At 43.5% G+C, this 134638-nt stretch overlaps 4 protein-coding genes across 6 annotated transcripts; 3 read left to right on the top strand and 1 right to left on the bottom strand.

Moving 5' to 3' along the window:
- The first annotated feature begins 4280 nt into the window (after nt 1-4280).
- On the top strand, nt 4281-15127 carry LOC129813514 (MAM and LDL-receptor class A domain-containing protein 1-like). The gene is made up of 16 exons (XM_055865807.1): nt 4281-4404; nt 4643-4767; nt 6001-6241; nt 6338-6606; nt 10089-10179; nt 10363-10503; nt 10712-10846; nt 11180-11307; nt 11399-11567; nt 11838-11957; nt 12503-12657; nt 13147-13242; nt 13973-14063; nt 14344-14466; nt 14685-14787; nt 14959-15127. The coding sequence occupies exons 1-16, from the start codon at nt 4281-4283 to the stop codon at nt 15125-15127; spliced, it is 2280 nt and encodes a 759-aa protein (XP_055721782.1).
- A 182-nt stretch (nt 15128-15309) lies between these two features.
- On the top strand, nt 15310-47011 carry si:ch211-106h4.4 (MAM and LDL-receptor class A domain-containing protein 1). The gene is made up of 27 exons (XM_055867298.1): nt 15310-15523; nt 15852-15975; nt 16428-16557; nt 16652-16730; nt 19095-19256; nt 19339-19464; nt 20263-20478; nt 20741-20860; nt 21021-21182; nt 21408-21499; nt 21773-21940; nt 23963-24299; nt 24580-24673; nt 24866-25025; nt 25303-25408; nt 25584-25727; nt 26155-26342; nt 26482-26647; nt 29820-30038; nt 30376-30554; nt 40456-40693; nt 42488-42647; nt 42790-42901; nt 45050-45173; nt 45453-45543; nt 45750-45795; nt 45969-47011. Exons 1-27 carry the CDS (start codon nt 15367-15369, stop codon nt 46068-46070), a joined length of 4002 nt encoding a protein of 1333 aa, XP_055723273.1. The 5' UTR covers nt 15310-15366; the 3' UTR covers nt 46071-47011.
- Nucleotides 47012-55531: 8520 nt separating this feature from the next.
- On the bottom strand, nt 55532-105677 carry LOC129814276 (rab effector MyRIP-like). 3 transcript variants are annotated; one of them, XM_055867299.1, is made up of 16 exons: nt 105335-105677; nt 101017-101197; nt 89255-89476; nt 82553-82689; nt 74321-74398; nt 69158-69255; nt 68992-69072; nt 68765-68920; nt 68378-68525; nt 65720-66321; nt 63396-65600; nt 62720-62905; nt 61056-61217; nt 60876-60938; nt 60546-60641; nt 55532-56685 (listed from the first exon to the last, which is right to left on the bottom strand). In XM_055867299.1, the coding sequence occupies exons 1-16, from the start codon at nt 105435-105437 to the stop codon at nt 56662-56664; spliced, it is 4542 nt and encodes a 1513-aa protein (XP_055723274.1). In that variant the 5' UTR covers nt 105438-105677; the 3' UTR covers nt 55532-56661. The 3 variants fall into 3 exon arrangements, with proteins under 3 accessions (XP_055723274.1, XP_055723276.1, XP_055723275.1); XM_055867301.1 differs by lacking the exon at nt 60876-60938 and having other exon boundaries at nt 105335-105676; XM_055867300.1 differs by lacking the exon at nt 60876-60938 and having other exon boundaries at nt 65720-66333; nt 105335-105676.
- Nucleotides 105678-106895: 1218 nt separating this feature from the next.
- Nucleotides 106896-114585, top strand: LOC129814277 (uncharacterized). Its single transcript, XM_055867302.1, has 6 exons — nt 106896-107005; nt 107302-107494; nt 109686-109799; nt 110314-110460; nt 111115-111229; nt 111362-114585. Exons 1-6 carry the CDS (start codon nt 106899-106901, stop codon nt 111418-111420), a joined length of 735 nt encoding a protein of 244 aa, XP_055723277.1. The 5' UTR covers nt 106896-106898; the 3' UTR covers nt 111421-114585.
- The last annotated feature ends 20053 nt before the right edge of the window (nt 114586-134638 follow it).

Consider the following 134638-nt stretch of genomic DNA (forward strand, 5'->3'; position numbering starts at 1 on the left):
TCTTGAATGGCGAATTCGCTTCGTGAATATGTGTCCAGCACGGCAGCAGCAGTGCTATTCAGAATGAAAATACTTTACATATTTCTTCATTTGTTTCTCCCTTTCTCATTTTAGTAGACACACCCCCTGAATTCTATTAATTGCAGTTTGCCAATGTAATGTTGTCATTAAAATATAGAATGATCAGATCCAGGAAGTCCAGGAACTCCTCTAATGGGAATTTTTATTGTTCAGTCTTTTTGGTCCTAGTTTCCTGTTGTCCTGAGAGAGAATTCCTGTGTGCGACAGGCAAATGTGTCCCCGTTGATGATGTCTGTGATTTCAAGGACGACTGTGACGATGGTTCCGATGAGGAGTTCTGTGGTACGTCAATCTGAAATCTTCCTCCGGCTTCTCTGCGTACTCTTCAGCTCCAGAGAGCTGTTATTCTCTTCTCTCTGTTCATGTCAAATGCCCGACAGAGGCTGTGGAAACCAGTTGTTTCTTCCTTTGATAAAAAAAACACCATTCTGTATAACAATCAAACACTTTCTATCCCTTTAGTTTTAGTCTTAGTGTTTCTCTAGCGCATCTCAGACCGTTTGCTGCGTCATATTCATTAGGGCACACCGTAGCAAAGCGTTTTTCAATAAAAAAAACAAAAAAACAAGCGTTTCTATTGGACAAGTTCAGGTAGTCCATCCCTGTGTCTGCCTGTTATCTTCTGTTCTGTGCCCAATGAATATGACCCTGGTCTCCCCTCTCAGGGTCGTGTGATTTTGAGCGCCACTCCTGTGGATGGAACGACAGCAGTGTGGGAGTGTACCGCTGGAGTCTGGAGATGGCTAACATCAGCCTGATACCTGGACAGGACCACACCACGGGATCACCCTGGGGTACATGTCTCAATACACACACTAAGTTCATCTTCCTTCCATTGAAACTAAATGGACGAAAGAGGATCTCAGTGCTACGATGCTTTTGGGAAACACAGCCCTAGTTGAATAGAATGGTCACATAGCTCCATTGTTATGACTGCTGTGTTGTCCATGTGCATCTTTGTACAGTATCTGTGCTGCCTGCTTGATGTGTGTGTTTATATGTCCCAGGTCATGTTATGCATGTGGAAGGAGACTCAGCAACATACTTTGTCAGAGCTGTGTTGTGGCATACCATTGACAAACCAATGGCTTTGGGATGCCATATAAGGTAAGGAGAAATTCTGTACTAGTCAGCGTTACCCTTTGATTTATGGCACAGATGTTTTAATCATTGCGTAACAAAAAAGAGGAGGGAGAGTTCGTGAGGTATAAAGTCCTAGTTTTTATCTGGGAATAAGTTTGTTTGGTGTCTTCTTAAAAGTATTTAACAACCTGATGGTGTATTGAAACAGCTATTGACTAAAATACAAACAAATGCGTTTCTGTGGCAGCTAGAGCTCATTTACTATGATATCAAGAAAGAGATTAAAATGTTGTTTGTGGGTTCTTAGCCAGACATGATCAGAGGTAATTGGCCTTAGTCATTAGGTCCAAGCCTCTTTTTGAGGTCGCTACAGTAGCTGTTGTACTAAGGATGCTCTGATATTTTTAGCTTCTGGTACCACATCCATGGGGACTTTAGTGCGTCCTCTCGGATGTATCTGAAGATGATCCGAAACACTGGGAGCACAGAATTACTGAAGATCTACAAGCCACAGCAGACTAGAGGATGGGAGAATGCTACGGCCTTCATCGGTAATCAACCAGGAGGTTTCAAGGTTGGCATTGGAAAACACACACACACTCACACTCGTACACGCACACTCTTTTTCTCTCTTGCTCCCGCTCTCTTTTTCTCACCCCTTAGTTGGAGTTTTCTGTGGAACCCTCATCCCCTGGAGCTCAGGACATCATGCTGGATGATATCAGCTTTGAGAGCTGTGGGGAAGGGGACATACCTGCAGGCTCCCAACTCCTCACCTGTGACTTTGAGAAGGACACCTGTGCCTGGTAATGGCAATAACAATAACAATAACAACCATAATAAGAATCCATTTAATCTCCAATCCTCGTAATCATACTCATCATCCTTAAGATAACAATATTCCTGGTTATGTTTAAAGGTACCCAGACCACACTGTTTCCCTTCTGTGGAAGAGAGCAAGAGGAATAGACCACACTACTGGCAGTGGTAGGTCAAGTGTTTGCCAAACCACAGACTAAATCATATCCTAGATTGAGAGATGGAAGGAGAGGTGTTTTAGTCAGGAAATGTAAACGGGATTATTCTCTTGGTGTGTGTTTTGTTTATTTGATGTATATTTTGGATGTTGACTACACTACATATGCAACAGTATGTGGACACCCCTTCGAATTAGTGGATTTGGCTGCTTCAGCCACAACCGTTGCTGACATGTGTATAAAATCAAGCGCACAGCCATGCAATCTCCATAGACAAATATTGGCAGTAGAATGGCCTTACTGAAGAGCTCAGTGACTTTCAACATGGACCGTCTTAGGATGCCACCTTTCCAACAAGTCAGTTCGTCAAATTTCTGCTCTGCTAGAGCTTCCTGGTCAACTGTAAGTGCTGTTATTGTGAAGTGGAAACGTCTAGGAGCAACAACTGCTCAGCCGCAAAGTGGGAGGCCACACAAGCTCACAGAACGGGACCGCTGAGTGCTGAAGCGGGTAGGGCGTTAAAATCGTCTGTCCTCGGTTGCAACACTCACTACCAAGTTCCAAACTGCCTCTGGAAGCAAGATCAGCACAGTAACTGTTAGTTGGGAGCTTAGTGAAATGGCTTTCCATGGCCAAGTAGCCACACACAGGTCTAAGATCACCATGCACAATGCCAAGTGTCAGCTGGAGTGGTGTAAAGTTCACCGCCATTGGCCTCTGGAGCAGTGGAAATGCATTCTCTGGAGTGATTAATCACACTTCACCATCTGGCAATCCGACAGATGCTACAGCATACAATGACATTCAAGACAATTCTGTGCTTCCAAGTTTGTGGCAACAGTTTGGGGAAGGCTCTTTCCTGTTTCAGCATGACAATGCCACCATGCACAAAGCAAAGTCCATACAGAAATTATTTGTTGAGATCGGTGTGGAAAAACTTGACTGGCCTGCACAGAGCCCTGACCTCAACGCCATCGAACACCTTCAGGATGAATTGGAATGCCGACTGCGAGCCTGGCCTAATCACCCAACATCAGTGCCTGACCTCACTAATACTCTTGTGGCTGAATGGAAGCAAGTCTCTGCAGCAATGTTCCAACATCTAGTGGAAAGTCTTTCCAGAATAGTGGAGGCTGTTGTAGCAGCAAAGGGGGGACCAACTCCATATTAATGCCCATGATTTTGGAATGAGATGTTCGACCGAGCAGGTGTCCACATACTTTTGTTCATGAAGTATATGTTTCTGTAGATTACATTTCACATGGTAATCAGAAACTAGGTTTCCATCCAATTTGAGAGATTTTCATGCAAATTTGCTAAAACCTGCATAAAAATAATATGTGCATTTCCCATCAGAGATGTATTTCCATCAAATTGATTTATTGCGGATTAAATGCTGTGCGTGATGACGTTGTGCACATAAAAATAACTTTAGCGATTTAGTTTTGTCACATAAATTGTTGCGTTATAGCGGATGTACCCACTCTGGTCTTGGCACATGCCAACAACTCGGATACAGTGCTGGTAGGCTAGCCTGTTATTATGGACTAGAGCGAGATTATTTTTATTTGTCAAATGACAGCCAAGCCTGGATCATCATGTCACCAGAATAAGACCATCGATATTTATTGGAAAGGAGCATCAAACTCATCACCGTGCACTTTCAGAACCCTGTGAAGTTCATCATCATGTATTTAATCTGTAGTCAAATAAACTGCATGCTTTCCTGAGTCGTAGTAGGAGGCCCATACAGCATCATAGCGTGACTCCAAGTTCACTTCGATATGATGGTTACTATATCAATATGTGTTCATGAATGCGTTTCCACCGCCATTTCTCGCATAATTCATTTTACTGAAACAAAAAGATCCCACCTAGCAATTGTTAATTTTTTTACCAAAGAATTAGCTGTTTCTATCAGGACTGTTGTTCCATTTTTTTAAATCCATTCTTTACTTGCATAAAAAAGTTGGATGGAAACCTGGTTAGAGTACAAGATCGTTCTCAAGTGTGTGTGTGTGTGTGTGTGTGTGCGTGTGCGTGTGCGTGTGCGTGTGCGTGTGCGTGTGCGTGTGTGTGTGTGTGTGTGTGTGTGTGTGTGTGTGTGTGTGTGTGTGTGTGTTTTTAACAGGTTATTTCATGTCCATTAACGCCAGCAGCGGGCTGGACCCCTCATCAACAGCCAGACTCATCAGCTACCCTCAGCCAGCAGGCACAGTCATCTGTGTTAGTTTCTGGTATCGCATGTACGGTAGTGATATTGGTAAGGTCTTTTTTTTAGGTGCCACTGATGGCCAAATTCAATATCTTTGAATTCATTATTTGCAAAAGGCAATTAGTATTTTCCCAATAAAGATACAATTGAGTGGGGAGTTTTAATAGGCATGATAACTCTGACATCAGACTCCGAGGAGGCCAAGGGGGATCAAAATAGACCAAATGGTGCCTTCTGCCTATTGTCACAGTTCAACAGACATGACCCCTATCTGCTTCATCTCCAGGCTCCGTGAGGTTCCTCACCAAGTCAACCGGAGAGCCAGAGACTGTTGTGTGGATGAGACATGGGACTCAGGGGAACAAGTGGCGCTTTACAGACCTTACCTTCACCACTGACACCCCACTACAGGTAATTTGACCCCTTTCGTCGCAGGAGCAAAATAATCCTGCAGCAGAAGGATTTGAATGGATATTTAATATTTAGATTAAATTGACATATTTGTAGGGGTAGATGTATTTTTTGTTATAATAAATTGTTCAAGGCAAACAATAGGCCTAATAAATAATTGGTTGCTTCAGTGCCTGTGTGATCCAGTGGTTACAGCCGCTGACCCGGCTCACGTATGCCGGAGTCGGCATGGGTTTGAATCAATAATATATATAAACCCTGGATTGCTGAGGCATTCCCCAGTAGGAGCAGTCCTCCATGGGAATGAATAGTATTTCACTAAACATTTTCAAGGAAAAAATTACATGTCTTAAAGTATTTTTGTTGTAGTCGGGACAGTATCATTAGTAATCTCAAAAAAATTATACTTTAAGGACAATGTTTCACATATTTTTTCATTTTAATGTTTAGTTCACATAGTATAATTTTAAAGTATGCATTAAGGTGTCTGTAATAGAATAAATGTGGCAAAAATGAATGTAGACCGGTGGCAGCGCCAATTGGCCCAGTGTCGTCCGGGTTCGGGGAGGGTTTGGCCGGCCGGGTTGTACGGTGTTTCCTCTGACACATTGGGGCGGCTGGCTTCCAGGTTAAGCGAGCAGTGTGCCAAGAAACAGTGCAGCTTGGCACGGTCGTTTTTCGGGGGACGTGTGGTTCTCGACTTTCGCGTCTCCCAAGTCCGTACAGGAGTTATAGCGATGAGACATGACTGTAATTACCAATTGGGGAGAAAAAAATCTACAGGCTACCTTAGTCAGAGATCTGTATATAATGATGAGATGCTCATGTCTCCACCCTAACAATGGGAGTCATTGTCCCAAAAGCAGGAATCGCAGGCATCAAGTTGAGGCCTGCATATTATTAAGCCCACAGAAACACATTGGTCTTATTCTGGACAGATTTTGGTGAGAGTGAGCCCTCTCGCTTTGCCTCTTCCTCTTTGTCTTAGTCCTGCTTGCAACCAGTCCTTCATGATACGCTTGCCCTCTGGTTGGTATTTTCATCAGAACAACTTAGTCCTTTTTTAAGGCGTCTTACAGTATCTATTTGACAAGCGTTCCGTAAAATGCAATATTGAAAGCATCCTGTCGGGCTGTATCACCGCCTGGTACGGCAAATGCACCGTCTATACACTTTGACCATATACCTTCTGTATTTGTCATGTATTTTGACCACATAACGTGTGTTTTTCAGTTCATATTGGAGGCTGTGGTGGGTGGTAAGAAAGGTAGCATTGTCATAGATGACGTGGTAGTGAGCAGCAGCAGCAATGGGAATGGCTCCTGTCCGGCGGAGAGAGAGTGCACCTTCCAGGGGTCCCTGTGTGGCCTGCAGGTCGAGATGTCTGGAGACTTCACCTGGAACAGAACCACCGGGGCCCTGGGGGCCAACACCTCCAGCCCAGCGCTGGATCACACTCTGGGTACTGAACTGGGTGAGAGAGACATACACACACACACGCACTCACACAAGCAGGCACTCGTACACACACACACACTCATCCTGTATATGATGGTATGTTTTTGCTCAGGATACTACCTGAGTGCCCAGCTGTGGAACCACCACGTGGGTAGCAGGGGGCGTATTATAACGGGGGTGAACGATGCCACCCCTCGCAGTGGAGAGTGCTGGATGTTTTGGTACCACATGGAGGGCAGGGCCTCAGGGGAGCTCAACATCTACCTGCAGCCTTTCCCAGGCTCCAGGACCCAGACCCTACTGTGGAGCAGGACTGGAGACCAGGGAGATCGCTGGAGACACGGCCGAACTACGGTCCTCAGCCCTGATATACCTTACCAGGTACATGCAGACACTACTGGTACTGCTTTTGCTACTACTGCTGCTGCTACTACTACTCCTACTACTACTACTACTGATGCTACTACTACTACTGGTGCTGCTGCTGCTACTACTACTGCTACTACTACTACTACTACTGGTGCTGGCTGCTACTACTGGTGCTACTACTACTAGTGCTGCTGCTACTACTACTACTGGTGCTGCTACTACTGGTGCTATTACTAGTGCTGCTACTACTACTGGTGCTGCTACTACTACTGGTGCTACTACTACTGGTGCTGCTACTACTACTACTGGTGCTGCTACTACTAGTGCTGCTACTACTGGTGCTGCTACTACTGGTGGTGCTGCTACTACTGGTGGTGCTGCTACTACTGGTGCTGCTACTACTGGTGCTACTACTACTGGTGCTACTACTACTGGTGCTACTACTACTGCTACTACTACTACTGGTGCTGCTACTACTGGTGCTGCTACTACTGGTGCTGCTACTACTGGTGCTGCTACTACTGGTGCTGCTACTACTGGTGCTACTACTACTGGTGCTACTACTACTGGTGCTGCTACTACTGGTGCTACTACTACTGGTGCTGCTACTACTACTGGTGCTACTACCACTGCTGCTACTACTACTACTGATGTTGCTACTGCTACTACCAGTGCTGCTGCTACTACTACTACTGGTGCTGCTACTACTACTGATGTTGCTACTGCTACTACCAGTGCTGCTGCTACTACTACTACTGCTGCTACTACTACTACTGATGTTGCTACTGCTACTACCACTGCTGATGCTACTACTACTACTACTGATGTTGCTACTGCTACTACCACTGCTGCTGCTACTACTACCACTACTGATGTTGCTACTACTACTACTACTACTACTGATGTTGCTACTACTACTACTACTACTACTACTGATGTTGCTACTGCCACTGCTGCTGCTACTACTACTGCTGCTACTGATATTGCTACTGCCACTGCTGCTGCTACTACTACTACTACTGATGTTGCTACTGCTACTACCAGTCCTGCTGCTACTACTACTACTACTGGTGCTACTACTACTACTGGTGCTGCTACTACTACTACTACTGGTGCTACTACTACTACTACTACTGGTGCTACTACTACTACTGATGTTGCTACTGCTACTACTACTGATGTTGCTACTACCACTGCTGCTGCTGCTACTACTACTACTGGTGCTGCTACTACTACTACTACTGGTGCTACTACTACTACTGGTGCTGCTACTACTACTACTGGTGCTACTACTACTGCTGCTGCTGCTACTACTACTACTACTACTGATGTTGCTACTACCACTGCTGCTGCTGCTACTACTACTACTGATGTTGCTACTGCTACTACCACTGCTGCTGCTACTACTACTACTACTGATGTTGCTACTGCTACTACCACTGCTACTACTACTACTACTGGTGCTGCTACTAATACTACTGCTGCTACTACCACTGGTGCTACTACTACTACTACTGATGTTGCTACTGCTACTACCACTGCTGCTGCTACTACTATTGGTGCTACTACTACTATTTCTACTTCTATTACTATTTCTACTACTGATGCTGCTACCACTACTATTATTATTACTACTGCTACGACTGCTGCTACTGCTACCACTATTACCACTGCTACAATTACTACTGCTACTACTACTACTGCTACTACTGCTGCTGCTGCTGCTGCTACTACTACTATGGATTATTTGTAATGGAGATTAAGTAATCAAATTACAAAAATGAAGTAACTGTAATCAGCCCGGATGATTTAAAAACATTTTTCATCAAGATTACATTTACTTTCTTAAACAGCTAATGACATTTAGGATTTCTTCATCTAATATGAGTAGGGACATTTGATAACACTTCGTCAGCACTGCTGTCATTTTGTGCACCCTCAAGACTTTTCACATGCTCTTAACTCGGCAAGATTCTATTGTCCTGCTGAGCGCCCATCAAGGGTCCATGGCTTCTTTTTTATTCCAATTGATTGAATCAATAGGTAAGGCTACCAAACCATTTACCACAGGCCTGGTCAATCAGAAAGTTGTCTGGACTCCATAGAGTTGCTGCTTTGTGGTGTATTTACAGTTCACTTTCACTCTGTCTCTGAGTAGCGGGAAAGAAAATGTTTTCTAATTGAGCAACATTTCAAACCGCGAATTATAGAACCTATTGTCCAACCCAAATGTTGTGATAATCCGTGGTTAAGGTTATACATCACAGTATCTTGAATCATGCATTCCTGCTCGGACGTGCTAATTAATTTAAACAATTGATTTATTGAATCATACCATTTTAGTAGTCTATTAGACTTAGGTCATTTGAGTGGGTTTAAGATAAGATCATTAGACTACTCGTGTGTTCTATTGCCTGACCCCGCATGACCAAATTTGTTGGCTCGTGCCGCCAATTGAAAACGTTAGGAAAAAGTTTCTATTGAGCCCTATGTATGGTCTCACAATATCAAATATAATGTGAATTATAGCATCTGTGTGCTTTCACACCAGTCGCCAAATTAGAAATAGTCATATTACTATATTTTAGTTGCAGTTAAAATATGCCGGGGGGGGTGTTAGAATTGAAAGTAATCGGTTACGTTACTGATTACTTTACTTTTCATGTTAAAAGTAATCTGCCCAACACTGACTATTACTACACAACTGAATTGAAAGTAATCGGTTACGTTACTGATTACTTTACTTTTCATGTTAAAAGTAATCTGCCCAACACTGACTATTACTACACAACTGAATTGAAATCACATTGACCCCACCTGTGGTGTTTGAATGTGAAAGCCAAACACACATTTTGGTCCTACATTAATTAACACTAGAAGTAGATCCACACTGATAAAGTGTTTTATCACATGTAAACCGCTAAACGTCTGATTGGGCATCATAAATCATCATCCAGTGAAAAGATAAGGAAAAGAGGCATCTTGCTTTTCTGTGTTGGAGATAAAACACCTGGCACGTACATGGTTGAGTTTGTCACAAAGTCCGCCATGGTCTGCGATATAATCTTTGCATAATCTGAAAAGCGGAAATATACCCTCAACATAATCAGATACGTTTTGTGAAAACAGTCTGGTGAGTGCTGACGTGCAATCTGCAGTCAGGTTGTGCACTTCAACCCTTCAGTAGACTACTAAAGGTGTACTAGCACCCTATTCCCTAAATAGTGCACTACTTTTGACCAGAGCCCTACAGTGGTGCACTATATAGAGAATAGAGTGCCATTTCAGACAAACCCTAGATATAGTATGACTTCTACTCTGGGATTCAGCTAAGGACACGTTCAGCTGAGGACCACTGTTTACTGTACCCTGTAATCTACTTTCCCACTAATTTACACTTATGAAGCATGGACCCTGTACGTATTGTAGTACAATCAAACACAGACAGTTCATAGATAGACTAAGATTACAGCAATGTGTTTCCTGATTGACAGGTCATCTTTGAGGCTGTGGCCGGGGATGACCGGGAGGGGGACATTGCCATTGATGACCTCACACTTGTTAATGGGCCGTGTCCACCACAAGGTGAGTGTGTCAATGGATCGATGACCAGTGGGATGTTCATGTAAAAACAGAAATACACACAGAAACCAGAAAGGCTCTGAAAGCTGTTCTTACTATGTGTGTGTTCTTGAGTTCGTGCATGCGTCCATCCATGTGTGTGCGCACGTAAGTCCATGCGTCCATCAGTGTGTGTGTGTTCTGCAGGGTTCTGTGACTTTGAGATGGACTACTGTGGCTGGCTGAACAGTCCCCCAGCTGCGTCAGGAGTGGACTGGGAATGGTTGTCCGGGTCCAGTGGAGGACGCTTCTCTCCAACAGTGGACCACACCACCAACTCTGGCCAGGGTAGGCTGACGGTGTGACTGAAGGGGTTTGATCCTAGGTCAACTCTGTCTGTGCCACGGAGTTGTGTGACCAATTGGGTTTGAGCCCTGGTCGGCCCTGTGCCACAAGACAGTGTTAGCCTGCTGAAGTTTATACCCAGGGCAAAGCGTGGTTTTCATTGTCTAAAGAAAATGGCTTTACTTGTGTTTGTTGTGGCTCTCCTCTCCAGGACACTACATCCTCTTCTCGACACATGTATTTTCCTCTGGACTGGAGATTACCCAGCTGCAGAGTGAACCTATGGACGCGGTAGAGAATGCATGTATAGAGTTCTGGTACTTCATGGACATGTGGGGACCCATGGGTAAGTAGCCTGAACTGGCTCTGATATGGCTGTCAATGGTGAAGGATATAATGCTAAACAATTAAACGATCTTGCATGCACAGGAGGTTGGTGGTGCCTTAATTGGGCTCGTGGTAATGGCTGGAGTGGAGTCAGTGGAATGGTACATAATACATCCAACACATGGTTTCCAGGTGTTTGATGGCATTCCATTTGCTCCGTTCCGGCCATTATTCTGAGCCGTCCTCTCCTCAGCAGCCTCCTGTGCATGTAATACCATGCCACTATAGGGCCTACTGGTGTCATACATACCAAAAAAAAGTGTGCATTTAGTGTTTGCCCCCCCCCCCCCAGATCAGATGGAGCTGACAGTGTATGTGAACGAGACAGGTGTTCTACGTACGATATGGAGCAGATTTGGTAAACTCGACCCAATCTGGCATCAGGCCATGGTGGACTACAACACTACAGGACCACACCAGGTCAGACAACGGTCAACCAATAAGACAGCGGTCAACCAATGTACTAGTGAGCATTCAAGTAGACATTGTTGGACCATGTGTTTTGTTGCAGATCATATTTTCTACCAAGCGCCCTGGCAGCGTAGACGGAGGCATAGCCCTGGATGACATCCACGTTAGGATGAACCTGACCTGTGCAGAGCTGATCCCAACCACTTCAGCCCCCACCACAGTACCCACCACCCCTCCAGCCACCCCTATGGACTGCACCTTTGAACATGGTGAGGCATAGAGAAGAGGCTTACCAGGAAATACATTAACCTGGTCCCAGATCTGTTCGCCATAGGTTTGCCAACCCCTCCTAGTTTAGCCTGAAGTCTCCTGGAATTGCGGAAGAATTCCAAGAAGATTTACTTAGGTCTGATTGGCATTAAGAATGAGTTGCAGGGAGGGTTCAGCTTCATAAAGGAGCACTGTGAAGGAAGCATTAACATAAGGCTGTAACAGAAAAAACTACATGAGATGAAAATGTTCCTGTCTTTCCCCATCAGGCCTGTGTAACTGTGTCCAGGAGACCGACGATGCCTTCGACTGGGTCCACTCCCAAGGCCTGCAGGTGGACCAGCCATGGAATGGACCGCTGTACGACCACACGGTCGGAAATGACAAAGGTACTGTTCTGGACCTGAAGAGCTAGCTACTGTCATGGAAATTCTACACAGGGACATTCCAAGTCAGTTTTAAATGAATCATTGTTTATTATCAGCATGCTGGAGAGGTCACAGTCAAACTTAGATGCATAAAGTACCGGTCTGAAGTGAGCTTCTCCCACGAGGCAGTCCCGTTAGATCCCTTTATATACCGGTTACATGTTACATAGGCATAGTTCATAGGGTTGGTTCCGTCATGCGTCTGGCACCGTCTCCTACATATTCTGTCCGTTCTGCCAGATGCTCCAAAGGAGGGGGTCATGTCGCCCCCCCCCCCCCCCCCCCCCCCCCCTATATATTTACCAAGCACAGGCAGGAACCAAGGATTTTTTATGACACTAAGACAAGATGAAATTTAGAAGGCAGTCTCTTCACATGCTAAAATGTTACATCACATTACTCATAGGGAGGCAAATTAAACATCCCTGCATCTGCCACAAGTGTCACTCAAAGTGGCGAAGACTGTCATTTAAAAATGGCTGCTTTGTGTCCTGTGTGTGTGACAGGGTTTTACCTGATGGTGAATATGTCTGGTAGCGTGGACGGTGAGACCGCGGTCGTCTCTGTTCCTCTTACGTTCCAAACCACGGACCTCTGCGTTGGCTTCTGGTATTACATGTTGGGACCATCTGTGTCCAACCTGGACCTCTTAGTACAGACGGTATGTACAGTAGACAGCTACTACAGTATGGGCTGCTTTTCCAGACACAGACTCAACCGGGTCTTGGACTGAGAAGTACTTTCAATTCAGAATCCAAATTAAGCTTGTTTTTTAGTCCGGGACTAGGCTTAATCTCTGTCCTGGCCGTATATGTTTTACACGGATGTTTTATAAGGAGTTTTACAACTCTGGGCTTTAGTTACATTATAATAAACATACAGAATTCCCTGATGACTGCTATTGCCCAAATCATTGTCAATATATGTATTAGTGGCGAGGGGGTTTAGAGTAACAGATAGTAGCCTTCTACAGTTGGTTGAAATGACGGTTGATCAAGTGCCTTTCATCACCAAGCTTTTATGCTATTGTCCTCTAACTTGCACATAAATACCTTCTCAACTAATAGTTCTGTTTTTTCCACTCCGCCACATATAAGAGTACTGTAACATTTAGTAGTACATGGAACTATAATCATTCTCTTCATGGTAGAAAACATCAAGAACTGTGGTGTGGACTCGCCAAGGCAGCCAGGATTCAGAGTGGATGAATGCACAGGTTCAACTCGACATAGTAGACACACAGGAGGTATGGATACACGCACACACGCACAGTGGTAATGAGGGCTCAGAACAGGGCAGCACGGCTGGCCCTTGGATGTACACGGAGAGCTAATATTAATAATATGCATGTCATTCTCTCCTGGTTCAAAGTGGAGGAAGAGATTGACTTCATCACTACTTGTATATGTGAGAGGTTTACCTGATGGTACACACACGTGCGCATTCACGTGCGCATTGACATGTTGAGTGCACCGAGATGTCTGTTTGAACTATTGGCGCGCAGCTCGGACACCCGTGCATACCCCACAAGACATGCCACATGAGGTCTCTTCACAGTCCCCAAGTCCAGAATAGACTATGGGAGGCACACAGTACTACATAGAGCCATGACTACATGGAACTCTATTCCACATCAAGTATCTGATATAAGCAGTGAATTAGATTTAAAAAAACAGATAGAAATACACCTTATTGAACAGCGGGGACTGTGAAGTAACACAAACATAGGCACAGACACATGCATACACACACACGATAACATACACACACGTGCACATGGATTTTGTACTGTAGATATGTGGTAGTGGTGGAGTAGGGGCCTGAGGGCACACAATGTGTTGTGAAATCTGTGAATGTATTGTAATGTTTTGAAAATGGTATAAACTGCCTTCATTTTGCTGCACCCCAGGAAGAGTAGCTGCTGCCTTGGCTAATGGGGATCTATAATACATGCACATGTATCATCTGTGGTCTAGGTTCAGTTCTCTGGAAGCAGGAATACCTCTGGCAGTGGGTTTATAGCCATCGATGATGTCACAGTCAAGGAAGGAGCCTGCAAAGATCAACGTAAGAGATGCGTTCATAATGGCTCTATAAACACACTGCCCTGTGAAGCATTTTTTAACACTGAAAGTGTGATTGTTGTTATTACATTGCCACTAATGCACATAGATTATACTACGTCAATCATATCACTTACTAGAGTTCCATTTCATTCTGTGGGGTTATACCATATCAAACACATCATGTAGGCAATATATTTCCTCACTGATTTGAGACTATGAAGATATTCTAAATCGGGAGAGTATGGGGAAGCAGCAGGGTAATAAGTGTTTGCTTCATACAGATCCGTGTGGATTTGAGGTAGACTCCTGGTGTGACTTTGAGGTAGACATGAGTCACAGGGGGCGCTGGGACCGTTTGAGAGGCAGGAAGGACCGACTGGACCACACCTACAGAACTGAGAACGGTGAGGGTTATTATGGCCCAGTATCATTGTGTTTGGGAAGGGTGGTAACCAGGATGTCCCATCTGGCCGTCTTCAGGAAGCAGGTCAAACAGTAGTCATTCATGGCATTGTTTGGCTGCGAATTTAGCTGGTGCAAAAGCGGGATTTGAGCACCCGTTAAAGCGCTGCGTAAATCCAATCTTTTATAATGACAATTATTGATTGTCTGTGTCCTGTAGGTTTCTATCTGACTGTGTTGAAACGGAACTCCGAGGAGATGGAGGTGGCCCAGCTGCTTTCTTCAGAGCTAAGCTCTACCACAGGGATGTGTGTTCGTTTTTGGTGAGCTCAGTCCCTCGCTGTTACCTCACTCTCCTCCCGACTCACCTCTCCTCACCTTTATTTGCCCCTCTCACCCCTAGCCTCGTTTCTCACCTCACTCTCCTACTAAAACCCTCACCCCATAATCTCCTCATTTTACCTCTGCCCTGATCTCTCACTCCTCGCCTCTAGGTACTGGCTGCCTGCTGGCTCCACTGACCTTCTGTCAGTGCATGTCCTGAGGAGCGGGGATCAGGGCCTGGCTCTGTGGCAGCGTTCTGGAGCTTCCTCTAAAGGCTGGGAGGTGGCAGAACTCACTGTGTCCGCCCCTAACACCTTTAAGGTTAGCTCAGCTAGCTAGCTACCACAATACTGTACACATTCTAATTGGCTGTGGTACCAGCCATTCCTATGACCAGGTATCCTCATTGGAAAGTGGAATGGCGAGTGACTGATGGATATCTTTCCGCTTTCTTCTGACTTCACACGCCCACAAAACTCCCATCCCCTCACCCCACACACCACACACACTCCCAGGTGGTTTTCAGAGCAGAGCACGCGCCGGGCTCTGATTCGACGGTGCAGATTGATGACGTGTCTATGAGGGAAGGAGCCTGTACTCCCACGGGCAGCTGTGACTTTGAGTCTGGCCAGTGTACCTGGGTCAACGAGGCCCGGAGAGACGGACACGACTGGGTACAGGCAGACGGACGCTTCCATGGCCCAGACACTGACCACACCAGTCAGACACCAGAGGGTGAGGACTTGGACCACAGGCACCGCAGGCAGTTACAAAGAGAAACACGTCGATCGATCCAGGTCAACTAGTTGAAAATCATGCTAGAATAGGATTCCCTTCCAATTAAATCTGTGAAAGAGAAGAAGCTCTCAGTCAACTTACCTAGTAAAATAACGGTAAATAAACACAGATTATACACACATCGTTTTGCTAGCTTAATGTGGTGCAGCCAGACATCAAAGCCCATTTTCCTGTGCATCAGATACTCAAGCTGAAATGATAGTTGCTGCCTTATGATGATGACTGATGTATACGTGACCTATATTGTGATCTGTTCTCCTATCAGGGAGGTTTTTGCTGAGCCCGGCCCTGCCCCAGAACCAGAGCAGTCGGGCCGTGGTGGTCTCCGAGTGGATCCAGTCTCAGACTGAAGCCACCTGCCTTACCATCTGGTACCACATGAATGGCAGGTCAGAGCCTAGACTTACAGGGACTTGGCTTTTCTTAGAGGGGAAGTTTGTGTGGTGTCTGGTACATTAAAACCACATATGACAAGTTACATACATTCAAAAATAAGACATACACACCCCACCCTCTGGTTGGAGTAATTTACGTTAGTAATTTAGCAAGACACTTATCCAGAAGCAGTTTAGGTTAAGTGCCTTGCTCGAGGGCACATCAACAGATTTTTTTTTAAATCTAGTCGGCTCGGGGATTCGAACCAGCGACTTTTTGGTTACTGGCCCAACGCTCTTAACCACTAGGCTACCTGCCACCGTATGGAACGGTACTATTGTAATGAACTGTATATGAACTACTACTATTGGGATAGCAGGCTCTATATTGGTAAAGTGTGGTAGGAGTCAACATTTCTCTAATAGAATAATTATCGCTCCCCCTTTATGTGTTCCTTATTGTGCAGTGAGTCTGGGGCCCTGCGTGTGTTTGAGCGCTCTGGGCCAACAAAACAAAAGTTACTGTTTGAGACCCAGTCTGGGGGATCCAACTGGACCCGTTTTTCTGGCTCTGTGGAGAAGTCCGGCCCATTCCAGGTACAGTGACTGAGTGACTGGTTTAACGCTTTGTAAGCCGCTCACACACTGGTCCTGCTCAGCTGACTGTACTTTCTAACCCCTGTCTGTCTAGGTGCTGATAGACGCAGAATCTGGAGACCGTGGATTTATTGCTGTTGATGACATCATTGTAACGCCAGGGCTTTGTCCAGGTACAGTACAAACAACGTGGAAGGCTTTATAGCTACAGTTGTAGACTGGTTATGGGAAAATCAAAACAGCAAAGCTAACTGTCCCTGTCCTCTGTCGGCCCTTGTCCCCTACACCTGTTTTGGTCCGCCCATACCCTATTCTGTGTCCTTCCATCCCATGTTTGAGGACGTCGTCCCCACAGTGACTGTACGTACAGTACACACCCCAACCAGAAGCCATGGATTACAGGCAACATTCGCACTGAGCTAAAGGGTAGAGCTGCCGCTTTCAAGGTGCGGGACTCTAACCTGGAAGCTTACAAGAAATCCCACTGTGCCCTGCAACGAACCATCAAACAGGCAAAGCGTCAATACAGCGATAAGATTGAATCATATTACACCGGCTCCGACGCTCGTCGGATGTGGCAGGGCTTGCAAACTATTACAGACTACAAAGGGAAGCACAGCCGCGAGCTGCCAAGTGACACGAGCCTACCAGACGAGCTAAATCACTTCAATGCTCGCTTCGAGGCAAGCAACACTGAGGCATGCATGAGAGCATCAGCTGTTCCGGACGACTGTGTGATCACACTCTCCGTAGCCGACGTGACTAAGACCTTTAAACAGGTCAACATACACAAGGCTGCGGGGCCAGACGGATTACCAGGAAGTGTGCTCCGGGCATGTGCTGACCAACTGGCTGGTGTCTTCACTGACATTTTCAACATGTCCCTGATTGAGTCTGTAATACCAACATGCTTCAAGCAGACCACCATAGTCCCTGTGCCCAAGAACACAAAGGCAACCTGCCTAAATGACTACAGACCCGTAGCACTCACGTCCGTAGCCATGAAGTGCTTTGAAAGGCTGGTAATGGCTCACATCAACACCATTATCCCAGAAACCCTAGACCCACTCCAATTTGCATACCGCCCAAACAGATCCACCGATGATGCAATCTCTATTGCACTCCACACTGCCCTTTCCCACCTGGACAAAAGGAACACCTATGTGAGAATGCTGTTCATTGACTACAGCTCAGCGTTCAACACCATAGTACCCTCAAAGCTCATCACCAAGCTAACACCTCCCTCTGCAAATGGATCCTGGACTTCCTGACAGGCCGCCCCCAGGTGGTGAGGGTAGGTAGCAACACATCTGCCACGCTGATCCTCAACACTGGAGCTCCCCAGGGGTGCGTGCTCAGTCCCCTCCTGTACTCCCTGTTCACCCACGACTGCATGGCCAGGCATGACTCCAACACCATCATTAAGTTTGCTGACGACACAACAGTGGTAGGCCTGATCACCGACAACGACGAGACAGCCTATAGGGAGGAGGTCAGAGACCTGGCCGGGTGGTGCCAGAATAACAACCTATCCCTCAACATAACCAAGACTAAGGAGATGATTGTGGACTACAGGAAAAGGAGCACCGAGCACGTCCCCATTCTCATTGAAGGGGCTGTAGTGGAGCAGGTTGAGAGCTTCAAATTCCTTGGTGTCCACATCACCAACAAACTAGAATGGTCCAAACACACCAAGACAGTCGTGAAGAGGGCACGACAAAGCCTATTCCCTCTCAGGAAACTAAAAAGATTTGGCATGGGTCCTCAGATCCTCAAAAGTTTCTACAGCTGCAACATCGAGAGCATCCTGACGGGTTGCATCACTGCCTGGTACAGCAATTGCTCAGCCTCCGACCGCAAGGCACTTCAGAGGGTAGTGCGTACGGCCCAGTACATCACTGGGGCAAAGGTGCCTGCCATCCAGGACCTTTACACCAGGCGGTGTCAGAGGAAGGCCCTAAAAATTGTCAAAGACGCCAGCCACCCCAGTCATAGACTGTTCTCTCTACTACCGCATGGCAAGCGGTACCGGAGTGCCAAGTCTAGGACAAAAAGGCTTCTCAACCGTTTTTACCCCCAAGCCATAAGACTCCTGAACAGGTAACCAAATGGTTACCCGGACTATTTGCGTTGTGTGCCCCCAACCCCTCTTTTACACTGCTGCTACTCTCTGTTCATCATATATGCATAGTCACTTTAACCATACCTACATGTACATACTACCTCAATAAGCCTGACTAACAGGTGTCTGTATATAGCTTGCTACTCTTTTTTTCAAATGTCTTTTTACTGTTGTTTTATTTCTTTACTTACCTACACACACACACACACACACACACACACACACACACACACACACACACACACACACACACACACACACACACACACACACACACACACACACACACACACCTTTTTTTCTCCGCACCATTGGTTAGAGCCTGTAAGTAAGCATTTCACTGTAAGGTCTACACCTGTTGTATTCGGCGCACGTGACAAATAAACTTTGATTTGATGTTCACCTGTCCTGACAGACAATGGGACTAGCAGCGACTTTGTGGGGTGCTCCTTCGAGAACGATACCTGTGATTGGGCGGATGTCAGTGTGGGCCAGTTTACATGGCAGCGGGGCAGGAATGGCACTACCACGGAAAACACTGGCCCGTCACTCGACCACACCCTGGGCACTGAGCTGGGTAAGACACACACACATTTAAGACACACACCACCCTTGTAGTTCTACTTGAACTCCACTCTGTTTGTCCTGTATTCCTCCAGGCTGGTACATGGCGGTGGAGTCTAGCCGTGGGGATGTGAACAGCTTTGCAGCGCTGCAGAGTCCCACCATGAAGCAGGCCAGTGCTGTGTGCTTGCTAGAGTTCTACTACCATATGTATGGAACAGGTAAGATGCTCCAGCACATCTGCATGCATACGTAATAAGTGCTGTATGTTTGTGCGTGCTTGCATGTACGGGTAACTGCCACCACGAGCCACCAGAACAGCTTCCATACATTGGTATAGATTCTACAAGTGTCTGGAACTCTATATACATTTAATCATTTGGTGTTTTGTTGTTGGTGGTGGGAAACGGTGTCTCAGGCGACGCTCCAGAATCTCCCTTAAGGGTTCAACTGGGTTGAGATCTGGTGACTGAGACGGCCATGGCGTATGATTGACATCGTTTTCATGCTCATCAAACCATTCAGTGACCACTCGTGCCCCGTGGATTGGGGCATTGTCGTCCTATAGGAACATAGCCACGGTAGCCAAAATAATGGCCTGCCCAGCATGATGGGCCGTTAATTGCTTAATTAACTCAGGAGCTACACCTGTGTGGAAGCACCTTCTTTCAATATACTCTTTACCTGTATGTGCACGTTTTACGTTTCTGCGTGTTTATTAGGGCCGGGATGATACCAGTATCGTGATACTTGTTAGCATCGTGCAAGGAAACAAAACGCAAAGCGTATTTAACTTCTTTAGGAAAACAGACCTAATGTTGGAAACAAACAGCATTATGTTGTCACCCAGAGACACATTAATTTATTTTCCAAGCTATAGCACACAATATTTTACATACAGCAGGTTTTAAAATGAACCAAACAGTTTGGCCTGCTTATGTTTCAATTTTTGGTATGGACCGTCGTAGTGTTTATGGGTGTGTGTATTGTGTATTGTGTGTGTGCTTGCGTTGATGTAGGTGTAGGGGAACTCAGTGTGCTTCTTCAGGAGGGTTCCAGGACCACTCCTCTGTGGTGGCGGTCGGAGGACCAGGGGAACGCGTGGCGTCGGGGGGAGGTGATGGTGGGTCGTACCTCCCATGTGTTCACCCTGTTCTTCCAGGCGACCAGGACCTTCAGTCAGCTAGGGGACATCGCCATCGACGACATCCTCTTCCTCAACTGTAGTCTGCCTGGTGAGCAGCAAACACGCAAAGTGACTGTAGACATGGGTTGTGGTACTTGTGTTGTAGCGGAAGGGAAGCAATTACGGTATAAAATACAATGGCAATATCCAAAGTGGTCAATTGTATTTAGGGGAATATAGCATAGCATAGCGTAGTACTGCCTGTCTATTACAGGAGCTACAGTATATAGATTGAATCTCACTTTGCTCCAGTGCTGATTTAAAGCAGGTTGAGTGAGTCTTTGCTCTACTCTGTTTTCTCTCCCCCTCAGAGCCCCAGGACTCATGTCCAGCTGGAGTGTTCACCTGCTCTAACCGTGTGTGTGTGGAGCAGAGCCGAGTGTGTGACTACACCGACGACTGTGGGGATGGGACTGACGAGGCCGACTGTGGTGAGTGAGAAGGACAGTTTTGTACACAGGAAAACCTTGGTTCATACTTTTAACAAGGACCTGGAGTTTTTCCTGGCCAGGTCACATAATAATAACAAAGAGCTCTAATCGGGTTGGTTGTATCCTGAGTGTTCCCTTTCCTCTGCCCGTGTGTATCCAGAGAAGCAGGGTTACGCAGGGCACTGCAGCTTTGAGAAGGGCCTGTGCTCCTGGGAGGAGAGTGAGGTGGACACCCCCGGGGCTGACTGGACCTTCCAGAAGGGAGAGAGCGCCTGGCCTCAACACGGGCCGCCGAGGGACCACACCAAAAACAATGGAGCAGGTAGGTCCGCTCTGTGCACTTCGAGACCGATTATAGTGTGTGGATCAGGGGGTTCAAGAATTGCCCTATGGCCATCCCCATGGTCTTTCATCACAGACTTATAGAGTAGCAACGCTCCTGAGAGATTTACTTCAGGGTGCTGAGATTACCGTCCCCCCACTACTCTCGGTGGTGTAGATACAGGCCGGTTCTTTGTGATAGAACGAGGTTGTCTTTATGTTTCAGGGCACTATGTGATTCCTGGGAGCCACCTGACTGAGAAGGGCCAGATATCAGAGCTGCTTTCCAGCACGCTGCTACCCAGCTCCAACTGCACCGTGAGTCTTTCTACATTCACAACCACTCTGTCAATCGCTATCTATATGGTTCACAATGAACATGAATGTTACACTAACACATAGAGGTGGCTAGAGGGCGCACTTGCCACAAAAGCCTGTTTTAGCCCTGCCTGTGCTGTCACAGAAGCGATCAGGGCAAAGATAGGAAGTGTGCCCTCTCTCCATCTCTATGCACCAACAGCAGTGCCGTAGCCTCCTCAAGCTAGTCTGTAGTTCTCTCAGTGAGACGCTGCTCTCTGTCTCTCCCTACAGGTGAGGTTCTACTACTACAGTCAGGATGAGGAGACGGCCAGTCTGACTATGAGGCTGAGGACAGACCAGGGTGGGGCTGATGACACTGTGCTATGGACCAGAGACTCATCACAGGACTACAGCTGGCACAGGGCAGAGGTCATACTGTTCGTACCGGTCAACAGCAAGGTCAGAGAGGACAATACACACACAGACATTTGTGACATGGAGATTATTTAGTGTGTATTGCATAACAGATTGCATGGCTCATTGGTGTCAAATTAAAATATAATTGTATTTGTCACATGCGCTGAATACAACAGGTGTAGAACTTACCGTGAAATGCTTACTTACAAGCCCTTAACCAACAATGCAGTTAAGAAAATATAATTATGGAAATATTTACTAAATAAACTAAAGGAAAAAAACAACAGTAATGAGGCTATATACCTGTACTGGGTCAATGTGCGGGAGAACAGGTTCGAGGTCATTTGTGCATGTAGGTAGGGGTAAAGTGACTATGCATAGATAACAAACAGCGAGTAGCAGCAGTGTAAAAACAAAGGTAGGAAGGGTGTCAATGTAAATGTAAATAGTCAGGGTGGCCATATGATTAATTTCTCAGCAGTTGTATGGCTTGGGGGTAGAAGCTGTTAAGGAGCCTTTTGGACCAAGACTTGGCACTCCGGTACCGCTTGCCGCGTGGTAGCAGAGAGAACATGGGTGACTGTAGTCTATGACAATTCTTTGGGCCTTCCTCTGAAACTGCCTATTATATAGGTCCTGGATGGCAGGAAGCTTGGACCAGTGATGCACTGAGCTGTACGCACTACCTTCTGTAGTGCCTTATGTCTGCTAAATTGTAATTACTCGATTTATTGCCTACCTCATGCCTTTTGCACACATTGTATATAGATTCTCTTTTTTTTTCTACCATGTTATTGACTTGTTTATTGTTTACTCCATGTGTAACTCTGTGTTGTTGTCTGTTCACACTGCTATGCTTTATCTTGGCCAGGTCGCAGTTGCAAATGAGAACTTGTTCTCAACTAGCCTACCTGGTTAAATAAAGGTGAAATAAAAAAATAAATAAAAAATGTTCGGATGCCGAGCAGTTGCCATAACAAGCGGTGATGCAACCGTACAGGATGCTCTTAATGGTGCAGCTGTAGAACTGTTGAGGATCTGGGGACCCATGCCAAATCTTTTCAGTCTCCTGAGGGGAAAAGGTGTGGTTGAGCCCTCTTCACGAATTTCTTGGTGTGTTTGGACCATGATAGTTTGTTGGTGATGTGGACACCAAGGAACTTGAAGTTCTCAACCTGCTCCACTACAGCCCCATCAATGTTAATGGGGGCCTGTTCAGCCCTCCTTTTCCTGTAGTTCACGATAATCTCCTTTGTCTTGCTCACGTTGAGGGAGAGGTTGTTGTCCTGGCACCACACGGCCAGGTCTCTGACCTCCTCCCTATAGGCTGTCTCATTGTTGTCGGTGATCAGGCCTACCACCGTTGTATCGTCGGCAAACTTAATGATGGTGTTGGAGTCATGCTTGGCCACGCAGTCGTGGGTGAACAGGAAGAACAGGAGAGGACAAAGCACGCACCCCTGAGGGGCCCACGTGTTGAGGACCAGCGTGGAAAATGTGTTGTTGCCTACCCTTACCACCTAGGGTTGGCCCATCAGGAAGTCCAGGGTCCTTAGCTTAGTGATGAGTTTGTGGGTACTATGGCGTTAAACACTGAGCTGTAGTCAATGAACAACATTCTCACATAGGTGTTCCTTTTGTCCAGGTTGGAAAGGACAGTGTGGAGTGCGATTGAGATTGTGTGATCTGTTGGGCGGTATGTGAATTGGAGTGGGTCTAGGGTTTCAGGAATAACGGTGTTGATGTGAGCCATGACCAGCCTTTCAAACAACTTCATGGCTACCGACGTGAGTGCTACGGTTGATAGTCATTTAGACCGGTTACCTTAGTGTTTTTGGGCACAGGGTCTATGGTGGTCTGCTTGAAACATGTAGGTATTACAGACTGGGTCAGGGAGAGGTTGAAAATGTCAGTGAAGACACTTGCCAGTTGGTCCGCGCAGGCTCTGAGTACACATCCTGGTAATCTGTCTGGCCCCGTGGCCTTGTGAATGTTGACCTGTTAAAAGGTCTTGCTCACATCCGCTCACTTGGTGTGTGTGTTCGTATGCTTGTGTGTCCGCAGATTGTATTCCAGTATAAGAGAGGAGATAACCATATTGGTCTGGTTGCAGTTGACGACATTTCCTTCTTCAAGGAGTGTGTCCACGACCCTAACAACAGCCAGCTGCCAGTCAACCCACCTTCCTCTGTCCCTCCAACTAATCCAGCCACACCCACTCCCTCAGACCCTCCCACAACTGAAACCACACCCACGTCCTCAGTCCCTCCCACCACCAGTCCCTGTACGTTTGAAAGTGACCAGTGTCTGTGGAGTGACACCAGCGAGGGCGTCAACAGATGGCAGAGACAGGAAGCCGGAAACCACACAGTACCAGAGACGGACCACACGACTGGCACAGGTAACTACAATGGACCAAACACATGACCACAACCACCTACCAATGACAACGCAACAGCACATGTAAAACCATCTAGCATAAAGGTGTGTTCTGTTATTTTCATTTCACCAGTGACAACTTGATCGGTACTATTAACACAATCAGCCAAGAAAATAACAGATGGTTATGTTCCTCAACACAGTTTAAAAAGCAAGTGCAGCAGCAGCACTTTTGACAGGAAATTAAAGTTCCAGTTTGCATGTTTAAGCCCTTTTCCTTCTCGCTCCTACTTCGTGTATAGGCTACTACATGGCAGTCAATTTCAGCCAGTCCCAAATTGAGGCTCGTCTCCAGAGTCCCGCCCTCCCATCCTTGTCCCCCTACTGCCAGATACTGTGAGTGACAGACAGGACAGCCAGTAGGCTGATGCCACGAGCCCGCCTTCGATGTCTACCTGTGGATTTTGACCTCAGTTTTATTCAACAATATTTTATATTATAGCCTCACGGACCATGTATTAGCATCTCTCTCTGCCCCCCCCCCCCTCTTTCTCTCTATCCACCCTTCTCTCTCTCTCTCACACTCAGGTTTCACTTCCAGATGCGTGGTAAAAGTGTAGGGTCTCTGAGTGTTCTTCTGCAGGAGGCTGAGGGCAAAGAGGTAGCACTATGGTCACGCACACTCACCACCGCCCCCCAGTGGAGACCAGAACACCTGCCCCTAGGTCAACACCTGCAGCCCTACAAGGTGTGTGTTCCCATATACCCTTTACAAGCTTTGTTTATATGACTCCAGTTGGCCGTACATTGAACTGGCATGGTACTTCAGTGGAGTCATAAAACCACATGTTTAGGTCCAGGAGTCATTTTTAACTGACCATGTTACTAGACCAGGAAAAACTCTGGCCACTACTAGACTCAACTAGGGCTGAGAATATTCTGTTCTCAGGTCAGGCGATCAGGAGAAACCTCTGGACCCACAGCGTGCTAGTTGACTGTACTGATGTAATTGTCTGTCCTCTCAGGTAGTGTTCAGAAGCTTGGCCGGGGAGAGCCTCTCAGATGTCTCCCGTGCTGTTGCCCTGGACGATATCTCCTTCCTCAACTGTGACACATCCTACCAGCCACCAGGTAGGCCAGGACTAGATCAGTTTAGCCTTTTAGATCATAAGGAATAAGACTAGGTAGACAGGGGGGGGGGGCTGATCCTAGACCTGATCCTTGATCAGCGCTCTGAGAAGCTTTATGAATACGGAACGAGGCCACATCATGTCACTGGGTAACTATTTTACTTTTCTCTCCCCAGCCCTGTCTGCCTATGACTGTTCCTTTGAGAGGGACCTGTGTGGCTGGATGCGAGGGGCAGAGGAGGACCAGGACTGGCAGGTGAAGTCTGGTCCTACAGACACCCCAAACACTGGGCCTGCTGGAGACCACACCACCACCACTGGTCAGTCGGTTGCATCACATCACCACTCAATGTACTCATTTCATGATGATGTACATTAAAACACACCCTGTTTTTATTTGTTATTTCATTGCAACAAAAAAAAGGGTTAGTGTAGTGACCCATTTTCAAAGTACCAGCAACTGGGCGTTACATGGAAGACATGTTCAGCATCAGTGTTTGATGCTAGCGATATAGTAGGCTATGGTTCTTCCCTCACTGTTTCTGGTACTTTAAAGGGGTCGTGTAACCAATGTAAATGATCATGATTACATCAAATCTGGACAATATAATGGAACAGGATGGAACTGTTGCCGTATTTTAATGCTGGCGTAGTCAGCAGGGTGTGTTCAATTGCTTCAACGGTTCCAACCTGTTGCATAATTCAATGGTTTCCTCAGTGTTAATCAGTGTGTTGTTTAATTCCTAGGGTATTACCTGTACATCGAGAGCTCTGCTCCCAGCACCGTTGGTAGTGTTGCTCAGCTGAAGTCCCAGTTGCTGCCCCCTGCAGGGCCCCAGGGGTACTGCCTCTCATTCTGGTACCACATGTTTGGGCCCACAGTAGGATCACTCAGAATGGTGCTACACACCACACAGTCCCGGCTAGGAACACTGGTAAGAACAGACCCTGGATCAGAGATTAGGAGTAACATCTAAGTCTCCCCCTGTCTTTAGCTATGACCTGTAGGTAACATCTGACCCTAGATCAGTGATTAGAGCCATCATCTACCTACTCTCCTGTCTTTATCTATAGGTGTGGTACAGGGGTCGCACTCAGGGGGATGAGTGGCAGCTGGCCCAGAGTCATGTGACCTTACACGAAGTCCACTTGGTGGTATTGGAGGCCTCGGTGGGCGGGGAGGCGGGGGACATTGCCATCGATGACATCACCTTCACAGCGGGACCCTGCGCCCCATCAGGTACCCTTCATCATAACTTCATTCTGTACACTTAGTATAACTCTTCTTAATGGTGTACTCTGATACAAGTCCTAGCATGCATTTGTTAGTTTTTATGTATGTCTGTATATGTTAATATACCTGTATATTTCCGTATATCATTAAGTATATGTTGATATACCTTATGTTTATACACTACATGACCAAAAGTATGTGGACACCTGCTCGTCTAACATCTCATTCCAAAATCATGGGCGTTAATATGGAGTTGGTCCCCCCTTTGCTGATATAACAGCCTCCACTCTTCTGGGAAGGCTTTCCACTAGATGTTAGAACATTGCTGCAGGGACTTGCTTCCATTTAGCCACAAGAGCATCAGTGAGGTCGGGCACTGATGTTGGGAGATTAGGCCTGGCTCGCAGTCGGCATTCCAATTCATCCCAAAGGTGTTCAATGGGGTTAAGGTCAGGGCTCTGTGCAGGCCAGTCAAGTTCTTCCACACCGATCTCAACAAACCATTTCTGTATGAACCTCGCTTTGTGCACAAGGGCATTGTCATGCTTAACCTGTCTAGACCCGGGGTTCCGCTAGCGGAACTCCTCCCACATTCCACTGAAAAGGCAGAGCGCGAAATTCAAAAAATATTTTTGAGAAATATTTAACTTTCACACATTAACAAGTCCAATACAGCAAATGAAAGATAAACATCTTGTGAATCCAGTCAACATGTCCGATTTTTAAAATGTTTTACAGCAAAACACCACGTATATTTATGTTAGCTCACCACCAAATACAAAAAAGCACAGACATTTCTTTCACAGCACAGGTAGCTTGCACAAAACCAACCAAACTAACCAAGAAACAACTTAATCAGATGACAGTCTTATAACATGTTATACAATAAATCTGTTTTGTTCGAAAAATGTGCATATTTGAGGTATAAATCAGTTTTACATTGCAACTATCATCACAGCTACCGTCACAAATAGCACCGAAGCAGCCAGAGTAATTAGAGATCAACGTGAAATACCTAAATACTCATCATAAAACATTTATGAAAAATACATGGTGTACAGCAAATGAAAGACAAACATCTTGTGAATCCAGCCAATATTTCAGATTTTTTAAGTGTTTTACAGCAAAAACACAATATAGCATTATATTAGCTTACTACAATAGCCTACCACACAACAGCATTGATTCAAGGCAACAGTAGCGATAGCGACAAAACCAGCAAAATATATTAATTATTTCACTAACCTTCATAAACTTCATCAGATGACAGTCCTATAACATCATATTACACAATACATATATGGTTTGTTCGAAAATGTGCATATTTAGAGCTGAAATCCGTGGTTATACATTGTGAAAACGTAGCAACTATTTTCCAGAATCTCCGGATATATTTCTGACACTCACCTATTCTGACCAAATAACTAATCATAAACGTTACTAAAAAATACTTGTTGTACAGCAAATGATAGATACACTAGTTCTTAATGCAATCGGCGTGTTAGAATTCTAAAAATAACTTTAGTACGACACGCAGCTTACGTTATAGCGAGAGAGCGCCCAAAATCTGGGCGGAAACTAATAGTAAACATTTTCGACAGAAATATGAAATAACGTCATAAATGGGTCCTACTTTTGTTGAGCTTCCATCAGAATCTTGCACAAGGGGTCCTTTGTCCAGAACAATTGTTGTTTGGTTTTAGAATGTCCTTTTTCCCTCTCGAATTAGCAAGCAAAACTTGCCAAGTGGCGCGAAGCTGTCCATCGTGAACAAACGTAGAGAACGGAACACGCCAAAACTCCCGAAAAAATGTCAATAATCTGATAAAACTATGTTGAAAACACATACTTTACGATGATATTGTCACATTTATCAAATAAAATCAAAGCCGGAGATATTAGCCGTCTATAAGGAAAGCTTTTCTGAAGCCAAAGCTGATGTCCATCACGCGTCTTCCTGAACAAAGGAAATTGGGGTCCTGTCATTCCAAGACCTCTCTTTTGACCATAGATATAGCTTTACACTCCATTTCACCTCTCACAGCCTATTGACATCTAGTGGAAGGCGTATGAAGTGCATGTATAGTCATAAATTTCAAGCAAATTGATAGGGAGGCCCTGGAACAGAGCCTCGATTTCAGATTTTTCACTTTCTGACAGGAAGTTTGCTGCAAAATGAGTTCTGTTTTACTCACAGATATAATTCAAACGGTTTTAGAAACTTGAGAGTGTTTTCTATCCAATAGTAATAATAATATGCATATTGTACGAGCAAGAATTGAGTACGAGGCAGTTTAATTTGGGCACGATTTTTTACAAAGTGACAACAGCGCCCCCATATCCCTAAAAGGTTAAACAGGAATGGGCCTTCCCTAAACTGTTGCCACAAACTTGAAAGCACAGAATCTAGAGTGTCATGGTATTCTGCAGTGTTAAGATTTCCCTTCACTGATACTAAGGGGCCAAGCCCGAACTATGAAAAACATCCCCAGACCATTATTCCTCTGCCGCCAAACTTTACAGTTGGCACTATGCATTTGAGCATGTAGCATTCTCCTGGCATCCCAAACCCAGATTCATCCGTCGGACTGCCAGATGGTGAAGCGTGATTCATCACTCCAGAGAACGCATTTCTCCAGAGTCCAATGGCGGTGAGCTTTATACCACTAGCTGATGCTTGGCATTGGCATGGTGATCTTAGGCTTGTGTGCCGCTGCTCGTCCATGGAAACACATTTCATGAAGCGCCCAACGAACAGTGCTGACGTTGCTTCCAGAGGCAGTTTGGAATTCAGTATTGAGTGTTGCAACCGAGGACAGAAGATAGTTACGCACTTCAGCACTCGCCGGTCCCGTTCTGTGACCTTGTGTGGCCTATCACTTTGCGTCTGAGCCGTTGTTGCTCCTAGACGTTTCCACTTCACAATAACAGCACTTACAGTTGACCGGGGCAGCTCTAGCAGGACAGCAATTTGACCTACTGACTTGTTGGAAAGGTGGCATCAATGACGCTGCCATATTGAAAGTCATTGAGCTCTTCAGTAACACCATTCTACTGAAAATGTTTGTCTATGGAGACTGCATGGCTGTGTGTGGCTGAAATAGCTAAATCCACTAATTTGACGTCCACATATCTTTGTATATTTTTTCTATATTTTAAAGTATTTTTTACTTTCCAGACCTGTGTGACTTTGAGGAGAGCAGTTGTAACTGGCTTCAGCAGGCTGATGATGACGGTGACTGGGTTAGGGGGTCCGGGTCCACCCCTAACCCTAACACCGGTCCTGACTACGACCACACCACCAACACCGCCACTGGACACTACTTCTACCTGCCCTCATCGGGGGTTGACCAGCCTGGACAGACAGCCAGGATGGCCTCCCCACTGTTCCCTGCAGGTGAAAGGGATATTCTGCGTCCTGTTTCTCTACCCTTCTGCTCTATGTGCACTTGTTCACTTCCCTTCATGGAATTAAAAGGAAAGGACTGGTGGAAGATTGGTATGAACCCATGCCAACCCCAATGCTATTCATTGCGTGGGGAAGAGTGGACAAGTGCACACTTTGAGAGAATCGGAAGGCAATCATAGACTAGCAACCATCTCCTAGAGATGACAGAGGTTCGGTCTTAAATGATAGCCTATTATTTCACTTGCATATCGTGTACTACTTTTGAGAAGATCCTAAAAAAACTGAATAAGAATGTTTGTTACATGTCTGTCTGTTTGTGGCGCAGGTAAAGGGGTGTGTCTTCAGCTGTGGTACCACATGTCCGGGAGGGGCATGGGGACGCTGAATGTGTACCAGTGGAGTGAACAAGGGGGCCAAGTAATGCTGCTGTCCCACTCAGGGGACCAGGGGGCTCTGTGGAGGTTTGCCCAGGCAACGCTGCAGCTGGACAGGGACGATTACAGGGTGAGCCCCTGTCTTGACGCTGTGGGATGCCGTCCTAGACCAAACACACTGATGATTGCAATGTGTCGAAACACAATGGTTTCAGTTTCTATTCCCATCCTTTTCCAGCCTAACACTTACTGTAAATAATCCTGTTTACGGTGGAATCCTTCTACTTGTTCTACACTTGTCTTATGTGGCAGGGCTTGCAGACCATAACGGATTACGAAGGTAAACCCAGCCATGAGCTGCCCAGCAACGCAGAACTCTAAAACGAGCTGAATGTCTTTTATGCTCACTTCGAGGAATATAACACTGTGCCTCGCGCGAAAGCCCATGCTTTTCCGGATGACTATATGATACCGCTCTCCGTGGCCAATGTGAGCAAAATGTTTAAACAGGTTAACAATCAAGGCTGCCGGGCCAGATGGAATAACAGGGCGCGTTCTCAAAGCATGTGCAGGTATCTTCACAGACATTTTCAATCTCTCCTTGTCCCAGTCTGTAATCCCAACATGTTTCAAAGTGACCACCATTGTCCCTGTTCCCAAGAGCTCCAAGGTAATCAGCCTAAATGTAATTATGAAGTACTCTGAAAGGCTGGTCATGACACACATCAACACCATCATCCCAGACACCCTGTACCCACTCCAATTCACATACCTCCCCAACAGATCCGCAGATGACGCAATCTAAATTGCACTTCACACTGCCCTCTCCCACTTGTACAAAAGTGGAAATAACTATGTGAGAATGCTGTTCATAGACTACAGCTCAGCATTCAACACAATAGTCCCCTCCAAGTTTATCACCAAGTTGGGGACCCTGGGACTCAACCCCTCAACCTGCAACTGAATCCTGGACTTCCTGACGGGTCAGCCCCAGGTGGTGAGGGTAGGCAACAACACCTCCGCCATGCTGACCCTCAACACGGGGGCCTTCAGGGGTGTGCTTAGTCCTCTCCTGTATTCCCTGTTCACCCATGACTGCGTGGCTGCGCAGAATCAAGTTTTCTGATGACACGATGGTGGTAGGTCTGATCACCAACGGGGATGAGTCAGCCTACAGGGAGGAGGTCAGAGACTTAGCAGTGTGGTGCCAGGACAACAACCTCTCCCACAACGTAATCGTGGACTAAATGAGATAGAGGGGAGAGCAGGCCCCCATCCACATCGACAGGACTATTGTGGAACGGTTCGAGAGCTTTAAGTTCCTTGGTGTCCACATCACTAAGGACTTGATCCGCACACACCCACACAGTTGGGAAGAGGGCACGGCAGTGCATCTTCTCCCTCAGGAGTCTGAAAAGATTTGGCATGGGCCCTCAGATCCTCAAAGTTCTACAGCTACACCATCGAGAGCATCTTGACTGGCTGCATCAGCGCTTGGTATGGTAATTTCGCCACCCTTGACCGCAAAGTGCTACAAAGGGTGGTGTGGACAGCCCAGTACATTACTGGGGCTGAGCTCCCTGCCATCCAGGACCTCTATATCAGGTGGTGTCAGAGGAAGGCCCATCCGGCAAACAGTACCAGAGCATCGGCTCTCAGACCAACAGTCTCCGAGACAACTTCTACCCCCAAGCCATAAGACTGCTAAATAGTCAATAGCCAATTAATGGTACCTGAACTATCTGCACTGACTCTATCTTGCACTGACCCTACACACACTCACTAGACTTTATATATATATGTGACCGACCGCCTCGGTTCAGTCTTATGTAGTAAAATTTGAAATTGTGTTTTTTACATTGCACTAAAGTAGAGAATCAGCGCTACAAAATGGTATATCATACATTGCAGTTGAGGAACAATGGGAAAGTAATTATGCTTTGACAGTTGATAAACTTGTAACCCCACTTTTGAGCAAATGCCCTTGAATGTTTTGGTACACCTACTGGAGAGCTCTTCTTTGTCTACACCTATTCAGCATCTTAAGCTTTAGTCCCACCCACCTCTAAAAATTCACATGTGAGGCCATGTGCTAAACAGAGTGAGTAAGGTAGTGTAGTAAACAACCAAAGATTTCAAAACTAAAAGTGGTGAAAGTAGTAGCCTACAATAAGGAAAAACTTCAGGTGAAAAATAAACCTCATCTAGTCCTTGTCCTATATCCTAATCTGACTTTGTAAGTGTCCAGATAAAAATATTGTATAAATATTTTATAATAATTAGGTGATGCTTACCCAGACACATGTGTTAAATTGATAGGTCATGTGAAAGAAATGCTTTAACCACCCACCAGCCACATCTAGGTAATTGGATGGATCACTATTGTCTAGACATGTTCATGAACTAAAATAGATCGCCATAATGACCTCTAGACACACCTGGCTAACTTGATGGGTCATCTAACCATCTGGCGATGTGGAGTCTTTTGTTTAGACTTGTAGCTAGCTAGCGAAACAATGAACCATAATCCCAACCCAGTATTTAGGAGTATGGCTAGACAGTACAATGTCCTTCTCTCAGCACATACCAAAGCTGCAGGCTAAAGTTAAATCTAGACTTTGTTTCCTCTATCGTAATCGCTCCTCTTTCACCCCAGCTGCCAAACTAACCCTGATTCAGATGACCATCCGACCCATGCTAGATTACGGCGACATAATTTATAGATCAGCAGGTAAGGGTGCTCTCGAGCGGCTTGATGTTCTTTACCATTCGGCCATCAGATTTGCCACCAATTCTCCTTGTAGGACACATCACTGCCCTCTATACTCCTCTGTAAACTGGTCATCTCTGTATACCTGTCGTAAGACTCACTGGCTGATGCTTATTTATAAAGCCCTCTTAGGCCTCACTTCCACTATCTGAGATATCTACTGCAGCCCCTCATCCTCCACATACAACACCCGTTCTGCCAGTCACATTCTGTTAAAGGCCCCCAAAGCACACACATCCCTGGGTCACTCGTCTTTTCAGTTCGTTGCAGCTAGTGACTGGAGCGAGCTTCAACAAACACTCAAACTGAACAGTTTTATCTCTTCATTCAAAGACTCAATCATGGACACTCTTACTGACAGTTGTGGCTGCTTTGCGTGATGTATTGTTGTCGCTACCTTCTTGCCCTTTGTGCTGTTGTCTGTGCCCAATAATGTTTGTACCATGTTGTGTTGCTACCATGCTGTGTTGTTTTAGGTCTCTCTTTATGTCGTGATGTGTGTTTTGTCCTATATTTATATGTTTTATTTTTAATCCTAGCCCCCATCCCCGCAGGAGGTCTTTGCCTTTTGGTAGGCCGTCATTGTAAATAAGAATGTGTTCTTAACTGACTTGCCTAGTTAAATAAAGGTTAAATAAATACAAAATAAAAAAAGCCCATAGCTACAGTACAAACGGATTGTCATAGCTAGCCACCAGGAGTGAAATGCTGCACTTTGAATCTGCAGGTAGCTAAAGCTAGTTATAGCTATTAGGCTATAACTAGCAATTAGGCTATAACTAGCAATGCAAATGGTTTCTGAGATACAAATAATATTACTACACAGTTCGTACACGTAACGTTCGCAAGTGAGCCAGCAAGCTAACTTGCAATGAAAACGACTTTCTGACAAAATTTGAAACGTATAATATCTGAAAATGTAGCTAGACTCTCTAGGCCGTATACAGAACATGGATGAACGCTTCACGGCAGTGTGTCTTTTCCATTTGGCTTTTAGCTAGCTACAGCTTGTTTGGCCTATTGTGTCAAATCCCTTCTGTTCACACTCTTCTGTGTGCAGAAAGTAGCAACACTTTTGCAGTTCTGCATTGCTAACATTAAATCTTTCAAAAGGGCAGTGGTAGCAAGGATTATCTACACTTACTGAGCATCCCATGTTACAGACAGAGGTGTGCTACAGGGCAGACCAATCCGAACTCGCCTCTTGGCATGTCCAGCCCATCCATTATCTCAGCCAATCATGGCTAGTGGGAAGGTTCCTGACTTTTTCTGTGGCTAAACCAACTAGGCTCCTAATTTTACAAAATTATTTGTATTTACGGATGGCATACAAGCTTGTTATTAAGACAAATCAAAGTTCACATGTTCCAGAAGGCATTTTTGCCCCCCAAAAATGTATTTAAAAAAAATATATGTAAAATAACTTTTACACTAATCGTTTGCTGCTGCTACTCTGTTCTTTATTTAACTTTTATTATTGTCTATCCGGATGTCTAGTCACTTTACTCTGCCTTCATGTACATATCTACCTAAAGTATGCCGTACCTCTGCACATTGACCTGGTGCTGGTACTCCCTCTATATAGCTCCACATTGATCTGGTACTGGTACTCCCTGTATATAGCTCCACATTGACCTGGTACTGGTACTCCCTGTATATAGCTCCACATTGATCTGGTACTGGTACTCCCTGTATATAGCTCCACATTGATCTGGTACTGGTACTCCCTGTATATAGCTCCACATTGATCTGGTACTGGTACTCCCTGTATATAGCTCCACATTGACCTGGTACTGGTACTCCCTGTATATAGCTCCACATTGATCTGGTACTGGTACTCCCTGTATATAGCTCCACATTGATCTGGTACTGGTACTCCCTGTATATAGCTCCACATTGACCTGGTACTGGTACTCCCTGTATATTTGCTCCAAGATGGCGTAGCAGTCGGACGTGTGTTTGTCCGGTCTTGTCCCGCGTAAATAGTCCTCGTATTTTTTGTATACATTTCGTATATATTTTAATTTCACTTTCCATCTTGGAACTGAATATACATTCCCGCAACCCGCCTCACCCAATGTGGTACGGATCTGCTATTTTTTTATACTTTAGAACCGTAACCCCAATCAGAAGCTAGCCAGATAACTAGCTACTAGCTAGTAGTCAGTTAGCCACTGCTGCGGTCTTCACCCTTAACTCGGACACCAGCCAGCTTCAGCTCGGGCCAATACCTGCCAGTCTGCAGGCGCGATATCAACCCAGAGAATATAGGACTGCTTTTTCTCTACCACATCACCGGATTCCTGACGCAAGCTCTGGACAATTACACCGGATCATCGTCGCTAGCTAGCTGCAACCAAGTGGCTACTACTGGCTAATATCTCTGTCCCGAAACAAGCACCAGTTAGCCTTGAGCTAGCCTCGAGCTAGGCCCATCTGCCGGCTAGCCGAAGAGGCCTACCAGCGAATTCTTGGGCTACAATACCTCTTTTGCCAATTGGACTGGACCCTTTATTGCCGACACGGAGCCCCGCCGATCCATCACGACTGGTCTGCCGACGTAATTGTCCGAGGTGGTTTCAACAGGCTTTTCCATTGCGACGTTTCTGAATACCCATCTGCTAATTATTAGCTGTCTTATCGGCTGCTATCTAAATAAATATACCGGACAATTTTTTTTTTTTTTTTTTTTTTTTCCTGGGTCACTATATCTATTTTGCCAATTGGATCGATCCCCTCTACCACACGGAACCCCACTAATCTACCGACGGAAACGAACGAGGTAACAAAAAAACAAAACAACAAAAAAAACAGACCTCCATCCTATGTTATCTTGCTACCGATAGCCAGCTACCCGGCCAGCTGTCTGGATCGCCGTGACCCCAACCAACCTCTACTCACTGGACCCTTATGATCACTCGATTAAGCATGCCTCTCCTTAATGTAAATATGCCTTGTCCATTGCTGTTCTGGTTAGTGTTTATTGGCTTATTTCACTGTAGAGCCTCTAGCCCTGCTCACTATATATCCAACCTCTCAGTTCCACCACCCACATATGCGATGACATCACCTGGTTTCAATGATGTTTCTAGAGACTATATCTCTCTCATCATCACCCATTACCTAGGTTTACCTCCACTGTATTCACATCCTACCATACCTTTGTCTGTACATTATTCCTTGAAGCTATTTTATTGCCCCCAGAAACTTCCTTTTACTCTCTGTTCTAGACGTTCTAAACGACCAATTCTCATAGCTTTTAGCCGTACCCTTATCCTACTCCTCTGTTCCTCTGGTGATGTAGAGGTGAATCCAGGCCCTGCAGTACCTAGCTCCACTCCTATTCCCCAGGCGCTCTCTTTTGATGACTTCTGTAACCGTAATAGCCTTGGTTTCATGCATGTTAACATTAGAAGCCTCCTCCCTAAGTTTGTTTTGTTCACTGCTTTAGCACACTCTGCCAACCCAGATGTTTTAGCCGTGTCTGAATCCTGGCTTAGGAAGACCACCAAAAATTCTGACATTTTCATCCCTAACTACAAGATTTTCAGACAAGATAGAACGGCCAAAGGGGGCGGTGTTGCAATCTACTGCAAGGATTGCCTGCAGAGTTCTGTTTTACTATCCAGGTCTGTTCCAAAACAATTTGAACTCCTACTTTTAAAAATCCACCTCTCTAAAAACAAGTCTCTCACTGTTGCCGCCTGCTATAGACCACCCTCTGCCCCCAGCTGTGCTCTGGACACCATATGTGAACTGATTGCCCCCCATCTATCTTCAGAGCTTGTGCTGCTAGGCGACCTAAATTGGAACATGCTTAACACCCCAGCCATCCTACAATCTAAGCTTGATGCCCTCAATCTCACACAAATTATCAATGAACCTACCAGGTATCACCCCAATTCCGTAAACACGGGTACCCTCATAGACATCATCCTAACCAACTTGCCCTCCAAATACACCTCTGCTGTTTTCAACCAAGATCTCAGCGATCACTGCCTCATTGCCTGTATCCGTAATGGGTCAGCGATCAAACGACCTCCACTCATCACTGTCAAACGCTCCCTGAAACACTTCAGCGAGCAGGCCTTTCTAATCGACCTGGCCGAGGTATCCTGGAAGGATATTGATCTCATCCCGTCAGTAGAGGATGCCTGGATATTTTTTTTAAATGCCTTCCTCACCATCTTGAATAAGCATGCCCCATTCAAGAAATTTAGAACCAGGAACAGATATAGCCCTTGGTTCTCTCCTGACCTGACTGCCCTTAACCAACAGAAAAACATCCTATGGCGTTCTGCATTAGCATCGAACAGCCCCCGTGATATGCAACTTTTCAGGGAAGCTAGAAACCAGTATACACAGGCAGTTAGAAAAGCCAAGGCTAGCTTTTTCAAGCAGAAATTTGCTTCCTGCAACACAAACTCAAAAAAGTTCTGGGACACTGTAAAGTCCATGGAGAATAAGAACACCTCCTCCCAGCTTCCAACCGCTCTGAAGATAGGAAATACTGTCACCACCGACAAATCCATTATAATTGAGAATTTCAATAAGCATTTTTCTACGGCTGGCCATGCTTTCCACCTGGCTACCCCTACCCCGGTCAACAGCACTGCCCTCCCCTCTGCTACTCGCCCAAGCCTTCCCCATTTCTCTTTCTCCCAAATACAGTCAGCTGATGTTCTGAAAGAGCTGCAAAATCTGGACCCTTACAAATCAGCCGGGCTAGATAATCTGGACCCTTTCTTTCTAAAACTATCTGCTGAAATTGTTGCCACCCCTATTACCAGCCTTTTCAACCTCTCTTTCGTGTCGTCTGAGATTCCCAAAGATTGGAAAGCAGCTGCGGTTATCCCCCTCTTCAAAGGGGGAGACACTCTAGACCCAAACTGCTACAGACCTATATCTATCCTACCCTGCCTTTCTAACGTCTTCGAAAGCCAAGTCAACAAACAGATTACCGACCATCTCGAATCCCACCATACCTTCTCCGCTATGCAATCTGGTTTCAGAGCTGGTCATGGGTGCACCTCAGCCACGCTCAAGGACATAAACGATATCTTAACCGCTATCGATAGGAAACAGTACTGTGCAGCCATATTCATTGACCTGGCCAAGGCTTTTGACTCTGTCAATCACCACATCCTCATCGGCAGACTCGACAGCCTTGGTTTCTCTAATGATTGCCTCGCCTGGTTCACCAACTACTTCTCTGATCGAGTTCAGTGTGTCAAATCGGAGGGTCTGTTGTCCGGACCTCTGGCAGTCTCTATGGGGGTGCCACAGGGTTCAATTCTTGGACCGACTCTCTTCTCTGTATACATCAATGATGTCGCTCTTGCTGCTGGTGAGTCTCTGATCCACCTCTACGCAGACGACACTATTCTGTATACTTCTGGCCCTTCTCTTGACACTGTGTTAACAACCCTCCAGGCGAGCTTCAATGCCATACAACTCTCCTTCCGTGGCCTCCAATTGCTCTTAAATACAAGTAAAACTAAATGCATGCTCTTCAACCGATCGCTGCCTGCACCTGCCCGCCTGTCCAGCATCACTACTCTGGACGGCTCTGACTTAGAATATGTGGACAACTACAAAAACCTAGGTGTCTGGTTAGACTGTAAACTCTCCTTCCAGACTCACATCAAGCATCTCCAATCCAAAGTTAAATCTAGAATCGGCTTCCTATTCCGCAACAAAGCATCCTTCACTCATGCTGCCAAACATACCCTTGTAAAACTGACCATCCTACCAATCCTCGACTTCGGTGATGTCATTTACAAAATAGCCTCCAAAACCCTACTCAATAAATTGGATGCAGTCTATCACAGTGCCATCCGTTTTGTCACCAAAGCCCCATATACTACCCACCACTGCGACCTGTACGCTCTCGTTGGCTGGCCCTCGCTTCACACTCGTCGCCAAACCCACTGGCTCCAGGTCATCTACAAGACCCTGCTAGGTAAAGTCCCCCCTTATCTCAGCTCGCTGGTCACCATAGCAACGCCCACCCGTAGCACGCGCTCCAGCAGGTATATCTCTCTGGTCACCCCCAAAACCAATTCTTCCTTTGGCCGCCTCTCCTTCCAGTTCTCTGCTGCCAATGACTGGAACGAACTACAAAAATCTCTGAAACTGGAAACACTTATCTCCCTCACTAACTTTAAGCACCAGCTGTCAGAGCAGCTCATAGATTACTGCACCTGTACATAGCCCATCTATAATTTAGCCCAAACAACTACCTCTTTACCTACTGTATTTATTTATTTTGCTCCTTTGCACCCCATTATTTCTATCTCTACTTTGCACCTTCATTCACTGCAAACCAACCATTCCAGTGTTATTTTTTACTTGCTATATTGTATTTACTTCGCCACCATGGCCTTTTTATATTTTTATTTATTTATATATTTTGTTTGCCTTCACCTCCCTTATCTCACCTCACTTGCTCATATTGTATATAGACTTATTTTTCACTGTATTATTGACTGTATGTTTGTTTTACTCCATGTGTAACTATGTGTTGTTGTATGTGTCGAACTGCTTTGCTTTATCTTGGCCAGGTCGCAATTGTAAATGAGAACGTGTTCTCAATTTGCCTACCTGGTTAAATAAAGGTGAAATAAAAAAATATAGCTCCACATTGACCTGGTACTGGTACTCCCTGTATATAGCTCCACATTGACCTGGTACTGGTACTCCCTGTATATAGCTCCACATTGATCTGGTACTGGTACTCCCTGTATATAGCTCCATATTGACCTGGTACTGGTACTCCCTGTATTTAGCTCCACATTGATCTGGTACTGGTACTCCCTGTATATAGCTCCACATTGACCTGGTACTGGTACTCCCTGTATATAGCTCCACATTGATCTGGTACTGGTACTCCCTGTATATAGCTCCACATTGATCTGGTACGGGTACTTCCTACATATAGCTCCATTCTTGTGTATTTTATTCCTCTCGTGTTAGTTACTATTTTATTTTTTATAATAATTAATAAAACTGCATCGTTGGGAAAGGTTCGTAAGCAAGAATGTCACTGTGAAGTCTACAACAGTTGTATTCGGCGCATGTGATAAATACAATTTGATTTGATTTAACCATCAAGCTCTTGAATAGGTGAATCAGGTAAGTTATTTCAGGGCTACAACAAAATTGTGAAACATCTGGGGGTCCACAAGGAGTCGTTTGAAGATCGCTGTACATGATGGTGATTTTGTTTCTGGTGGTTCTCATAGCTGTCACTCTGTTTCAGATCATTGTGGAGGGGGTGAAGGGGAGCAGTGATGAGGGAGACATGGCCTTTGATGACATCCAGGTGACCAGCAGCCCCTGTCCTCCCCCTGGACACTGTGACTTCCAGAACAACCTGTGTGGCTGGGCCAACGTGGCCATGGCAGGGGTGGATGAGGGGGACTGGCTGAGGGGCAGAGGGGCCTCACCAAACCCCAACACTGGGCCCAGTGTGGACCACACCACCAACTCCTCCTTAGGTCAGCATGTGTTATGTTCAGTAGGGCACAACGTAGCAAAATGTTTTCAAACAGAGAATTCAAATTAGTGTTCTTAATGTTAAAGTTCTGGTATGATTGTCTCTGTTTTCCAAACATTTTGAACGTTTTTGTGTTACGTGTACCTGTCCTGTGGGGGAAAACACAGGGGACGTGGCTGACGTGCAAACGGCTATTTAATTTGACAATTTGTTAAAATTCGGTTAGGGCACGTGTCAAACACAAGGCCCGCGGGCCGAATTCGGCCCAAGACACATTTCTATCCGGCCCATGCAATGATTTGGGTTGTCAATTCATTTTGGCCCGCTTCCATACAGCCCGCGATGCATTGCACTACAAGTCACAGCCAATGTGCTGCATGCCAAATGGCAGTGCACTGCCACACACACACCCCTCCTCCCAGACCTACACACGAGCCAGCCAGTGCCCTGTGTCATATCATCACTAATGGCACTGACCGAATCTTCTACCGGACTGAAAATGTAAACTTGTTGTAGGCAAAATGGTCATGCCAAGTTTGGGTTCCAACGGGCCCTTTTCTGTAGCCTACAACTACAAGACATAATGGTCCGGTTTCCTGGATACAGAAAGAAGGCTATTCCTGGACTAAAAAGCAAGATCAATGGAAAATCTCCATTGAAAGTACTTTTTAGTCCAGGACTAGGGTTAATCTGTGTCCGGGAAACCGGCCCTTTGAGTGCACCATACAGCAGAGTAGGCTGGTGGGAGAAGCTTTAGGAGGACAGGCTTATTATAATGTCTGGAATGGAATGAATGGAACAGTATCAAACGTATGGAAACCACAGGTTTAACTCTGTTTCATTTATTCCATTACAACCATTACCTGTCCTCCTATAGCTCCTCCCACCAGCCTCCACTGCCATACAGCAAATCTGCATTCAACCTCACCGGTGATCCATGCAGTGCAAAAAAACTGAAAAACATGTTTTAAGTTTAAATGTTACAACCTTGCTAAGTTTTAGTTTAAGTTATTTGGAGTTATTCAATTGTTTTTGATTAGGGTTGCAGCATATAGCCTAATGCACATCTGCAAGCAGCAAAGGCTGGACAAATAGTATTTATAATTGTTTTGCTATATACAGCATCCTATGTACATTATAAAAGGCCATATGTTTTCTAATAGAACAATGGCCAGTTTAGGTCGTAGTTGTATGATTCATTTATTTTTAACAAACATAATAGGCTATGTCAGACCTGAGATTTCGTTGTGTTTTTTTTCCAGTATGGCCCTTGCACTGATTGAGTTTGACACCCCTGGGTTAGGGTTAAGGTTAGGGGTTTGGTTAAAGGGACAGCCCGACTAACCAAAATATATAACTGACACTTACCTTAACCCTAATATGAAAGGGATACTTTGGGATTTTGGCATGTTCCCTTTATCTACTCCCCAAGAATCAGATGAACTCGTGGATACCATTTTTATGTATCTGCTTCCAGTATAAAGGAAGTCGGAGGTAGTTTCGCAAGCCAATGCTAACTAGCGTTTAACGCAATGACTGGAAGTCTACATAGACATCCAGCCATTACGCTAATTCTAATTAGCAACCTCTTTCAAACTGTACGCAGATACATAAAAACGGTATCCACGAGTTCATCTGACTCTTGGGAAGTAGATAAAGGGAACTTGCCAAAATCCCAAACTATCCCTTTAGGGTTAAGGTAAGTGTCAGTTTTATATTTTGGCTAGTCCGGCTGTTAATGGGATGCTGGTCAGAAAAAGGCCCCTTAGTCACTCCCTGTCCTGTCTCCTCCCAGGTTACTACCTGTATGTGGACAGTTCGGTGGGCCAATGGGGAGACAGATCCATGCTGTTCAGTGAGATACTGCAGGCGGACAGCAGGGGGTACTGTCTGACTTTCTGGTTTCACATGTATGGCCCTCACATCGGGACCCTCAACCTCTACCGCAATGACAGGTGGGTACGATTGTGTGGTCCTCGGAAGGATGGATGGATGGATGGATAGTTGGGTCGGTGGGTGGATGGATGGATTGATGGACGGGTGTATGAATGGTAGATTGATTGGCTTATTGATTGGTTGATTTTTTCATTCCCCCAGGAAACAGCATGCTAGTGGAGGTGCTGCTGATGTCTTGTGGACGGAGTCAGGCAGCCAGGGAGACGTGTGGTTGGAGGGCAGCGTATACGTGGATTATACACAGCCATTCTGGGTAAGTGTCTACAGTCATAAGTATTAACCTGTTGAGGATGGGGGCGCTGTTGTGACTATTTATGCTAATCGTGTAATTTTTGAAACGGCTTCCCACAAAATCCTTGATCGTACAATATGCATATTATTATTATTATTGGATAGAAAACAGTCTATAGTTTCTATAGGAGTTGAAATTTTGTCTCTAAGTGGAACAGAGCCCATTCTACAGCAATTTCCCTGACATGGAGTCAGATTTCAGAAATTTTGGCCCCTGATCTGGAGTCAGTTAAAAGGGCACTGTTATTGCTATGAGTATACGGACACTGCTTACGTCTTCCCCTGGATGCCTTTACGTGATGACGATTTGAATGGGGTCGATTGCGCGTTCACAGGCACTACAAATTAAAAAACCCTGAGGCTAGTCACTCTTTTCTTGGTGCGTCATGCGCCTAGAGGACACCGACCCGCACCTGTTCCAAGCATTAGTGGAGGGAGTAATATTACTCGGGTCATGTTTCTACTCGTTATGGGAGTTAAAAACATCATAAGGTAGTTAATTTAAAGCGTTTTATAGCAATTTATATCCGTTTAGTGCGATTTTGGGACATTTATTTCTGAAACGCTGTGAATTGCTGGGCACGCTTCCAGTTCATCCCGAACGCAGTGGGCATTTCCACATGGCAAGAGGACAGCTTTCCACCAAAAGACGATTACTCCCAAGAAAGGATCCTTTGCCCAAGAGACTGATGGAAGAACAGCTCAAAGTAGGACATTTTTATTATGATAAATCGTGTTTCTGTCGAAAAATGTTAGTGGCTTAGGACGCCATGTTTTTTGACGTAGCTTCGCTTGGCGCAAACTGTATTGAAAAGTAAGGATAAATTAAAAAATGTAATTCCGCGATTGTATTAAGAATTAAATTGTCTATCAATCCCTGTCCACCCTATATTTTTTAGTCACGTTTATGAGTATTTATGTATAAGAGTAGATCACTGTCTAAGTGGCGCACGGACATTTTCTCACCAGCTTGGCTACATTTCACATTGTCTAACCATGATTTTGGTGGCTAAATATAAACATTTTTGATCAAACTCTATATGGATTGTGTAATATGATGTTACAGGAGTGTCATCTGAAGAATTCTGAGAAGGTTAGTGAAAAAATTAATATATTTTGGCGATGTTGACTCTTATCGCTCACTTTGGCTAGAATCAATGCTGGGCTGCTATGTGCTATGTGCTATGCTAATATAACGATTTATTGTGTTTTCGCTGTAAGACACTTAGAAAATCTGAAATATTGTCTGTATTCACAGGATCTGTGTCTTTCGATTAGTGTATGCTGTGTATTTTTACGAAATGTTTGATGATTAGTAAGTAGGTAAACACGTTGCTCAATGTAGTTATTCTAGTCCATTTGTGACGGTGGGTGCAATTGTAACCTATGCCATCTACCTGAAATATGCACTTTTTTCTAACAAAACCTATCCCATACCATAAATATGTTATCAGACTGTCATCTGATGAGTTTTTTTCTTGGTTAGGGGCTATAAATATCTTAGTTTAGCCGAATTGGTGATAGCTACTGGTGTTGGTGGACAAATAAAAGATGGTGGATTATGCTAATGTGTTTTTAGGTAATATATGTACATCTTTACATATTGTGTCTTCCCTGTAAAACATTTTAAAAATCGGACATGTTGGCTGGATTCACAAGATCTGTGTCTTTCATTAGCTGTATTGGACTTTAATGTGTGAAAGTTAAATATTTAAAAAAAATATATTTTTTGAATTTCGCGGCTCTGCCTTTTCAGTGGGGGGGGGGGGGGGGGTGCCGCTAGCGGCACCCTCATCCTAGACAGGTAACTCCTTTAACTCTTCAGGGAGGCTTTATATTAAGTGGTCGTTGTAATGGACAGGAAAGCATACAAGGATCTTCTTACATTTTATACTTGTCTTCTCCATGTACGTTTTGTTCCTGGTTTGATTAAACATCACTGGACTACTGTATTAGTGTGTGACAACCTGTGTCATAAACCACAATTCCCAGGCTTCCAAGCCAAATCATTAACAAGACTTGGAAGTATGGTAATGTGAGACTGATGTGTCACTAATTATACTGTATATGTCTGTGATTATATTAAGGCCGTGTCCTGTCCCCTCCACAGTTTGTGTTCATGTACTGGAGGGGCCGGGCCCCCGGCGGTGACGTGGCTCTAGATGACATCACCATCCATCCTGGTCACTGCTACAACACCGTACCCACAGACACTCCAACTCCTACTACAGATAGTAGGCCTCTCTCTGTATTGTACTAGACTGTGCTGTGCTCTACTGCACTGCGCTAGACTGGAGTGGACTACACTGCACTGAGCTGTATTGTTCTGGACTGGAATGTCTGATCAATGGTCACTCAGCCCTCAGGTTTAGACATTTGGTGTGGTCGGCAGAATGGTATTAGAATGAGTTTCCTAACAACCCCTTTTGACAAGGGTGTTACACTAATGTACACAATGTTACAAACAATGTTCACAAACTTTTGCATTTTCTAATGTGTTCTTGTGCCTACAGATTCTGTGTGGTTGGGAGTGGTTCTCTCTCTGCTGGTGGTGGCTGTCATCGCCACTGTTCTCTTTGTACTCGGGCGGAAACGCTCCACCAAGTATGACATGATGAGAATTATGATAACGTTGTTAATGATGAATTGGTGATGTCTTTCATGATGATGATAAGAATGCTGCTGCTGATGATGATGATGATAGCACTGAAGACAACAATGACAATATTTGTGATTCCAATGTAAAAATAGATCCAATGATATCTGATCACAACAGTGGTAGAAATAATTCAGTGACATCTCCCCCACAGCCTACCTGAACCTCTGGAAAATGTCCATGTTTTCGATCTTAGCAACGTAAGTAGAATTACATTATAACATAAAATAGTGAACATCATCACAAAATCATATTCTATACTGTTAAAAGTTCTGACAGTCAATGCCATCATGAAAACATGTGTTTGAGAGCCATATTGGCCAAGTTGTGGTCTGTCTACGACTGTATAAAGAGACTCCATTTTTATTTCTAGGGTTTAGATTTCGGAAGGGAATCTGCGCTGTCATTCTTCAACACCTTGTATGATCCCTCTTCAGACACTGCAGAGTTCAGAGGGGTTACCTCTGATGCGTGAGGAGGAATAGCTCTAAACCGTTCTCATAAATGTTATCATGAGCTCATAACAAAACAAAGTTACAATGTACACTAGGGAGAGCGGTTGAAAATTAGCTGGCCAGCTAAAACCATCCCTTTTACTGAAACATTGATTAATGTGCACTATCCCTGTAAAAATTGTAATGAACTCAAACACTACTAAGCAGAGTGTCAACTGAAGTGTATAAGCTACAGTTTGTATCTAACAGTATTCATATTATAGCCTTAGGAAAGCTCGATTGATATACAGTACCAGTCAAAAGTTTGGAGACACCTACTCATTCAAGGGTTTTTCTTTACTTTTTCAATTTTTTACATTGTAGATTAAAGTAATGATGGACTGTCGTTTCTCTTTTCTTATTTGAGCTGTTCTTGCCATAATATGAACTTGGTCTTTTACCAAATAGGGCTATCTTCTGTATACCACCCCTACCTTGTCACAATTCAACTGACTGGCTCAAACACATTAACGAAGGACAGAAATTCCACAAATTAACTTTTAACAAAGCACACCTGTTAATTGAAATGCATTCCAGGTGACTACCTCATGAAGATGGTTGAGAAAATGCCAAGAGTGTGCAAAGCTGTCCTCAAGGCAAAGGGTGGCAACTTTGATGTGTTTAACAGTTTTTTGGTTACTACATGATTCCATGTGTGTTATTTCATAGTTTTGGTGTCTTCAATATTATTTTACAATGTAGAAAATAGTACAAATAGAGAAAAACCCTTAAAAGAGTAGGTGTGTCCAAACTTTTGACTGCTACTGTATGTTCATTATTTTATGCTCGGGAATTGCATTTACCATAGTGACAAGAGGACAATGCTGATCAAGATCAATAGCTATGTTAAAAAGTGTTATATTCATAATGACATTAGATTAACCAACAAACCTAAATCTTTGTAGCTAGAGTAAGATCGTTTTTTTTGTTGCACTTTACTGTAATAAATGTTTATTTACAAGTTTCTTCTTCAGTCTTTGCCTATCTACCCTGTAATATAAGACAACCATCTCATGCCCCATTCCCAGCCCTCTCTCCAAGCCTCAGTCCTCTCTCCAAGCCCCATCCCTAGCCCTCTCTCCAAGCCCCATCGCTAGCCCTCTTTCCAAGCCCAAACCCTAGCCCTCTCTCCAAGCCCCATCGCTAGCCCTCTTTCCAAGCCCCAACCCCAGCCCTCTCTCCAAGCCCCAACCCCAGCCCTCTATCCACCCCCATCCCCAGTCCCTAGACCTCTCTCCAAGCCCCAACCCCAGCCCTCTATCCACCCCCATCCCCAGTCCCTAGACCTCTCTCCAAGCCCCAGCCCCACTATCCATCCATCCCCAGGCCCTGGCACATCCAGCACAGACATGATAGCAAACACCCAGACGTCCCCATGCGGCTGCATGCCTAATGAATCGATGATAGGCTTTCTGTGGTGCAAGGGCATGTATATCTTTGCTTTAGCTAATGGATACATGTTTATTGGTAGGCCTATTTGGTCATCGTTTTCATTAAGCCTAACATTTCACGAAGATATACATGGTGTTTCAATGCTGTCATTTTTAGACTGCTGGCTGGTGGCAATGACTTGTTCAGTAATTCAATTTGGAAAATACATGTTTGCTGCAACAGCATACTAATCAGCTACCACTAGATGTTTTCTAATATACACCTGTCCTGTATAGTCTCCCTGAACCTGCATGACATGAGCCGTCCTCGCGCTCTCTCCCAGCTTGGATGGAAAGTTGTTGTGCGTTAAACCAGTCGAACAATGCCAAATGATAGTCAGTCCACCTTCAAAACACTAGCTTCCTAGGGAGCGTTTCTTAATTCAGTATACTATCTATAGCCATCTACCGTATTTACCTGCTATTTATGAACTTTGTATACAAATTACACAGCAGCTAATGGTCATCCTGAATAAATACAAATAGCCTAACAATGAGGAATAAAGTTGTTGGCTTGAGGATAAATTAAGCAACTATTTATTGTTGAACTCGACCGATTTTGTCTGGCTAATAGCCTACACAAATGGCCTGCAATATTCAAGGTAAATTAAATGAAATCCCCTGGTCTTTTGAAGTCGTCCTTTTTTTTTGTCTGCAATTTTTTTTCACCATGGCCTGTCGGTCCAGGTTGCAGGCCCGACTGTTTTCAATACCGAGTATTGCCAACCCAGACAACCTTTCCTGAGACATTGTGCAGTATAGGCCTATGTCCACTGTGATGCACACAATTTAAACGTAGTTTTGAATGGTACGTGCCAAGATATACCAGAGATAAAGGACTGCTGATATTTATGACCACACAACACAAACGGCGGTTCACCAGTATGAACAAAATCACAAACCGCTATTTTTTTTTGTCCACAAGGTATGATCATCTATTTGCATCTGCCAATGTATTGGCTGTCCGGTATCCAGACAACCTGTACAGTTAATCTCTTTCCGTAACGTGTTGAGGCCGGCAATTAAGGAGAATGAGTTAAAGATGTTAAAGATGTTGCAGAACTGCTCTATTTGAAGCGCAACTCACTTCTGCCTAGTTTCCCTGATGTTTCCCAGGTAATCAAGCTGTTTTTACCATCCTGTAACTGTTGCTTCTGCGGAGAGATTGTTTTCTAAACTAAAACTCGTGAAGAACTACCTAAGAAGCATTAGGCTCTCGTTCTGATATGCCTTTTGAGCACCTGTGTCAGCTCCACTCATCACTCTGGCGCCGTCGCAGCCTTGACCACGGCATTTGTCAACCGATATCCCCTTATGTGTTCAATCAGTATTTATTTTTATTTTTCAAGGCCTCAGACACTTTTTTAGTTATATTCCTAAAGCCCAAGCAACAAACACCTACAGTAGTACATACATATGGAAATTAAAAAGGTTCATACGAATGACATTTTGAAGGGTTACTAAAATCTATGACAGGCCCCCAGAGCTGCGAGGGTGTCCGGTATGCCAGTGGCCAGACATTGGCACATTCTTAGAAAAAAGGGTTCCAAAAGGGTTCTGCGGCGGTCCCCATAGTGGACAGAAGTCTTTTGGGTTCCATGTAGAACCTCAAGCTGTGAGGGGAAAAGGATTGTTTATGAGCACAGGCACATTTACTGTAGGTTGTCTGCCACTGAAACTGGCTGAGGATCAAAGACGTGGGTTTCTTTATTACTGTACATTGAACCACGTGTATTTGACGGGGGTGTACCACGATGAAATAATACACAACATAAACACATGATAAAAACCACAGCTACTGTTAGTGTGTATTCATCCATTTGTGGTATTGACTTCCAGGGTGAACATAGTCCTTGGCAGTGTGATATTCAGTGGCGTGTTGCTTAGTCTAGTCAACCGATGCTTATTTATCATGTGGCTACTCTTAATGGTGCAGTAGAACTGTCACGATCGTGTGGAGGATTGACGGACCAAAACACAGCAGTAGGAAAATAAGCCATATTCTTTTTAATGAATACGAAGGCAAAAACGAAACAAAAACACTTACACACTAACAAAATAAGAAAACGATCGTGAAGCTATGAACGAAGTGCACATACATGCTACAAACGTATAACATAGACAATTACCCACATCAAATGAAAGCCCATGGCTACCCTAAATATGGCTCCCAATCAGAGACAACAGAAATCAGCTGTCTCTAATTGGGAACCCAGTCAGGTAACCATAGACTCTCCTAGACAACTACACCAACATAGACACAGCTAGACACATGCACTCAACACAAACCCATACACTACACCCAACACCCCCTTTACCATATAACCACCCAAAACCTATAAAACACAAACATTCCCCATGTCACACCCTGACCTAACTAAAATAATAAAGAAAACAAATAATACTAAGGCCAGGGCGTGACAAGAACAACCGTATCTGTTTCTCGTTCATCCCCACAGACCACGTGGGAAATGTACAGAATCACAACAAAAATACTCTCAATGATAACTCCAATGTAGTAACCTGGGTAACTGAGAGTTGACATATTGATGTCGTTTATTTCATCTTGAAAGCTACAGGATTATGCCGAGGCTCACTAGTACACAACTGTATAAGGCCGACATGCAGTATTAGTGAGATACAGTATAGTGAAGAGGTTTTGTGTTTGGCTGTGGGAAGAAGTACAGTATGGTCTATCACACACACACAAAATAGTACAGAAAGAGACGGTCCTACGTACTCAGCACGGCCACGGACTCACTGTTTTGGGACGTGTGCACATGGAGTTTCCAACGCTTACAGACAGGCTCCAGTCTCGACCATGCAGGAGGGAGACGATAATAACAGCATCGCACTCACTGTCATCAGACGTATGATCTTAGATCTACTTTGTTCTATCAACTGATCACACAACCTTTCCAAGAAGAATAGATATAGCAACTTCTGATTCAATACAAGAAGTATTGCTATTGAAATGTTTTGTATTTTATGTTAAGGATTAAACTACTCGATTTTTATTGCGTACCTTGCTCCGGGTTTTTATTTGAAAAGTGGACAACCTTTAGTATAGCCTTGAGACTTCAAACCAAAAGGACCTTGTGCAGAGGACATGAATAGTTGATATTTGATAGTGTGCTTTGGGGATTTAAAAGGGAGGAAAACAGACATAGGAACTGACGATGTCGAAGACTCCGTTTTATCACTGGAATATTTATTGTTTGCCAGTATAAAATAAGCCATGTGGAATTAAAGCCTGCAAGTGGAAAGTCATTATCGTACTCAAATTCTCTCTGTGTTTTGTTCTTAAAGCTCAGCCTTGTGCACTATGATTTCTAGCCTTGATGTTTTGGCAAGTTATTCACCTTTTAGAAATAGCTTAAATATTGAAGCGATTACTGTAAACATTAGACTATAAAAGAACAGGATCAATTGTTGTGAAAATCGACATCGCTGCAATGCTGAATCATGAAAGAGTGGAAACAGTTGTCTGGCATAGAATAAAATAGAATAATACTTCCCAAGGGACTTTCCCAAGATACGAGGAGATAAAACAACTTAACAAGATAAGAGGACCTGCTTAGACCTATTAGTGCCAGTCGTAGCTCATTAAAGGGGCAGTCTGCGATCACTACATACATTTTTTGACTTTTTATAAATGCTTTATGATATTAACTTATTTTACTCCTTTGTTTGAAAATAAAGTAAGTGCAAACAAACACTGTGTAGCCTCAAAACACGGTTAAAACTGTCATTTTGATCTTGGATCTATGAATTTGAGAGTGGTTACATTTCTCCAGACCCATCACTCAGCTGTTTACCAAATCAATGGCGAGGAGAGAACTTTTGTTTGAAATGCAGATTGCCCATTGAAACCGAGGTCTTTGAAAGTATTCTATTTCTCTCCAAACCACAATAACACTTCGAGGTCTCCTGTGGCTACCAGAACACTATCACAACACGCCCTCCTCCTCTGTCATAGCTGGCCCTATACCACCCCCTTGGGCTGGGCCTGCTAGTGTGAAGAATACGAGGGAGCCTTTACCTCTCTTCTCTGACAAGACATTCAACATACTATTGTCACCCCTCACATGGTTTTCAAACACTGGTAGGATGAAACTTAACCAGTAAGCCTACACTACGTCATATAGAGCACCTGTTACTATCCTCAGGGGTTTCCCGTGCTGGCGTGCAGGGGCTAAGTCCTCCCGGAGAGTTCCAGACCTGTGTTACATACACATAATGTTAAATACTTGGAAGTGTGCTTGACGGATGTGCAGGTGGGCAGAGTTAGTGTTATTGGGCTTATTCTGTTCATTCCATTGTACCAACCAAGTGGATCTGAAGTATTTAATAAAAAAAAAAAAAAAAAATCACCTTTATTTAACCAGGTAGGCTAGTTGAGAACAAGCTCTCATTTGCAACTGCGACCTGGCCAAGATAAAGCATAGCAATTCGACACACAACAACACAGAGTTACACATGGAATAAAAAAAACATACAGTCAATAATACAGTAGAAAAATAAGTCTATATACATTGTGAGAAAGTGAGGTGAGATAAGGGAGGTAAAGGCAAAAAAAGGCCATGGTGGCGAGGTAAATACAATATAGCAAGTAAAACACTGGAATGGTAGATTTGCAGTGGAATAATGTGCAAAGTAGAAATAGAACAATGGGGTGCAAATGAGCAAAATAAATAAATAAATGCATTAGGGGAAGGGGTAGTTGTTTGGGCTAAATTATAGATGGGCTATGTACAGGTGCAGTAATCTGTGAGCTGCTCTGACAGCTGGTGCTTAAAGCTAGTGAAGGAGATTAGCGTTTCCAGCTTCAGAGATTTTTGCAGTTCGTTCCAGTCATTGGCAGCAGAGAACTGGAAGGAAAGACGACCAAAAGAGTAATTGGCTTTGGGGGTGACCAGTGAGATATACCTGCTGGAACGCGTGCTACGAGTGAGTGCTACTATGGTAACCAGTGAGCTGAGATAAGGCGGGGCTTTACCTAGCAGAGACTTGTAGATAACCTGTAGCCAGTGGGTTTGGCGACGAGTATGAAGCGAGGGCCAACCAACGAGAGCGTACAGGTCGCAATGGTGGGTAGTGTATAGGGGTTTGGTGACAAAACGGATGGCGCTGTGATAGACTGCAATGCCTTCTTCTTTTGTCTCTCATTGTGTCTCCAGTTCTCCAGCTGTGGTCCTTGTGTCTCGTCTGTGATCGGCATTAACTGCAGCTGGTGTAGCGGACTGCAGAGGTAAATAGTGAAGTCCAAGTAAAGGTTATTGCCATTTGTAGGTACAGAATACACTGGAATGTTGCTGTGAAGAACCCAAAATAAAAAATGCCAACCTATCTCTCCCATATCAGCTCTGTGTTTTCTCATAATTACTGTTCCCTCCTAATCAGGTGCTCCAGTGGCTTCGGCAGACATCGCCAGGACTGGCTAGACAGAGGCTGCCCTGAAAAGAAACTGAACAATTCACTATTCAATTAATTAGTTTTCTTCTGCTTCAAGGAAACTAATTCAAAACTGGAATCAAAACTCTGTCTTGATTTCACAGGGGGAAAAACAGAGCTGAGTTCAGATGGTTCACACCAACACCAGCACCACACCACCTTACATTGTTACTCTCACACTACAACCACTCCAGTTGCTACGGCAACCACAGTGAGACAACGGACCGCCACTTTCGTCGCCACGACTACCTCCACCACCACCACTACTACTACAACCAGACCCAGCACCAGGGTCTCCACCGCCCTGCCCTTCACCAGTGCTCCTCCAGTGTGTTAGTAGCACTACATACCTGCACACTTTCTGACCAACGTGTTCTCCCCAAAGCGTGCACTAGTTATATTCCTCCTCATGGATTTACTGTAAAAGGACTGAATTGTGTGAAAATCCCACTTGTGTGAAAATGTGTCTATGCTTGCCAGAGCCAATCCAAAGCTTCTAAACCCAGGATGTGAAGTAAAAGAGTGCTCACTCCAGGGAGACGGGTATAGAATAGGAATTGGGCGGAGGTTTGTGTTTAGCTCTGGCTGCTCAAGGATGTAGTGATGGTGAGGGTATGCCTCTATATGTGGCTCTGGTGTGAACATTGACTGAAGCCCTCTGACTTGCCATGAATTGATCACTAGGTGTCCAAACAAATCCTTTACCCATCTGTATGTCGTTTTGTTCTTTCAGATCACACTAAGAAGTGGTTGCCAATCTTATTCTAATGAATAATACATATGATCACGATAGGCAGGGCGTACACTTTTGGAACTATTCCATTGGTTCCATTAGGCTGGGCAAGCAATAAGCAAGCTCACTGAAAGTACTTGAATGAACACCGATATTATTTTGACCCAGATCTGAGCGACAGCCCAGCAAACAGTGAACATTCCTACAATGTTAGGTAACGTCCCAACTTGTCCCCCTCCACAACACATCTCATTTTATTTTATTTATGCTAAACACATTGTGACATTTAGGACCTTCATCAGACAGAACATCAGATATTGTTTATGCCTACATGGAGTAGTTACACATTTTAGGGATGCTTCTCTTACACAGTTGTTTGAGCACAAACCTCCTTTCAGTTCTGTGCTTCCCCCAGAGGCGGCTGGTAGGCTGGCCTGCTATAAAGCTGACGTTCCGTCACAGCTCGCGGAGCCCTGCGTACTCTGAGGTGGTACGCAGGGCGCTGGAGAAGGACGGTGTGGTGGTCATCGACCCCAAACAAGCGTTCATCATCTCTGACCGAGACCTCAAGGAGAGCTTCATGGACGGCAAGGACAGTTTCATTGACCCCGACCAGAGAATACGCTTCGTGTCAGACCAGTGCTGACGGGAACAAACCGGATCTGACCAGAACTAACCAGACCTGACCATTCAGGGGGCTTTGGGGAGGAACTAGTATTTTATACTGTGGAAGGAGAATGTCTGCTTCCACTACCTCGCAGTGCAACCAAGGTGTAAGAAACGGGAACTTTCTGGTACGTTATACCGTGGAAATGAGATTGTATGCTATCGCTACCTCGCAGTCTAGTGAAGGTGCATGAAAAGAGGAACAGACGGAGTTTGTGAGACCAAATTCTTGGTCACTTGGAGGACAAATTGAAGTTTGTGAGAGAAAAAAACACGCTTTGGCCTTCTTCAGTTCTTCCGTGGAAGAACTGTGTCGAGGAATTTATTAAATTACCTTTTATTCAATATATGACAACCTCCAGGTTGATTTAAAAAGCAATGAACGATATAAGCTAAGAATGTCAGCAGCATGATGACCAGGTTTTGTTTTCCTGGTGGACTACACTACTACAGCCTACTGGAGATGGAAATGGCGGTGCCACAGGAGTGTCTCATGCCTATGCCGAGTTGACTGAACTCAACGACAGTGAGACAGAAAAAGCTGGAACAATGTACTAATGATTCTCTACTGTAAATATGCTTTACCCATTGTCTTTTTCGTGACATTTGTAACATTTCTAATTTGTGTGCGAATGCTGTGATTGCAGAGGACTGGACACAAAATCAAACTGGACAGATGAGTTGACCTATTCCTCTCAGGTCATCAAGCGACGTTTACTGTACTGCATACCTTCGAGGAGGGGATGAAGGTAGGATGCTGTCGAATGTCTATGGAAAACAAAGGCCGGAGCACTGCTTGAGGGAAACAAGCGGACGTTAAAGGAAGCACTCATTGGAACATAAACTGTTGAATGTTCATTTCCATGAAGATGGATTGTATTTCTCTAGAAGCCCTGTGTGCAGATCCCCGGCTCCGTCAACACAGGTGGAGTGTCAGACAGGGGTACCACTTCCTCCTCTCACAAACACAAACAAATGTCTTTCCCCATCTCTGTAACCTAAAAGGTTAGGCAAGCTCTGTGTGCGGATAAATCTCAAGATTGATTACTTCAAAGGCTTCAGTTCATGACTTTGTTCCCACACTTGTAATAGCGGAAGACAAGTAGCTAGCCTTCACAGTGAAATGTCTGTCTGTAGGAGCACAATGATAAGCCATGAGTAATTGAATGATTATTTTATTGTGCGCTATAATTTACAATGTAAAATCAAACATCAAATGTACAAGGTTAGAAAGAACTAACGACCGTAGACCTTTATTGTGGAACTTTCAGTTTACCTGAAAATACTAAATGACGTATTACGCATATTCAACAGGTACTTAACATTAGACAAATCATTGATGATTAAGGATGTAATTTGGCACTTTCTGCAATAACTAACTCAAATGTAATTGTTCCCATAACAATGATAGACTATTAAACATGTTAAAGGCCCAGTGCAGTCAAAAAAGTGATTTTCCTGTGTTTTATATATGCATTTCCACACTGAGGTTGGAATAATACTGTGAAAATAAGGATAATGCTCTTTTAGTGTAAAGGCTGTTTAAAAAGAACACCTGCAATTTCTGCCTGTTTTTGTGGGATGGAGTTTAGGCCTGCCTGGTGGCATCACCAGGTGATAAATTAGTTAATAGACCAATAGGAAATAACAGCTAGTTATTAACAGCTGCCAATAACAGCTAGTTTTCAGTTTCCCCTCTCCACTCCTACACAGTCCTAGCTAAATTCTTGTTTGAGAAAATGCTCTTTGCTAAGAAGCTATTTTTGTTTGTTTTAAATTCAAATGGTAAAAAAAATTATCACAGTTAGGTACTTAATTGTTTCCCAGAAATGATTTTATGTTGAGATAAAAATGGCTACATTGGACCTTTTAACTGTTAAAACATGTTAAAACAATCAGTAGTGTTAATCACAGCTTTCAGCCAGGAGCAACACAGCTTGTTTGTGTCCGTTCTCTTCATTACCTTATATGGCTATATGGTTACTGATTGGTTAAAAGGTCCAATAATAAAGAAATGATTGACATGTCACTCAACAGCATGATATTTATGATAAATATTCTATACGAAACCATCTATGTTTTTAACTTCATCCACTTTTTTTTACATAAAGTATGTACTATTTTCATCTCATTATATAAAAAATCTACAACTCTTGTCTATGTCCACAGTGTCAAAATGAGTGGTAAAACTGTCAGTCTGTACTTGGCATTGTCCTGATGGTTGGTTAAAGGCAGGTAGCACTGGTGTGAGGGGAAGCTAGGGGTCATGACAGGGGTCAACATGCCTGATCAGTCTGGCTTAGGTTTCTTTATCTGAAAAAAGATAAGGCATGTGGGTCAAAATACAGAACATGTACAGCATGAGACCACACACTATTGAATACAGGAACTAATGTGATTGTAGTACATTGTAGATTAATAGTGAAGACATCAAAACTATGACATTACACATATGGCATCATGTAGTTACCAAAAAAAGGGTTACACAAATCTAAATATATTTATATTTGAGATTATTCAAAGTAGCCACCCTTTGCCTTGATGACAGATTTGCACACTCTAGGGGTTCTCTCAACCAGCTTCATCAGGTAGTCACCTGGAATGCATTTCAATTAACATCTGTGCCTTGATAAAAGTTAATTTGTGGAATTTCTTTCCTTCTTAATGTGTTTGAGCCAATCAGTTGTGTTATGACAAGGTAGGGTTGGTATACAGAAGATGGTCTTTTACCAAATAGGGCTAAATCCATATTATGGCAAGAACAGCTCAAATAAGCAAAGAGAAACGACAATCCATCATTACTTTAAGACATGAAGGTCAGTCAATACAGAAAATGTCAAGTTTATTCAAGTGCAGTTGCAAAAACCATCAAGGGCTATGATGAAACTGGCTCTCATGAGGACCGCCACAGGAAAGGAAGACCCAGAGTTACCTCTGCTGCAGAGGATAAGTTCATTAGAGTTAACAGCCTCAGAAATTGCAACCCAAATAAATTATTCAGAGTTCAAATAACAGACACATCTCAACATCAACTGTTTAGATGAGACTGCCTGAATCGGGCCTTCATAGTCGAATTGCGCCAAAGAAACCACTACTAAAGGACAACAATAAGAAGAAGAAGCATGAGCAATGGACATTAGACTGGTGGAAATCTGTCCTTTGGTCTGATGAGTCCAAATTTGAGATTTGTGGTTCCAACCACCGTGTCATTGTGAGATACAGAGTAGGTGAACGGATGATCTCCGCATGTGTGGTTCCCACCGTGAAGCATGGAGGAGGTGGTGTGAGGGTGCTTTGCTGGTGACACTGTCAGCAATTTATTTAGAATTCAAGGCACTCTCTCTTCAATTATTCTACAATAGAACAAAAAATGGTTTAAAAATAAATTGTCAAAATAAAGGAAAACCTTTGAATGAGTAGTTGTTTCTAAACTTTTGACTGGATTATGGTTCATTGTTTACCTAGCTAGCTAGCTAATGTTAGCTGGCTAGATCGCTAGCTAACGTTACATATATGATCTTATTATCCGTATCTCAGAGTAATTTGCTTGGCTAGCTATAGCCAATGTTAGCTAGCTAACATTGAACCTGGTGGGTTAGCTACTTACATATTTGTGCTCTGAATGCTCCAGGAGCGAAACGCTCTGAAATAATGAACGGACAATCTGACAGCACAGTTGCAGTCACCAACGCTCTGGATAACATAACAGCCTAACCAGCTCTGCTAGGGCAAGTAATGTTAAGTGAGCTGTTCTCTCATTTGTGTCTGGAAGTATTTAACAAGTTAGCTTGGGTGCTTGACTGCTGTTGTTTCCACAGAATGCTCGGATTAACTTCTTGCGACTACAGGGGGTGCTGTTTCTCATTAGCATAATTGCATTACAGATTAAACGGCTTCCTACTAAATTCTTTATCGTACAATATGCATATTATTACTATTATTGGATAGAAAACAGTCTCTAGTTTCTATAGGCGTTGGAATTTTGTCTCTGAGTGGAACAGAACTCATTCTACAGCAATTTCCCTGACATGGAGTCAGATTTCACACATTTTGGCCCCTGATCTGGAGTCAGTTTAAAGGCCACTGTGAACGCTATCAGGATATGGACACTGCTTACGTCTTCCCCTGGATGCCTTTACGTGATGACGATTTGAATGGTATCGATTGCGCAATCACAGCCCCTATAAAACTAAAACACGTGTAGGTAGGAACTCTTTTCCAGATGTGTCGGGCGCGCGGTGGACACCGACCTGCTCTTTTTCCAAGCATTAGTGTAGCCAGTTATATTTCTCCGGTCATGTTTCTACTCGTTATAGGAGTTAAAAACATCATAAGGTAGTTAATTTAAATCGTTTTATAGCAATTTATATCCGTTTAGTGCGATTTTGGGACATTTATTTCTGAGACACTGTGAATCTCTGGGCACGGTTCCAGTTCATGCCGAACGCAATGGGCATTTCTACATGGCAAGAGGACAGCTTTCGACCAAAAGACGATTAGACCCAAGAAAGGATTCTTTGCCCAAGATTCTGATGGAAGAACAGCTCAAAGTAGGAACAATTTATTATGATAAATCGTGTTTCTGTCGAGAAATGTTAATCGCTGATGACGCCATTTTGTTTGACGTAGCTTCGCTTGGCGCAAACTGTATTGAAAAGTAAGGATAATTTAAAAAATGTAAATCAGCGATTGTATTAAGAATTAAATTGTCTATCAATCGCTGTCCACCCTATATTTTTTAGTCACGTTTATGAGTATTTATGTATACGACTAGATCACTGTCTAATATGGCGCACGACATTGTCTGACCAGCTGGGCAACTTTTGTCATTGTCTAACCATGATTTTGGTGGCTAAATATGCACATTTTCGAACAAACTGTATATGTATGTTGTAATGTGATGTTAGAGGAGTGTCATCTGAAGAATTCTGAGAAGGTTAGTGAAAAAATTAATGTATTTTGGCGATGTTTACGTTATCGCTCTCTTTGGCTAGAATCAATGCTCTGGTAACGTTTGCATATGTGGTATGCTAATATAACGATTTATTGTGTTTTCGCTGTAAGACACTTAGAAAATCTGAAATATTGTCTGTATTCACAGGATCTGTGTCTTTCGATTAGTGTATGCTGTGTATTTTTACGAAATGTTTGATGATTAGTAATTAGGTAAACACGTTGCTCTATGTATTTATTCTAGTCCATTTGTGACGGTGGGTGCAATTGTAAACTATGATATCTACCTGAAATATGCACATTTTTCTAACAAAACCTATCCTATACCATAAATATGTTATCAGACTGTCATCTGATGAGGTTTTTTCTTGGTTAGTGGCTATCAATATCTTAGTTTAGCCGAATTGGTGATAGCACCTGATGGAGTAAGAAACTGATGGAGTTAGAAAAGTGGTGTCTTTTGCTAACGTGGTTAGCTAATAGATTTACATATTTTGTCTTCCCTGTAAAACATTTTAAAAATCTGAAATGGTGGCTTTATTCACAAGATCTGTATCTTTCATTAGGTGTCTTGGACTTGTGATTTAATGATATTTAGATGCTACTATTTAATTGTGACGCTATGCTAGTCTATGCTACTCAGTGTGGGGGGGGTGGGGGGTGCTCCCGGACCCGGGGTAGATACTCGTGAAAGGTTAACCCTTAAAGAGATGGGTGGTGCTAAAGCTTAAGAGGGTGTGAACGATGCTGAATGGGTGTAGACAAAGAGGAGCACTCCAGTAGTAGTACCAAAACATTCAAAGGCCATTTTCTCAAAAGTGAGTTTACAAGTTTATCAATGATCAAAGCAGAATGACATTCCCACTGTTCTCAACTGTAATGTATGATATACCATTTTGTAGCTCTGAGTCTCTACTTTAATCCAGTGTAAAAAACACATTTCAAATTTTGCTTCGTATGACCGATTTGAGCTGGCTGGTCACATATCTCTAACCCTTCAAGAGTGGAGCAGGTAGTCGCCTCTTCTCTGACGTGACGAGACCAACATTTGTGGCTGCAGAGAGTCACATGACACTTGATAAGTTGTTGTTCGAAAATCACAAGATATGTTTATAATTGTTAGTGAGTGACAAGAAGGGCCAGGAGTTTTCCCTGACCACATGACCTGACCAGGTAAAACTCCTGGTCCTAGTGCTAAGTGACCTGGTCTGGTTCAGTACCTTAGGCTGTTTCTTGGGCTTAGTGAAGCGGTTCTGTGGGACCACGTTGAGACCTGCATTCTTCAGAGCTGTGATCCTGGCTGCAATGTCCGACACCTACAACAAAGTGCGTAACATTAACATGAATATTCTCTCACTCAGATCAACTTAAAAGGACTTAAAAACACAATTGAATGTATATGTTTTTATGTTTTCCGGAAAATATCCACATTATGGACATCTTTCTAATTCTTTCTTTCAAAAATTTTATTTTCTAGTTTCATTATGTGACAATCACCAACATTCAAACATACAATAACATACAATTTTCTAATTCTAATGTCATCATACCCGAGGTAAAACCCGAGGTAAAATCCCCCGCTTTCTCCTTTTTTCCAAAGCAAAAGTCTGCGTCTGAAATGCCACAAAGGGCTCGGGTCAAAAGTCGTGCACTACATAGAGAATAGGGTGCCATTTTGGACACTAACTAGCTAGCTATGAGACACAGAGGGCATCCAGACTTGAACACACCTGGAGGTCAGACTGATGCACCTGGGCGGCAGCTGATGCCACCTGCTCCTCCAGGTAAGACAGCTCCAGGTCAGAGGTGGCATCGCCGATGGCCCCGGCACACTCCTCCAGGTCGTCCAGCTCCGCCTCCAGGCCGTACGCCGTGCCCGCCGCCACATACACCTGAATGGCACAATTCATTTGGCACAGACAGATATAAAACTGAAATGCCAACAGTCAGTCTAACATTAACAGAGGTTAGCATCACAGTGTTCTTGAACCCACATGGACTGTGAAATATAGTGGCTTTGGAAAGTATTCAGAACCCTTGATTTTGTGACGTAACGGCAATCTTCTAAAATGGATTAAATAAATAAAAAATCCTGAGCAATCTATACACAGTACCCCATAATGACAAAGACAAAACAGTTTTTTTAAAATGTTTGCTAATTTATACAAATTAAAAACAAATACCTTATTTACAATAAGTATTCCGACCCTTTGCTATAAGACATGAAATTGAGCTCAGGTGAATCCTGTTTCCATTGGTAAATTCAATTGATTTGACATGATTTGGAAAGGCAAACACCTGTCTATATAAGGTCCCACAGTTGACAGTGCATGTCAGAGCAAAAACCAAGCAATGAGGTCAAAGGAATTGTCCGTAGAGCACCAAGACAGGATTGTGTCGAGGCACAGAACTGGGGAAGGGTACCAAAAAATGTCTGCAGGATTGAAGGTCCCCAAGAACACAGTGGCCTCCATCATTCTTAAATGGAAGAAGTTTGGAACCACCAAGACTCTTCCGAGAGCTGTCCGCCTGGCCAAACTGAGCAATCAGGAGAGAAGGGCCTTGTTCAGGGAGGTGACAAAGACCCCGATGGTCACTCTGACGGAGTTCTAGAGTTCCTCTGTGGAGATGGGAGAACCTTCCATAAGGACAACCATCTATGTAGCACTCTCAGTCCTTTATGTTAGAGTAAAAGGCACATGACAGCCCGCTTGGAGTTTGCCAAAAGCTACCTTAAGACTCTCTGACCATGAGAAACAAGCTTCCCGTCTGGCAGAAACCTGGCACCATCCCTATGGTGAAGCATGGTGGTAGCAGCATCATGCTGTAGGGATGTTTTTCAACGACAGAGACTGGGAGACTAGTCAGGATTGAGGTAAAGATGAACAGAGCAAAGTACAGAGAGATCCTTGATCAAAACATGCTCCAGAGCCTGGACTTGAACCTGATCGAACATCTCTGGAGAGACCTGAAAATAGCTCTGCAGCAACGCTCCCCATCCAACCTGAGAGTGGTTGAGAGGATCTGTAGAGAAGAATGGGAGAAACTCCCCAAATACAGGTGTTCCAAGCTTGTAGCGTCATACCTAAGAAGACTTGAAGCTGTAATAGCTGCCAAAGGTGCTTCAACAAAGTACTGAGTAAAGGGTCAGAATACTTATGTAAATGTATTATTTCTGTTTTTTTATTTGTAATAAATTTGCAAAAATGTCTGTTTTTGATTTGTCATTATAGGATATTGTGTGTAGATTGATGACAGGGGGAAAAAACAATTTAATACATTTTAGAATAAGGCTATAACCTAACAAAATGTGGAAAAAAGTCAAGGGGTCGGAATACTTTCCAAGGCACTGTGTGTTACAGGTTATACAGATACAGAGACAGACAGGTCTTACGTTCTCCTCCAGTCTGCTGAGCTGTTCGTCTAGCCTCTTGGTGTCAGTGTTGGGGGGTAGTGAAGGGGTGTAGGGAGGAGAACAAGCGTAGTCACCCCCTTCCACCCCCTGGAGTAGGTCCTCTGTCGCATTCAACACCGTCAGCACCTCAGTGGTGATACTGCGCAGTGACATCGCCGAATACCTCTGCACACACGCAATTGAATTTACACAAGCTTTATGCAATTCCTAAAAGCCTACGGTCTCTGTGTGGAACACATCCATTCATGTGAGAACAATAGTTTTAGACAAGCAGAGAAGAGCCAACGAGTCAAGAGAAAGAAAGAGTGTTTGACTGGTTGACTGCATATAGCGCCAACCCCTGTTGCCCAAAGCACGGTCAAGTTATCAGTTTGTGATCGCACCTGCTGTAGCAAAGCGAAAAGGAACTGGAGTGTGTTTTCTAGGTCCTAATTGTTAGGGCTATCCTAACACAGAGTAATGGAACGAGGAAGGATAGAGGGGGGGTGGGGGGTGGGGGGGGGGGAGTAGTATGGTATAGAGAGGAGCAAGTGCAGAGTTAGTGTTACAGCTGTTAGTTGATTTGAGGTTAGAAATGTCGAAAGGGTAGATCCAGAGAATTACATAGCAATTTAGGCATCTATATGGGTAAAGCTAGGTGCTTTTCGTTTCTTACATTCTGGATCTCCTCTGAAGACAGTATCTCCTCCTGAACACAGGGGGCGCTCTCTTCTGGGTCCTTAGTTCGGTTGCTCTCAGTTTCTTTCTCGTCTGTATTCTTCCCAAAATTCTCCCCTTCTCTTTCCCCCAAATCATCCATCTCCTTGTCGCTTGTTTGCTCCTCTACCTCCCCACCTTCATATCCCCCTCTTTCTACTCCCTTGCTCTCTTCTTCCAGGTCTCGGGATGTCTCGCTCTTTGTCTGATATGATATTTGTTCCTTTCTCCCATCTAAAATCTGTGGTAGGATGCTTTTATGGGTCTCTGTTTCAGTCTGCTCATCTTTCTCTCGAGCCTCTTTCTCACCTCGCTCCACGACACGCTCTACTGTCTTATCCGAACTGTCCCTTTCTCTTTCCTTCCCTCCAGCCTTCTCTTGAGGTTTGACTCCAGTCTTATCTAAGGTGCCAAAGCTGTCTGACAGCTGTTCTAACATTAGCATCTCATTAATTAGATATTCATCTATCTCTTCTTCTTTCATAAACTCGCTTTCTCTAACCTTTGTTTGGTTCTTATCCTCTTCTCTCCCTTCTCTTTCAGGGTCCGCCACCATCTCTCCATCCATCTCTACCTCCATCCCACCCAGTGTGTGCTCTAGGTTGCTGATTATTTTGTCAAACATCACCTCTCCCTCCACAGTGTCCACACTTTCTGTTGTTTCTCGCTCTCTTCCTCCCAGTTCTGTATCTCTCCTCCCTCTTTCCACCTTTCTCTCTGCTTCCCTTGCTCTCTTTCCTTCCTTCCCTCCTTCAAACATCTTCTCCATCATCCTCTGTACCTTCATGACTCCCTCTTCCTCTACCTTTGTGTCCATCTCTTCGCTTTGCAGCTCTCCCTCTTTCTCACTTTCATCCTCAAAGTCAAAGAGTCTGACGTCTAGTTCTCCGATGCTATCTCTCCTCACCTTGTTCATCATCCTCCCTTCCACCTCCATCCCCCCCTGGTACCAGGGCTTCTCTCTCACCCTCTCCACCTGTAGCCTCCTCCTCTCTCCCTCCATCTCTCCCCATCTCTCTCCATGCCACTTTCCCTCCATCTCTCCACATCTCTCTCTGACCCAGTCTGCCACTCTATTGGACAACTTCATTTTGTCTCCTTTGCTCCCCTCTTCCTTCTCTCCCTCGTTCTTTCCCACTCTATCCAGTTCATCTTCCGTAGAGGAGAATTGGGAGGCGCTAACGAGACTGGCCAGATCTCTCAACTTGGAGGTCAGTTCCTCTTTATCTCCCTCCATCTCCCACAGTGCCTCAGCGTCTATCTCCTCCCGCTCTCCACCCCCTTCTCCTCCTCTCTCCTCCCTCCCTTTCTCCATCTCTTCATCATAGAGACCCACTCTATCCAGCTCGTCCTCTGTTGATGACAACTGCGCGTCATTGACCTGTCTAGTCAGTTTGCACCGTTTGTATGTCAGCTCTTCCTTCTCTCCCTCCCTCTCTCCTTCTCTCTGCTCCTCCATCTCTCCATCACTAACACCCACTCGGTCAAGCTCTTCCTCTGTTGATGAGAAATGTGTGACTTGGCTAGCCAGCATACGCAACTTTACGGTGTGCTCCTCTCTTCCTTCTCTCTCCCTCTTTTTTGTCCTCTCCTCCACCCGCTCTCTCTCCCATTCACGCTCAACCCTACCCACTCTGTCCAACTCATCTTCAGTGGATGAGAATTCTGAGCCTCTGACCTGACTAGCTAGCTGGATTAGTGTTGACTTCAGCTCTCCTCCTCCATCTCCCTCCCTTTCTTTTGTCCTCTCCTCCCCCTCTCCCACTCTCCCTCCTTCCATCTCGATTTCTATATGCCATAACCGCTCCTCCTCCTGAGTTCCTTCTCTCCTTCCCTTCCTTCCTCCCTCGTCCTCTCCCGATCTGTCCAGTTCGTCCTCAGATGATGAGAGGTGTGCGAGGCCAACTTGGCTGGCCAGCTCTTTCAGTCTGATGGTCAGTTCCTGCTCAAGATTGATGGTCACTCCCATGGTCCCTCCTCCCTGGCCCTTCGGGGCCCCGCAGCCGGGGGCCTCCCCCTCAGGACCCCGGGGTTCAGGGGTCAGCGACCTGGAGGTCAAGCCACCATCCAAAGTCAGAGTGTCTGGGGTGACTGCGCCAGATTGGCTGGTCTTTTTCACACTTAGTTTCTTGGCCAGGGCATCCAGTACCATGCTGCTATACTCCTGTTAACAGCAGATAGAAGACATAGAAGCTATCAGAGAAATAAAATGATGTCCAACGTGATAAGGGGAATAAGTGAAATTGAGGTCATAAGTGAAAGTGACAGACTGTCTCGCTTTACCTCTCCTCTTCCCTCCCCCTGATCCTTCTTAGTCCTCTTCCTCCTTCGCGTCCTCCTGACTTTGCCCCCCTCCTCCAGCTCATCAGCCCCGCTGCTCTCAGCCTCCGTCCCCCCAGGGTTAAAGTTCACGTCGAAGATGCCCGGGCGGGATGACCGACGTGAAGAGGGGGTGCACCGGTGCTCCACAGGCACCTTTCTCTTCAGGACGGCGAGCAGAGGCTTCTGGGGCTTCGGCCCTTGACCTCGAATCTGATCTTCTCCTACCTCAGATTCAGAGTTGAGGGTGTCCGTGCTGGCGTGGTGGTCCAGCAAGTGTGAGGGGAGGCTGTGCTGCTGGTCGGCAGAGGCCTGGGCATCTGGTGCCTCTGACCCCTGGTTGTTGTTGGCGTTTGTCATTTTCCTCCGTATCTCCAGCAGGGCGGCGCCCCAGGCCCCCTCTCCCCCCTCGGCGTCGTCTGAGCCCATCTCATCGTAGGCGGAGATCACACCGGACTCCTTCTCCAAAACGCTGAATACCAGTGACTTCCTCTTGGTCAGCAGGCTGGGCCGAGACAGCTGTGTGCTCTGCTGGGCGATCCAGTTCCCGTCTGGGCTCTTCAGCACTGAGGACGCACCTCCGGACACACACACATCAGGGTAGACAGATGCCACACACACACACACACACACACACACACACACACACACACACACACACACACACACACACACACACACACACACACACACACACACACACACACACACACACACAGCAGACAGGCAGACACACAAACACAGGGGAGGAGGCATTTAGCCACCAGTCTTTTACTACAGTACATCAATAATAGGTAATTTTGTTTGTTTGTTTTCCCCCTATTGAACTGTATAAAGTTGCATGTATGTACAGTGCTTGGCAAAAGCATTCATGCCCCTTGGTGTTTTTCCTATTTTGTTGCATTACAACCTGTAATTTAAATTGATATTTATTTGGATTTCATGTAATGGACATACACAAAAAAATACAAAAAAAACAGGAAAGTAGTGCGTGCGTGCATATGTATTCACCGCCTTTGCAGTGAATCCCCTAAGTAAGATCTGGTGCAACCAATTACCTTCAGAAGTCACGTAATTAGTTAAATAAAGTCCACCTGTGTGCAATCTAAGTGTCACATGATCTGTCACATGATCTCAGTATATATACACCTGTTCTGAAAGGCCTCAGAGTCTGCAAAACCACTAAACAAGGGGCACCACCAAGCAAGCGGCACCATGGAGAACAAGGAGCTCTCCAAACAGGTCAGGGACAAAGTTGTGAAGAAGTACGGGTCAGGGTTGAGTTATAAAAAAATATCCAAAACTTTGAACATCCCACGGAGCACCATTTAAATCCATTATTAAAAAATGGAAAGAATATGGCACCACAACAAACCTGCCAAGAGAGGGCCGCCCACCAAAACTCCTGAACCAGGCAAGGAGGGCATTAATCAGAGAGGCAACAAAGAGACCAAAGATAACCCTGAAGGAGCTGCAAAGCTTCACAGCTGAAGTTGGGGTTTCTGTCCACAGGACCACTTTAAGCTGTACACTCCACAGAGCTGGGCTTTACGGAAGACTGGCCAGAAAAAAGCCATTGCTTTAAAGAAAAAAATAAGCAAACACATTTGGTGTTAGCCAAAAGGCATGTGGGAGACTCCCCAAACATATGGAAGAAGGTACTCTGGTCAGATGAGACTAAAATTGAGCTTTTTGGTCATCAAGGAAAACGCTATGTCTGGCGCAAACCCAACACCTCTCATCACCCGAGAATACCATCCCCACAGTGAAGCATGGTGGTGGCAGCATCATGCTGTGGGGATGTTTTTCATCGGCAGAGACTGGGAAACTGGTCAGAATTGAAGGAATGATGGATGGCGCTAAATACAGGGAAATTCTTGAGGGAAACCTGTTTCAGTCTTGCAGAGATTTGAGACTGGGATGGAGGTTCACCTTCCAGCAGGACAATGACACTAAGCATACTGCTAAAGCAACACTTGAGTGGTTTAAGGGGAAACATTTAAATGTCTTGGAATGGCCTAGTCAAAGCCCAGACTTCAATCCAATTGAGAATCTGTGGTATGACTTAAAGATTTCTGTAAATCAGCAGAACCCATCCAACTTGAAGGAGCAGGAGCAGTTTTGCCTTGAAGAATGGGCAAAAATCCCAGTGGCTAGATGTGCCAAGCTTATAGAGACATACCCCAAGAGACTTGCAGCTGTAATTGCTGCAACGGGTGGCTCGACAAAGTATTGACTTTGGGGGGGTGAATAGTTATGTACGCTCAAGTTTTCCGTTTTTTTGTCTTATTTCTTGTTTGTTTCACAATGAAAAATATTTTTAATCTTCAAAGTGGTTCGCATGTTGTGTAAGTTAAATGATACAACCCCCCCAAAAATCCCTTTTAATTCCAGGTTGTAAGGCAACAAAATAGGAATAATTCCAAGACGGGTGAATACTTTCGTAAGCCACTGTATTGTATCTTGAAACTGTAATTGTCTAGGACATGGAAGACAAGCAAAGAAATAATTGAAATAAAAAGTGTAATTCTGAAAATGACTAAACTAGGTGTGTGGAAAGACCGTTGTGATGGTGCGTGTGAATAATGACTAGCAGAGTTGCGGTGGCCAGCAGGGTCTTACTGGAGTTGTCCAGGCGGTCAACACTCTTCCAGTTGGCCAATCCTGCCGCTCCTCCCTCCTTTTTCAGCCCATGCTGAGAGTCCTGGGAAACCCCAGAGCACTGCATCATAACGTTGTCATCCAGCAGCGAGAAGGCAGAGTGAGACCGCTGAGACAAATACAAATAATGAAATAGTTGAATCTCTAAGAGAGGTAAATATAATCAACATAGGCCACACTGTATATATATATATATATATATGTTCGGTACTGGTCTTATGGGACAGAATGGGTTTTGAACCTGGGTCGACTACATGCCGCAGTTAGCCCTCTGAGCTAAAGCCTAGGCAAGGCTACTGATCACATAAGGTAGTTAGTTCCCTGAATCACCTTACACTCCATACTAACCCATATAGAGGCCTTGGCGCGGGCTGATGTGGTGCGGGAGATCTTGGAGCTGGGGGAGCTTGAAGCCAAGGGCTGGTCACCACTCTGGTTGTCGGGGAGCCAGTCCAGGTCATAGTCTGGCTTCATCTCAGCTAGGTTCTTCCTCCGCCGGATGATCTAGCATGAAATAAACTGAGTTGAATTAAATTGTATTGAAATTAATTTAAATGAAATGAAATTGAACGTACTTTCTGCACAATGGTTGTGGCCAGTTCCTCAATCAGCTCTTCTCTGTGGTCTCGCAGATACCTTGCCTCGCTCTGCTTGTCCTAGTCAGAACAACAACGAAGTCAGCCAGACAGTCAATAAGATGTTTACTCTTTTTAGACAACTCCATCCTGCAGAATATGTTACCTGACTGTCGGTGTGTCCCTCTGCCTTGGCGATGGCCTCGTCGATGGCCTCCTCTGCCACCCTCAGTGCCACCGTTAGGGTCTCTGCCATGCTGTGCTCTGAAAAGGGATGGGGACATAACCAAGAGGTTTCTTTAGATTAAAGTCTGTCTTGCTATACACTCACCAGTCAGCAGAGGGCGGTATTACTTAGTGGTTTGTTTGTCTATTTTTTGAATAATTTTTTTGTAATTGTTATTTTCAGAGGGGGTTACATGTACAATTTTTGGGGGAGGGTAACCCCGATCCATTATAGAGATCAGTCCTTTCTGGAGCCCAGATTATTTATTTATAAATCCCATCATTAGATGATTCGGTAGCTGACCTAAGATGTAAATATGGGGGAAAAAAGAATTACCTGGTAATGTGAATGTATTTTTCAAATCTTGGAAAGTTCTTAAACCATTACTGTCCATGATATCGGTAAGGGTCCGGATTCCACATTTGCACTACTAGGGGGATGCAAAAGACCGCCCTCCAGATCTCAAGGCATTGTTGTGAAATATTGGAGTATGGGCATGCCATTTTGATTCCCAGTTACATTGTTTTTCAATTTTGCACCAAAAAGAAAGTGTGAGCAATAGTAGCACCAAATCGTAATTTACATTAAGGGATAGTGAAGACCACCTCTTCCAGGGCAATCTCTATTTACTCAACCAGGAGGCAGAATAATAATGTCTGAAACAATTTAAGATGGGGCCAAATGCTAGAGCCTGGAAATACAATTGAAAGTTTGGTCAAATATAGTCCTCCTACGTCTTTCCCTCTTTGTAAATGTACAAATTGTATCCGGGATCGTTTACCTTGCCATACCCATTTTTATACCGCACTATGAATTTGATCCCAATAGCCAGAAGGGGGAGCCATGGGATGCATTTAAGTACAGAAATTCAGCCGTGGCAATATTTTCATTTTGACAATAGATATTCAGCCAGTCAAAGCAACTGGGATATTATTCCATCTACTGATGTCGGATTGAATTGATTTGAGCGTTCCGTTAAAGTTTCTGGTAATGGTTTAATCTAAAGAAGTAAATATATCTACTCCCAAATATTTAAAATGGGAAACAATTGGGATTCCATAAGTAGGGATGGCGTCCTCCATCGGGGTCTTGAGAGGCAGTAGAGCAGATTTTGTTAGATACATTTTGTAATTTGAGATTAAGCTGATTTTATCTATGATCTTCAATGCGTTTGGGAACGATTGAGATACAGTGTCTAGATATAGTGAAATGTAATTTGCGTATAAGGAAATGAAATGATCAGTAGAATATAGAGAAATCTGTGTTATTTCAATCGATTGCCGAATTGCCTGGGCCAGGGGATCCATGGATAATAAGAACAGCAGAGGTGAAATTGGACCTCATTGTCTGCTGCATCAAGTGATTCTGAACGGAGCAGAGCAGATATTGCCTCGAGTGGCGCAGTGGTCTAAGGCACTGCATCGCAGTGTTAGAGATGTCACTACAGACCCTGGTTCGATTCCAGGCTGTATCACAACCGGCCATGATTGGGAGTCCCGTAAGGCAGTGCACAATTGGCCCAGCATCGTCTGGGTTATGGTTTGGCCTACCGTCATTGCTGGAACACTAGCGTGAGCCCATAGCAAATGAATGGAATCGAACGTTCGCAGAGCCTGTTTTGACTGGAGTGATGCTTAGAATTCTATTTCGCCTAAATGGTACCAAAAAATGTATCCCTTTTTATTTTACAACTACAATCTGTTTGTCAGACGGAACTGAAAAAAACCTACTTGTGTAGAAAGTAAACATCCGCACCTCGATGGTGTCAACTGTGCTTATGTCTGCATAATGAGAAAGTAGGGAAAAAATAAAAACTTCTGACTATTTCTGCAGGCAGGCAGCTCAGATGGCTCTGGGTAGGCAGGCAGCTCAGATGGCTCTGGGCAGGCGGCAGACTCTGGCCGGCTGAGACGCACAGTAGGCCTGGTGCGTGGTGCCGGAACTGGAGGTACCTGGCTAAGGACACGCACCTCAAGGCTAGTGCGGGGAGCAGCAACAGGGCGCACAGGACTCTGGAGACGCACAGGAGGGTTGGTGCGTGGTGCCGGAACTGGTGGTACTGGGCTGGAGACACGCACCACAGGGTGAGTGCGTGGAAGAGGAACAGGGCTCTGGAGACACACTGGAAGCCTGGTGCGTGGTGTTGGCACTGGTGGTACTGGGCTGGGGCGGGGAGGTGGCGCCGGATATACCGGACCGTGCAGGCGTACTGGCTCCCTTGAGCACCGAGCCTGCCCAACCTTACCTGGTTGAATGCTCCCCGTAGCCCGACCAGTGCGGGGAGGGGGAATAACCCGCACTGGGCTGTGTTGGCGAACCGGGGACACCATGCGTAAGGCTGGTGCCATGTATGCCGGCCCGAGAAGACGCACTGGAGACCAGACGGTTGGAATGTACCGCACTGGGCTAAGCACACACAGGAGACACCGTGCGCTTTATCGCATAACACGGTGTCTGCCCGTACTCCCGCTCTCCACGGTAAGCTCGGGGAGTTGGCGCAGGTCTCCTACCTGACTTCGCCACACTCCCTTGTACCCCCCCAAGAAATTTTTGGTGCTGACTCTCAGGCTTCCAGCCTTGCTTCCGTGCTGCCTCCTCATACTGCCGCCTCTCTGCTTTCGCTGCCTCCAGCTCTGCCTTGGGGAGGCGATATTCCCCTGGTTGTGCCCAGGGTCCTCCGCTGTCCGGAATTTCCTCCCAATTCCTATAGTCCTGCGTTTGCTGCTGCTGCCTTGTATCACACTGCTTGGTCCTGGTATGGTGGGTAATTCTGTCACGATCGTTGTTAGGTGAAAGAGAGGACCAAGGCGCAGGGTGATATAAATACATCTTCTATTTATTTGAAGATGAAAACGAACACGAACACTAATACAAACTAGACAAAACAACAAACGACCGTGAAGCTACAAAACGAAAGTGCAGACACAAGCAACTAACATCAAGACATAGACAAAAACACACAAACATCCCCCATGTCACACCCTGACCTAACTAAAATAATAAAGAAAACAAAGATAACTAAGGCCAGGGTGTGACATTAGTGGACAAAAAATTTGCTTTTCTTTCAAAAACAACGACATTTCTAAGTGACCCCAAACTTTTGAACGGTAGTGTATATACATACATAAACATTCCTACATATATACACTTTTTTTTTTTGAATATACCTTTATTATTCCCCACAAACCCTACCACCCTTCCCCCAACTGGAGTAAACAATAATAAATAACAATAATAAACAATAACACTTAGGCTTCTACCTTCAGTCTATACATACTATACACATTTTACAGACACAATCTATTTTACAATAGTTATATTTTGTTTGTTTTTAGTCCTGGCCTTCCTCTATTTCTGATGTCCATCCAGTTTGATTTCTGTTTGTAACTGTGCTATTTCACAAAAGTTCTGAACCTATATACATTTTACAGACCCTGTATGTATTACATTTATTATCTTGTTGTTATTAGTCCCACCCTTCAGCTCCATTCAATCCATCCCATCTTGGGACCATCCATTTTGGATTTCTATTTGCCATATATTTTTAACTGTGCTGTGTATATATATGGGGGATACAATCTTCCCAGCTCTGCAGATTATGCTGCCAAGAGGCTGTAGCTCGTTTTTGGTCACAGGTCCAGGAATGGCTGAAGAATTGCAACATTTACCTGGAACTAACGCTGCAGATAGCAATACTGGGTGATTTGAAAAGTCATAGTCAATCGATCAATAATATAATAATTATTTTAGCAAAAATGTTTATCTTTAATTTACAATCTGTAGAAACTACGAGAATAGAAATGTTCAGTACTTTTGTGAAGCGTCACAGTACAGTTAAAAATATATGTATGGGAAGATTGTATCCCCCATATATATAACGTTCTATTAGTTGCAAGAATTTGGTATAATAATTTAAATAGAAAAATTCAAAGTTTTGAATCAGGTGTTGTTTTGCATGTCATTTCATAAACCATGTGCCATGGAATCGGTACATCAAAAATCTCTTCCCAACTATTTTGCAATTTATATGGCACAGCTGTCAATTTTTGGGTCCTTAAAATGAAACTGGTATATATTTTTAGTTATCACAATTTTCTTTAACCATTTTTGGTCTTTAATGCAGGGCAGACAGACAAGTTCTTTACTTTTCCCAACCTAGACCTGCTATTGTTACTTGCCGTACAGTAAACGTCCCACACCTTAATGTGATGTTATATGTTGACAATAATTTGAAAATAAGTAAATGTATAGTTATTTTGCAAAAGAAAAGCCACGAGATAGCCACCATTTCCAATGCATGCCACCGGAACCGGAAGTTATTTTATGAAAATAATAATAATGATTGGGGGTGCTTATATTTGTCAACAAATATACACAAGTATGTAATGGAAATGTTTTTTTTGCATATCTCCTTGTGTCACGATCGTCGTATGGTGGAATAGAGGAGGACCAAGGCGCAGCTTGATAACAATACATCTTCTTTTATTGAAGACGAAAAATAAAGAACACTATACAAATTATACAAAACAATAAAACGACGAACGTGAAGCTATAGAACAAATAGTGCTGACACTAAACACTACGCATAGACAATCACCCACGAACTACCTAATGAATATGGCTGCCTAAATATGGTTCCCAATCAGAGACAACGATAGACAGCTGTCTCTAATTGAGAACCAATCTAGGCAACCATAGACATACATACACCTAGACTAGACACTTTAACCAACTAAGCCACAGCACCCATAAACATACAAAAAACCCTAGACAATACAAAACACATACATCCCCCATGTCACACCCTGACCTAACTAAAATAATAAAGAAAACAAAGATAACTAAGGCCAGGGCGTGACACCTTGAGATGCCTCAGAGAGTGAGGTCACAGCCAGGGATCAGCCATTATGGACAATAACCGGGGTTAAGTGCCTTACTCAAGGGCAGATCAACAGATTTTTCACTGAGTCGGCTCAGGGATTCAAACTAGCAACCTTTCAGTTACTAGCCCAACATCCTAACAACTAGGCTACCTACGGCCCCCCTCTCTGCTCTTCCAATAAAGGCATGAAATGCTTTAGAAGGGGAAAGCCGGAAGCCTACCTTCACTCTGTCTGTAGAAGGCGTTTTCACTACAGACGCTGCCCTCGTTGCCGATGCTCTCCTCATACGTGCTACCCTCTGCAAAAAGATACAACACACAGGGCATGGGTCATGTTCAGTTGGTCACAATGTAGCAAAAAGGTGCAAACAGGAAAATAAAATGGCTATTGTTAAACTTAAGGCATTGGACAACTTTGTCTGTTTCAAATAATTGTCTCCTGTTATGTGCTTACTGAACAGGACTATGGCCACAACATTCACACACAGAACATTCAAAATAACAGCTACAGTACACAGGCTATAGCGAGAAATATTGCAGATCAATTTAAACCACAATTCCTTTTGACAATTATTTTGAGCATAACAATGATAAAATACTCTATTGACATGAGCAAACATTGTAGCACAATGATGGCCTCAGAGTAACTGAAGTCGAATAGAAGGTTTTTACCTGAGCAGTGTTAACTTATGCCTGGGCTGTGGCAGTCATGACATTTTGTCAGCCGGTGATTGTCAAGCAAATAACTGCCGGTCTCATGGTAATTGACCGTTAATTAACATTAACACGTTTAGAATTTACTGGCTTCCATGCATAGCCTACAAGCCACTGATGCAGACATTTGGGTCATCTACATCCATGTAATATAGCCTACACCATCACAATAAATCCATGTAATATAGCCTACACCATCACAATAAATCCATGTAATATAGCCTACACCATCACAAAATATCCATGTAATATAGCCTACACCATCACAATAAATCCATGTAATATAGCCTACACCATCACAATAAATCTGTGTAATATAGCCTACACCATCACAATAAATAGATGTAATATAGCCTACACCATCACAATAAATCCATGTAATATAGCCTACACCATCACAATAAATCCATGTAATATAGCCTACACCATCACAATAAATCCATGTAATATAGCCTACACCATCACAATAAATCCATGTAATATAGCCTACACCATCACAATAAATCCATGTAATATAGCCTACACCATCACAATAAATCCATGTAATATAGCCTACACCATCACAATAAATCCATGTAATATAGCCTACACCATCACAATAAATAGATGTAATATAGCCTACACCATCACAATAAATCCATGTAATATAGCCTACACCGTTACAATAAATCCATGATTTATTTTAGACAGGACTAAAGAAACATGATATGAAGAAAATGTAGTCTATTTCGGGAGAACAGAATAACATACTCTGAGTTGTCCTTACAGTATGTTAGGTCTTGATCTGGCTACGCCATGTAGCTGTGTGCTACACTCGTTCATTTAGCAGACAAGATTTGCTTAGAATTCCATGGTATTGCACCCCAGTATCTCTACTTGTACACTCATCTTCTGCACATCTATCACCCCAGTGTTTAATTGCTATATTGTAATTATTTCACCACTACGGCCTATTTATTGCCTTACCTCCGGTATCCTACCTCATTTGCACACACTGCATATAGACTTTTGTTCTACTGTATTATTGACTGTATGTTTGTTTATCCCATGTGTAACTCTGTGTTGTTGTTTGTGCTGCACTGCTTTGCTTTATCTTGGCCAGGTCGCAGTTGTAAATGAGCACTTGTTCTCAACTAGCCTACCTGGTTAAATAAAGGTAGGGGGAAAAAAATACAATTATTTTATGTTATTTGATAGTATGAAGAATGCAATTGAACAAAGCTGAATAAAATAGAAAGGATATTTTCTCCAAACGATTTGAGGGAATGCTCACATACATACAGCTATTCTGTGTTGAGCGGTTATCCATGGTTCGGATTTCTGTGTGTGTGTGTGTGTGTGCGTTCGTGCAAGTAGAAATAAAACATTGACTCACTCTACTTTTAGAGAAACGCCAATACAATCCTTTTCTTTCATGTTGACGAAACGTTCCATGACTCTGTCATAGAGTACACGCTTTTATTTTTTGCTGTCCTAGGCTACCTGGCTAAATGTTTGCTCGCTAGTCTAACTTACTTTCATGTGCAATGTTAGCTAGTTAACATTAGCCTTCTACGTCTAGCTACATATTGAACTTCCATTGGCTGATTGGCTATTATTTTATATATTTTTTATCAAGGGAGGCCAAATGCTTAATGTTATACTCTTTCTGCCCAGACAGCATCAGATAGATGGCCTACACATATGTTTTGCTCGCTCTGATCCTTTCTCCGGTGAGATACATTCAGCCTCTTTTGAATTGAAGGAAAATTATGAAAAACAGAGAGACAAAAGATAAAAATTGATCTTTTTATTATTTTCATTTTTTAGAAAGCCTGGCTTCCCTTGGCACCCATGAACACACGCCACTGTTTGTGCACACATTTAAATGGTGTATCTGCGCTGCTCCGTGGACGTTTAGGAGAAAATAACACACACATTTCACAGACTGGACAAGGGGTCACTGGCTTTGATCCTTTGACTCTGACTGATGTCACACAGTAGAGAGAGAGAGTGTGTGTGTGTGTGTGTATGTGCGCGTGTGTGTGTGCACGCGTGCGTGTGTGTGCGTGTGCGTGTGTGTGTGTGTTTGTGTGTCTGTGGACCCCCAATACACAGCCAGTTAGCAATAGAGTCGCAAAGAAAACAGAATGAGGCTTATTTGTTCTCAAATCTAGTTCACGTCACTCAATTTCACTGCCTTCCTCCTTAAAAGGACTGGAAATTACCATAGTGTTCCCCAATCCACTTCTGAACTACATGAACACTGGGCGCACGCAGTCCAGGGATAAGGCTGATAATTCCTCACACAAGACCCAGTAATGCAGTTACATAACAACAAATAACCTCAGCTTTATGTGCATATTTAGAGACCTGAATAGAGCTCAAAGCAGAATGAGAATGTATGACTAGGGCTGTTATGGTGACTGTAATACGCCACACCGACGGTCACCAGTCATGATGCCAGTCAAATTCCACTTCACATTTAGTCATGGTAATTAGGTTTCTGCAATCTCTGATGCTACTCAGCACTCTATTGTCCCTCTAATCACTCTGACATTAATGCAAATGTAATCGAAAATCTAATCAATGACTTCTTGAGCCCATGTTGCCCAACATTTCAATAGGTCATGCAATTGTGTGAGAAAACATGGCCTCTATTAAAAAGAGGAGGATCCCATCAGCTTTCTATAGGCTTACAATATTTATTTCTCAACTTTCCTAATATTAAGCACATTGCTTCTCTTTACAGGAGGAGTATAGCCTACCTGGCTGGCATGAAAATAAACCATTCGCTATTTCAGTGCATAGATGACATGTATTTTTTTCCGCTGCCCCTGATTCCGCTGCCCCTGATTCACCTTATACGACCCACCACTGCGACCTGTATGCCCTAGTCGGCTGGCCCTCGCTACATGTTCGTCGTCAGACCCACTGGCTCCAGGTCATCTACAAGGCTATGCTAGGTAAAGTGCCGCCTTATCTCAGTTCACTGGTCACGATGGCTACACCCACCCGTAGCACGCGCTCCAGCAGGTGTATCTCACTGATCATCCCTAAAGCCAAAACCTCATTTGGACGCCTTTCCTTCCAGTTCTCTGCTGCCTGCGACTAGAACGAATTGCAAAAATCTCTGAAGTTGGAGACTTTTATCTCCCTCAACAACTTTAAAAATCTGCTATCCGAGCAGCTAACCGATCGCTGCAGCTGTACATAGTCCATCTGTAAACTACCCACCCAATTTACCTACCTCACCCCCCATACTGCTTTTATTTATTTACTTTTCTGCTCTTTTGCACACCAGTATCTCTTCTTGCACATGATCATCTGATGATTTATCACTCCAGTGTTAATCTGCTAAATTGTAATTACTCGATTTATTGCCTACCTCATGCCTTTTGCACACATTGTATATAGATTCTCTTTTTTCTACCATGTTATTGACTTGTTTATTGTTTACTCCATGTGTAACTCTGTGTTGTTGTCTGTTCACACTGCTATGCTTTATCTTGGCCAGGTCGCAGTTGCAAATGAGAACTTGTTCTCAACTAGCCTACCTGGTTAAATAAAGGTGAAATAAAAATAAATAAAAAATAAAATTCGAGACAGGTGCATGATAATGGTCCATTCTAAATCAAATCAAATTTCACACATATATTATTTAGTATATGTAAAGACAAGATTAAATCAAGAATAGTGTGATGGGTGACAATATTAGCCTATCACTTGTGAATAATATATTGTCTAATAATAATAATATACTTGTGAATGACGCCTAGCTTAAGGCAGGAAACAGCACATGTTTTTTTTTGCTACTTTTTCAAATCATGTAGCCTAGCCGATAGGCCTATATGTTTTGATAAGGTGTGTATCACAACTAAAGTGGCCAAATGTAACATGTGAGTTTCAAGTTTGGGGAAGAACATTTTCACCATAAAAATGCACTTTTATAATAAAAGCAATGCATGCATAATCGCAATTGTGGTAACTTTTGAGAATTGTGTTTTCCTGCTAATGGAACATTTGCGCTGATAGCCTACTGCCATGTGCGCATTGCTGCGCTTATACTGTGAAGAAATAGCCTAATAGTTGATCAACATTTAAAGCTAAACGTTCTCATCTGCTGCGTCAGGCTCATTGCTTAAGGGTTTTTTGATGCTAGTGGTTGTATTAATTTGGCATTTACCGCATCCCACAACTGTCCCAGACTAACATGCATTTTTTATTTTTTTTATTTAAACCATCATCTTTGAAATGCAAAAGAAAGACCAAAATCTATTATTCCAGCCCAGGCGCAATTTAGATTTTGGCCACTAGATGGCAGCAGTGTATGTGCAAAGCTTTAGATGAATCCTATGAACCATTGCATTTCTGTTCAACATTTTGTATCAAGACTGCCCTAATTGGTTTATTAATACATTTTCAAGTTCATAACTGTGCTATCTCCTCAAACAATAGCATGGTATTATTTCACTGTAATAGCTACTGTAAATTGGACAGTGTAGTTAGATTAACAAGAATTTAAGCTTTCTGGCAATATCAGATATGTCTATGTCCTGGGAAATGTTCTTGTTACTTACAACCTCATGCTAATCACATTAGCCTACGTTAGCTCAACCGTCCCGCGGGGGACCCACCAATCCTGTAGAGGTTTTAAAGCTACTTCTCAGATAGAGTTCAATTGGTCAAATCGGAGGGCCTGCTGTCGGGACCTCTGGCAGTGTCTATGGGGGTGCCACAGGGTTCAGTTCTCGGGCCAACTCTTTTCTCTGTATATATCAATGATGTCGCTCTTGCTGTGGGTGATCCTTTGATCCACCTCTACGCAAACTACACCATTCTGTATACATCTGGCCTTTCTTTGGACACTGTGTTAACAAACCTCCAAACGAGCTTCAATGCCATACAACACTCCTTCAGTGGCCTCCAACTACACTTAAATGCTAGTAAAACTAAATGCATGCTCTTCAACCGATCGCTGCCCGCACCCGCCCGCCCGACTAGCATCACTACTCTGGACGGTTCTGACTTAGAATATGTGGACAACTATAAATATCTAGGTGTCTGGCTAGACTGTAAACTCTCTTTCCAGACTCATATTAAGCATCTCCAATCCAAAATGAAATCTAGAATTGGCTTCCGATTTCGCCACAAAGCCTCCTTCACTCATGCTGCCTGACATACCCTCGTAAAACTGACTAACCTACCGATCCTTGACTTCGGCGATGTAATTTACAAACTAGCCTCCAACACTCTACTCAGCAAATTGGATGCAGTCTATCACAGTGCCATCCGTTTTGTCACCAAAGCCCCATATACTACCCACCACTGAGACCTGTATGCTCTCGTTGGCTGGTCCTCGCTACATATTCCTCGCCAAACCCATTGGCTCCAGGTCATCTATAAGTCTTTGCTAGGTAAAGCTCCGCCTTATCTCAGTTCACTGGTCACCATAGCAACACCCACCCGTAGCATGCGCTCCAGCAGGTATATTTTACTGGTCATCCCCAAAGCCAACACCTCCTTTGGCCGCCTTTTCTTCCAGTTCTCTACTGCCAATGAATAGGAACAAATTGCAAAAATCACTGAAGTTGGAGACTTACATCTCCCTCACTAACTTTAAGCATCAGCTGTCAGAGCAGCTTACCGATCTCTGCAGCTGTACACAGCACATCTGTAAATAGTCCATCCAACTACCTACCTCATCCCCATATATGTTTTTGTTTTTCTGCTCTTTTGCACACCAGTATTTCTACTTGCACATCCTCATCTGCACATCTATCACTCCAGTGTTAATTGCTAAATTGTAATTACTTCGCCACTATGGCCTATTTATTGCCTTACCTCCTTACTTCATTTGTACACACTGTATACAGATTTTCCTATTGTGTTATCGACTGGACGTTTGTTTATCCCATGTGTAACTCTGTGTTGTTGTTTTTGTCGCACTGCTTTGCTTTATCTTGGCCAGGTCGCAGTTGTAAACGAGAACTTGTTCTCAACTGGTCTACCTGAATAAATAAAGGTGAAATATGTATATATATATATATATATATATATATATATTTTTTTTTTATGAAAATGGATGGCCCTCCCTTCAACAATTTATGTAGTATTTTACCTAGATATTCCCTGAACGCTTAAAATTCGTCCTTTTAGCATGATATGACATTAGAGGAATTTTGAACGTTGTGGGTTTGCAGACCACTGTGGAAAAGAGTAGAGGTGGAAAGACCTGCTTTATAGCATTGCATTCCCTGATCTTTTTCACCTGTCCTTGTGTTTGTATCTACCCCCCTCCAGGTGATGCCCATCTTCCCCATTAATCCTTGTGCATTTATACCTGTGTTCTCTGTTTGTCTGTTGCCAGTTCGTCTTGTTTGTCAAGTCAACCAGCGTTTTTGTATCAGCTCCTGCTTTTCCCCAGTCTCTCTTTTCTCATCCTCCTGGTTTTGACCCTTACCTGTCCTGACCCTGAGCCTGCCTGCCGTCCTGTACCTTTTCCCCTGTTGCTGTAATAAACATTCTTTGCCCCTGTTGCTATAATAAACATTGTTACTTCGACACAGTCTGCATCTGGGTCTTACCTTTATGCGGATAGTTACAGCCCTTCACTGACAGGGAGGTAGGTTATTTAAAGAGTGCATGGTGGGTGGAGGCATTGACAGACCAATCTATGGATATAGCAGCCTGCAGCCTAATTGAATCTGTAAAACAGGCAGGCATGCCTCTTATTTCTTAAATAGGAAGAAATAGGCTCCAACACAAAGTCTTCTTGTTGTTAGTAAAGTCTAATTCAAATGAAGACGGTTGCCTACTCGAATTTGCCTACTTTCAGCAACATTAGCTGTCCGTTTCCGATTGATTGTGCTGTGGCTGCTGCATCAAGTTTTAGCAGCACAAAGTTACTTGAATCTGCCTTATTGAGAGTTCAATAACTCTGATAAATACATCATGGGTAAGAAAAATAATGTTTTTATCAAATCAATTATAGTAGTAGCAAAGTTGACCTTCTCATCTTTGCGCTCTTCCTTCTCAAACGGAACAGAACATAAAGTATAGGCTAGTCCACGTGCAATTTCTTTTAGACTAAGCCTGATTTTTTTTAAACTTTTGGATGAAGCCTTTCACTCCTCCTGAACTGCCACTGTAGGCCTACACAGCACAGCCATTGGATGGCAGCACACAAAAAGGTTTTTGATCAGCAAGAGCAGAGCAGCCCGGGGCTCCGGGTTGGAAAATCCATTGCAGTGTGTAATGCAATCATATTTACACCATCCCAGCGGCTATCTTAGAAATATATAACTTTGCTCTGTGCTTTGCTTCTCCGAGCATGCACTTCGTAGCCCATAGCCTAGGCTATGGATCATTTGACTTGAGACAACACTAAATAGCCTATAGGCGCATTTGATATTAAGCGCCCAGCGGAGAATCAGAGATGAGGGACGGCATCGGGCACATATCGATTTATAGCTTAATAAGCAATTCATTCTAAAACACTAAGAAATATTGACATTTTATCAATTACAAATTACATGACCTCCCCATGACTAGATTATTAAAATACTAAACCCTCCCCTTGACTGAAATTGAAAAAGCATGACCCTCCCCATTTTCCTCCATGTAACCATTCTGTAAATGTTGATCCCTAAGATGCAGGAAGATTTGACACAAGCAGAGAGTCTCTGCACTCTTACGGTCGATGCAAACGTTCGATTAAAGTAATGGCAGCAGTAAAAGAAAACAGTCCAGTCCAGTACCTGTGAGTTCTCCCAGCGTCCCTTGCTCCGCCAAGTGTTTTCTGTATAGTGTCTTCAACACCTTGGCACTACCAAACCTCTTGAAGCGACACTTTACATTGTTGTAGTACCACTCCAGGGACTGGGTCTTCAGAAGCCTGGCACAATGACAACAGAGAGGAGAGAGAAAGGAGGACTGATGAGATGTGGTGATATACAGTGCTTCGGAAAGTATTCACACCCCTTGATATTTTCCTGACGTTGTGTTACAGCCTGAATTTTAAATGGATTAAATTGAGATTTTTTTTCACTGGCCTACACACAATACACCATAATGTCAAAGTGGAATTATGTGTTTAGAATATTTTACAAATAAATAAAAAATGAAAAGATGAAATGTCTTGAGTCAATACATTTTCAACCTCTTTGTTATGGCAAGCCTAAATTAGTTCAGGAGTATAAATGTGCTTAACAAGTGTGCAATAAAAATGTTTAACATGATTTTTGAACGACTTCCTCATCTCTGTACACCACACAAACAATTATCTGTAAGGTCCATCAGTCGAGCAGTGAATTTTCAAACACAGATTCTATTCAGGGACTATTCCATTTGGTTGTAACTTTTAGGACTATTCCATTAGCTCCATTGTTCTGGGTAAGGGCTAAGGCATTCTGTGACCTCTATTGTAATAACTTTGTAGGGTGTGTATGGGCTTTGTGTGTGTGACCACATGTACTGTACCTCTGAGTCAAGGGGACCATGACACACACAATCACACACACACAGATCCCTTTTCCTCATCTCACTTTGTTGAACATCTGCCAACTTATTCTAGGTAGGAGATCTCTGATTGTAGACATATTTATTTCCCTTAAATCGATTGTCAATTTCCTCCCCAAAGGACACTGGGTTAGAGTTAACCCTAACCCAAACCCTATTTCCCTAACCCTAAACCTAACCCAAACCCTAAAGCTAACCTTAACACCTAACTCTAAACCTAATCCTAACCTTAATTGTAACCCTAACCCCTAAGCTTAAAATAGTCTTTGTCTTTGTGGGGACTTGAGAAATGTCCCCAACGAAGGAGAATTTCCCTTGTTTTACTATCCTTTTGAGGATTTCAGGTCCCGATGAGGATAGAAGAACAAGATCACACACACACACACACACACACACACACACACACACACACACACACACACACACACACACACACACACACACACACACACACACACACACACACACACACACACACACACACACACACTTAATTCTAGCTGCGTGTGTAGGTAAACAGTCCACAGGTCTAAATCCTACAGTGGAACAGCTGGGCAGAACAGGGCTGTCATTAGAAACAGCTGGTCCAGAGTTTACAGGCCTTCTGTCTCCTCCTGTACAATCTCAGTTAATGACCTGCCAATGACCTGCTCAAATCAAATTATTAGTAACATACACATGTTTAACAGATGTAGTGAAATGCTTGTGCTTCTAGCCCCGACAGTGCAGTAATATGTAACAAGTAATATCTAACAATATCTAACAATTCACAACATATACCCAATACACACAAATCTAGTAAAGGAATGGAATTAAGAATGCTAATTCCTGAACACTGTCAACCAATAACACACTGACTAATATACAAATAATGAGTATTTATTATTTATGAGGCAAGGTTCTTCAGTCAGTCAGCAGTTGGCAGTAGGTCGTCAGTCGACTCTATTGTCTCTTGAACACTCTCAGCCAAAAGCCTGCTTTTCTCTGTATACTCTCAGCCAGAGGTCTTCACGGATCCAGTTGTACCCGAATATCCGAGAGGGTCCGGATTCAGAATTCTAAATAATGTCAGGGGTCTGGGTCGGATCTGATATGATTGTCACGGATCTCGTTCTGTGTAATTTTAAATGACTTGTCCGGAAGGACCCATATAGATCAGAACCCGACTGCTGCGGTAGAGAGAGAGAGAGAGCGAGAGAGAATGGGTATAATTTATGCTGCTGCTCTTTGCTTTTCACGAGAGTGTGTAGCTTGTTGTTGTTGTTGGCCAATCATAAATCATCAAAGCGGCAATAGGCTGCAGTCATAGAGCATCCTTGTGGGGCAAAAGTTAGGAGATATCTAATCAATGGAAAATGGAATTAAAATGACCGAGTTAAAAGTTAAAGGAGAAGGATAGTCTACAACACAGGTGTCAAACTCATTCCACGGGGGGCCAAGTGTCTGCGGGTTTTCGCTCCTCCCTTATACTTGATTGATGAATTAACATCACTAATTAGTTAGGAACTCCCCACACCTGGTTGTCTAGGGCTTTATTGAAAGGAAAAACCAAAAACCTGCAGACACTAGGCCCTCCGTGGAATGAGTTTGACACCCCTGGTCTACAATGACCAAGAGCCAACAGACTGCTACTTAATATTCTGAATGGAGTTGTTATTTGTAACTATGAGAAAGTGCATGCATTGCAGCCTTTTCTGCTGCTTCCCTCGTTCAGATCATGGGTGGTTCCGAGAGGTTAATTAAAAAGACTAATATTGTTTTTTGTTTAATTATCTTCAACTTTACTCTGAGGGACGTAACTGCCAAATTGCGGGAGTTTCGATTGCTGTCCATGCTGCTGAATCTGCTTGTAGGCTGTTAATTTACCTGGCAGAGTCACAATTGGCCATATCAACGGCGATGGTAGGCTATAGATGTACATTTGTTAGCACTATAACGGTGAGAGGACAATTGCCCTTTTCTCTTTATATTGGATATTTTTACAGCTCCTGTGACAATGTTGGATGTGCGGTAAACACTCCATAGTCTATGTCGTCTTAATACAGTATTATATGCCCATGGGGCACACTTATGGTTCCTGTAGCCTAACTCTATTTAGACATACTGTAGCTTATTTAAAACAAGTAGCTTTTTTGTTTTATTAGAATTTGATTCGAATTATTCACTGTCTTTTTAGATCTTATCAATGGTGACTTATCTTGCATTTTGGCAATGTTTGGCCCATGGCTCATTATGCTTTTTATTGTTGGCCTACATAAGTGCGAATGCTATATTTAACAATATATTTCGACATTAAAGCCATGCAATTACTTAGAACAATGTGGACTGTTCAATATATTAAGAAAATATGGGATAGCGTTACATTTTGGCATTTTGTTTATGTAGGCTATTTAACAAACTAGGCTATAATGGACTAACATTTGAATTGGAGTTGGAGAAGCAACTACATATTTAGCCAGGGTAGGACCAGGACATCTGGTCACAATGCGGACACAGAGGACAGATAAGAAACACATGTTAGTACCATGTGTAGACGCATGTCTGAAAATGTGGGCACAATCAGAATGTGGACAAGATCAGAACACAGAACCCATGTTAGCGCCAGGTATAAACAAGGCCAGAGAGATGCTGGACAAGTCAAGCAGGGCAACAAGCATAGCCTACACAGTTCTTTTGCATCCTGCCTCGTTGAACAGACTCACTAAGGCATGAAAGCACCACCTGTAGTGCAGCTGCTAGTCTCTCATGACAGACAAAATCGACTTACTGGCCAGACAATGCAAGATTTAATTCTGGGTGCCAAAGTTATGCACCTGCATTAATTTGATTACTCTGTTGTCACAGATATTTTTCCTGTGCAGCAGGAAATTTAAATTGTAATGTATTTCAGATTTAAAAAGGCTTCTAAAGTTTGTAATTTCCACTTTAAAATGTCAAAGCATTTATCAACCACTATAAAAATGTCCATGAATTATAATCCACATAATAATTCACATTTCCTGTTGTTGAAGTAATATTTTCCTGCTGTGAGAAACTGGTCAAATTAAAGTAGTACTGTACATATGTAGAGGCATTGAGTTCTGGAGGAGCACCAACCCACTGCAGCCACAGTTGATGCATTAAATACAGTTGATCCACAGAGAATCAGAAGTGTTTGACATCTTCAGAGTGCAGTAGCCAATTGTGAGGATGAGATCCTCAACTCTTAAAGACAGAGACATTTACCCGATATTTACAGTACATTCAGAAGGTATTTACACCCCTTGACCTTTTCCACATTTTGTATTGTTACAGCCTGAATTTAAAATGGATTAAATTGAGATTGTTTTCATAGGCCTACACACAATACCCCATAATGTCAAGTAGAATCATGTTTTTAGAAATAAAAGGTTAAATGTCTTGTGTGAATAAGCATTCAACCCCTTTGTTGTTGCATTACTAAATATGTTCAGGAGTAAAAATGTGCTTAACTAGTCACATAATAAGTTGCATGGACCCACTCTGTGTCCAATAATAACTCATCTCTGTACCCCACACATACAATTACCTGTAAGGTCCCTCAGTCGAGCAGTGAATGTCAAACACAGATTCAACTACAAAGACCAGGCAGGTTTTCCAATGTCTCACAAAATAAGCAGACATTGAAAATCCCTTTGCGCATGGTGAATTTATTAATTACACTTTGGATGGTGTAATACAATACACCCAGTCACTACAAAGATACAGGCGTCCTTCCTAACTCAGTTGTTGGAGAGGAAGGAAATCGTTCAGGGATTTTACCATGAGGCCAATGGTGACTTTAAAACAGTTACAGAGTTTATTGGCTGTGATAGAAAACTGAGGATGGATCAACATCATTGTAGTTACTCCACAATACTAACCCAAATGACAGAGTGAAAAGAAAGAAGCCTGTATAGAATAAAAATATTCCAAAACATGCATCCTGTTTGCAACAAGGCACTAAAATAATACTGCAAAAAATGTGGCAAAGCAATTCCCTTTTTGTCTTGAATACAAAGTGTTATGTTTGGGGCAAATACAATACAACACATTACTGAGTACCACTCTCCGTATTTTCAAGCCTAGTCGTGGCTGCATCACGTTATGTATATGCTTGTAATCGTTACGAACTGGGGAGTTTTTCAGGATAAAAAAGAAACGGAATGGAGCTAAGCATAGGCAAAATCCTAGAGGAAAATCTGGTTCAGTCTGCTTTCCACCAGACACTGGGAGATTAATTCACCTTAATTCACCTTTCAATAACCAAATCTACACTTGAATTTCTTATCAAGATGACAATGAATGTTCCTGAGTTACAGTGTTTTCTTAAATCTACTTGAACATCTATGGCATGACCTGAAAATGGTTGTCTAGCAATGACTAACAACTAATTTGACAAAGCTTGAAGAATTTTGATAAGAATAATGGACAAATGTTGCACAATCCAGGTGTGGAAGCTTTTAGAGACTCGCTGCCAAAGGTGCTTCTGCAAAGTATTGATTCAGGGATGTGAATACTTATGTAAATTAGATATTTCTGTATTTTATTTTCAATCAATTTGCTAAAATTACAACAACAAAAAAATCACTTTGTTATTATGGGGTATGGTGTGTAGATGGGTAAAAAACAAATATTTAATCAATTTTGAATTCAGGCTGTAACACAACAAAATGTGGAATAAGTCAAGGGGTATGAATACTTTTCGAAGATATCTATGAGTGTCTGATACACAGTGTGAATACGGGCCTATATCATAAGCTATAATATTACAAAAGAGACCAACCATTGGCTTAGTATTTATAATATCTAGATGAGCTTGCCTTAAGATATTTACTGTATGCAAAGCAGCATGGGATCATGAATAATAAATTAGGATAATGAGTGCTTCAAACAACACAGAGGTTGTGGTCCCTGTGGACTGATGTGATTTAACCTAACCATTACTGGACAACCCAGGGTAAGTTCCAGTAACTGGTCAACATTAATATGCACATAATAGCTTACACATAAACAGTACTGCATGACCACAACATGTCTTGAACAGAACGAAAGATCAAATCAATGGGGAGAAGTGTGGCTTTATAACCTTTACCGAAGATCAGTGTTACCTAAAGCAAACAAACTGCTGGCTTCTAGGTAGAGAGACTTATAGGGTCATAACTATATGACCCTATTTTGCATTGCTCATAATATGTGTCTCTAGGCCTACACGGGTGATACACTTAGTAAATATGTGTCTCTAGGCTTACACTGGTGATACACGTAATAAATGTGTGTCTCTAGGCCTACACTGGTGATGAACTTAGTAAATGTGTGTCTCTAGGCCTACACGGGTGATAAACGTAGTAAATGTGTGTCTAGGCCTACACTGGTGATAAACGTAGTAAATGTGTGTCTCTAGGCCTACACGGGTGATAAACTTAGTAAATGTATGAGTGGTGGTTGCCGTGTTGAGGTGCGACAGTGTGTGTGCATGTACAGTACGTTTCATAGTGAATATAAACTAAGTTGACACAGGCGGTGTACAGGTGTGAGAGAGGAGACTGTGGAGATTACATGTGTTTATGACAGTGTGGCTACCTGACATCTCCAGTACTAAATACATGTTAGTCACTGAGGTCGAAGGCTCAACACAAGCTCACACAGCGGATGAAGACTGTCACTGTCATTCACCATTGGCAAATAGGCTACCTCCAAAATGCACACATGCATAGACACACCCACACACATAGACACACCCACACACATTGACACACCCACACACGTAGACACACCCACACACATTGACACACCCACACACGTAGACACACCCACACACATGGACAATTCTCTGACAGCCTTCTCTTCCATCTCCAATCCATCATCCTACTACACCTCCTTCCATCCCTTCATCCCCGCTTATACCTGTACACAGAATCACACATTCCTCCATCCCCACTGACCTGCCCTTCTGACACACCGAGCAGACCCAGGCTTTGTCCTTCTTGCTGTAGGAGCGGCAGGTCTTGCAGACGTTGTACTTGCAGTCCAGACACGGGCGCTTGGGGTTGACCAGGAAGGTGAAGGGAGAGCAGCAGCGGATGCAGCAGCGCTCGTTGAAGCGATGCTGCCGGGAGAGCAGGGAGCAGCGACTACTCTCCTCGTCCAGCTCTTGCTTCAGCTCACTGAGGGAGGATGATGGAGAGGGGGGATTAGGGAGAAGAGAGGATGAAGTGGAGAGAGGATGAGTGCGAGGGGGAGGGTGATTTCCACCAACTGAAGTTATCTATTAGGATTATTTTTTTAATAATAGTGTAAAATTATCAGCTGTACATGAAGACTTGTGTAAGGGCCAAATTGTAGAGGAGGAACTTCTTGATGCAATTAAAGCCTTTATTCCAGGGAAAACTCCAGGGCTGGGTGGCATACCAGTTGAAGTATATTAAACCTTTTATACTACATTTACATTTAAGTCATTTAGCAGACGCTCTTATCCAGAGCGACTTACAAATTGGAAAGTGCATACATATTCATTCTGGTCCCCCCGTGGGAATTGAACCCTGGTCCCCCCGTGGGAATTGAACCCAAGCGCCATGCTCTACCAACTGAGCCACACGGGACTGTACTACTACTATACTCAATGATACATTATTAGCATGTTTAAATCACTCCTATAAAAATGGTCAACTATCAGGTACTCAGCAAGAAGGTCTGATTTCACAATGACTGAAAAATACACCAGGTAGTAAGTATAAAGATGCAGTCTATCTAAAACACTGGAGGCACATTACACTTCAGTGCTGTGACGCAAACATCCTAGCAAAGGTGTTGTTGGATATTAGTCATCCTGATTAGACATGTTTTTTACATGAACGATACATTGGAGATAAATAAGACAAGTACTTCAAACAATAGAACACTATAAAAAAATCTAGGAAACCAGACCTGCTATTCATGGAAGATTTTGGAAAGGTATGATAAAGTCATTTTGATAAAGTATGACTAGAATTGATATATACAGTAAATGCTTGGACTATTTTAATTTTGGTGAATGTCACGGTTTTCTTCCTGAGATGAAGGAGAGGACCAAAACGCAGGGCGGCTAGTGTTCAACATAATTTAATAAAGAATATGTGAACACTACAAACAACAAAACAATAAATGTGGAAACCGACAACAGTCCTATCTGGTGCAGAACACAAAGACAGAAGACAGAAAACAATCACCCACAAAATCCCAACACAAAACAAGCCTCCTATATATGATTCTCAATCAGGGACAACGATTGACAGCTGCCTCTGATTGAGAACCATATTAGGCTGGGCACAGAAACAGACAAACTAGACACACAACATAGAATTCCCACCCAGCTCACGTCCTGACCAACACTAAACAAGCAAAACACATAAGAACTCTGGTCAGGAAGTTACAGTGAATCTCTTATTCAATAGGTTAAAGTTGTGTATAGAACAGGTGTAAAATAGTAAATAATGGCTACTTCTCAGAAAGTATTAAACTGTCAAAAGGAGTAAAACAAGGTTGTACACTGTCTGCATATCTATTTATTGTGACCATCAAAATGTTAGCTATTAAAATCCAATCCAACAATAACATAGAGGGGCTAGAAATCCAGAGCTTAAAAACAAAGGTGTCATTTTATGCTGACGACTTAATTAAGTTTCCTCTTAAATCTGCAATCTGGATCCTTGCACAGCCTCAAAGATGATTTAGATCATGTTTCTAACCTCTCTAGATTACAACCCAACTATGATAAGTATACCATATTACATATTAAGTTGCAAAAAAAATATAACACGTAAATTACTGTGTAGTTTACCAATAAAATGGTCTGATGATGAAGTGGACATATGTAACGGATGTGAAATGGCTAGCTAGTTAGCGGTGGTGCGCGCTAATAGCCTTTCAATCGGTGACGTCACTTGCTCTGAGACCTTGAAGTAGTGGTTCCCCTTGCTCTGCAAGAGCCGCGGCCTTTGTGGAGCGATGGGTAACGACGCTTCGTGGGTGACTGTTGTTGTTGTGTGCAGAGGGTCCCTGGTTCGTGCGAGGGGATGCCATAAAAAGTAAAACTGTTACATTGATGCTGTTGACCTGGATTACTGGTTGCTGTGGAAAAGGAGGGGGGTGAATGTAACGGATGTGAAATGGCTAGCTAGTTAGCGGTGGTGTGCGCTAATAGCCTTTCAATCGGTGACGTCACTTGCTCTGAGACCTTGAAGTAGTGGTTCCCCTTGCTCTGCAAGAGCCGCGTCTTTTGTGGAGCAATGGATAACAATGCTTCGTGGGTGACTGTTGTTGATGTGTGCAAAGGGTCCCTGGTTCGCGCCCGGGTCGGGGCGAGGGGACGGACTAAAGTTAAACTGTTACACATACACGATATTCATATCCCTGAAGAAATAAAGGAACTACCTTACTCTGCTTATCTTAATCGGTGCACGGTCAAAATGGAAGTAAGCATATGCCGAAAAAAACACATGGTTTTCTGAGCAATCTTTTTAATTATTAGGACAAGTAAAAACCTTAATTGGTGTTCCAGAGGTGTACTTGATCTGTGCATGTGCATCACCAGCCAAGTGAGCCTCCCTCTTTAGTGTGTGTGAAGTGTGTCCGGAACAACTGAATTTATGCATCTTAGAAGTAGTTTTCACATACAAACTTTATAAGTCCAAAGTCAGAATCAAATATGCTTCCCAAAAATAACGTTCTCTGTGGTAGAACGTATATTTTGATTGGCGATTTGATTTTCTGCCATCAGGTAGCCTGATTTCAGATGTGTCCACGTAAACAGAATTATTAGGGAATCACTCTACTTGCAAAGCATGTAAACATTTTAATTGAACTATTATATTAATCAGACTATCCGTGCATGTAACCATAATCATTGATGAGGGACTAGTATGATGAACTGATAACAGCCTTAAAAATGTTGTAAAATCAAACCAAACTTTTTTTGTCACATGCGCCGAATACAAACTTACCGTGAAATGCTTACATACAAGCCCTTAATCAACAATGCAGTTAAAAAAAGAGTTAAGAATATATTTACCAAATAAACTTAATTAAGTTAAAAATAATTTAAAATTAACACAAAAAAATAACTACGCTATATACAGGGGGTATTGGTACCGAGTCAATGTGCGGGGGAACAGGTTAGTCGAGATATTTTGTACATGTAGGTAGGGGTAAAGTGACTATTCATAGATAATAAACAGAGGGTAGCAGCAGTGTAAAAACAAATGGGGGGGGGGGGGGTGAATGTAAATAGTCCGGGTGGCCATATGATTCATTGTTCAGCAGTCTTATGGCTTGGGGTTAGAAGCTGTTAAGGAGCCTTCTGGTCCCAGATTTGGTGCTCCGGTACCACTTGCCGTGCGGTAGCAGAGAGAACAGTTTATGATTTGGGTGACTGGAGTCTCTGACAATTTTTTGGGCCTTCCTCTGACACTGCCTTGTATATAGGTCCTGGATGGCAGGAAGCTTGGCCGCAGTGATGTACTGGGCCGTACGTACTACCCTCTGTAGCGCCATACGGTCAGATGCTGAGCAGTTACCATACCAGAAGGTGATGCAACCGTTCAGGATACTCTTAATGGTACAGCTGTAGAACTTTTTGAGGATCTGGGGACCCACGCCAAATCTTTTCAGTCTCCTGAGGGGGAAAAGGTCTTGTCATGCCCTCTTCACGACTGTCTTGGTGTGTTTGGACCATGATAGTTTGTTGATGATGTGGACACCAAGGAACTTGAAACTCTCGACCAGCTCCACAACAGCCCCATCGATGTCAATGGGGGCCTGTTAGGCCCACCTTTTCCTGTAGTCCATGATCAGCTCCTTTCTCTTGCTCACATTGAGGGAGAGGTTGTTATCCTAGCACCACACTGACAGGTCTCTGACCTCCTCCCTATAGGCTGTCTCATTGTTGTTGGTAATCAAGCCTACTACTGTTGTCTTGTCAGCAAACGTAATGATGGTGTTGGAGTCATGTTTTGCCATGCAGTCGAGGGTGAACAAGGAGTACAGGAGGGGACTAAGCAAGCAACCCTGAGGGGCTCCAGTGTTGAGGATCAGCGTGGCAGACGTGTTGTTACCTATCCTTACCACCTGTGGAGGCCAGTCAAGAAGTTCAGGAACCAGTTGCAGAGGGAGGTGTTTAGTCCCAGGGTCTTTAGCTTAGTGATGAGCTTTGTGGCACTATGGTGTTAAACGCTGAGCTGTAGTCAATGAACAGTATTCTCGCATAGGTGTTCCTTTTGTCCAGGTGGGAAAGGGCAGTGTGGAGTGCGATGTGTGGAGTGTGGAGATTGCATCATCTGTGGATCTGTTGGGACGGTATGCGAATTGGAATGGGTCTAGGGTATCCGGGATGATGCTGTTGATGTGAGCCATGACCAGCCTTTCAATGTACTTCATGGCTACCGACGTGATTGCTACGGGGCAGTAAGCATTTAGGCAGGTTACCTTCGCTTCCTTGGGCACAGGGACTATGGTGGTCTGCTTGAAACATGTAGGTATTACAGATGCAATCAGGGACATGTTTAAAATGTCAGTGTAGACACCTGCCAGTTGGTCAGCACATGCCCGGAGCACACTTCCTGGTAATCCGTCTGGCCCCGCAGCCTTGTGTATGTTGACCTGTTTAAAGGTCTTGCTCACATCGACTACTGAGAGCGTTATCACACAGTCGTACGGAACAGCTGGTGCTCTCATGCATGCTTCAGTGTTGCTTGCCTCGAAGCGAGCATAGAAGTGGATTAGCTCATCTGGTAGGCTCGTGTCACTGGGCAGCTAGCGGTTGTGCTTCCCTTTGTAGTCTGTAATACTTTGCAAGCCCTGCCACATCTGACGAGCGTCGGAGCCGGTGTAGTATGATTCAATCTTAGCCCTGCATTGACGCTTTGCCTGTTTGATGGTTCGTCGCAGGGCATAGCGGAATTTCTTGTGAGCTTCAGGGTTAGAGTCCCACACATTAAAAGTGGCAGCTCTACCCTTTGCTTATAAGCAGGAATCAGGAGGAGAGAGTTTAGTCGGATTTACCAAATGGAGGATGAGGGAAAGCTTTGTACGCGTCTCTGTGTGTGGAGTACAGGTGATCTAAAATTTGTTTCCCTCTGGTTGCACATTTAACATGTTGATAGAGATTTGGTAGAACTAATTTAAGTTTCCCTGCATTAAAGTCTCCGGCCACTAGGAGCGCCGGCTTTGGGTGAGTTGTTTCCTGTTTGCTTATTTTCTTATACAGCTGACTGAGTGCAGTCTTAGTGCCAGCATCTGTTTGTGGTGGTAAATAAACAGCCACGAAAAGTATAGCTGAGAACTCTCTAGGCAAGTAGTGTGGCCTGCAATTTATCACAGTATACTCTACTTCAGGTGAGCAAAATCTAGAGACTTCCTTAGATTTTGTGCACCAGCTGTTGTTTACAAATATGCACAGAACCCCCCCCCCCCCCCCCTTGTCTTACCGGAGTGTGCTGTTCTATCCTGCCGGTGCAGCGTATATCCCGCTAGCTGAATATCCATGTCGTCATTCACCCACGATTCCGTGAAACATAGGATATTACAGTTTTTGATGTCCCGTTGGTAGGATATTCGTGATCGTACCTCATCTAGTTTATTGTCCAATGATTGCACGTTGGCGAGTAGTATTGCCGGTAACGGCAACTTTCCCACTCGCCTTCTGCGGGTCCGGACGAGGCATCCGGCTCTTCGTCCTCTGCGTCGCTTCCTTTTGCGAATAATTGGGATGTCTGCCCTGCGGGGTGTTTGGAGAATATCGTGTAAGTCCTGCTTGTTGTTGTTGTTGTTGTTGTTGAACATTTTTTTGTCTAATCCGATGTGAGGGATCGCTGTCCTGATATCCAGAAGCTCTTTTCTGCCGTAAGATACGGTTGCAGAAAAATTATGTACAAAATAATTTACAAATATCGCGAAAAAACCCACGTAATAGCACTATAGGTTAGGAGACCGTAAAAGGACGGCCATCTCCTTCGGTGCCACATCCTCTTCCCTCATGTGGTACCCTTCCTGCAGGCTCATCCTGACATGACCCTCCAGCATGACAATGCCACCAGCCATACTGCTCGTTCTGTGCGTGATTTCCTGCAAGACAGGAATGTCAGTGTTTTCCGCCATGGCCAGCGAAGAGCCCAGATCTCAATCCCACTGAGCACGCCTGGGACCTGTTGAATGGGAGGATGAGGGCTAGGGCCATTCCCCCCAGAAATGTCCGGGAACTTGCTGGTGCCTTGGTTGTGCAAGAGCGGGGTAACATCTCACAGCAAGAACTGGCAAATCTGGTGCAGTCCATGAGGAGGAGATGCACTGCAGTACTTAATGCAGCTGGTGGCCACACCAAATACTGACTGTTACTTTTGATTTTGACCCCCCTTTGTTCAGGGACACATTATTCCATTTCTGTTAGTCACATGTCTGTGAAACTTGTTCAGTTTATGTCTCAGTTGTTGAATTCTGTTATGTTCATACAAATAATTACACAAGTTTGCTGAAAATTAACGCAGTTGACAGTGAGAGGACATTTCTTTTTTTGCTGAGTTTATATAGTTTTTCCCTCTTAACTCGGATCTCTGAGACCACACTGAGTGTGATGTGTCTTCCAGTGCCTCTGGGCTCTCACTCATCCCTATATGATATTGTGTGATGCTCCTGCATGTCAAAGGAGAAATTGAAAAGCAGGATGCATAGAGCCAACAGCAAGCACTTGGGGACAGATGGGTAGAGAGAGAGAGAGAGAAAGCCTTAGCCCAGGTACACTAGCTGCATGAAATGAAAGTTTAGCCTCTTGATGCAATAACAACTGAAAAGGGTGGCGTGTGTGTGTGTGTGTGTGTGTGTGTGTGTGTGTGTGTGTGTGTGTGTGTGTGTGTGTGTGTGTGTGTGTGTGTGTGTGTGTGTGTGTGTGTGTGTGTGTGTGTGTGTGTGTGTGTGTGTGTGCAGTAAACAAATTATAGCTCTATGTCATTAAGCCATTGTGTCATTAATAGACAGTAACTAAAGTACCAGTCAAAGGTTTGGACACACCTACTCGTTCCATGGGTTTTCTTTATTTTTTACAATTTTAGAATAATGGAGGAGACATCAAAACTATGAAATAACACATATGGAATCATGTAGTAACCAAAGTAGCCACCATTTGCCTTGATGACAGCGCTTGGCATTCTCTCAACCAGCTTCATGAGGTAGTCACCTGGAATGCATTTCAATTAACAGGTGTGCCTTTTTAAAAGTTTTGGCCAATATTATTTCTTTCTTAATGCATTTGAGCCAATCAATTGTGTTGTGACAAGGTAGGGGTGGTATACAGAAGATAGCCCTATTTGGTAAAAGACCAAGTCCATATTATGGCAAGAACAGCTCAAAAAAGCAAAGAGAAACAACAAATTCTTATTTTCAATGACGGCTTAGGAACAGTGGGTTAACCTGCCTTGTTTAGGGGCAGAACGACAGATTTTTACCTTATCAGCTCGAGGATTCGGTCTTGCAACCTTTCGGTGACTAGTCCAACGCTCTAACCACCAGGCTACTTGCTACTTGCATGAAGGTCAGTCAATCAGGGAAATTTCAAGAACTTTGAAAGTTTCTTGAAGTGCAGTCGCAAAAACCATCAAGTGCTTTGTGAAACTGGCTCTCATGAGGACCGCCACAGGAAAAGAAGACCCAAAGTTATCTCTGCTGCAGAGGAAAAGTTCATTAGAGTTCACTGCAGCTCAGATTGTAGCCCTAATAAATGCTTCATTGAGTTCAAGTAACAGACACATCTCAACATCAACTGTTCAGAGGAGACTACATGAATCAGGCCTTCATGGTCGATTTACTGAAAAGAAACCACTTCTAAAGGACACCAATAAAAAGAAGAGACTTGCTTGGGCCAAGAAACAATGGACATTAGACTGGTGGAAATCTGTCCATTGGATCTGATGAGTCCAAATTTTAGATTTTTGGTTCCAACTGCTGTCTTTGTGAGACGCAGAGTAGGTGAACGGATGATCTCCGCATGTGTGGTTCCCACCGTGAAGCATGGAGAAGGAGGTGGGATGGAGTGGGACTGCTTTGCTGGTGACACTGTCTGTGATTTATTTAGAATTCAAGTCACACTTAACCAGCATGGCTACCACAGCATTTTGCAGCGATACGCCATCCCATCTGGTTTGTGCTTGTTTATTTTATTTTATTTCACCTTCATTTAACAGGTAGGCCAGTTGAGAACTAGTTTTCATTTACAGCTGCGACCTGGCCAAGATAAAGCAAAGCAGTGTGACAAAAACAACAATACAGAGTTACACATGGGAGAAACAAACATACAGTCAATAACACAATAGAAAAATGTATATACAGTGTGTGCAAATGTAGTAAGATTAGGGAGGTAAGGCAATAAATAGGCCATAGTGGTGAAATAATTACAATTTAGCATTAACACTGGAGTGATAGCTGTGCAGATGATGATATGCAAGTAGAGATACTGGGGTGCAAAAGAGCAAAAAAAATAACAATATGGGGATGAGGTAGTTGGGTGGGCTATTGACAGATGGCCTGTGTACAGGTGCATTGATCAGTAAGCTGCTCTGACAGCTGATGCTTAAAGTTAGTGAGGGATATATAACCAGCTTAGTGGGACTATCATTTGTTTTTCAACAGGACAATTACCCAAAACACACCTCCAGGTTGCATAAGGGCTATTTGACCAAGAAGGAGGGTGATGGAGTGCTGCATCAGATGACCTGGCTTCCACAATCATCAGACCTCAACCAAATTGAGATGGTTTGGGATGAGTTGGACCACAGAGTGAAGGAAAATCAGCCAACAAGTGCTCAGCATATGTGGGAACTCCTTCGAGACTGTTGGAAAAGCATTCCTCATGAATCTGGTCGTGAGAATGCCAGGTGTACACGTGTACAAAGCTGTCATTAAGGCAAAGGGTGGCTACTTTGAAGGTTTCTAAAATATAAAATACATTTTGAATTGTTTAACCCTTGTTTGGTTACTACATGATTCCATATGTGTTATTTCATAGTTTTGATGTCTTCACTATTATTCTACAATGTAGAAAATAGTAAAAATAAAGAAACACCCTTGAATGAGTAGGTGTGTCCAAACATTTGACCTGTACTGTATATCACCAGCATTTGATAAGAACAGGATCACAGGATCTGACGCTAACTAAACTATCCAGTGTCTTATCTCTGAAACGACCTCTAAATCAATGAGGAAATGAGGAATAATAATCAATATGGTGATGAATACAGCTGAAATTCAATCAAGCCACACTTCAGGAAACCAGCGTTATGCTGTGTTGAAACAGCCCAATCTCCCCAGCCTGGCTGTACAAATCCAGACATGAATGGAAAACAACAAGATTAGTTGATGGTAAGCGCCTGCCCTGTTCACTAGAATCAAACACAGCAGCAGCAGCGAAACTCACTTCCTAATCACTGGGGAAGTGAAGGGTAAAACGTCTGGTTGGAAGATAGAGCGGTGAAGAGCGCCAACAAGAGTATGCTGGATATGCGAAGGTTGTACAGCTGTGATATAAACTAAGTGAAGCCTTGGTCTTTACAAACTGGTCATCCTCTTGTCAGTTGCCACTATCTTGAGATCAGTCAAGGAGGAATGAAAAAAGGTTCAGCTTCAGCTAAGCCTAGTTAGAGTCTCCAAGGACTGAGCACACACTCCTTATGCGGTTTATAAATTCCAGGTTGTAGCGACAGCACATCTCTACTACTGTCAGTCAAGTGGATCAAGCCTCCATGGTAGCTACATCTCCATGAAGTTAATACGTACCGTGTCGCAATAGATCACGAGTGAATGCTGGCCAGACACCAAAGATTCAGGCCAAGAATTTGATTAGTTCAAAACAATCTAGGCCAAATCCCCCATATTTCAGTTACCACTGAATCAACAACAGCCTTGTGAACCAGCCTGGTTGCGTGATAGCTCACCATTTTAACACAGCTATCAGACTGGTTCTGCGAGGCTAGATCAACTCTGTGTCCATTAGGACAGAATAACTCACTGTGGTTTTCAGACGTGGTTTTCAACAGGGAATGAGATAAAATCGCACCCTGTACATAAGCATGCATTAGAGTGAGAGAGAAAATAATAGAGAGAGAAAGAGAGAGAGAGAGAAAAAAGAAAGAAAGAGAGAGAGAGAGAGAGAGAGAGAGAGAGAGAGAGAGAGACAGAGAGAAAGAGAGAGAGAGAGAGAGAGCACGAGAGAGAGAGAGAGAGAGAGAGAGAGAGAGAGAGAGAGAGAGAGAGAGAGAGAGAGAGAGAGAGAGAGAGTAAACTGTCCTGTCCTAAACTGTCCAGGAGCATAATCAGGAGATGGGACTGAAGTGATGACATTCTAATGTTATTTTACCCCTCTGAAGGCTCACTCAGCAGGGCTAAGGAAAGGTGAGAATGCTTCTCACTGCTCACTACCTCACCACGCATAACTCAGACCATGAATACATTAACAGATGCGCTTAATTCATTGTGATTCTGGGTATTCAGAACCAACCAAGGACACCTCTTAGTTTCATTCAGTTAGTATCCAATTATCACAAACAGCACACTGTGGTCTTGACGCTTGTATCTAAGGACCTTCAATAGCTGTCATTTGAATTCATACACCCCTACCTAATTGTGCAAATCTGAAAGGACTGGTAATGACTGGATGGGTATAAGCAATATAGTACTGTACAGTAATGACTCTATTTCCCCCTTGATAGGCCGTATTGATTATCCTTATCCAATCCTCTCAGATCTCCCCAGGTCCCTTGGGGGTTTGAGATTGGGTGTATACCAGTTTCCATGGTGATTTAGGCAGGAGGTGAGTCATAGTCAAACAGGAAAGGGCAGGCTCTTCCTGTCTCTTGTTTTGGAGACACAGTGGGCCAGAGGCAGGATGGGAAATCTCCTGTGATATCCAATGCCTGGCCTCCAGCCACCCAAGTCATAGACTGGTCTCTCTGCTACCGCACGGCAAACAACAAGTCTGGAACCAACAGGAGCCTAAAGAGCTTCTACCCCCAAGACATGAGACTGCTAAATAGTTAGTTAAATACTTAACCAATAGCTACCCGGACTATCTGCATTGACCCTTTTTGCACTAACTCTTTTGACTCATCACATATGCTGCTGTTACTGTTAATTATCTATCTTGTTTCCTAGTCACTTTATCCCTACCTACAGTATATGTACATACCCACAGTACCAGTCAAAAGTTTGGACATGCCTACTCATTCAAGGGTTTTTCTTAATTTTTACAATTTTCTACATTGTAGAATAAGAGTGAAGACATAAAAACTATGAAATAACACATATGGAATCATGTAGTAACCAAAAAAGTGTTAAACAAACCAAAAAATATGTTATATTAGAGATTCTTCAAAATCGACACCCTTTGCCTTGATGATAGATTTGCACTCTCTATTGTTCCATTTTTGTTCTCTCTGCGTTGTTGGGAAGGACCAGTAAATCAGCATTTCACTGTTAGTCTACACCTGTTGTTTACGAAGCATGTGACAAATACAGTATGATTTGATTTGACCTAGATGGAAATCTGTGATCCTCCATAACCCATAGCAAGTCCCAACAAGTTGACTACTGTAGAATAGTGAAAGCCTTCAATGGCACTACCCATGCTAAAACAGGCTTTGTGGCAAGTACGCCCTCCATCCAACTCTATGGTCCAAAGGTCCAAACTCACCTGAGGCGCTCGTCCTCTTTCTTCCGGAGCCTCATGTCCCGCTGCACCACTTGTAGAACGTGCTCTGCCTCATCGTCCGTCAGTCCCGACATGTCCAGCTTCCGCCTCATGGCTGACTCAGGTACCACTGTCAATCCAACACCCTGCCCCAATCTGTTGTCTCCACTGAGCTCAGGAGAGACTGTAAGGGGATGACAAACATTGGGAAAAGGTCAAAGGATGACGTTTCTCCTAGATTATGATATAAGGACAGGTTGGGTTGTTTCTTCTAATGGTTAAGGTTTGGATTTGAGAGGGTTAAGTTTGTCTTCAGTATGTGCCTAGACCAAGACAGCACAACAGAGAACTATGCTCAGTGTCGTCCCCTCCTTCAGCAAAGTCATTTTCAGTGAGCACACTCTTAGAAAAAGGGTTCTAGAAAGGGTTATTTGCGGAGGAATAGGGTTCTACCAAGAACTGTTTTCGTCTGAAGAACCCTTTTTGATAAACAACGGTTCATTGTAAGGCAAAGGGTTCTACCTAAACCTTTACAGTACTGACAATTTATATTTTTGCCATGATTTCTGTCTTTCAAATGAGTATTTTCTGTGATTTTATTGAGCAGAGAATAGGTGAATAGAAGGGAGTATGAGTGAACCAGCAGTGTCCCCATGGGGACAAACCGAATAACCATATATGGTTCTACTTTGCACCTTTTTTCAAAGAGTCACACACTTCTGTATCACTAACAACTAGCTACATCAAGATTAAACTAAAACAGATATACAGTTGAAGTGAATGTGAAATGTCAGAATAATAGTAGAGAGAATTATTTATTTCAGCTTTAATTTATTTCATCACATTCCCAGTGGGTCAGAAGTTTACATACACTCAATTAGTATTTGGTAGCATTGCCTTTAAATTATTTAACTTGGGTAAAACGTTTCGGGTAGCCTTCCACAAGCCTCCCATAATACGTTGGGGGAATTTTGGCCCAATCCTCCTGACAGAGCTGGTGTAACTGAGTCAGGTTTGTAGGCCTCCTTGCTCGCACACACCTTTTCAGTTCTGCCCGCACATTTTCTATAGGATTGAGGTCAGGGCTTTGTGATGTCCACTCCAATATCTTGACTTTGTTGTCCTTAAGCCATTTTGCCACAACTTTGGAAGTATGCTTTGGGTCATTGTCCATTTGGAAGACCCATTTGCAACCAAGCTTTAACTTCCTGACTGATGCCTTGAGATGTTGCTTCAATATATCCACATAATTTTGCCATCTATTTAATATGCCATCTATTTTGTGAAGCGCACCAGTCCCTCCTGCAGCAAAGTACCCCCACAACATGATGCTACCAACCCCCATGCTTCACGGTTGGGACGGTGCTCTTCAGCTTGCAAGCATCCCCCTTTTCCCTCCAGACATAACGATGGTCATTATGGCCAAACAGTTCTATTTTTGTTTCATCAGACCAGAGGAAATTTCTCCCAAAAGTACAATCTTTGTCCCCATGTGCAGATGCAGACCGTAGTCTGGCTTTTTTATGGCAGTTTTGGAGCAGTGGCTTCTTCCTTGCTGAGCGGCCTTTCAGGTTATGTCGATATAGGACTAGTTTTACTGTGGATATAGATACTTTTGTACTTCTTTCCTCCAGCATCTTCATAAGGTCCTTTGCTGTTATTCTGGGATTGATTTGCACTGTTCGCACCAAAGTACGTTCATCTCTAGGAGAGATGAGACGTCTCCTTCCTGAGCGGTATGACGGCTGCGTGGTCTCATGGTGTTTATAGTTGTGTACTATTGTTTGTACAGATGAACGTGGTACCTTCAGGCGTTTGGAAATTGCTCCCAAGGATGAACCAGAATTGTGGAGATCTAACATTTTTTCTGAGGTCTTGGCTGATTTCTTTTGATTTTCCCATGATGTCAAGCAAAGAGGCACTGATTTTGAAGGTAGGCCTTGAAATATATCCACAGGTACACCTCCAATTGACTCAAATGATGTCAATTTGCCTATCAGAAGCTTCTAAAGCCATGAAATCATTTTCTGGAATTTTCCAAGCTGTTTAAAGGCACATTCAACTTAGTGTATGTCAACTTCTGACACACTGGAATTGTGATACAGTGAATTATAAGTGAAATAATCTGTCTGTAAACAATTGTTGGAAAAATGACTTGTGTCATGCACAAAGCAGATGTCCTAACCGACTTGCCAAAACTATAGTTTGTTAACAAGAAATTTGTGGAGTGGTTGAAAAACAAGTTTTAATGACTCCAACCTAAGTGTATGTAAACTTCTGACTTCAACTGCAGAAATTAAACCTTTTTTACTTCATAGATCTAATGAAATGTTGTGTCTGGGTTGATTTCACAATATAGACCATGCACCAGGAAGGAATACATGTTGACTCTGCAGTCTTTCGTCAGTGTGGGAGCTTTCTGGTATGCAGGTCAGGCAGAAAGACCTTCCTATCCAATCCTTACATAGCATAATTTGTCTTCCTGCGTACAAGCAATGCAGCAAGAGAGCCATAAACATTCTGAAATGCACACTTCTTTACAAAATGTTATAAAAATGAACTCCTTTTACAGAAGACTGAATTGTAATTAGTGCCTTTTCAGTGTGATGAGATGCCTTTACTTGAGTGAAAGAATATAACCTAATCATCCATAAATTAAATATAACTGAAGGCTCTGACTCTGTCTTAAATCAAGATACCATTGTCTAGATTGGTTCCAAGTCCTTCATTTCCTCCAAGACAAAAGACAAATCATGGTTGGTATTTTGTGTGTACGGGAAACACAAAACAAAAATATTTAAGATGAACAATGATGAATGAAAAGCTCAACTAACGCTCTGTGCTGAAAAACAAGACTGAATGCAAGATTACAAGTGTGACTGATTGAAAGAAAGCATGGGTGGGCTACACTGTGCTAGATACTTGTACTCTCAGATTGAACAACACGTTGACCTGTCTAACTCTTCAGGAGCAGTCAAACACCCGCCAGACCTGGGTTCAAATACAATTTGAACACCTTCAAATACTTTTAGCGTTTACTTCAGCCTGCCTGAAGTGGCAGATTGGTGGGGTTTGCACTTTTGCAACTGTTGTATTGGGTCCATTGCACCGGGCAAGGTCAATCAAGCCTAGATAAAGTATTTGAAATGATTTGAAATAGTATTTGAACCCAGGTATGACACCTATCACTGGCTTGTTAATAACTCCTGATTAAAGTGCTAACTACAGCAGGTGATTAGGACTGCTCTCAGCACAGCAGCACCCTAAACCCTATGGTGAGAGAACACACATTTCAATCTGCTAAGCCACAACAATCAAGCTGTTTTGTAGGGAGAATTAGTACTCATGACCTGAATTACATTTCCCAAGTGTTTATTTTTCTCTCATTCTGACTCACAGAGCAACATTTCAAACAACGTCAACTGTATAAGAACTAGAGGACAATCAGGACAGTCAGACCCGAATCCAAATGGAGCCAACGACAACCAGACCTAGACCCGACCCGTACCCTAATGGGTCTTTCTGGGTTTAGACCAGACTCGATTGGACCCAAGTGACAAAAACAAAAGAAGAATATCAGCCAAGTTGCCATTCTGGTAAACAAATAGGTTTTTATATGTTGGCTAGGCCTTTTATAAATCAATAAGTTCACCTTACTGGTGTAAAATAAATATGCTATAGGCTATGCAGAGCTGTGGTCCAGTCCATTCGGGTCAATAAGCTGTAGTTGACTCGAGACCCGATGACAATCAAACACACCCGACCCGGACCTGAGGGTAAAGTTAGAATTTTTGGACCCGGACTTGCTCAGGTCCTGGGACAGGTTTGGGTATCCAGGTTCAGGTGGACCCGTGAAGACCTCTAATACTGTATGTCAGAAGTCCCAGAAGAGATTCAACTGTGTCTGTGTCTCAGTCCAACTCTGACATAATAACGTATGATAACTGATTTACAATCTGTTGAGCTGATGTGAGGAGGAACACAGGAGTCCCTATTCCTGGAGTTAACAGCAAACATTGCCTGCATCTGTACAATCCTGTTAATCCATTCAGTATCTCTTTTGGAGGGGGAGAGATAGAGAGAGAACGAGAGAGATTGAATGTACATTTGTGAATAATTCGTTATTATACCAGTGATGATAGTTATGAACAGTGAAATCCAATTCATATTAATCAATTGGCTATTACTATTAAGATATTCTGCTTCATCAGTCGTATAGTATTACTATAACTTTGACGGGGTGTAATAATAACCTTTTAATGTGTCACTAAAAACGTACTTTATATCGGAACATTCACATTTAGAGAAATAAGTAACTCACCGGGTCCGTGTCCCAGTCTTCTTCTTCTCAGTTCCACACCGGTACAGTAAGCAAATCCCGGTCTCTGGCCAGATGTTGTGCGTGTCAGCTGTCGTGCGCGCATTAACACGATTTATACAAAAAAAAAACTGAAACACTCTAGCCTACATGGTCATATCCGTATAAGTCAAGTCCATTTCGTGTTAGTCTCTTCAGAATGTCGACTGACTTTTTAGGCAACTCATACATAAAGCTAGAAACCTATGTTTCTGTCTCTGTACAGTACGGAAAGGGCGGCATCTGGACTACTAACAAGCGCAATTGAAGTTGCAAACACCTGCTGGCGAAAGAGCCTAACAGATCGCGACATGTAAACCGTTATTTACTGTTTGGAATGAACGCGGCACAGTAGGCTAAACTGTAAATTCATTTGTACAGCCCGTCAGTAATATCACAAAGACTATGCCACAGTAGTTAAATTCATCGACAACAGTTAATGTAATTGAGCAATACATTTTCCATGAAATGTTTTTAACTGAATGAGAATAAAGTCATTATATTCTAAGTTTCCATCATCTATTTCTAAGGAGCAACTGTAGCTGGATTTGAGGTTAACTTTTCATGGAGCAAAGTTTAACACTCCATAATCACATTGGCCTACTAAACCTGAAATGCGATGAAATAATACACTTGTAAATACAAATTTGTTCATGGGCACATTTTAGCACATTTGAATGTAAGTCATGATCAACCGAATGCTCTCTGATATTTTTTTTATCCTGGTATCCCTTTCCCATTCAGATTGCCTTGCTCCTCCTACCCTTACTGAACCCAACCAGAAAACAATGCATTCAATACACGCGTCAGCCCAGCATGAAAAAAAAGAAAAACAGGTACTCAACTGCAAGAGATGGTGAAATAAATACAAACGAATAACCAGGAAACTCCACAGCCTGGGACTATATCCCAGAAAAACAAAAGCAAGCTCCTGCTCGAACAGTGAACAGTCACACAGTGAGGTTCCTGGGGTAAGGAGGCTTTTTGTAGCCTGGTCCCAGATCTGTTTGCGCTGTCTTGCCAACGTGAATGGTCATTAGTGTGACACAGATCTGAGTCCAGGCTTTTTGAGGGGGCCAGTAAAGTGATTCTTTGGAGAATTAAGCTGGACTAATGATTGCTTCATGTGAAACCCAGTCACATGAGGATCCAGTCAGCTGGAGCTGCTGCCAGGGCTATGGTGTGGTGTGGTGTGGGAGGGCAAAGTTCACTGGGGGCCTCTGCTGCTCCATGGCACGTCTCTAATCTCTGATGCTTGTAGTAGACTCGGTATCAGAGCGCAGAATCACACCGTAATCACACTATTCCCCATATACTGCACTAAGTACTACACTATACAGGTAGTTGAATTGAATTGAGAGAGAGAGGAATGGAGAGCGAACTGGGAAATGGGTGTGTTGCATGCATGTGTGCATGAGTGTGCAAAATGCGTTTGTGCGTTGTGCTTGCGCATGTGCACCCGTGTGATAAAAGTACAAAAGGGAGTTGAGTGTGTAGCACGTTCTAGTGTATCAGTATGGAGCAGGCTATGTGGCTGCTGGGCCTCCTGTGTCTGCAGGTCTGTCTGCTCTCTACCACAGCCCTCCCTGACCAGACAGACGAACAGCAGCCATACAAACCAACCAAGAAGCCATGGTAAGACATTCCAATCCTCTGTTCTTTACTGGTCAGAATGAACTGGGTTTTTCTACCCACAGAGTTAAATAGAACACAAATGTAAATGTGTCTCCATGGGTCTAACAACCTTTGGGGTCTGGGAACATTGTGAGTCAGTGAGGGTTTGTCCACTAAGGTCACAAATGAAGTAATCAGTACGGTACATGTTTTAGGCAAATTTACTCTTATCTTCACATTAATGATATTACTGTGTGCATGTGCGGCTTCAACTGTGTGGCGTGACACACATCATATGTTTTCACTCAATTATCCAGGACCTCTGCCATTCAGGACCTCTATACCAGGCGGTGTCAGAAGAAGGCCCTAAACATTGTCAAAGACTCCAGCCACCCGAGTCATAGACTGTTCTATCTGCTATCGCATGGCAAGCGGTACCGATGCTCCAAGTCTGGAACCAACAGGGCCTTGAACAGCTTCTACCCCCAAGCCATAAGACCGCTAAATACGGTAAAACTTGAATTAGTAGCTCAGGCGTTTATCACTGAACACCAACAGCACTTATTAGAGTCTATTTCCTTAATACACACAGCTTTTGCTCAATATGTCACACCCTGGCCTTAGTTATCTTTGTTTTCATTATTATTTTAGTTAGGTCAGGGTGTGACATGGGGAAGTTGGTGTGTTTTTGTATTGTCTAGGGTGTTTGTAGGTTTAATGGGGTAATGTCTGTTCTAGGTGTTTGTATGTCGATGGCTGCCTGGATTGGTTCTCAATTAGAGACAGCTGTGGTTTATTGTCTCTAATTGGGAGCCATATTTAAGGCAGCCATGGGCTTCATGTGTTTTGTGGGTAATTGTCTATGTCTATGTTGAACGTTTGTTGCTGGTCTGTGCACTACGTTTATAGCTTCACGGTCGTTTTGTTGGTTTGTTTCTTTTTTTATGTATAGTGTTCGTTTTGTCTTCATCTCCAATAAAAGAAGATGTCTTCATTTCCCGCTGCGCCTTGGTCCTCTCTCTCACCAAATTATTATGACGATCGTGACACAATAAAATTTTGAAAAGACCACCACACTGTTTACTGTGACCAGTATGACCAGTATAAACATTATAATACCAAATCCATCGCAGATCAGATTGCAAAGACTAGGCTGCGTATCATACATCCCCGTTTTCGTGCTTCAGCACCATTCTCTCACCAGGTTCACCTTGTTGAGCTTTGTATCCCCCGTAGTTCCAATCACACCAGATAGAATTCACTATTCAACGTTTGTTCAGGTCCCCAGGACATCGTGAGATGACTTCAATACCGTCCACTTGGGGCAACTTAACCGTCAAAGTTAATTATGATTGACCATCAAAAGAAAATCTGTTTTAACAACCTTTTAACAGCCTTACCTACTTTCTCTTCGCCCATAGACATTTATCTATCCCTGGACAAATGTTGAATACTGAAGTGAGACCGTGAGATCTTGTTGCTAGTTGAGCTGACCATGTCAAACCACACTTCTGTTTCATCCATGGCAAGGGTGTGGCTCTCCTTTCTCTTCTTTTGCGCCATCTTTGCGCTACTCACTGTAGTTCACTCATAAACAAGAGAATTAGACCCGGCGTTTATTTGAAACAGGCGCTTATTTGCTGAGACTGTACGTGTGTCGATGCCCGGCTATTAAAAGGAACAGGCAGCTATTTGAGAATGCGTTTATCTGAAGTTTTACGGTAGTTAGTTAAATAGTTAACCAACAGCTACCCGGACTACCTGCATTGACTCTTTTCTGCTCCTCACATACACTGCTGCTACTGTTTTTAATCTATCCTGTTGCATAGTCACTCTATTCCTAGTTATACGTACATAATTACCTCAATTACCTCGTACCCCTGCACATCAACTCGGTACTGGTACCCTGTGTATATAGCCAAGTTCTCGTTACTCCTTGTGTATTTATTATTGCTTTTATTATTAAGTGTTATTACTTTTCTATTATTTCTCTATATTCTTTCTCTCTGCATTGTTTGGAAGGGCCCGTAAGTATTTCACTGTTAGTCTACGCCTGTTGTTTACAAAGCTTGTGAATAATAATATTTGAATTGAATTATAGTAATGGAGAATGGAAATGTACGAATAGATGAATTGCTATCATATTCATATTTCTGTGAGGCTTATGTTCAGAAGGTTTTCTACTTCCGATGTTCGTTTCTCTATAACTAATTCCTGTTAACAATGAGGATGCAATTGTTGTATTGGGTAATATCCTGCTGATGTAGTTATTGCATGGTGTCAAAGATAATACCAACTCCTTATCTTATCTGAGGGTACAGTTCCAGTGCTAGAGAAGTCACATTGCGCCATTGGGGTTGTCAAAGCAATTGTCATGGTAACATGGTGCTGTCCTCTCCCTACCACAAACCCATGTAATGTTATTCATCCACACGTACAAGAGAGCTATCCAAGCCTACTGTAGCTAGGCCGGCTGGGCTGTCTGTCCACTTTAGTGAAGATACATGTTATATAATACATGAACTCCACTAACATCACTAAGGTATGAAAATATATGCGGTCAACAGGAAGGCTCATGTCCAATCATACTGTGAGCACCACCTCAGATGAGAAGCAATTAACCCACAACTTCAGAAAATTTATTTGATAAGAACCACTGTACTTGTTTCCACTGTCTGATTCCTCTCTCATCTGGCCTCAGAGTTCAAGGACTAAGAGGCAGACTGAGGCCGAGGGCCAATGCAGGAACGGCTGTCTCTCCCTCGTAGGAGAGATGAGTGGATTCTCCGGAATGCCTAGGCCTCCTACCGGTTGGGTAAGACTCGGTGATTTGATTGGATGAGTTCATTAGCCACATTCACAGGGTCACAGATGAAATTGCAGGGTAGAGTGAAATTCTTAAGCTCAGAGCTACAACAGTGAAGGTCAAAAAGAGAAGGGAATTAGAAAATATGAAATAATAATATATACATATTTACAACTGTAACAATGATAAATGTCCATTGGGGGTTGGAGGCAGGGTAAATGTCCACGGGGGTTTGGAAGTCAGGGGGAAAGCAGGGGGACAGGGGGAGCAGGTAACTGCCTAGTGGTGGCTATTCAGCAGCCTGATGGTCTGTGGGTAAACGCTATTGGTCAGTCTGACAGTTTTTGACATGATGCTCCCACACTACCCGCATCTGAGTGATGGAATCAGGGAGAAAAGTCAGTGGCATGGGTGGCTTAGGTCCTTGACAACCAAACAAAGATCTGAAGAATCAAAGTGGTTGAGTGGTCAAGAACCACTGTTCTTGTTTTCACTGTCTGAACCCTCTCTCCTCTATCCTCAGAGTTTAAGGATTAAGAGGCAGAAGAAATTCAGGAGAGAATGCAAGAAAAACCTAAAAATGTGTCGCTCCCGCCTAGGATCCTTGACACCCATGAGTGATGCTGGGCGCAGTTGGGTAAAACACCACCAAACACCAACCAAAGAGGTTGTAAGTAAAGCAGAAGATGAGAAAAGTGATATTTTCTTATGGTATGACAATATGTATCACGTTTCAGGTAAGACCCAGATGCAGACCATGTTGAATTAACAACAGTTTATTAATCCAACAGGGGCAGGCAAAAGACAGGTCAAGGCAGGCAGGGGTCAGTAATCCAGATAGACGGGGCAAAGGTACAGGACGGCAGGCAGGCTCAGGGTAGACATGCAGGCTCAGGGTAGGCAGAAGTCAGAAATCCAGATCGTGGGGCAAAGGTACAGGAAGGTGAGCAGGCAGGCTCAGGGCAGGCACAAAAGGTCAAAAACAGGAAAACAAGAAAACAGGAACAATCGAGATCCAGTAACAGAGGGAAAACCTTTGGTAGGCTAGACGAAACAAAACAAACTGGCAACAGACTAACAGAGAACACAGGTATAAATACACAGGGCATAATGGGGAAGATGGGCAGCACCTGGAGAGGAGTGGAGACAATCACAAAGACGGGTGAAACAGATCAGGGTGTGACAATATGTAATAACTCTCAACAGAGAGACTTACCCCTATTACCGCCTATACCTCTATCGCAGGTGAGAAACTAACTAATTAACACATTTGACAGAGCCAATGTTGTTTCCAATCACTGATTGTTCTCTCCTCTCACGTCAGAGTTCACGGATTAAGAGTCAGGAGAAAGTCAGGAGCCAATGCCAGCCAGTAAAAGCCATGAATCTGTCACTCCTGCTTAGGAGAGGAGCGCTCCTTCCATGCACCTCCCCATTGGGTAAGAGATAGCTAAACACATATGAAGAACTGAAGAGGTTGTTAGTAAAGCAGAGGCTGAAAAAAGAGAATTGGAAGTTGGCTTGGTCACCTGACAAATTCAAATATACATTTTGTTCTCCTCTCTTAACAGTATGCAGGGTAGAGTGGGGTAAGTTGAGCGACCCCTTATTTCTGGGAAACCATACATAAAAATAATAATGTGACCAAATATTTAGGAAGAGGTTATCATTTCAAGGAGTCTGTGAAGGAAGAAACCACATGAAAAAGTGGTAAGCAAGTTAGGTCCAAAAAACTGATTTTCACAAAGTAAAATTATTGTATTGAGTTAGAGGTTTCATGATGCTTGTATCTAAACCAAAGTAGATAGTTTTAAGATTGTTTTGTACATCAGTTGGGGTCTCTATACGCTCCAATATGAGGTTCTAAACCTAGCATTAAAGTGCATCCTTGTAGCTGTGTGGACTAATATAGTCAAAATGTTTGCATTGGGGTAAGTTGAGCCAAATGGCCACCATTCCCCATACCAGTGGTGGAAAAAGTACCCGATTCTCATACTTCAGTAAAAGTAAAGACACGTCAATAGAAAATTATTCAAGTAAAAGTGAGTCACCCAGTAAAATACTTCTTGACTAAAAGTCCCAAAAAAAATATTATTAAATATACTTAAGTATCAAAACTAAATCCAATTGCTAAAATGTACTTAAGTATCAAGAGTAAAGGTAAAAATGATTTCAAGTTAGTTATATTAAGCAAACCAGATAGCACAATTTTCTTGTTTTTAATTATTTATAGATAGCCAGGGGTACGCTCCAACACTAAGACATAATTTACAAATGAAGCATTTGTATGAAGCCCCCCTTGAGGTTCTATAAAGAGCCGCCAAGGAAGTAAAAGTGGAAAAGGCCATTTGAGCAGCAGCAAGGGATGAAACATTTTTACTAAATGACACTGAATACGTATATTAACAAGAAAGGAAACGAACATGTACAGGTGAAGTCGGAAGTTTACATACACTTAGTTTGGAGTCATTAAAACTCGTTTTTCAACGACTCCACACATTTCTTGTTCGCAAACCATAGTTTTGGCAAGTCGGTTTCCAACAATTGTTTACAGACAAATTATTTCACTTATAATTCACCGTATCACAATTCCAGTGTGTCAGAAGTTTACATACACTAAGTTGACTGTGCCTTTAAACAGCTTTGAAAATTCCAGAAAATGATGTCATGGCTTTAGAAGCTTCTGATAGGCAAATTGACATCATTTGAGTCAATTGGAGGTGTACCTGTGGATATATTTCAAGGCCTACCTTCAAAATCAGTGCCTCTTTGCTTGACATCATGGGAAAATCAAAAGAAATCAGCCAAGACCTCAGAAAAAATGTTAGACCTCCACAAGTCTGGTTCATCCTTGGGAGCAATTTCCAAACGCCTGAAGGTACCACGTTCATCTGTACAAACAATAGTACGCAAGTATAAACACCATGGGACCACGCAGCCGTCATACCGCTCAGGCAGGAGACGCGTTCTGTCTCCTAGAGATGAACGTACTTTGGTGCGAAAAGTGCAAATCAATCCCAGAACAACAGCAAAGGACCTTGTGAAGATGCTGGAGGAAATAGGTACAAAAGTATCTATATCCACAGTAAAACGAGTCCTATATTGACATAACCTGAAAGACCGCTCAGCAAGGAAAAAGCCACTGCTCCAAAACCGCCATAAAAAAGCCAGACTACGGTTTGCATCTGCACATGGGGACAAAGATTGTACTTTTTGGAGAAATGTCCTCTGGTCTGATGGAACAAAAATAGAACTGTTTGGCCGTAATGACCATCGTTTTGCTTGGAGGGAAAAGGGGGATGCTTGCATGCCGAAGAACATCATCCCAATCGTGAAGCGCGGGGGTGGCAGCATCATGTTGTGGTGGTGCTTTGCTGCAGGAGGGACTGGTGCACTTCACAAAATAGATGACATCATATGGAGGAAAAATGATGTGGATATATTGAAGCAACATCTCCAGACATCGGTCAAGGAGGTTAAAGCTTGGTTGCAAATGGGTCATCCAAATGGACAACGACACCAAGCATACTTCCAAAGTTGTGGCAAAATGGCTTAAGGACAACAAAGTCAAGGTATTAGAGTGGCCATCCCAAAGCCCTGACCTCAATCCTATGGAAAATGTGCGGGCAGAACTGAAAAAGTGTGTGCGAGCAAGGAGGCCTACAAACCTGACTCAGTTACACCAGCTCTGTCAGGAGGAATGAGTCAAAATTCATGCAACTTATTGTGGGAAGCTTGTGGAAGGCTACCCAAATTGTTTGATCCAAGTTTAAGAATTTAAAGGCAATGCTACCAAATACTAATTGAGTGTATGTAAACTTCTGACCCACTGGGAATGTGATGAAAGAAATAAAAGCTGAAATAATTAATTATCTCTACTATTATTCTGACATTTCGGATTCTTAAAATAAAGTGGTGATCCTAACTGACCTAAAACAGGGAATTTTTACTAGGATTAAATGTCAGGAATTGTGATAAACTGAGTTTAAATGTATTTAGCTAAGGTGCATGTCAACTTCCGACTTCAACTGTACCTGTGTGAAAGAGAGGCTATGACAGAGAAGCAGAGGAACACAAGGTATTATCTGATGACGTAGAGTCTGAGCTTGATAAACATATCAGGAATGTCGCGGACAAGTTTCCTGGGCTTAGTTACCTCAAATGCAGAGACGTTGCCTACAAATTGGCACATCAAAACAACATTCAAAAGTTTGGGGTCACTTAGAAATGTCCTTGTTTTTGAAAAAAAAGCTAATTTGTTTTCCATTAAAATAACATAAAATTGTTCAGAAACACAGTGTAGACATTGTTAATGTTGTAAATGACTATTGTAGCTGGAAATGGCAGATTTTTTATGGACTATCTACATAGGCGTACAGAGGCCCATTATCAGCAACCATCTTTCCTGTGTTCCAATGGCACGTTGTGTTAGCGAATCCAAGAATCTGAAACTTGTCAGTCTATTCTTGTTCTGACAAATGAAGGCTATTCCATGCGAGAAATTGCCAAGAAACTGAAGATCTCGTACAATGCTGTGTACTACTCCCTTCACAGAACAGCACAAACTGGCTCTAACCAGAATAGAAAGAGGAGTGGGAGGCCCCGGTGCACAACTGAGCAAGAGGACAATCACATTAGAGTGTTTAGTTTGAGAAACAGACGCCTCACAAGTCCTCAACTGGCAGCTTCATTAAATAGTACCTGCATAAGAGGCGCCTTCACTGTTGATGTTGAGACTGGTGTTTTGCGGGTACCATTTAATGGGCCTCCGTACGCCTATATAGATATTCCATTAAAAATCAGCCATTTCGAGCTACAATAGTCAATAGTCACCCCACTCTCCCTTAATCACAATCAACAGGAAGGCGTATCCCCTTTCCTGCCTCATAGACCTCGTCCTCCTCCACTCCACCTTAAGTGAGAAACAAACAAATTAAGGCAAGCCACTGGGCTTGTTTGTTTCCATCTCTGATCGTTCTCTCATCTCGCCTTAGTGTTCCAGGACTTAAAGGCAGGAGAGGCCAAGAAAAGCCAAGAACAAGAACAAGTAAGAACATACCACAAAGTGGGTATGAAACAGGGCTCTGGAGACGCACAGGAAGCCTGGTGCGTGGTGTAGGCACTGGGCTGGGGCCGGGAGGTGGCGCCGGATATACCGGACCATGCAGGCATACTGGCTCCCTTGAGCACCGAGCCTGCCCAACCTTACCTGGTTGTATGCTCCCCGTAGCCCGACCAGTGCGGGGAGGTGGAAAAACCCGCACTGGGCTGTGTTGGCGAACCGGGGACACATGCGTAAGGCTGGTGCCATGTATGCCGGCCCGAGGAGATGCACTGGAGACCAGACGCGTTGAGCCGGCTTTATGGCACCTGGCTCAATGCCCAATCTAGCCCTGCCAGTGCGGGGAGGTGGAATAACTCGCACCGGGCTATGCACACGTACAGGAGACACCGTGCGCTCTATCGCATAAGACGGTGTCTGCCCGTACTCTCGCTCTCCACGGTAAGATCGGGAAGTTGGCGCAGGTCTCCTACCTGACTTCGCCACACTACCCTTTAGCCCCCCCAAGAACATTTTTTGGGCTTGACTTACAGGCTTCCTACCGCGTCGTCGTGCTGCCTCCATTCGCCGGTATCCCTCCTCACACTGCGGCAGAGAATCCCAGGCGGGCTCCGGCCTTCTCCCTGGGTCGATCGCCCACCTGTCGATCTCCTCCCACGTAGTGTAGTCCAGATTTTGCTCCTGCTTCCGTGCTGCCTCCTCATACCACCGCCTCTCGGCTTTAGCTGCCTCCAGCTCTTCACGAGGGCGGCGATATTCTCCAGGTTGTGCCCATGGTCCTTTACCGTCCAGTATTTCCTCCCATGTCCAGAAATCCTGCAATCGCTGCTGCTGCTTTTTCCCACGTTGCTTGGTCCTTTGTTGGTGGGTGATTCTGTAACGATTGTTCTCCTCCTCGTCTGAGGAGAAGCAGGGATCGGACCAAAACGCAGCGCTTGTGGAATGCATTTCGTATACATTGTTTGTCTTCAGGAAGGCAGTGAGTTGATTGCGCAACAGCTTTTCAAAAAAATTTGAGAGGAATGGAAGATTCGATATAGGCCAATAGTTTTTTATATTTTCTGGGTCAAGGTTTGGCTTTTTCAAGAGAGGCTTTATTACTGCCACTTTTAGTGAGTTTGGTACACATCCGGTGGATAGAGAGCCGTTTATTATGTTCAACATAGGAGGGCCAAGCACATGAAGCAGCTCTTTCAGTAGTTTAGTTGGAATAGGATCCAGTATGCAGCTTGAAGGTTTAGAGGCCATGATTATTTTCATCATTGTGTCAAGAGATATAGTACTAAAACACTTAAGTGTCTCTCTTGATCCTAGGTCCTGGCAGAATTGTGCAGACTCAGGACAGCTAAGCTTTGGAGGAATACGCAGATTTAAAGAGGAGTCCGTAATTTGCTTTCTAATGATCATGATCTTTTCCTCAAAGAAGTTCATGAATTTATTACTGCTGAAGTGAAAGCCATCCTCACTTGGGGAGTAGCCATCCTCACTATTAGTAGCCTATACCTATCCATGTTACATTGAACAGGGTGAATGGAATATGAATGAGCCATCCAATATGCTGTAATAGAATTAAGGCCATGCTCATGAAAAATGTATAATCCTCCCTCATTTTGAATGGCACTGACCGCCACTGACTCATATTTTCCTAATACAGTCCATACCTCCTCCCTCTTGTTCACACACAGTTAAAAATGTCCCTGTCTCTCTCTCTGTGTGTGTGTGTGTGTGTGTGTGTGTGTGTGTGTGTGTGTGTGTGTGTGTGTGTGTGTGTGTGTGTGTGTGTGTGTGTGTGTGTGTGTGTGTGTGTGTGTGTGTGTGTGTGTGTGTGTGTGTGTGTGTGTGTGTGTGTGTGTGTGTGTGTGTGTGTGTGTGTGATTGTTGGCATTCCTCAGTGTTCCCTCTCTACATCTGGTAATCATTAGTCATGTCAGTATAAAGAGGATTTTGTGCGTAGTCAGAATCCAGTGCGTCAGTATGGAGCAGGCTGTGTGGTTGCTGTGTGTCCTGTGTCTGCAGGTCTGTCTGCTCTCCACCACGGCCCTCCCTGGACAAGACAGACGGACAGCAGCCTTTCAGACCAACCAAGCCATGGTGAGACATTCCTCTGGATTCTACTAGGTTTATTCCCTGTCCTATAATCTGTGATTACAACTCTATTCCTGGAGAGCTACCCTCCTGTATATTTTCACTCCAACCCCAGTTGTAACTAACCTGGTGCAGTTTCTCAACTAGCTAATTATTAGAATCAAGTGCGCTAGAGGAGGCGGTTTTCATGGGGGACTGTTGGGGGGGGGGGGGGGTCTTGGATGGTTTGGGGCAGCAGGGAGCCTGGCGGTTGGGAGCATTGGGCCAGTGGCCAAGAGATCGCTGGTTCGGGTGAGTCGACTTGGTGAGGGATCTGTCGATTGACCCTGATTGCTCCTGTGGGACACTCTGGATGGGAGCATCTTCTAAATGACTAGAATGTAATGTAAATGTTGAGCGGCTTCACGGCAGGTGGATTGTACATTTTATTATTAAATAAATAAATAAAATAATTAAAGGGTGCTAAACTAGGGTTGGGGCGAAAACCTACAGGACGGTAACTCTCCAGGAACCGAGTTGGAGAGCCCTGCTCTAGACTGACACACAGTTAGAATGTGAACATTGGTATAGAAATCACGTTCATTCTGAACCACTCTCAACAGGGAGGCTCTTCCCCATTCCTCCCAGCACCTCCACCTCGGGTAAGAAACAATTTGATCACATATTACCGCATTACATTTCCACATGATTTCTACATAACAAAAAAAACACAAAGGCAGTAGCCTAGCAAAGATTTTGCTTTGAGACATGATCCATTCTAACGGTATCATCATTTGGACATCAGGTAGACATAAAGCCACTGGTTGTGCAGCTCAGAGCAAAGAGACATGAGGAGAGTGTCCCCGACGGAGACAGGGTAAAGGGATGCGGCGGCCAGCGTCCAGGGGGTTGTTCAGTGATGAAGAATGCTATAAGACCTCCACCGCCACCCGAGGTTTGAGAGAGAGAAAGAAACAGAGAGAGAGACACTATAGTGTTGAAAAGTGTAAAGGATATGTAGACTTACACCTGATTTTAAGTAAGGTGCTACATCTCTGTCAAGGGAATAAGTAACCTTAAATGTATCAAAACTACACTCTTAGAAAGAAGAGGGTTCCAAAAGGGTTCCACCTGCATAAAATAATTGTTCTTCAAAAGGTTCTCCCATGGGGACAGCCGAAGAACCCTTTAAGGTTCTAGATAGCACTTTTTTTCTAAGAGTGTATAAACTGTCTGATAGAGTGGACAGCCCATATCATAACAATGCTATTGTCCTGTCATACTGCAAGGTTGATATGAAATCTCTTAAATCCATTTCATATTGTATGCCGTTCTCAAGGAAACCCTGACTTTGTGATCAGTTACAGTAACAGATTTGATCGGAATCACTATGCTCATTTCCACTCTTAATCCTTTCACCTCAGAGTTCAAGGACTAAGAGGCATGAGAGAACTAAGGGCAGACGCAAAAGACCCTATCGTCCTGGAGCCTTGGCTGCATTTCGCGAACCAGCTGTTCCTGTAAGTGTGGTGTACCCGACAATTGTCCATATAAGGGAATGCTAGAGGTTTACATGATGGTATATGTATCTGATTATATTAATCCTTTGCTGCCATACGTACACAAAAATGTATCTGTGCATTCAGCCTTACAGATCCTCAGCATAGAAGAAGACGGTACTGAGACACAGGACAGGCCATGGAGAGAAACCCACCGCTGGAACTTGCTTTATTTAGGGTCATAAGTGAAATAAGCATGAAAAGAACATGTGGTATCGACAGTAAAACACTCGGTCCTGCTTTATTTGAAGTGCATCTTGAGAAAGCTTTAAAAAAACATTCATATAGGCTTCATAAGAACTGCATAAATAGGTCACAAATAATCTATGACTGTATTTCATGCTCTATAAAATATTTCTAAATGTGATTTCTAAATGTGAACAAATAAATGTGTGGTTATGTCATACAGTTATGCCACATTATGAATCTTTATAGAGCAAGATATAAAGTTATAGATGATGTGTGAAGCATCTATGTGGTGCTTTATGAAGACTTCATAAAATGCATTTCAAAGAAAGCGGGACTAAACTTTCATTGACTTTGTTTTCAGTTTTCCAGCAATGCAATTATAAATAAAACTCTCCCGTGCTATGGACTGTACGAGACTATGAAAGCAATTCACTCATTTCTGATTGTTCTGTAAGACAAATCACATTGGGGTCACCAAACTTGTAGGTGATGTTATGTTCCTGGAATCTAGTTAGTTCCTGGAATCGACTCTGTATTTTAATGTTATTCAAAGCCAGTTAAAACAAAGGAAACAAAAATGTCAAGACACACATTCAATGTATTTGCTTCAGTAGTCAATAATCTCACAATTTTTCTTTATTCTCTGTCAAATGCTCAATGTTACTGCATATTTTACCATCAACAGTTTTATATATCTGTTCTACTAAATAGAAATGTATATACAGGACAGGAACACAATTCAATGTATTCCTACTGTGGTTATTACGAGAGATTTGACTCAATCCAGAAAGCATCACAACCCCAGATGTTTTGATTTTTGATAAGGTCATCGTGGACGTTTGAAATATCTCCACAAGTTCCAATCAACAGTTGAAACTTGGGTAGATTTAGGGAGGCAGTGAGAGAATATACACATGTTGAAAACAGAGTTAGAAGACCAGCTGTCTGCAACTTAACAGAGCAGTGAATCACCTCAATGCTGTCTTTGGGCGGTGCCGCATTAGCCTGGAATCCAAGCTGATGTGTTCTGTTTTACCAGTGAATCAGTTCGGATCCAAGACTAGTGCAGTGTAGACACTTGGCCAAAGAGCAGAACCTTAGCAGATAAATATTTACAGAACAACATACTTCAGCCTTAACTTGATGGAAATGTACAGAAAGATCGTAAATCATTAATTTCCCTCCTAACTCCCACAGATAAAGACTTGATCCAATATCATCATTACGTGTGTACTGAATCTTGAGTCCTGGACTCTGTGAACTCTCTATATACATCCTTAAAATTGTGATTACAGCTCACAGACTTCAACATACATACACTATATATACAAAAGTATGTGGACACTCCTTCAAATTTAGTCAATTTGGATATTTCAGCTAGAAGTGGGGGAGACATAATTGGGGGGGGGGGGGGGGGGGGGGGGGTTTATCCCATTTTTGGGGCATCTAATGCTAATTTCCGGCATTTCTACACAACCTAATATGGCCCTTCTGGCCATCTCTTTTTAGAACAATATAAAGTACGCAAAAATGCCCAGTCATCAAGCTAGGTAAGAGATAATTATTAAATATGTTTAAGTACCAATTCCAAGATGGCGTAGCAGTCGGACGCGTCTTGTCCCGTCCTGTCCCGTGTATATATCGTTTTTCCCCTCATTTTTTTCGTATATATTTTGTATATATTCTAATTCCTATTTCCATCTACGGACTGAATATACTCTCCTGCAAGCCGCCTCACCCAATGTGGTACGGATATTTTTTATACTTTAGAACCGGAACCCCCATCAGAGGCTAGCCAGCTAACTAGCTACTAGCTAGTAGTCAGTTAGCCACTGCTAGCGGTCTTCACTGTTAACTCGGACACCAGCCAGCCTCAGCTCGGTCAATACCTGCCAGTCTGCACAGCGCGATATCAACCCAGAGCATATCGGACTGCTTTTTCTCTACCACATCTCCGGATTCCTACCTCAAGATCTGAACCTTTACACCGGATCATCGCAGCTAGCTAGTGGATACTCCTGGCTAACGTCTCTGTCCCAAAGCAAGCACCAGTTAGCCTTGAGCTAGCCTCGAGCTAGGCCCATCTCCCGGCTAGCCGAAGAGGTCCACCAGCTAATTCTTGGGCTACAATACCTCTTTTGCCAATTGGCCTGGACCCTTTACTGCCGACACGGAGCCCTGCCGATCCATCATAATCGTCCAAGGTGGTTTCAACAGGCTCTTCCGTTGCGACATCGCCGGAGGCCGATCTGCTAGCCCCGGCCCTCTAGCTGTCTGAATCGCCGTGTCTCCAGCTCGCCTAGTGTAGTAGTGACTACTGAATCGGCTCCCTGACTCGTCTATTGCTACTCTTTGGACCCTATGATCACTTGGCTACACATGCCTCTCCCTAATGTTAATATGCTTTCTCTATTGCTGTTTTGGTTAGTGAGTATTCTCTTATTTCACTGTAGAGCCCCCAGCCCTGCCCAACATGCCTTAGATAGCCCTTTTGTTCATCCCCCAACACATGCGGTGACCTCACCTGGCTTAACTGGTGCCTCTAGAGACACAACCTCTCTCATTGTCACTCATCATCCGACCATACCCTTGTCTGTACATTATGGCTTGAATCTATTCTTCCACGCTCAGATATCTGCTCCTTTTACTCTCTGTTCCAAACGCACTAGACGACCAGTTCTAATAGCCTTTAGCCGTACCCTTATCCTACTCCTCCTTTGTTCCGCTGGTGATGTGGAGGTTAACCCAGGCCCTGCAGCCCCCAGCACCACTCCCATTCCCCAGGCGCTCTCATTTGTTGACGTCTGTAAATGTAAAAGCCTTGGTTTCATGCATGTTAACATTAGAAGCCTCCTCCCTAAGTTTGTTTTATTCACTGCTTTAGCACACTCCACCAACACTGATGTCCTAGCCGTGTCTGAATCCTGGCTTAGGAAGACCACCAAAAATCCAGAAATGTCCATCCCCAACTACAACATTTTCCGACAAGATAGAACTGCCCAAGGGGGCGTAGTTGCAATCTATTGCAGAGATAGCCTGCAGAGTTCTGTCATACTATCCAGATCTGTGCCCAAACAATTCGAGCTTCTACTTTTAAAAATCCACCTTTTCAGAAACAAGTCTCTCACCATTGCCGCTTGTTATAGACCCCCCTCAGCCCCCAGCTGTGCCCTTGACACCATATGTGAACTGATTGCCCCCATCTATCTTCAGATTTTGCACTGTTAGGTCACCTAAACTGGGACATGCTTAACACCCTGGCCGTCCTACAATCTAAGCTAGATGCCCTCAATCTCACACAAATTATCAAGGAACCTATCAGGTACAATGCTAAATCCGTAATCATGGGCACCCTCTTAGATATCATCCTGACCAACTTGCCCTCTAAATACACCTCTGCTGTCTTCAACCAGGATCTCAGCGATTGCCTGCGTCCGTAATGGGTCCGCGCTCAAAACAACCACCTCTCATCACTGTCAAACGCTCCCTAAAACACTTCAATGAGCAGGCCTTTCTAATCGACCTGGCCCCGGTATCCTGGAAGGATATTGACCTCATCCCGTCAGTAGAGGATGCTTGGTTGCTCTTTTAAAAGTGCTTTCCTCACCATCTTAAATAAGTATGCCCCATTTAAATAAATGTAGAACTAAAAATAGACATTGCCCTTGGTTCACCCCAGACTTGAGTGCCCTTGACCAGCACAAAAACATCCTGTGGTGTTCTGCATTAGCATCGAATAGCCCCTGCGATATGCAACTTTTCAGGGAAGTCAAGAACCAATATACACAGTCAGTTAGAAAAGATAAAGCTAGCTTTTTCAAACAGAAATTTGCATCCTGTAGCACTAATTCAAAAAAGTTTTGGGACACTGTAAAGTCCATGGAGAATAAGAGTACCTCCTCCCAGCTGCCCACTGCACTGAGGCTAGGAAAGACTGTCACCACCGATAAATCTACGATAATCGATCATTTCAATAAGCATTTTTCTACGGCTGGCCATGCTTTCCACCTGGCTACCCCTACCCCAGCCAACAGCTCTGCACCCCCTGCAGCAACTTTCACAAGCCCCCAAGACACTCTAGACCCAAACTGTTATAGACCTATATCCATCCTGCCCTGCCTTTGTAAAATCTTCGAAAGCCAAGTTATCAAACAGATCACAGACCCTTTTGAATCCCACCGTACCTTCTCCACTATGCAATATGGTTTCTGAGCTGGTCATGGGTGAACCTCAGCCACGCTCAAGGTCCTAAACGATAGCACAACCGCCATCGATAAAAGACAGTACTGTGCAGCCGTCTTCATCGACCTGGCCAAGGCTTTCGACTCTTGTCAATCACTGCATTCTTATCTGCAGTTGTAAATGAGAACTTGTTCTCAACTGGCATTCCAGTGATTGATAAGACTGAACTAGATCAATGATAATTCAATAATCACTATTGTGTTGCACCTTTAACTAATAGCCTAACAAATGAACAACTCTTGCAAATAAAGTAGAAAGACTTCTGATTGTCTTTATTAACACATCCTCTATATAAAATTTCAGCCAGCCTGAACCGCCTGCACGCTCAACACTCACCAGTCTAGTCAATAACTCAACACTCTCCCCGACACAATTTCCTTCCCATCTTTTTTTGTCTCAAGGAAAGTTTTATAAAAACACACATAAACTTACATACTAACACACAGAAACAGTACACCCTCCACATAATTCATATCATAGGACTAATAGTACTGTAGAGCTTTTTTTACTTGCACACAATAGAGCTGGGTCACCCTGTCCCATCCCTAGGGGTCCACGGCCCTGCAGCGCCCCAACTCAACACAAACCCCACTCAGCTTTAGTATCTTAGTGAAACATTCATTATTGGTTTCAGGTGTGTTTGGCCAAGGCCAGAATGTCAACCAACAGTACGGCAGACCGAGGGCCAGGACTGAGCAGCCCAACAGCTAGAGTTTGCTTTAATAGGTAGGTATCTTCCCTGACGTGGGCTTGTTTTCAATGCAGATCCCTTTTGTTGTACTGTATTCCATATAAGGCATTCAAACCTTGTGAAAGTTGCCAGTATACCCTTAATCTTGTAATCAATCAAATCTAGTGATACATAACTTGACATTTCTTCCATCCATTGTGGGAGGATAACCAACCTTCCAATTAACGGCAATGCACTTCTTAGCTGCTATAAATGCTAGGTTACACAGTTTCTTCTGATAACAGTCTCCAGTATCAACATTTCCAAGCAAACAAAACCAGGGAGAAGGGAGACTCTGTAGACATGCTGAGATAAAGAACATACTCTTTGACAGAACTCAGCCAGCCTTCACAAGACCATAACATAATATATTATATGAACATGACTGGGCATTCTGTATCCATTCATCATCTATATCCATTCATCATCATCAATAGCGTCTCCCAGGACTTCATCACATTTTTGTTTGACATGTTTTGTGTCATGGGGAAAAGCCTCTATCAACCATTGATACAGTTTGAAAATCACATTTAGAGGTTTAAAAGAGTGTTGCAATCTTTGAAGCTTCTTGCTTGTCCAGTGTTTGCTGCACTGAGAAAATAAAGTGTTGTATCTGCAAAAATTCACCTCAGCTCCGTCAAAGACTGGTCTTCCATGGTGGCCTGACCCTGATGAGACCCCTTTCACCATCTGATCCTTTTTAAATGAGGCATGACCAATAATTACATCGGTGTACATTTATACATTATATTATCCATGAATAGAATCAATGGTTCAACAATTGAAATTACCATTATTCCCAGGTCCCAGACTGTAGCCTACCCATCAACACAAGATGGAACTTTGAATCCATTCACTGGTTGTTGTAATATACTGCAAAATTCAACTAGCTGCTAGTAGTTCATTCACTTGAGTCTAGAGGGGATGAAACATTAGCTAACATAACATGTCAGTTACACTACTGGCTCAGCACTGGGAATATACACTACCGTTCAAAAGTTTGGGGTCACTTAGAAATGTCCTTGTTTTTGAAATAGAAGCACATTTTTTGTCCATTAAATGAACATCAAATTGATCTGGAATACACTGTAAACATTGTTAATGTTGTAAATGACTATTGTAGCTGGAAACGGCTGATTTTGTAATGGAATATCTACATAGGCGTACAGAGGCCCATTATCAGCAACCATCACTCCTGTGTTCCAATGGCACGTTGTGTTAACTAATCCAAGTGTATAATTTTAAAAGGCTAATTGATCATTAGAAAATCCTTTTGCAATTATGTTAGCACAGCTGAAAACTGTTGTTCTGATTAAAGAAGCAATAAAACTGCCCTTCTTTAGACTAGTTGAGTATCTGGAGCATCAGCATTTGTGGGTTCGATTACAGGCTCAAAATGGGCAGAAACAAATAACTTTCTTCTGAAACTTTCAGACTTTGACTGTCAGTCTATTCTTGTTCTGAGAAATTAAGGCTATTCCATGTGAGAAACTGCCAAGAAACTGAAGATCTCGTAGAACGCTGTGTGCTACTCCCTTCACAAAACAGTGCAAATTGGCTCTAACCAGAATAGAAAGAGGAGTGGGAGGCCCCGGTACACAACTGAGCAAGAGAACAAGTACATTAGAGTGTCTAGTTTGAGAAACAGACGCCTCACAAGTCCTCAACTGGCAGCTTCATTAAATAGTACCCATAAAACACCAGTCTCAACATTAACAGTGAAGAGGCGACTCCGGGATGCTGGCCTTCTAGGCAGAGTTGCAAAGAAAAAGCCATATCTCAGACTGGGCAGTAAAAAGAAAAGATTAAGATGGGCAAAAGAACACAGACACTGGACAGAGGAACTCTGCCTAGAAGGCCAGCATCCCGGAGTCGCCTCTTCACTGTTGACATTGAGACTGGAGTGATGAATCATGCTTCACCATCTGGGAGTCAGACGGACTAATCTTGGTTTGACGGATGCCAGGAGAACGCTACCTGCCTGAATGCATAGTGCCAACTGTAAAGTTTGGTGGGGGAGGAATAATTATCTGAGGCTGTTTTCCTGGTTCGGGCTAAGTCCCTTAGTTCCTGTGAATGGAAATCTTAATGCAACAGCATACAATGACATTCTAGACGATTCTGTGTTTTCAACTTTGTGGCAACAGTTTGGGTAAAGCCCTTTCCGGAAATGATTGGGACTCTGTACATGATTAGGGCGCTGGGCAGTGGTGCCCTGCGGAGTTTGTTTGTTCGTTGTTTAAACTAATCCGTTTTGTTGCTTTGTTTATGTAATTTAATAGTGTTTTATGTTGAGTCGGATTACTGATTAGGCTATGGTAGAGCAACGTGAAGTGCATACAGTGGATTATTCTCCTACTTGGATACATTTTTCTGGTACCAGAAACTGCATGCGAACTTCTGAGAAAGTCTGCGGCACAACACGCCCCCTATAGCAGAAACGTTATTTTACAATGTAACAACTCACGTTCGGGAGAATGGATTAAAGGGGACATACCTGCAGAGATCGTGAGACAAAACAAACCAGGCGAACGACTACTAAAAAGGAAGAGGAAAAGGGAAGGGGGTGTGGCCAGAGGTTGAGGAGGAACCAAAACAAATATTCCGCTTCCAACTATTCTGCTCTCCAATGTCCAATTGCTTAATTGCGGGCCAGTATCTATATGAATACAGGGAGGCCTGTGTGATGGCCTTTTCTGAAACTTGGCAGTCGAAGGCGATGCCCGACTCTGAAGTCCCCCCTGACGGATTCACTATCACTCGTATGGACAGAGACAGTGAAGCTACTGGTAAGGAGCACGGAGGCGGAGTCTGTGGTCTGATAAATTATAGATGGTGTAAAACTATGATTGTCTCGGAAAAAAAGGATGCACTCTGATATAGAGCTATTGTCAGTGTCGCAGCGCCCCTTCTACCTCCCCCGGGAATTCCCCCAGCTGTTTCTGAACGTTGTTTATATCCATCCAAGAGCAAACAGTGGCAATGCAGCTGACATCATTTTTAACATCACTCAAGAGCTTGATGCGATTTCCCCTGATGCGCCCGAATTCCTCATGGGGGATTTCAATAGCTGCACACTCAAGCATACTTTGAGTACTTACACCCAGTGTGTGACTTGCCTAACAAGGAAAAATAAGATCATTGACTTACAGCATGTTACGGCTCGGTCCCCAAAGCGTGTTCATCCTTGGGTGGGTCAGATCTTAACACTGTTTTTCCCTAACCAACTTATAGACAGTTACTCAAAAGGGAGAAGGCGGTGGAAAAACAAATACAGGTGTGGGACAATGACAGTATTGATCAATTGCAGGGATGCTTTGATTGTACCTCCTGGAGTGTATTTGAAGAATCATCCGATGACCTGAACGAGTAATGTCTGGCTTTATTGAATTCTGTGTTGATTTGGTGATCTCCACGAAAAAACTTGTAAGATATTTCCTAACAATAAACCATGGGTGATCAAAGAATTGAAGGTGGTGCTTAGCAAGAAAAAACAAGTGTTTGCCTCCGGGAATCCACTCGAAAGAAAAGAGGTACAGAGATAGGTGAACAAAGGGATAAAAAAGGCGATATGCCAGTACAAGGATAAGGTGCAACAGATAATGTCAGAGGGAGACTCTCGGTCTGCCTGGTTGGGCATTAAGAATATGGCAAACGCCCCCTTCAAAGGGAGGCAACGTATCGATCCCTGCCTGGACGAGAGGGGGTGTCTCTCTACAGCCAACGAACTAAACAAGTTCTTCACCCGCTTTGATACAGGGAACGCCCCTGCTCCCCAGGCCTGTCTGGAGGAGGATGTCATGGCAACCGAGAGCGCGCTTGTCATCAATGAGGTAGTCGTACGAGTGTTCAAAAGCACTGGAGCGCGAAAGAGCCCGGGGCCTGATAACATAAGTGGTCGTGTCTTGAAACACTGTTCCACTCAGCTGAGAGGTGTATTCTGCTCTATCTTTCAGAGGTCCCTGGATACATTGGCAATTCCATCTCTATGGAAAAAATATATTGTCTGCTTCAAATGAGTACAGACCTGTCGCTCTTACCTCTCTCTTGATTAAATCTATTGAAAAGATCATCAAGGCAGAGATAATCAACACCACCAGACACCTTCTTGACCCCCTCCAATTTGCATTCCAGTCAGAGAGAGGGACAGATGATGCCATCTTCTCGCTCTTACATTTGGTGTACATGCATTTGGAGGGCAGTAAAACCCATGTGCGTATCATGTTTGCAGATTTATCCTCTGCGTTTAACACAATCAATCCGTTGATCCTTGCGGACAGACTGGGAGGAGACTTCGGACTTGATGCTTATCACATGGATCACCAACTTCCTAACTGATAGGTCTCAGCAGGCACGAGTTGGCAACACACTCTCTGAGGTGCGCAATACTTCAGTTGGAACCCCACCGGGCAGTGTTCTTTCACCAGTACTATACATACTGTATACAGACAGCTGCCGGAGCCGGTTCCCAGGGCGACACCTGATCAAATATGCTGACGATACTGCTTTGGTCAGACGATACTGCTTTGGTGTGAGTCATCCCATCTAAAAGTAAATACGTCAAAAACAAAGGACATGATGATTGGCTTTTGAAGGAACACTACCATGCACACACCATCACAGATAAAAGGTGATCCCATTGAAATATTGGAGGAGTACAAATACCTTGGACTAGTCATTGACAGCAAGCTGCCCTAGAACAGGTTACTGGCGCTATTTTTAAGAAAGGCCAACAGAGACTGTATTTCCTACGGAAACTGTACTTTTCATGGTTTTCTTTTAGAAATCATTTATTGAGAACATTCTGTCCTACTGCTTGACCTGGTGGTTTGGGAATATCAAGGTTGCACAGAAAAATAGGTTGGGTAAGATAGTCAGGACTTGCGGAAAAGGCAGCAACAGCAAGAGCTTTCATCTCTCTACCTGGGCAGAGCCCTCCATAAGGCAAATAAAATAGCGGTTGACTCTTCCCATCCACTCCACCATGAATTCCAGCTCCTTCCCTCTGGTTGCAGGTACAGACTACCTAAGGTAAAACAAATAGCAAGACCAAGAACTCTTTTATTCCAAATGCAATTCTGCAACTTAACAAAATGTTGGACTAATTAAACTTAGCACTTGCACTATGAAACTGCACTTTCCCTGCCTACTTGCTTGTAAATATCCTTTGCTATTTATTTTTATATATGATATGTTTTATGACTGCTGCAAGATGAGTTGCCTCTCTGAGGACATTAAAGTTTTCTGAATCTTTCCTGTTTCAGCATGACAATGCCCCCATGCACAAAGTGAGGTTTATAAAGAAATGTTGAGATAGGTGTGGAAGAACTTGACTGTCCTGCACAGAGCCCTGATCTCAACCCCATAGAACACCTTTAGGATGAATTGGAACGCAGCCTGCTCAACATCAGTTCCCGACCTCACTAAGACTCTTGTGGCTGAATGAAAGCAAGTCCAAGCAGCAATGTTCCAACAGCTATTGGAAAGCATTCCCAGAAGAGTGGAGGCTGTTATAGCAAGAAAGGGAGGACCAACTCCATTTTAATTCCCATGATTTTGGAATGAGACGAGCCGGTGTCCACATACTTTTGGTTATGTAGTGTACATCATGCGATGTGACAGGGAGGGTGTGTGTTGGCCTGTATATTCCTTCTCATTGGCTACATCTGCTGGCCAGGAGAGAGCGTGGCACCTAAATATAATTAGCTTGGCAGTTGGGTGGTGGCTGTTTTAGCCTGGCTTTGGCCAGATCTGCTTTGGTCGGGAGGGTATCAAGCGCATGAAGCAAGACGGTGGATGGTGGTTGGAAAAGCGCGCTTGTGTGAAATGTAAACGCGTCGCGGTAGCTTTTGATAAAGAAGAACATCAACACGAAGCAGCGGTATTATAAGTGGGATGCACTGCTTGAGCACTACATACCGAGGGGTTCGTGCTGATGGTACAGAGATTGTGACAGCCGGTTAAATGGTTAAATGGTGTCCCTTGGGAAGGCAAGAACAAGATGTATGTCAGGAGAAATGCAGTATTATCGTAAGGAGATGTATACTTGGAATACGGAGGCGGAATGGAGGGGAAAAGAGAGGCAGAAGAGGTGTAAGAGAGAGAGGGAGGAAGAGGGTGAGCTTGAGTCAGTTAAAAATTGGGGAAAATTTAATTTGGTTTGTTAAAGAAGAATGGTAGAAAGTAGAAAGTGTAAGCAGAGTGAGTTGAAGACAGGAAGATAAATGGAAGTGAATGAGGTCAAAGTATCGTAGGTGGTAGGTATGGTGAAGTTCTCGGAGCCCAAAGCTTTATTGGGAAAAAGTGGAAACTTGCCTTTTGGCTGATCCATTTGTGGTTTCAGGGTGGGTGAAAACAGAGTAGGGTGCTGTGGAATCGGTGAAGGTAACCAGAAGCTGTCTTGTGATAATTGTTTGTGTTTCTGCTGGTCAGAAGGAGAAGGCGCTCCGCGTTAAACAAATGTGGGTGAGAAATGTGAATTGTTTTGCTCTCAAGAAAAGGGCACCATTGAAAGGAGTGATTACTGGGGTAGCAGTAAATGTAAAAGTTGACCAACTGAAGGGGATGCTCGTGGTTTGGTTCGACGCAGACAGGGTGGCATGAGTGGTGAAACAGAAGAGTCATTGTCTGTTCTTCTGAGTTTTGATGTTGAATCTCTGTCTGACAAAGTGATGTTAGGATATATAAGTTATTCAAATCAAATGTATTTATTTATAAAGCCCTTCTTACATCAGCTGATATCTCAAAGTGCTGTACAGAAACCCAGCCTAAAACCCCAAACAGCAAGCAATGCAGGTGTTGAAGCACGGTGGCTAGGAAAAACTCCCTAGAAAGGCCAGAACCTAGGAAGAAACCTAGAGAGGAACCAGGCTATGAGGGGTGGCCAGTCATCATCTGGCTGTCCCGGGTGGAGATTGTAACAGAACATGGCCAAGATGTTCAAATGTTCATAGATGACCAACAGGGTCAAATAATAATATCCTAATACATTACGTTGTTACAGGTGTCAGGCTTATGGGCATGTGGGAGCAGTGTGTAGGAGGGAGGTTCCTAGGTGTGAGAAGTGTGCAGAAGGGCATGAGACAAAGGAATGAGTAGCATTGGGGAAAGTAGTAGTATGTGTTAATTGTAAGGGTGCCCAAGGGGCTGGGGATCAGAAATGTCCGTTACGAGAGAGGCAGGTTGAGGTTTCCAGGGTTAGAGTAGTGCAGAAGTTGTCATATGCTGAGGCAGTGAAGAAAGTAGAGGAAGATGGGTCAAGGGGGAGGGATCCTGAAAGGAGTGGTGTGAGTAGTATGTCTACTAGTACAGAGAGATAGGTCAACAAGTGATATATGTTCCAGTAAGATTGGATTTTTTTGCATTTAAAGAAATGGTTATCAACTGTACTTCAGGGATGGAACGTAAGTCACAGAAAATTGAGGTTGTGGTGGCAGCTGCAGAGAGTTATTTGGGTGTGTGAGACTTGACCCAGATTCATCCGTCGGACTGCCAAATCTGGGTTTGGCGGATGCCAGGAGAACACAACCTGCCCGAATGCATAGTGCCAACTGTAAAGTTTGGTGGATGAGGAATAATGGAATAATGGTCTGGGGCTGGACTTGGAAAGCAATTCACTAATTTCTGATTGTTCTGTAAAACAAATCACATTGAGCTCACCAAACTTGTAGGGGTATTGCTATGTTCCTGGAATCGACTCTGTATTTTAATGTTATTCAAAGCCTTAAATCACAGTTAAAACAAAGGAAACAAACATTTCAAGACACGCATTCAATGTATTTGCTTCAGTAGTCAATCATTTCACGTCTCTATTCTCTGTCAAATGCTCAATGTTACTGCATATTTTACCATAGCAAACCTTTCAACAGTTTTATATGTCTGTTCTACTAAATATAAATGTTATATCTAGAACATGAACACAATCCAATTTATTCCTACTGTGGTTATTACGAGAGATTTGACTCAATCCAGAAAGCATCACAACCCCAGATGTTTTGATTTTTGATAAGGTCATCATGGACGTTTGCAATATCTCCACAAGTTCCAATCAACAGTTGAAACTTAGGTGGATTTAGGGAGGCAGTGAGAGAATATACACATGTTGAAAACAGAGTTAGAAGACCAGCTGTCTGCAACTTAACAGAGCAGTGAATCACCTCAATGCTCTCTTTGGGCGGTGCCGCATTAGCCTGGAATCCAAGCTGATGTGTTCTGTTTTACCAGTGAATCAGTTCGGATCCCAGACTAGTGCAGTGTAGACACTTGGCCAAAGAGCAGAACCTTAGCAGATAAATATTTACAGAACGACATACTTCAGCCTTAACTTGATGGAAATGTACAGAAAGATGTACTCCCACAGATAAAGACTTGATCCAATATCAACAAACACGTGTACTGAATTTCGAGTCCTGAACTCTTTGAACCCTCCATAATCCATCCTTAAAAATGCAATTCTAGCTCATGGGCTAAAACTTAATCTCAGCAAAAAAAGAAGCGTCTTCTCACTATCAACTGCATTTATTTTCAGCAAACTTAACGTGTAAATATTTGTATGAACATAACAAGATTGAACAACTGAGACATAACTGAATAAGTTCCTGTTAGGTGAGAATTATTGGTTAATTGAATGATTAGAATATTCCGCCCTGAAACATATAATTGTATGGAAGTGATTAGAATGTATAACATCATAATCAATAAATGTGTAGTCCTAGACAGAATTAGGGTAAAGACAATATGTCTTTATGGTATTATAAACACAGACTGTCTGAGCTTGGTGCCGACCTGACTAGAGATTTGGGAAAAGAACGTATGTCTCAAGGACAAGGTCACTAATCTCTGGCGGCTGGGTAGCAGGACATGTGTGTGCGTCTGTTTGTATGCATGTGTGTGTGTGTGAAGTCAGTATAAAATTAATTGTTTTGTATTCCTGACTTTAGGACGTTCCGGTGAATAAACCTTTTTGACTATCTATTGTAGCTGGGCCTCCGTCTGTTTCATTCGACCAGGATCTTACAAATTCTGGTTTGCAGACTGAGTAATATAATTAAATTGGGTTATATACCTTGAGAACTAAATTCTCTTATCAGTTCCACAGACATGTGACTAACCAAAATGGAATAATGTGTCCCTGAACAAAGGGGGGGGGGGGGTCAAAATCAAAAGTAACAGTCAGTATTTGGTGTGGCCACCAGCTGCATTACGTACTGCAGTGCATCTCCTCATGAACTGAACCAGATTTGCTAGTTCTTGCTATGAGATGTTACCCCACTCTTCCACCAAGGCACCTGCAAGTTCCCGGACATTTCTGGCGGGAATGGCCCTCACCCTCCGATCCAACAGGTCCCAGACGTGCTCAATGGGATCCGGGCTCTTCGCTGGCCATAGCAGAACACTGACATTCCTGTCTTGCAGGAAATCACGCACAGAACGAGCAGTATGGCTGGTGGCATTGTCATGCTGGAGGGTCATGTCAGGATGAGCCTGCAGGAATTGTACCACATGAGGGAGGAGGATGTCTTCCCTGTAGCGCACAGCGTTGAGATTGCCTGCAATGACAACAAGATCAGTCCGATGATGCTGTGACACACCGCCCCAGATCATGACAACCCTCCACCTCAAAATCAATCCTGCTCCAGAGTACAGACCTCGGTGTAATGCTCATTCCTTCGACGATAAACTAGAATCCGACCATCGCCCCTGGTGAGACAAATCCGTGACTCGTCAGTGAAGAGCACTTTTTGCCAGTCCTGTCTGGTCCAGCGACGGTGGGTTTGTGCCCATAGACGACGTTGTTGCGGTGATGTCTGGTGAGGACCTGCCTAATAACAGGCCTACAAGCCCTCAGTCCAGCCTCTCAGCCTATTGCGGACAGTCTGAGCACTGATGGAGGGATTGTACATTCCAAGTGTAACTCGGGCAGTTGTTGTTGCCATCCTGTACCTGTCCCGCAGGTGGGATGTTCGGATGTACCAATCATGTGCAGGTGTTGTTACACGTGGTCTGCCACTGAGAGGATGATCAGCTGTCCGTCCTGTCTCCCTGTAGCGCTGTCTTAGGCGTCTCACAGTACGCACATTGCAATGTATTGCCCTGGCCACATCTGCAGTCCTCATGCCTCCTTGCAGCATGCCTAAGGCAAGTTCACGCAGATGAGCAGGGACCCTGGGCATTTTTCTTTTGGTGTTTTTCAGAGTCAGTAGAAAGGCCTTTTTAGTGTCCTAAGTTTTCATAACTGTGACCTTAATTGCCTACCGTCTGTAAGCTGTTAGGTTCTTAACGACCGTTCCACAGGTGCATGTTCATTAATTGTTTATGCTTCATTGAACAAGCATGGGAAACGGTGTAAAACCCTTTACAATGAAGATATGTGAAGTTATTTGGATTTTTACGAATTATCTTGGAAAGACAGGGTCCTGAAAAAGGGATGTTTCTTTTTTTTGCTGCGTTTACATACATCAATGATGACAATATTGTAATATTATGCCATTGTACTGCTTAACTCTATTCCGTTATTATTCCATTGCACTTTATATTGCTATACAATTCATGAAGTCACGGAAACTGTGGTTTATTTTCTGTGAATTGTTTCTCTGTGTCCTTACTCACAGGAGAGAAATATTTTGTTTTCTCCAAACAAGACAAAAACTTTGACCACTTTTCACAAAGTAAAAAATTGCCCTTGTGTAACCTACAACTTAGTGTGAAAGCTTTGACATCCCTGTCAGCTAGCGCGTAGATTTACACACACATTGACAATCCGGTTTGTTGTTGGTTATTTCTCTCTTGTTTTCACTGCACTAACATCTGATTTGCGTTTTTTCATCTCTTCATTTATGAAATAACTTTTTGAAAGAGCTCACGCTGTAATATCTAATGAAATGAATTAGGTCTTTAATTTTGCGGTGTGGTTCACCATCACTCAAATTCATCTTCTCCAGAGCTGTTCAATTAACCGACCACAAATACATGACAGCAGATGTTGAGAGAGTTTGTGGCAGCA

The sequence above is a fragment of the Salvelinus fontinalis genome, chromosome 17 (genome assembly GCF_029448725.1).
Source record: "Salvelinus fontinalis isolate EN_2023a chromosome 17, ASM2944872v1, whole genome shotgun sequence".
Taxonomy (NCBI): Eukaryota; Metazoa; Chordata; class Actinopteri; order Salmoniformes; family Salmonidae; genus Salvelinus; species Salvelinus fontinalis.

Excerpts from the sequence above, each read along its gene's own strand:
- LOC129813514 (XM_055865807.1), top strand. The coding sequence starts at position 4,281 with ATGTCCATTAACGCCAGCAGCGGGCTGGACCCCTCATCAACAGCCAGA. Across the intron at positions 4,768-6,000 it reads CCACTGACACCCCACTACAG|TTCATATTGGAGGCTGTGGT; the intron begins GTAATTTGACCC and ends TGTGTTTTTCAG. Across the intron at positions 14,064-14,343 it reads AGGAGCCTGCAAAGATCAAC|ATCCGTGTGGATTTGAGGTA; the intron begins GTAAGAGATGCG and ends TGCTTCATACAG.
- si:ch211-106h4.4 (XM_055867298.1), top strand. The coding sequence starts at position 15,367 with ATGAGGGAAGGAGCCTGTACTCCCACGGGCAGCTGTGACTTTGAGTCT. Across the intron at positions 20,479-20,740 it reads CCTCAACTGTAGTCTGCCTG|AGCCCCAGGACTCATGTCCA; the intron begins GTGAGCAGCAAA and ends TCTCCCCCTCAG. Across the intron at positions 24,674-24,865 it reads TCCCCCTACTGCCAGATACT|GTTTCACTTCCAGATGCGTG; the intron begins GTGAGTGACAGA and ends TCTCACACTCAG.
- LOC129814276 (XM_055867299.1), bottom strand. The coding sequence starts at position 105,437 with ATGCGCGCACGACAGCTGACACGCACAACATCTGGCCAGAGACCGGGA. Across the intron at positions 101,198-105,334 it reads AAGACTGGGACACGGACCCG|TCTCTCCTGAGCTCAGTGGA; the intron begins GTGAGTTACTTA and ends ATCCCCTTACAG. Across the intron at positions 66,322-68,377 it reads TGACCGCCTGGACAACTCCA|TGCTGAAGAGCCCAGACGGG; the intron begins GTAAGACCCTGC and ends GTGCGTCCTCAG.
- LOC129814277 (XM_055867302.1), top strand. The coding sequence starts at position 106,899 with ATGTGGCTGCTGGGCCTCCTGTGTCTGCAGGTCTGTCTGCTCTCTACC. Across the intron at positions 107,495-109,685 it reads CCATAAGACCGCTAAATACG|AGTTCAAGGACTAAGAGGCA; the intron begins GTAAAACTTGAA and ends ATCTGGCCTCAG. Across the intron at positions 109,800-110,313 it reads CTAGGCCTCCTACCGGTTGG|AGTTTAAGGATTAAGAGGCA; the intron begins GTAAGACTCGGT and ends CTCTATCCTCAG.